Source organism: Xiphophorus hellerii, chromosome 22 (genome assembly GCF_003331165.1).
Source record: "Xiphophorus hellerii strain 12219 chromosome 22, Xiphophorus_hellerii-4.1, whole genome shotgun sequence".
NCBI lineage: Eukaryota > Metazoa > Chordata > Actinopteri > Cyprinodontiformes > Poeciliidae > Xiphophorus > Xiphophorus hellerii.
The window spans coordinates 2074216-2216836 of NC_045693.1; the positions used below are offsets into that span (position 1 = coordinate 2074216).

Genomic DNA, 142621 nt, shown 5'->3' on the forward strand with positions numbered 1-142621 from the left:
TAAAGAGGAATAAATCAGAGGAACGATTCGGTCTGACTGGGAGAAACGAGAAGAAAATCAAACCACTCTGGAAATTTCCACAAATAGGTCAGAAAAAGTTATTTTTGAGAGAAGGCCATTCAATATGACGGCTGGATAAAAGAATGAAAGGCCTGTGGCTGAATGAAAGGCCTCTGTGTCGCTCAGCAGAGCCAGCCGGAGGCCTCTGGCTCAACACCCAGCAACTATTGTGTGATTATTTTAGAAAATGAATGGTCTGAAATCTGCCAAGTCAGCCTGTCTGCGCAATGATTGAAGGCATAATGGTGGCCTGTTGGTGGGTTAATGACTGACAAAGGGCTGCTAGCTGTGGCCTACATCTTTGGTTTGTTTAACCGGAGATAAGACCTGACCTGAACCGGACACCTACAGAGGATGTGGGGAGAAAAAGGAGAGCCTGAACACAAAACTTCAAGAACAAGAAGATTTCAGCAGAGACGTCCAACATACCAACATACTTCGACTTCCTTTGGTTAAACTCCGCAGGAATCTGGAACCTCCTTAAAAAATGTAGGAGGAAAAGCTCTAGATGAAACCTGATGTGACTCAGAGACATTTCTTAAAGATGTGAATGAATTGGACTAGGAGAAATGTGCTGAGCAGCAGAACCACACTGACTGGCACCTCAAGCTTTAAATTTACAATAAGATGTGATGCTTTAAAATGTATGTTTTAAAGTTTATATGTATTAAAATCAGTATATTAGTCATTCTTTAGTTTATCATTGTAACCAACCGACGTTTACTTCCATCTTGTTGCCCTTTGTGTTTCTGGATGGGGGATGACCTTGGGCTTTTTGTTTGTCTCTGATTCTGAAGCTGAGAATCGACTCCTGCCTTCGACCCGCCTCTCCGGCTGATTCTGTCTGCCTTTGGGAAACCAAACTTTCCCTGGACTGGATTTGTCTGTTTCATGGCTGTTCTCTGTCCTGAACCTGGCGATGCGGACCAGGACTCCCCTCGTTCCCTGTGACCCAGAGCGTCCACCATCTTGATACGATGAGGCCGGCCCCTCCATCCCACCGAGTTTCTGATGACATGAAATATGAACGCAGAGTCTGTCTAAGAGGCTACAGAACTGGGGTTATAGGTGGTAAATAAAACTTTGTAGTACATTTCAAGATAAAGATATAAAATACTTCAGTAACCAAAATAAACACAAAATGAATTTAAGCAAAAGCAGATTTAAAAAGACATGTTTAATGGAAGCCACTGATTTTGCTGACCTGAGAGTCGGAGGAAAAGGTTCCATCACTTCAACATCAGGGCCCTGATGGGGCCCGCATGGGGCCCCGGGGGGTGAAGGGATGTAAAACTGCTGAGATGTAAAGTGGACAATATGTTTGCTGCAAAGGAACAGAGTTACCAACCGGGTCACTGTTCAGAACCAGCAATACACAACAAGAAAGAGATCAAGAAATAAAAGCAACATTTATTAAAAATCTTGTGCCACCGTCCCCTTAATTAGTGTCCACTACTTTACTAAAGATTAAAAAATGCATCTGAAGGATGTAAATTAATTTCACCATTCAACCTTGTAATCGATTTTCTTATCAGCCTCAATGAGACTTTCAGAATAAAACGTCTGACTCGGTCTCTTTCCTGTATCTGACGTTTCACCACCGACTCAAACAAATGAAGACACGTTCAGCAGCCGCTTTTATCAGGAGGCGTGAGCCTTCGTTTGGGTTTATTGCAAATATCTGTGGAGTCACATCATTGTACTTTACACAGCAACAAAAGCCACAGCGGGTTTACAAACCGGGTCATGCACGGGTCAGCTGCTCCTCCTCCGATCCGTCCTCGTTTAATTTAAACGCCTGACCAGAGAAAATAATTACATCTCAACAAACCCGAGAACCAGTTTGAACTATTTTCAAACGGATCTTCTACCGGGTCTTCACTCCTCCACTGTATAGCCTGACACAGTTTGGTCCATTTGACGTGCAACAGAACCGAGTCAAAGTCAAACACATTTCTGAAACCAGCCTTTAACCAGCGGCCCGGTTCTGGGGTTCTGGCCCGGTCCGTCTCTAAGCAGAGCAGCTCCAGCCCCATCATTACATAACATAAAGGATCCATTGTTGGCTGAGTGAATGAGTGACCCAGATTACAGCCATGTAAATTTGGACGGTGCAGCCAGAGAAGTTTCTCCACCGTTGCCTGGATACGTCAGTTTGCTATTTGGGACTTTGGACCAGACAGTACCGTAGATTTAGAACCAACACTAAAAAAGACGGGTTTAGTGGTAGAATCAGCTGAACGTTCTGGGCTGCAGACGTGTGGAGAAGCATCTGAAGCTGCTTCTGGGGCTCTGAAGTGAAAACTGAATGTTGAGCGAGGATCTTTTCCAGACCACAGCCTGTCAGGGAGCCGCTGAACCAGAGACCCAGATTAGAGCCGGGCCAGTGGCAGGAACAGATCCACCACCACCGGTCACTGGAGTTCATCCTGCCGGACTCGACGCTTTCAGCCACCAGTGATAACCAGTGACTAGCGGATTTAACTAACCGCTAGTCATTAACTAATCATAACTCTATAAAATGAGATCAGTGGTGTGTGTTATTTGTTCTGATGTTTCACATCTAAACTTTAACACAGAAAGTAAACGTGTAGTTGTAGTTTGGGATTTTAGATCCAGTCGTTCAGTTACTGGACTAGAAGACGGTAAACTGGGAATCTTGTGTTGATCATTTCAATCAATCAGAGAATTTATTGAGTTTTATTAGAATAATTTTGGATTATTGGTTAATATCGTTATTGTGACTGATTTGAAGGCTGTCCAATATTTAGATGTGTCATCAAAGCTCAGGATTTTTTCAAGTTATGCATCCAATGTTGCATTTCAACTCCCAACTTTAATGTTTCCCATCAGAAACCAACGTCTACATCCAACATGGCCGCTTCACAGAGATAAACATAGTTTTAACTGGTTTTCTTTTTAATTCAATCTAATAAAATAATTAACATCCCTGATTTTCCAACCTGAAACTGGAAGACGAATCATTTCTAGATCCAAGGTTTTGATCTCCGAAGTAAACCGAACCCAACAAGGTGAAGCTTTATAGAAATGGGTCAGTAGGTTGGGTTGTCGGTAGAACTGGTCTGAGCATCAAGCAGAGAGATCAATAAGTGGAAGGTGTTACTGGGAAAGGTATGGATAAAGTGACATCGATCTGGAGGCGGTGCAGTTGGACCCGGACTGGACGTCCTGTAGTAATAATTTAAAAGCACCAAACACACAAACACAGCAGCCCGTCTGGAAGACGATTCCTCTACCAGCCGGTCTGCAGGCTCCTGAACGTCACACCGACAAAAAACACTGCAAAGCAACACTTCTGCTGCAGCCTCTGTTCAATCAAACTGGCCGCAATGTCACAGGAAACAAGCCACAAGCTACGTCTCATAATATACAAAAGCATTCTTCAGAGTAAAGCGTTCAGTCGTAACAGTGTGCTGCAAACAAAGCAAATAAAAAACATTTCTGGAAATCATAAAGTGTCAGACGTTAACACCGTTATGTCCAACAAGCTAGCTTACGTACATGAGCTTTACCTTCAGTTAAACCTCAACAGCTCGATTCTCCTGATTAATCCGTTTATAACCAACAGTGTGCGAATAAACAGGAGCAGAAAAAAATATTCTTGATTCAAATCAATACCTGAGAAACAATAAAATGGAGCCTCTGCTGTTAATGTTGCAGCAGAAATGGGAGCTTTTTGCAAAAAGCAAAACATGTTGCATGAAAACTCCAACTGGAAAACACGGTGACTCTAACATAAATAATAATTAGCCTTCCTGGATGGCGGCCATATTTAAATATATGGGATCAGGTGTGCAGATCATAAAATGAAAGTTTAGGAGTTTATTCAGATGATTTAGTTTAAGTTCATCATCTGGAACTGGAGGCATTTATACTTTATGCCAAAAAGGTTCTCAACTGTCTTTGTTTCTGTTCTGAAAAACTGATCACGGTTTGTAAATCAATAGATTTAGAATCAAAATAGTTGATTTCATGTTCAAATCCAGACTGGCAGCCATTACAGGAGGATGTTGTTCAGTTTAGTCTTCAGGCGTTTCTGTTTGCTTCCTGCAAAATCAATCCTGCCTGACGTTGGAGGCTCCACCGTTTTCACCCACTGATGACTGGACTTTTCTGACTTCAACAAGAACTCAGTGTGTTACAACATTAAAACGGGAATTTTTAACGTTATTTTCACTGATCAGAGACTAGTCAGACTTATATCCCAGATAACATCAACAATACTGTGCAAAAGTTTTATCAATAAAACAAAACTTTAAAGCTGCAAAAGGTTTTACCATCGGTCTAAAACAGGAACGGATAGTAAACGGCATCAGGTTTGTTCTCTTGTTCACTTGGCAGGCAGAGTTTCCCAGACTGAAGTCTGTTCAGCTCTGCAGTGAGGAAATAAACATTTAAACTGCGTAAAGCTTTTGCACAGTGTTGCAGATCAATTGGTTTGTGTTTATCGGGTTGTTAAAGCAGAACCAACAGAGCTGATGTGGAAATGAAGCGATTTGTTGAGCCATTGTTCAGCTGTTGGGTTAAAGCTCCGGTCTGATCTGCCTATCAGGAGACAATGGGACCTGCTCAGTTCCTGATCCACAGAGATCCACAGAGATCCACGCAGTGTGACAGTCTCTGTTGGTGTTCCTGTCTGCAGGCCCTTCACTCCAGGCCGAAGCCTTCGGCGTTGGAGATGGCGATGGTGAGTTTGTGTTTGAGCTCCTTCCGCGTTCGATACGAAGGCAAACAGATCTGGTTGAAGCAGGTGTGAGAGATGGGCAGCCTGAGGAGACAGAGAGGAAGTTCAACGTTAGCAAACATCAACGAGTTAGAGAGCTGCTCCTCTTTCAGCAGAATAAACTTTAACTCTTCTGCCTTCAGAACCACCAGGAACTTTTGCTTTATCTATAAAGTTGATAGAAACCAGATTCCAAATTCAGATTAAACCATGTCTGAGGAAGAGGAGGGTACGGCTCTTAGCATTAGCATTAATTCTGCTAATGCTAACACACTATATCAACATGGTATATAGTGGAAGCTAATGCTAAAACACTAAATCCAACCATTTATCATGACAGCATGATACATGGTGTAAGCGTTGTCCCCCAGCACACACCCCGTCCTCCATGTTGGGGTCCCTGCTCCCTCCTGACCTGGGAACGCCTCTGGGTCAGTTCCCTCTGAATCCGGCCCAGAACAAGCAGAACCTTAACCCGAGCTACTTTCACTCAGAGGTTTTCACGGGCCAGATAATCCAGAGGATCCGGAGGAACCTTAAGATGCAGATTAGGAGCTTAAGAGGAAAAACAGGAAAATCCAGCAAGACATGAAGGAGGCATTTTAATTAAGCTCAGCGGATTCATGGCAGCATATTCTGGCTACTGGGCTCACTCTGATTTTCTATAGCTCTGACACAAAGACCGGCAGTCTGTAAACATGACCCACACACACACCCACACACACAAACACACACGCTGGTTTAAGTGCTGTGGGAGCCGGTGAGAGCTAAGCTGGTAAATGTGTTGAGTTCATGAGAGTGCATGTATGGTTTTCACATTTGCCAGAGAAACGGAGCGTTCAGGTGGAAGAAGCAACTGCTGCTGCTCAGCAACCTGGGAAGGCTTATAACCAGGACCGGGACTTTAACGCTTTCATTTCCATTAATTATCCAGATAAATTTTATCACACTGAAATTTTTTATTGTATTTTTTTAAATTCCATATTATTCCCACATTACTGTTACACCAGAACCAGAATCACAAACTAAAACAATCACAAACTAAAACGGGGAAATTTTTATGACCAGCAAATTAAACATACTGATAAAAAGCAAGACGAAGAAGAAGAAAGAAGAATTTCTGCTTCAGGAACAAATAGGATTAAAAATAATAAATATGTTTGTTGCTGAGCTCATCTGTCTGTTTATTCAGTGATTTAGCAGTAAAAATGTTTTTGCATTGAAAATGATTTTTGCATTAGCAACAGCAACAACAACGGCAACAGCAACGGCAGCAGCAACAGCAGCAGCAGCAACAACAAGGGCAGCAGCAACAGCAACAGCAACAACAACGGCAGCAGCAACAGCAACAACAACAGCAGCAGCAGCAACAGCAACAGCAACAACAACAGAAACAGCAACAACAATGGCAGCAGCAGCAACAACAACAGCAGCAGCAACGGCAGCAGCAAAGCAACAGCAGCAGCAACAGCAGCAGCAACAGCAACAGCAGCAGCAACAGCAACGGCAGCAGCAACAGCAACGGCAGCAGCAACAGCAACAGCAGCAGCAACAGCAACGGCAGCAGCAACAGCAACAGCAGCAGCAGCAGCAACAGCAACAGCAGCAGCAACAGCAACGGCAGCAGCAACAGCAGCAGCAACAACAACAGCAGCAGCAACAGCAACAGCAGCAGCAACAGCAACAGCAGCAGCAACAGCAACGGCAGCAGCAACAGCAACAGCAGCAGCAACAGCAACGGCAGCAGCAACAGCACAGCAACAGCAACGGCAGCAGCAACAGCAACAGCAACGGCAGCAGCAGCAGCATGAGGGTGAGCGAGTTCACGACTTGAACTCGGTGAACATAGTTTTCTTTAGATCTGACACAATGGCCTCCATTCTGGGGTCACGTTATCTGGGAGCCCCTTGAGGGCCCAACCCATACGGGTGTGTGTGTGTGTGTGTGTGTGTGTAAGAGGATTCCTCCAGCAGCGTTATCTGTATATGTGCAGCTATAGGAACATGACCTGGGCCTGTTGTTTGACCATATAGAAGCCCAGCTGCTCATGTGTGTGTGAAAGGAGAGCTATTTGCCAGAGCAGCGTGGTTTCTCCCACCCACACACACACACACACCCACCCCCACACACCCACACACACACACACAGGGTGTTTCAGAGTCTAAGACACAGCTGAGATTAAAGCTGCTGGGCCCCCGACCATTCACTGAGCTTCAATGCTGTGGAAAGTTTGTCCATGGGAAAACATGCAGCCCAGCTGCCACATGACACCTCATAGTAAACAACCAGCTAAGCTACGAAGCTAAAAGCTATGAGGCTAAGACATGAAGAGAAGCTAACAGGTCACAATTTTAATAAATTAAAAGATGAGCTGAAGACGTTTGAGGTTGTTTTGTGTCTGAAGGGTTTAGTTTTTAATATCTTGTGTTGAAAGGTTTACATTCGTTATGGAGGAGCATGAAGGTTCTCTGGTTTTTGAAGTTTTATCCCATGGATTGATGAAGGGACACATTGATGGACATGTGGACACATTGATGGACACATTGATGGACATGTGGACACATTGATGGACAGATGGACGGTTGGATGTCCCATGAACCCACCAGTCTGCCGGAACGTCGATCTTACAGATCTTGAAGTTGAGGTCGGCCATTCCTCCGACGGGAACGCGGTCGCTGCCGGTGGCGAAGTGCAGCAGTTTCTTCTGCAGCTCCGGAGGGAACGCCAGAACCACGTCCCAGAAGAACCTGGAGGAGAACCAGCACACCCTGCTTACTGGGAGCACTGGGAACCAGGTTCTGGTCCTCAAAGTGCTGACTAAGCTCAGAGTCAGACAGGCTGCTCGGCGTTCTGACCCGTTTCAGCTCGTTTTCCTGTCTGAAACGAAGCGGGTCAGATTCTGGACGGCCCCACGTCTTACAGGGAGCCGAACAACTGAAACCAACAAATCATTTCAAAGGGAAAGGCCAGAGTCCGGTGGGTTCTGGTCCGGTCCAGGTTTACCTCACAGTGGCGTCCATCTTGCTGTAGCCTTCGTACTGCGCTGCTTTCTGCAGAGCGCTCATGTCCAGCTCCGGGCTGCCGCACACCAGCATCTCCACCTCCTCCGGCCGCAGCAGCTGGAGCAACAAACAGCACATATGAAAACATGAAGACATGAAAACATGAAAATGTTTCATCTGGGAGAGTTCCTCTAGTGGAGACAAAAACACCGACCATGTTCAGACATTTACACTCTTCCTGTAGAGACGAAGCTGCAGGTTTTAGGGCTGAAACGAAGGATTACTTTATTATTCTGATCATTAAATGATCAAATCTGATTTAAAATATCTCACATTTTAACCTTCTTATTTAATATTATAAATACACTAAAAGATACTAAACAATTTAATTCCTTTTTAAGTTATGGAATAATATTTACTGCCTAAAAGTCAACAACATTTCTATAGTGAACGTTTCCAGGATTCATCTGCAGCTAAAAAATATTTCTGCTGATTGTTTTGGATTAACTGGCTGATAACTGGATGTAAAAGCTGCTTAGTAGGAAAAGTTTTACAGAATCGGAACCAGGTGGAGATAAAACTGCCACTAGAGGAATTCTGGGTAAAACAGATTTTATATCTTAAATATCTTTTTATTATCTTAAATACAAATATGTTTATATATTGTTTACACCTTTGGTTTAATTGCTGCTCTGAGAATGTTGAACGGCCTTTTTTGATTAATTGATTAATTTTTGATTAAGAATTGCTTCATCGACAGGATTTGAACTTGCAACTCCACAGTGACAACAAGCTGCAACATTCGCCGCTGCCCTAAAATTCCCAGAAAGATCAAACTCAGTTCAGGTGTAGCAACCGCTTAGCAACCGCTTAGCAACGAGGAACAGGAAGTACGGCATCATCAGAGTCGCTCAACAGGAAGGGAGTGAAAACAACCGAGTCGTCAAACTGAAACTTCCTGTCATAAAGGCAGAATGATGAGAGAAAATGAGTCAGATGTGGATCAGAAGCACCAGATTACAGAGAATCAGGAAGAGGAAGATGCTGATGATGATGAGTTAATGAGTAAAGGCTGAAAACTCCGACACGCCCACCGACCTGCCTCATCACATCCTGGAGCCGCAGGACGTGACCGACAGCACGGAGGAGAAAAACTGAGCTGGAACCGGCAGAATCTGGGTCAGAGTACGGCAGAACTTTGGATAAAACTCATTTTTATTATTTTACATCAGATATGAGATTTTATGGTTCTTTAGTTTCAGATTTCTGCCTTGAAGTGTCTCTTTCTGAACATTTAATCTTAGTGTGGAAGAAGTTTGTCCTTGTCCGCTGCAGCCAAGGTCATGGGAAGTAGGTCTGGTTCCTCAGCGCCCCCCTATGGCCGCCAGAGGAAGTGCACATATAATAACTTAGCTGCTCTTGGATTCAATTTTCATTTGGAAAACTGGAGTCAGATCCTGGTTTTCAGTTGGCTGATACCTGAGAGCTTTACGTTAGAATAATTCCTACATAGAACTGAATAAAAATAATAAATATTACAGCCAAACATCACCAACTCCATTCAGCTTTAGCTACTGTGCTAAATTATTTCTATGCCCCTAAACCAGCGCTTCTCAATTCCAGTCCTCAGGCCCCCCTGCTGTGCATGTTTTAGATGTGCCTCTATTCCAGAACAGCTGATTCAAATGATTGCATGACCATCAAGTGCTGCAGAAACCTGTTGATCACCCATAGATTCAATCCAGGTGTGTAGCAGAAGGGAAACACCTAAAACATGCAGGGCAGGGGGGCCTGAGGACCGGAATTGAGAAACGCTGCCCTAAACCAATCAGTATTTTCTCCTAATTAGTTAGAATAAACACAAAGGTTAGTCATACTTTCAGTAAAAGCAAAAGATTATCAAGAAGTAATCATTAACACAATCTATAATCTATAACGTATATCCACACACTAAGAAAAGAATGGAAAGATCTCCAGCTGCCCTGCTGAAACTTTCTGTCTCTGAGTTTTTCTGACCCACATTCTGCCTCTCACTGTGTCCACTGCAGACAAGCAGAAATATGGTGATGCTGGTGACCTTTAACCCTGAACTACAAACAGAGTCTGACAACAAACTCTAATCATCAGCAGTTCAGTTGACCAATAAAATAATTTATTTCCTGTGTTGCTGCACAGGAAGTGATCAGCTCTGACAGGAAGAAGACAGTTCTTCAGTTTAACAGTGAAACGACGAGAAACAGACTAATGTCACCAGGATGAGACTGAGGCCATTAAATTAGACGTTTGACTCACTTCCTGTTCTTTACCGTTAAGGTTGCTATATTTAAGGTTTGAGACGATAATTAGAAAACATCTTTACATCAGATAAAATAATTTGGAAAACCACCAGAAAGCTTCTAATTGCTACTGCGATTCCCACAATCCTCTGCTGCATCACTGTCACATGACCAACCTGCTTCGATACCAACGTTACTGCTGCTGTTTACATACACTGAATAAAAAGACACAACACTGAGTGAAGTTAAATCAAACTTTTCTTGTTTACACTTATTAGAATTACCAAAATTATTTCTATTTGTTAAATGCCAGAAAACTTGGCGAGAAATTTTTTGTAATTCAAGAAATGACGATTCAGCAGATTAATTACAAAAAAAAGGATATTCAGGCCTCAATTAGCATATAAAGACTGTTGGAATTAATTATGATAATAATTTAATATTTAATAGTCATGATGTGTGTACACACACACACACACACACACACGCCCTCTGAACTCACCATGAGAGCGTCGGAGGCGCACACGCTGTGGAAGCCGTGGTAGAAGGCAGCAAACTGTTTGTAAATGGATTTATTCAGCAGGAAGTCGATGTAGAGCTGGACGTACTCTGTGGAAAGAGAGCGGAGGGATTTTCATTATTCCATTACCAGGTTCCACCTTCAACCCTGCAGCAGCCGCTTCTCTGGGCGACGCTGGCAGAAAGTTACATCTGAGCACTAACAAGAGCCGCTGGATGGAAAATGAGTTCATGGTTCTGAACAATAGAGGCTTTGACAGCAGCCAGGTCCGTGTTTCTGCCAGTGAGAAGAAACGGAGAGCTGGACGTAAAACATGAAGATGTAACTCATATTTCTAACCCAGTTTAAACCAGAGAACCTTTCTTTATTACTGTGTGTAAAAAAAAGAAATATCTCAGCAATATTTAACAAATCGCCAGGTTTGAAGCTGCAGACCTGGTGGACCTTTGAGAAGGTTCTGGTCTCTGTTGAGTAAAATCATCAAACCCTAGAGACAGACTGCATGTCATCAGAAAGATATGCTAACAGCTACATTATTGTGTTATATGCAGAAAGGTGAGGCTTTCCTTCTAACATAAAGTGTCCTGATCACTCAGGTGACTGGAGGAATGGGAGAGCTTAAGTTGGCACTGGAGTAACAGTACCGGTCAGAACCAGACCAGAAACTGCAAAGTCTAAGAATCTGCCAGAACCTTTGTGCTTTGATTTACAGTTTGTGTCACTAGAGCTCATTCCCAATTCAGTGAATTACAGACAGACTGGCCTTGCCACGTTGTAGTTTTAAATCACTTTGTAGGGTGTAGGTTTGATAGGTCTCTAGACAATTACCACTTCCTGCTCCTCGTTGGATAAATCAATAACTTATGCACTTTAAATTTCACATTTTAAGATCCTAAGTTTAAATTTGGAGCACCAGTTTTTAGGATCTGAAGTTTCTGGAAACAGACTGAAGCATGGCTGCGGTCCAGTGATCCAGGGCTTCCCTTCCTTCCTGACAGAGGAACTGAAGTGACTCCTGAGTGTGTTTTCATCTTAATCCTCTGTAGGCGGTTTGCCATCCTTGTTGTCGCCATGGTGATAAGCTGCAATGGCGTGTTGTGCGCTCTCTTCTTCACCCCTCATGCGCTTGTTGTTTTGGATGATTGACTCCGCCTCCACACACATGCATTCTGCATTTCCGTCTCTTATTCTCAGGAATGAATATTTACAGAATGCCAGAAATAAAACTTAGGACGGGGACGGCACAAAATGGATTTTTCGCTTGAAAACATAAAGTGTCTAACATTTCAACATTCCTGAAAGTCCCAAACACTGGAAATAGTCACCAGTCCTCATGAAATGCTAATGCTAACTTTGCTAGCATTAGCAAAGTTAGCATTCTGTATTAAGGCAGAAATTTAAATATGTGCTCATTTACCAAATGGTAGCAATAGCATTAGAATGGTAAGAATAATCTGAAAAGTCTGGTGAGTAACTGGTAGCATTTTTCATACCAATCTAGAATATGTAACTCTAGGTCTAGTTGTTAGCATGACAACATTCACGTGTTAGCAGTTTGATGTTAGCATCCTCCTTTTAGCAGTTTCAGTAGACATTTTCCCAGTGAAGTGATCTCTGAAATCCTTGAGCTGCAGCTCAGGACAAACCCACCTTCAGTAGGTAGAATGTTTGAACTTGAGCATTATCTGAAAATCCCAAACGTTAGCTGACAACATCAGCACTAGCTTGCTAACATTAGCATTAATGTTGTAATGATAAATCTGGTATTGAGCTCACAGGGACCAATAAATAAATCACTGAAATCATTGTGTTAAGCATTTTTAATGAGCCTGAAATTCCCAATCATTAGCTGCGGACAATAGCATGCTAACATCACCAGTATTGGTTAACATTTTCCCAATGACCTCACAAATATAGTTCAGATTAAACCAATGGGTAGCTTACAATGTCAGAAATGTTGGAAGTTAGTTTGTTTTCTTTAAGTTTCATTAAGTTTTGAGGCTCAAAGTTTAGATTAAGATCTTAGCATTAGCATTGTAATTTTAGTGCTAATATAACCAGTTGGTTCAGACTGCAGGACATAGTAGTTTATTTTAGCTCATGTGGTAAGCTAATTCTGTAAGCTACTTTAACCTTACCAACCAATGGCTATTAAAACCCATATTTAGAAGTTCGAACACATATACATTTCTGACCCATTACTTGGAAACGGTGAACAAATACATCATAAACTCCTCAAACAAAGTAGAGGATTCTGGAAGCTGAATTCATAGACTAATCTAATTAGAAACCATATTTACATTCAGTTTAAATAAATGCATCTTCAGTGGAATTAGTTTATTAAAGGTTAAATACTCTGTTGGATCCAGAGGTAAACTGGTGGTTTGTGTTATTTACAGCTGAACTGTTCTGGTTTTGCTCGGACTCACCCTTCCTGTTCTGCTTGGTGACGGAAATTTTGTCTCCTCCGGGTTTCAGGTTGTAGGATTTGACAACGCCCATCTCCTCTTGGAACACCTGCAAGCAATAAAAACTGTTCAGTTTGACCAAATAACTGAATCCATATCGATTTAATCAGCTTGATCAACTTTGTTTAACTTAATTTATGATAGCAGCGTTCAGACCGTTTAGAGATGACCTTGTAACCCTTCCCAGATTGATGGGCATTGCTGAGGTTTTTTCATTTTGATGTTCTTCTAACAGACTAAAAAATCTAAATCTAAGATCTTAATGTTATATAACCAGAATATTATATAGTGAAGTAAGGTAAAGATTTCCATCAGAGCAACAGAAGCGCTGGCTCACACTCTCCTGTCTGGTTTCCTGAGCTCTTTTTGCAGGTGAGTTTCTGACTGAAGAGGATTTAACACCATGTTGACCTCACATGTCGGCAAGAATCCAGGAGGTCATCAAGGTTCATCCGGGTTACAGAAACATACAGCAATTTTCATTATGTTTACTTAAGGATCTGAAAAGCTCTGAGGCACATCGGACCATTTCCTAAGTTTTTATTCTTCATTTTCTGTCTCTGTATTTGGTTTGGTGTTCAGATAAATAACAGAAATAAACTTTGGCTGAAGTTTTATTCTGATCCGAGTCCAGCTCTGGCAGAACTTGGATTACAAAATGTTTCAAATTTGAAACGATACAACTTTTCCACAGTTCCACATTTATGTCACTAAATTGGAAAATGAATAAGCTTTATTTGCGTTCTGTGGATCAGGATTGTGTTTTTGCTGTGGGATCTGGATTTAAAAAGTTAGCTTAGGTTATTAAGTTTTGAGAAGAAGTGAAATGAGTTTAAACACTGACATAAATGGAAAAGGCAGACCCACGTCAGACTCTGAGTTCTGCAGGTCGGTGCCACAGTGGTGCGACTGTTAGCAGCCGTCCATCACACTGGGGGCTAAAATAACACCTCAGCTCAGGGCTTCACATATTCTGTCTTCCCACATGTGCTCCATATTTATCCCCACTGCAGCATCAGTGACTCCATTATATGTGACGCTGCTCAGTAGCAGGTCTTGTTCTTAATGCTTGCTGCTGTCGTGATTTAGAGGAGCTCTGCAGTGCGGCTGCGACCCAGTGGGATTCAGACGCAGACTTGAAACCGTGCGGCGGGAAACCAAACAAAACCTGGCTGAGGTCAGGTGTATTTCAGTGATTTTACCTGCACAGGTAGGGATGGATGTGGTTGGACGCTGGGGGGGGGGGTCACTGCAGATCAGGAGGTAAAAGGATCATACTGTCCCAGTTTAGACCCGGTAGAACCAAAATCTAAACCTTTGTCAAACTAAATGAAATCATCGTGTAGAGGAAATATTGATCAGGGGGGTTGATTTTTCTGGATGAGTTGCTAATGCCACTGTGAAGTTTATAAAATGCTTCACATCAGTAAGGCTGTTTTTCCTCCTGATAGTCCGTTAGACCCGGTCCAATTGGGGCCAGAACTTCAACATCTGCTCCACCTAAAGCTGTGGTTCTCTGAGTCAAACCAACCTGTTCCCCTCCTGGCCTGTGGGGGCGCTGCACCAAGAACCACTGAAGAAAATGACACAAAAACCTCTGAAGACCCTGAGAGCAACTTCCTGTTTCACCAGATGGAAACAAGATGGAGGCGTCAGATTTTAGTGGTTGGAGGATTTCTCTTTATCTTTGGCTAAAGACCAGGAGACATTTCTGCTGCTAGCGCTAGGCTAACACATTTGTTTTGGTTGCATTTACCCAGAATGCCCTGTGTGATAGTCCACTTCCTGCTTTTTGGAGCAGTCTCTGGTCCGATTGTCGTTCACATATGCATTCAAACCAAACCAGAGCTCTGTCTAAATGTGACCGTCCTCCAGAGATCCCCTACCAGATTAAAGTCTGGACTCAGTCTGGTAAAACGACTTTATCACATCCAGTCAGGCGAAACATGCTGGTCAAATTAAAAGATTACTTTGAATCTAAATCTGCCAGCTGTATGAATAGTCTTGGGCTTTAACTGTAACACAACTTTCCATTGATACTTTCTTATTCATACTTGTGACATGAGCGAGTTTCTAGTATCACAGCTTTTAAAAGTCAGTTTAATTTTTGCATTACTGAGAAGTTGAGTCATATTTAGTAATCCTTTCCAGTTTTACTAAAAACAGAAGTGATTCAATTTAAGTCAAGTCTTTGTCATTTTGGGTGTTTTTTCCAGCTCGATATTAGAAGCTTTAATGGCTGTTCACCTGGAAGGTGAGGTAGAAATCCTCCTCCACGTTTCCCTCGTAGCTCAGCAGCTCCGCCAACCCGTGAGCCAGATCCTGCAGACACACGGATGGAAACTCCTCATTTCGCGAGTCAAGTTTCACACTTTTTCATGCATTAGTGGGGAAACCACACATTCCCACCTTTACTTTTCAGGTATGCAAACAACAACATTCTTTAAGTGACAAAGAGCCTGAGGTACTGCGGGGCTGCCTCAGCTTCAGGCTGAGTTTATGTCACAGTAAGAGTCAGAGCGCCCTAAAGCAAGACAGCAAACGTTTCATATTGTAACAATCTGTTGTTACTCTTTATTTTACAAATGTAAGACTTTTTGAGAAAAAATAGCTAAATCTCATTTTGCTGAAGGACGTCTGGGTTAGTCTTCTGTAGAGGACCGGAAACCTTTGGTACTGAAAGGTGAAAACTGATATCCTCCAGTTATATAACTACTTGGTCTATTACAGCCTCCACAGTGTGTGGGTGTGTGTGTGGGTGTGTGGGGGTGGGTGTGTGTGTGTGTGGGTGTGTGTGTGGGTGTGTGTGTGGGCGTGGTGACTGGCAGAGTTTTGACCTTCCCAGTCAGGAAGGTTTTGGATGCGTTGCAGCCTGTGGATCAGGTATCTGTGAGCGACTGTTTGGAGACACTTCACCATCTTTCTCTCACTGAATTCTTACATCAGTCGGATTGTGTTCGGTTCGGTTCGGTTCGGTCCGGTCCGGTCTGTCAGGACTCCCAATCTCTGCTGCAGAACATGGGAAGCAGCTGCTTATAGGCAGCTCATTAAGGACTAGAAATATTTAAATGTTCAGGCCTGGGTCCAATAAATGTCAACACAAAGTGTCAAAAATTCAACATGAAAGGTTAATTCAGAATGCTATCTCCCTTTTAAACAGATAATGGTTTTGGTCAAATATCTTCGAATTGATGCATGACTCTACTTTTTAAACGCGGTCAGCCAGATTGAGGTCAGGCGACTGGCCACTAAATAACTGGCTGATGACCAAAACCAGACGCTTTCCTGCCTGACTGACGGCAACTTGGAGAGCTGCTAATGGGACCGCAGCTAAACAATCAGCTCACTCTGGCTATAAGCTAGCTATGAACAAGACTCAAAGTTAGCTATTTATAATATCAGAGAAGCATTTCACAATGCAGTCAGAGGGAACAAAAAGGATTTAGGAGGTTCCTAAAATGGACACCGAGTTATCTACGCAGGTATGCCTTATATTTAGACAGGCTAACGCTGTAACAGGTCAAACTGAAAGGCCAATTTACTTTAGGAGAAAGACAGGCCTCAGAGGAGAACAGACATTTTAATTCGTACCTGTCATGGAACGTCTTTGATTTGGAAGTTATATCAGCCTGATAGCTTAGCAAAGTGGGCTCCAGTTTGTATGTTGGTAACAGAGCTAACTGTGCTAACAGGATGCGCAGTGTTAGCCATCCTAACAGAGCTAACTATGATGAAAAGGCTGATTTGCTTAACTATTTGAAGTCATGCTAGCGAAGCAACATGTGCTAACACCGTTAACCATCCTGACAGAGCTAATGAGTTGCAAGAGAAAGCTGGAAAACAAGTCAACAGTGATGACAAAATGAATTATTATAATAAAGAAAAAGGTTTTAACCACTAACCATCCTTACAGAGCTAACTGTACTAACCACACAAGCAGAACAAAACGTGCTAAAAGACAGATGTGCCAGAGCTAACTGGGCTAACAGTTAATTATGGTAACAAATAAAATATTAACATGTGGAAATCTAACAAAGTTAAGCAAGTTTACAAAGCTAATATGAACTAATTTCGGTAACCAAGCTAACAGAATGTGTTGGTGTGTGTGTGTTTAGTCAGTTTTTCTTTTTTCCTCTTTTAACCCATATCATATCAAAGCACAGATCATATCATAATAGACGGCCAAAAAAACCCAAAATAGTTGTGGTGACCCAGGTCGTGTTATTCACATGCATGTTTGTTTGGTCATTTTCTAACTCAAATGTTTTCCATTTCACTTTGACACTTAAAACTATACATAATCTACGTTTCTTAGATACTCTGATCATTCTAAAGTTGTGAAAAATGACACAAGTTTCAAAATTAAAAACAAAACAATAAGGAATTAGTTTAAAAAGTTATTTCAGCAGATATGAGTATTTTTAAGCTTTGCACCATTTTATATGCATGTGCAAAGAGACATGTGGAGAAACAGAGGAATAAATGCTGATCTGCACTTCTGTTTAATCAGCAACACATTAAGCAGAACTGAGTCCAAGTGAAGATAATCTGAACTGGATGGATTCAAAAGTCTGACTCTGTCTCCCTCTGGTGGCCAACTAAAAAAAAATTACTTTTTCTTATCTAAATGTTAGATATTAAGAAACAAAACTCAAATTTATTTATTTTAATCTGAATACTTTGGTCACAAATAAGTTTATCGGTTTATTGATCCTTACAGGCATGACCTGCTGCAGGTCATCCAAGGTGGCTGTTGCCGTGCCAACAAAAGCATTAGGATCAGATGGTACAGTGGGCGGAGTGAGCAGCTTCCTGCAGGAAAGCAGAGGAGTATTATTCAATCTGGCAGTCGGTGCAGTAAACAAGGTGAACTTGAGAAAAGAGGGAAGTGTTGTTACCTGTAGCAGTAGAGAGGGAAGTGGATGTCGAGAGCAATGCTGTTGTAAACTGCTAAGCCCATCAGCTGATAACACAGCGTTAAAGACTGAAACACACTGCATGTGCAAACATGAGATAAATAGGTCTGCTGCATGTAGACGACTCAAAATATACACCTAGAAAATGGAGAAGCTGCTGGACTAAAACCAGAAATGATATTTAACTTTCTGTTGAGTTCAGAAACTATTTTCTATCATAACAAGGTGCTAGAAAGGCCTTTATGGACTAAACACTGTCATTACTCAGTAAACAGCTAAAGCCAAATGGAGAAGCTGGAGACAGGCACCTGCTCAACCCTGCAAGGATAAACAGGAGGACATGATGAACGGGCGGATGGTATTCTTCTTCTACCTGCATTTCACGCAGACAGACATGAAGTGGACTGGAGTATCTCAATGCTTCTCTGTGGGAGTCGCTGAGGCTCTTTCTGTGGTCCACAGTGTGAGAACCAGCCCTGTATACCAACGATTCGTCCACCTGCAGATTTTCCTCTCCTGCTTCAGTCTGAAGGGCGGCGGCCCAAAACATACACTCTCAAACCGCTCCCAGCTGCCACATGTGGTCACCATGTGTGCTGAGGTTCTGTGAGTAGGCTCAGGTTCTGTGTGTTTGAACTGAGTGGCGCTGATTGCAAGAAGGTGACACACACACTCACACACACAGAGGTAGCAAAGGAAAAATAAACACACACTGTAGATTTACCACAACCATTATGGTCATTATAGCCAGAATGATGTGGGTCAGACGGGCTAACTGAAGGCTTAGCTGCTCATACATCTTCCTGAAAGAACCTCTGGTCATACATCTTCCACAACGCTTAGTGAAAAGTCTTCTACAACGTCTGGCCAGTCGTCTTCTACAACGTCTGGCCAGTCGTCTTCTACAACCTCTGGCCAATTGTCTTCTACAACGTCTGGCCAATTGTCTTCTACAACCTCTGGCCAATCATCTTCTACAACCTCTGGCCAATCATCTTCTACAACCTCTGGCCAATCATCTTCTACAACGTCTGGTCAGTCGTCTTCTACAACCTCTGGCCAATCGTCTTCTACAACGTCTATTAAATCGTCTTCTACAATCTCTACTCTGACTTACAAGAATAAAACTGCAGTCTCTCTCTCGCCCTCCTTTTCTTTCTGTTCCTCTTCCTGTCAGCGCTCTCTCTGTGTTTCACATCACCTCTCTGGTTTTATGCCTTCGTCCTTCTTTTTACCAGACAGGTTCTTTTTTACTGGACCAAAATCAAGACAAGCCTGTTAAAAAGCTTCATCAAGTCACAGACTGCAGGTACTTAAACACATTTAGGGTTACTACAGTTAAAGTCAGTACCATCCGTTCCAGTCATGCACTTTCTCCTGGGCCTACTGGTAACTGGATAGATGGAAAAATCAACGGGCCACAAAAAACAGAAATCATTAATATTTCAATAAATGAAAAAAAAATTATTTTTGCTCTAGATGTTTGTTGAAAAAACTGCAACTGAAGGATAACTTTAGGCAGCAGACTGAAGACAGATGGAAATGTAGAACTGTGTCCAGTCCAAGGTTCTGATTGGACTTCAAGAATTCATCGGAGGTGACCGACAGTTTCCACGAAAGTTTTAATTCAAGGCTTAAATTCTTCTCTCTGTTTCTGGATGATGAAAAGAGTCATGCTGTGGGCTCCAACTGCACTCCAGAAAAGGTGTTCATTTCCATGGCAACCATTGATGCAACTTTTTTGAATCTGTCACAGGTGTTTTGACCTTCATAGCGTAAATTTCTGTTTGAGGCTAAAACTCCTGGATGGGTTTAAACTTTCCAAGCAAAGTTCGCAGTTCTTCTTCAGAATAGATTGGATTAAACCTGACAGAAGTTAGGAGACATTTCAGCATCTAAACAGATTTTCTTTTCAGTTTTTCGGCTCTTTATTTTAGCTGTCATCGGGCTCAGAAACAATCTGCAGCTCATTTGAACTTTCTGTTTTTTCTCCTCGACATATTTGATCCATCTGTTCCACCTCACACTACACCATCACATCACTTTCTGTCTCCTCCAGAGTTTGTTTCAGGAGACACTGCCTCTTGTCTCGGCTCCGCCTGGCTCGGCCCTCCAGAGCCTTTCTAATGACTGAACAGGAACAAAGTGTGATAAATTAGCCTTTAGAACAAGCACACATGCGGAACATGCAGGAACACCCAGAAGCAAACAGCCCCTCCTCTTCCTCCTGCCAGACTCAAACCAAACACCCGTCTGGTCCGGGTCCCTCTCACCCCTGCTGCTTCACACTAAACCCAAACCAAAACCCTCCAGGTTTCAGCCTTCCATGCAATGAGGGTCTAATACCAGAGCGATGAAGGTGTTAACAGGTTTATGTGTGCGGCCACGAGTGATTTAACTGCTCACAGAGAGCTGGGCAGGAACAGGCAGCTATTAGGTTATATAACCTTTTGACAGCTCCCAGCTGGCCTTTCACCGCGCCTGAAGAGCTGGATCGCTCTGGTTTCCTACACACACGAAGGTAACACCACCACAACGCAACATGCACACATGCATGTTCTCCATTATTCAGATGTGAAGGAGATGTTCCAAACCGAACTCCGTCCCGGTTCTGAACATTCGTCAGTCATTACGTCAGTCTGGGCTGCCATGTTATTTGTTGCTAGCAGAGTGCGACACCTCCAGGATGGATGGATTCAATAAAGAAGACAAAATAACAACACAAACATAAAAACCCAGATTTCTCTGTTATAGAAGGATACAGTCCCGACCATCTGGAACTCAGAGTAGTTGTCGCTCTTCCAGCTGCTGAACCAGTGGCAGCGCGAGTCCTTCATGAAGGAAAACATCCCTGGAGCAGAAAGAATTCCCGTTAGAGCTGGACGGAATAAGACGGAATAAAACATCACAATTAAAATAACCTCCTGTTGCAGCAGATTCATTCATTAGCTTCTGATTGGCTGACTAACGTCCAAACTAATCTGCCTCTGACTGGTCGGGACGACGCCGGTCTGAGCCAAGAGGAGGGAAACATCTGGACCAGAGCTTCACATCTCTGAACCCCAGAAACTGAAGCTGCTCCATGCATAGAGGAGCCTGTGTGTGTTTTCATTCACCTGTCTGTGCAGGGGTGGGTGTGTGTGTGTGTGTGTGTGTGTGTGTGTGTGTGTGTGTGTGTGTGTGAGGCAGAGTCGGGGCTTCCTCTGCTCGACTAATGAGGGGAACACAGCTCTCATTGACTGTCTTTGCTCTGGGCTGACGTCTCTCTGGCAGCAGAAACACAGACGACCGCAGAGACGCAGCGATGATGGAAAGAACAACTTGACCAGCGGAGTGTGAGAGAGAAAGAGAAAAAGAGAGAGAGACAGGAATAACACCAGGAAGGATGAAAGGCACAGATGCTCTGACTAACGTTTGTTTGGTTTAACTGAAAAGATTCACAAGCAAGAAAAGAAACATCTGGCTGGAAATCCAGAGAACTTAAATCATCTTCTCAGATTTATAAAATCTGTTGCTCTACAGCAAACCTTCAAGTTCAGATGAAGCTATTCTTTCAGGAAGAAAGATTTTAAATGAGACATCAACTAGGGCCTCTGCATTATCTACATCAGGGGTCTCAAACTCCAGTCCTCGAGGGCCACAGTCCTGCAGTTTTTAGATGTGCCACAGGTACAAAACGCTGGAATGAAATGACTTAATGACCTCCTCCTGGTGTAGATCAGTTCTCCCAGCCTTGCTAATGACCTAATTATTCTGTTCAGGTGTGGTGCAGCAGAGGCTCATCTAAAAGTTGCAGGACTGGGCCCTCGAGGACTGGAGTTTGAGACCCCTGATCTACATGGTCCAGAGTCCTGGTCCTTCAACTCTATAGCGCCACCCACAGGAGGAAGAAATTGGAAAGAAGAAATGAGAAACAAAGTCTCTGACATCTATTCATCTGGCCGAGATGTTCACAAGTCCTTTATTCCAAGTCCAAATCAACTCTCAAGTCTTGTAACCTGTGTTGATACCACTCCATGTAGCTGGCCCTTTAAGAGCTTAATTATTCTAAACCGAGTTCTGAGGTCGGGTTCTGATCCAGAATCATCTCTGGGTGTGAATGACAGAACAGGAAGACGAGAGGAACAAAGAAGGAGAGGAGAAAACCTGATCTGTAGGATCTGAAGGAGTTTGAGTTTAGAGATCAATGTCCAAGTTTCCAGAACCAACACTGTCTGCTTTCTTCAGCGTTCTGACACTTATTCCTCTGACCCAAAAACTCTCAGCTCAAATCCACCGAGGCCGCCGGCTAATAAAAGTGTTCTTTCCATTTTTAGCCAATAAAAATGTTATTTTTTTCCACTTGCTTTCAGTAAGGAGCAGTTTCTCTTTCCGTTGACTTTGCATCAGCGAGGATTTACCTTCCAGATTCCCAGCTGCTCCCTGGAAACCAACGTTTTCTTCAGAGAAGGTTGGATCTTGTGGACCCAACCTTCACTGATGACCCACTCTGGTCTTCTTGAGGTTTGTTGTCTTCTGTTTCTCCAGCTGCCTTTTTAAAGCTTTAGATGTGGGGAGTTTGTTTAGACCTTAAAGACTCTTTATGATCTCTATATCTTTACGACACAAAGTTTTATCGTTCTGGAAGATCCACCGATCAACACCATTTCCTGGACTGATGGAAGGGAATGTTTTTGGACTCTACTGATAAAAGGTTAGCTGTAGCTTAAAGCTGACCTTCAGAAATGTGCTTTCTGTATGGAATCTCACCATAGTCGGTGTGGAAGATCTGACGAACCAGCAGCAGGAACCACTCCTTCGTCAGACCGCCCATGTCAAGCCCCGCCTCCCCGACAAACGTCACCCGCAGCTTCTTCTTCAGGTCGCACCGTTTCCTCATCAACTGCACAGAGACACAAACAAAGTTTAAAACTAATGTTTTCCATGCTGCTTCGGTGTGATATTTTATCACAGAGCTGTCTGGGAAGAACAGAGCCATGTGTGCCGAACATGACGGATTACAGACGTTTGGTGTGAACCTCACACCGAGGAGGAAAGACTTCAGATTTACGATCAGGATAGGCTGAAGGGAGAGCTGCAGACATTCCTGCTAATCTTCAGGCTCTTTATATTCACAGACCTCTCCCATCCACTGTTCCCACAACACTAATTATCCTTTTCCCCTCACTGGAGCATCAGGAAAACAGGCTTTTCTGCTGGTCTTCTCACCCTCACACATCCTGAAACTCCAGCTAACGTCAACCTGCTTCAGGGTGATCCTCATCCTCCTTATAGGCCTTTTCTACTAGAACCTGCTCACTTTGACCTTTCCATTACAACTGAGTACCTTAATGTGTGTGGGTCCATTATAGCATAGCATGGCTCACTGCCTGCAAGTTGGTGCCTGTAAATAGCACCATTTGGTCAAACCACTTCCAGTTTTTAGGTTTAAACCACTCTGGCTGTCGTGGTCCTTGATGGTAATCGCTTTACAATGTTTTAAGCTGCTCACAACATTGTTTTGGTGTTTCCATAAGCAGCCATCAACAGAGTTGCTCTCGTGATCCAGCTTTTAGCCAATCAGGGACAGACAGTCTTCTGATGTCATGTTTTCACCCTGACTTGGCTCCATTAGAACCTCAATGTACTAGGTACCAAAAAAAGAGGCTAACCGATACAAATGGAAGAACCTGGCAATCAAGTTTAGTTGAGACGTAGTCAGGCCTCTTCTCCATAGGCCGCCACAGTTCTCTCCTGTTTTCTGAAACCACCTTCTGCATGGATCATCCTGCCTGGTATTGTGTGTAATCGATCTGATTGGCACCAGAAAACATTCGCTGATTGGTCATTTACGTGATTTACGTCAACAACAACTCAAGCACCATTTACCAGCCAAATCAAACCCTGAGGTCCAAACCTACAGCGCCGGAGGAGCGGATACAGCGTTGACTGGATGGGCAACCCGCAAAAAACAAACATAAGAGACTTTGGAGAACCGGCTGCCTAAGGTTACATGAGCAAAGTGACATCATCAGTGGGTCGACCACATGCACGCTCACAGCCTGCCATGGTTCCCACCCCCCTCCACCCCCCATGTTCCTGCCCATATTCACACACACATCGTGAGGAACACACTGCCAATGGAGACACGCCCGACTTGGCCAGGACCAAACCAAACATTAACCAGCTAGACTGGAGATTGGGCTTTACTACGTCATAGAGAAAAGGATCATAAGGATTCTCTACAGGTGAAGCTCACTTCAGCTTCTAGTATACAAAATCTACTTCCTTCAGTCATGAACATAGACAGAGTGATAAAATCTAGAGTAAAGGTTCTTGGTTCAGATATTTCTTCACCATGACAGACTAAAGCAGCACAGCAGACGAAGCTCCAATCCAAATGTCCATAAGTCATGAATCCAGATCTGTCCTTCAGACAGACATGGAGTAAGACCTGCAGTGTAACTGAAGAGTTATTCTTCAATAAAAACCAACCCTGACACACCTGAACTCTCCCACAATCAGGACAACAACCAAGAATGTCAGCGCTGAGTTTGTGTTCTGACCTCATCCAGCGAGTCGCTCAGGAGTTGTGCTCGTCGAACTTTAATGTTGAGGAACAGCAGGTTCATGTCCACCCTCTGCCTGCGGGACACTTTGCTCACCAGGCTTAGCTGTGAAGCAGACAGACATGTCTTTATCTGTGTAGACCCTCAGCAGCTGATTCTTCACAGCATGGTTTTAAATCCTCACCCTGGCCTGGCTGATCATCTGCTGCTCCGAGTCCTTCTGAATGATGGCTTTCTTCACCACAGTCGACAGGATGAAGGGGAACTGACAAAAAGAAAACCTGATAGAGAGAAGAAGAAACAAAATGAGTGGATCATTTTCCTCACAGAAACATTTCATTCCTGACCGCCCTCTGATGTCTGATCCAAGCTAAGCCATCCTTCATGACCTGGATCCCCCGACACGCCAGGCAGGGAGTTCTTTCCGTCTGAAGCCGTTCGAACTGCCAGCTCTGGATCAGTTTCCATCGTCAGGCTCTAACGAGACGCGACGCAGCGTGAAATAAACTTCATGGCTTCTGAGGGACTTTCCACAGTTCTGAACAAACTGCAGCTGTGGGAACATTTCCTCATCTTCGCTCCATCGGACTTTCAGGAACCCTGAGATGGAGGTGACCCCGGCCGCGGTTCCTGGAGGGAAACTGGACCTCATCCCATCCTGATCTGAGTAGTGTGACTTCTCTGAGGGGTCTCAGGATTTTAACTAACAAACTGCAGAACATGTAGTCACAGAAAAAAGAAAGTATTTTGTTCTAAACATCTGGAGAACTGAGTCCAGCTGTGACCCGGCAGCTTGTAGCGGCTCCTCTCTGGCAGCACCATGGAGGTGTTCAGGTCCACTCTTCTCTCTGACGTAGCTTCAGTTCATTAACATTTCTGCTCAACTCTCTGGAGGTTCCATCACAGCTTCAGGTTGACGTCTGGACTTTGACTAGATCATTTCTGTGCACTGATTCTTTCCTTTTTCAGCCGTTCTGTGGTAGATTTTGTGATCGTTGTCTTGTTGATGACCCAGTTTGGGTCTTCATTGTCAGACAGATGGACTCACATGTGACTCTTTGGTATTCTGAGGAGACCACAGTCCAATCAATAACGCAAGGTTTCCAGGTTATGTTGCTGCTAAAGAAGCCCATATCATCACACCTCCACCACTGTGCTTGACAGCTGGTCTGAGGTCTTAGTGCTGATCTGCTCTGTCTGGTTTTTCTAATCATGGTTCTGTCCATTCTAGCCAAACATTTCTACTTTGGTCTCCTCTGTCCAAAGGACAACGTCTCAGAAGTTCAGATTAGAAACGAGCAATTTGATCTTAAAAAAGTTATTTCAGTTTATTTATTGAAGTAACAATGAAAGGCAGTGGTAGACACACTTATTGCTAACCCGATAATAGCGGAACTGGTTTTCTGTTGACGACTTTGCGTTTTTGAAAACTTTTCTCATATTTTTCCTGAATATTTTTGCATAACAACCATCCTAAAACAGCTACTGCTCACATTCTCCATCCGTGATGCAGTGAGGCAAATTATGGTTATTCTGTACCCAGAATGCATTGCTGTAGTTCTACAGACGCTTCCTGAAGCCCAAACCATACAAGTAGGTAAGTAATGACTAAGTTGACCCTGTTGGGGGCGCTATACTGTATTGTGTCATTGATACACTGTGGATATTTATATGGTTGGCTGTAGAGTTTTAGCATTAGCTTCCACCAAGTACCATTGGTGTAGCCCTTTACCATTAGCAGAACTAGCGTTTATGATTAGCGCTTCAGAGTTAGCGATGCTAAGTGTTTAGCTAGCAAAATCAGCCTCAAACAAACTTATTGCTAAAAAACTTTAAATAATAAAAGTTTGATTCATAAGTGCTGCAAAGCAGAACATAACTGCATTCAGTCTTAATTACTAAGACTGTTTTATGTACTTTATACACAAATAATTTACAATAATTATAAAACAGATATCAAAATAGGTAAAATCTTCAGTTTGATAGTCTGAATCTGACCTGTTTGAGTTGCCGTAGTTCTGCCAGGTCCTGTAGTCCTCCATGAAGTCTATGTGCTCCAGAGTGATGTTGTAGAAGTCGGTGAAGGGCATGATGGGAGGAGAGGAGACGCTGTTGGCTGCATCTGACAGGAAGACAGTAAAACGTGTGGAAGCGATCTGCAGGGTAAACCGGCGGCGTGGCGTTTGTGAGACTCACTGAACAGGCTGAGCACTTTGGTGGCCGAGGGAATCCACCAGGAACACTTGGCTGAAGGAGGAAGCTCGTCTGCTTCTGCAGAAAACAGGCGCGTGGAGATGAACTGCAGGAGGCGCTCCACCAGCTGCCGGAAGCGCCTGGCTGACAGCCTGACGGACCAAACCAGACCGATGTCACCAAGGAGTTAAAGGCGAACACACAGGAGGACGAAAATAGAGACTTCACAGAAAAAACAGAGAGAGGGAGAAGAAAAGCAGCGTCGGCTGGAAAAAGGTGGCTTTCTGGATCTGAGCAGAACTAAACAGAACCTCTAATTGGAAGCAGCTTGCTCTTAAATCAAACCCCACAAAGAACATGTTTTGAAATGCTCCTGACTCATGCTGAGGGAGAGCAATACAGAAGCTGGCTAACGTTGGTCCTCTCAGGTTCTGAGTCAACCCGAGAAGCCGTCTGCGCCAGCTCACAATTTAACAAAGAGACATTTTAAAAGCAGAAATTTTAAACAGATTTACTCTCTGCCACTGAGAGTTGGTTCAGATCAGATTACATGGACTTCTTAGATGCGGTCAATGTGAATGAAAGTATTAGTGGAGCCACAGAGTAAAAAGTTTAGTCCTAAATAATTTGTTCTCTTCAGTTTTCTATGAAAACACATCAAACCGTTTGGAACTGTTTAATCCGACAGAACCGCCATGAAAAAACGCAGATAAAAAAAAACACGCTGGCTGATAATTACCGTATTTTCCGCACTATAAGGCGCACCACATTATAAGGCGCACTCTCGGCTTTTGAGAAAATTGAAGGTTTTTAGCTGCGCCTTATAGTGCGGAAAATACGGTAAGCCTGAAAAAGTCTTTAGATTCATGTTCTCTTCTACTCACTGAGACAAAAACATCAGCTCAAATGTTTTCTTCAGAGAATTGAATTTAGCTGCATTTTGTTTCATAAACTCTGCAGTTTGATAGTTTGGTTAAAAATAAGATGAACAGACTGACCTCTTGAGCCAGTGAACCAGGAAGTGGTGGTCGGCCTCGGACAACGCTGCGATCTGCCGCAGCAGGTGAGCGAAGATCACGTAGGTGCTGGTGCTGGAATACTGGGGGTTCTGGACACAACAGGGTCATGACCTTTGACACGGTTCATCCTAACATGTTGACACTGAGAAACTGAGGTTAGAATGTCTGAAGCTAACAGGAGACTTTGGTTCAAGTCTTATTTGGGAATATTTTATGTCAGTTAGCAAAAATAAGCAGACAGAACAGAATCAGAGGAGGGTTTCCTCACTAAGGCTGTCACCGCATCATTACTGTACAGATGAATACATAACTTTATAATTTATTGATTTTATTTTATATCTCTAAGTCACATCATGACTCAGCCCTCTGGGTTTTCATCATGCCTGGATGATGAAGCTCAACTTTCACTAAAACTCCAACTCCACTGCTGATTAAAGGAAATATTTTGTCTGGTAAATTTTAACATTTGTCAAAACTTGACTTAAAGATGTTTTAAACTTTTGATTAATTTGTTTCTGGGGAGGTTTCGTCTGTTTTTTTTAATTTTTACCTCTTTAGTTTAAACACAGCAGTAATCAGATGAAGCACAGAGGATTCTGGCTCTATGATCCACATTAACTCCGACACCAAACACAAAGTAAAGCTGTTTCAGTCCAAAGGCTTTTGAACTTTGAGTTTACTGTTTTTGTCATTTATTATTTCTCAACAGGTCTTGCCATATTGAGTTCATTAGTATTGCTGTAAAGGTCTTTCCATATATGTTCATTCATCTGTAATTAGTAGATTTATTCTTACGTTTTGCTCCTTGTGTTTCTAGATTTTCTTCACTTTGCTTAGTGTTTTTTATCCATATTTCAGACTCCGAGTTTACCTCAGTGTCATCTGAGTTATATAATCCCAAATGATGGGTAAAAACAAGAAGTAGAGGCTGAATCTGAAGCCAGCTCATTAGCTCAATTGATGAGGATGGAAATACTGCAGAGCAAAATAAAAACCAGACACCAGAAAAACGTTCAAGTCTCTGGTTATTAGGCTGATTTGCATCTTTTCCTGAGAGTCGAACAGAAAGACGAAGAAAAAATTGTTTAATTTGTGAATGTGCACGAAACTGAGGACAGAAAGTTTTCAACTAGTTCACTGGAATCCAGAGTTTAAACGGAGTCAAAGTTTCTGTGAGCTGTTTCAGCTTTAATGCTGTTTCTGCTGGAAAGTTGGACTGAACAGAACCGAGCAGAACTCCAATAAAGCTGCTGAATAGTTTCTGATGCGTTATGACCAAAAGCCGATTTAAATTATTCTTTGAATCTGCAGCAATAAAAAGAAGAAAGATGCTGAACAGCTTGAGTACTTTTGGATTGGCACCCTTAAATAGAGTTTCCTGTTTGACGCCCATATATGGCAGCAGGGATGGAGGGAGGCTAAAAAGGACAAAAGTGGATGAAAACCAGAGACAGAAAGAGATTTGTAGCTGTAGTTTACTCCAGCACAGACCTGTGATGAACCACAGCTGGAGATGAGCTGCAGCCTGAATTTTAATAGCACTTATCAACAGGCACCATTAAGTTTCAGGGGTTTTGTTCCTATAAAGAGCAGATGAGCCCTCAGATCTGCTGTCGGCCAACTGGAAGGTCAGAGAGCTGCAGAACGCACAAAGCATCCGCTGAAGAAAGACAAGGCCTGACAGGAAAACCTGAGCTGCAGGCGGCTCTCAGAGTGATGCACGCAGTCACAGAACTGCACACTTCCATGAATCGTCAAAGATTTTAACGAGAAAAGCTCAGCCAGACCTTCCAGCAGAAACAACATTTAAAGTCGGACTTTACCCGATTTTGAACAGTCACGGTTTGAATTTGTGATATTTTTGTAATGTTTTGCCTCATATTATGCAGCTCTGACTGTGATAATGACTCTGAACCAATGAACTCCGATGTTTAAGTTAAGTTTCTGTCATGGTCACAGTTTCATTGCTACGGCTGCATCCGTATTTCTGTCGACTTTCAGACACTCGACTTGTTTCCATTACAAATGTTTGCAAACTTTCTACATATTCTGCCTAAAATGCACAGCTCCCAAGAAAAGGAGGGAATCACCATAGCAACTCGTGTGTCTCTGGTTCCTCATGACTCAGCAGCTTCTCTCTGAAACGGCTCCGTCATGCTGGACGTTTAACCTGCCTGTCAGACAAGCTGATGTGTTTTCAGTCTCACCTGGATCAGAATGAAATACGCCCGCAGGTCGTCTTTTGTCCGAGGCCTAAAAACAGAAACACAGAAGAAGAACCAGCAAGAGGATGAAACACAAAATGTCTTTCATTTGATCTCACTCTGTCTAGAAATATTAATAACGATGAAGCTGAAGCGATAAACCAGCAGCGGCTGCGGCTCTCACCCTTTCCACTCTCTCAGCAGGCTGTTGATGATTCCTTTCAAGACCGACTTCTGGATGTCCTGAGGCTGAACACAAAACACACAACCGTTCAGACAGACAGACAGACAGACAGACAGACAGACAGACAGACAGACAGACAGACAGACAGACAGACAGACTTCTGCTCTCTGTGTTCGTCCAGCTTTAAACCTCGACATTAAACTGAAACCCAAACAGAAGCAAAGCTGAACTTTTTTTGTGAAAGTTTTAAAAGTCCAGCTGGGTGAGCTGAAGGTTTGACCTCATCAATCGGTCCAACTCAGTTACAGATGATTAGGAATATTTATACTACTAATAACAAAATAAACATTAAAATTAACTAAACACTAAAATACTAACTGTGTTTATTAGCTTAAATTCCTTGTGCAGTGGATCTGAGACAAAGCTCACGCTGCACAGCGCCCTCCAGTGGTAGCTTCTGTCACATGGAGTCCCTCAAGGTTCGATCCTGGGAACCCTCCTATTTAATATTTACTGATACTGCTAGCTCGAATTATAATATTAGTTGCCATGACAACTCACGGCTCTACAGCCTGGGCTCATCAGAACCGGGTTTTGGGTCGTACTTACTGTGCTGAGCAGCGAGTCGTAAACCGCGCTGACGAACTTGCCGTTGACCCCTGAGTCCTCGATAGTGTTGAACAATCCGTTCGCCTCTCGCTGCGGGACATTCAGACACGGTGAGGAAAAGGAAGCAGAGCCAGGCAGCAGCGGCGGAGATGGATCTGTCTTACCTTGAAGGCGGCGTTGATTTCTACGAAGGAGTCGAAGGTCGTCAGGTAAAACTCTCTGACTTCCCTCCAGTCACCTGATTGGGCGGCTCGCTCCACGTCCTCCCTGTTGGAAACGGCAGATGGAGTAAAGCGGAGTGGTGAAGAGTATTCTGGGATGTTTCAGCGACAGAGACGAGACTCACTGGAACTCCTTGGTGGTTTTGGTCCGGATGGGGATGACGGGGTCGCAGGGGAACGGAGCTTTGACTTCCTGAGGCAGCGTGTCGATGGAGAGCCGCTGTTTCTGCCGGACGTCGCTGCAGATGGGAGGCAGCTCTCTCACCGCTGCGGCGGGAAAACAGGAGGTCATGAGGAGCCGCTTGAAACGTTACACAGTAAAACATAACAACATCGGGGTTTATTCAGCCTGGCGGGGAAACAATCAGGGTGTTCATTTTGAAAAGCCGTATTTTTCACAATCTTTTTCAGATATTTAATGTTCCAAACTAAATATTTAACTCAGAAGCTAAATATTCAATTTACAAAGTAAATATTTAGCTTGCAAATTAAACTAGGAACCTAAATACTTAGCTCTAAACTAAATGTTTAATTCTGATGTAAATATTTAATGTGCAAACTAAATAAACGGTTCAAAATTAAATATTGTTTGTTACATAAATATTTAGTTTCAATGTATTTTTCCCCAAACTAAATATTTAATTTTCAAACAAAATATTTATTTTCCAAATTAAATATTTAGCTTCCTAACTAAATATTTAGGATGCTAGCAAAGTATCTAGCTAGCAACCTAAGCTAAATATTTAGATCCGTTCTAAATATTTAATTTGGAAAATAAATATGTAGTTTATGCAAATTATGGAAATTACCTTGCAGATAAGTGGAAGTAGACTATCAAAATAAGAGCTGGGTTTTGTGGACCCCTATATAAACTTAACAGAATCTCTTCAGTCATCAGTATAGTTTTTATTTTCATGCATCATCAGTTGTTTTGCTCCTGACATGTCTGGTGTCTTCGCTGAAAACCGGACGCTCCGTTCCAAAGGATAAACACGTTTACTCAGATCTAGAAATGAGAAATGATTTAATTTTTCTGCTTTCACATCTAAAAGTGACGCCTGTGGAAACACACTTGTCCTCCCACACACCGACCCATCCTTTCTCTTCATAATTGGCCCCTCATTGTCTCCGTCTCCACGGTAACTCCCTTCAGCTGCATTGTGGGTGTTCATCCTGCGGGTCAAATTTTTCAAGCAGGAGGAAAAAGGAGCGGAGAGGCGGACTGAGGGCAGCAGATCGCTCAGAGGAGGTCGTCAGGTTTCAAACAGATTTCTTCTTGAATTTAAAACCAACTCTAGTTTTTATCCAGGTGGAATGAAGACTTAAATAACTCAATAAGTTCCAAACATGAAAACCATAGGAATCTAAATTAAACTGCAGAAAATGGAGGATTTTCCAAACAAGTGGAGTTCTGCCAACCAGGGGAAATCCCAGTGTCATCATATGAGCACAAACGCATCAGAGCAGCTGTGAAGCACGGTGCAGGAGGAGTAGTGATCTGGGCTTGTTTTGAACCCGAACACCTTGAAGTGACTGACTGGACCATCTATGTCTCTGGGAGTCCATCTGTCCAACAGTTCGGTCCAAACCGTCTCACCAACCAACAGTTGGTACAACCAACCCAATTTCAGCATCTGATCTACGGCAGAGTGGCCTAGTCAAAGACCAGACCTCTGCCTGGCTGAAATGATTCGCTGGGAATCATTTCAGAGGTCTGATAAAGTTCTATATTTGATATGACTTGTTACCATGGCAACAAAATGTTGTTTTTACTTCTTGCAGCAGCTGATTGGCATCTTCAAAAAGTAACTGAACTTTGACCCCAAATCCCAGAGGAGTTGATAAAGAGATAGAGAAAGTTCCAACCATTGATCATACTGGGCAGGAACCATTATCCCCTACTTCAGCATCTTTCTAACTAAACGACCAGTCAGAGATTTAAAGAGCAGCTAAAGCAAACGAGGTGGATTAGCAGAGCGAGCTAACTGATGGAGTCATTCAGGACGATGCTGTGGAAACTCATCTCTGCTGCCTGATACTGAGCTGTTAGCCTGACAGCCTCAGTCAGAGGCTGAAGATGAAGATCCTTCCAGCCCACAGCATCACTAAACACAGAGACTCTTAAAAATCCTTGTTGCCGTTCTCCTCTCCGTTGCCATTCTCCCCTGTGGTTCTGGTCGTGGTGTTCGTCCCGCGTGGTGATGTCTTGTTTCCAGGACGACGGCCTCTTCCTGTTTCAGAAGTCTCTCTGAGCCTCGGTGAACTCTGCACATGGATGATGTCAGCTGAGGGTCGGTTAGGCCTTCACTGGGTGGAGACTTTGACTGGACCGCCACATCATCCAGGTCACTTGTCATGGCAACAACTCCTGGTTGTCATGACAGCTTTTCATCGCCTACAGGAGGACCAACATTATGTCATCTAAAGGCTTTGATGGTACTTTGGGTTCAGACTCTGATGAAGTCCCAGGCTCTGGTTTCTCCAAAGTGGATGGAAGAGGATAAAGTTCTTTGTTTAGAACCGTAACAGAAACAACAGTTCTACCATCAGACCTGATATGTTGGTGATTTTTCTCCTCTGAGGGTTTTTTCGTGCAGCGCTGATGGAAAAGCGTCCTGATGGGAGCGATAATGGCGTTTTATCCTTCCAGGCCTCTGGCTCTGAAAGCGAGGCGTCAGTGTTTTCTGATTCTGACTCGAAGCTCCAGATGAACCTCTGATTAGCTCGGCCTCAGAACTCAAAACCATACTTGAGGAAAATGAAAAAGGAAACAGAAACCTCCTGAATCTGTGATTATCCAGCAGACTTGACGACTGTAACCGGGCAGAGGAATGCTGCAGCATCCTGTGTACGCGTGAGTGTGTGTGTGTCCACTGTTTTCCTTTCATATGGTTTTCATTTGGGGTGGAGGTTCGCATAATTATTCTGGCATCAGTCGCCGTGGTGACAAAGCTGGCTGATGAGCGCTCCGCTGGGTCTCCGTTCTCATGGCAGTCAGAAATAACCTCGCCTTTTACGAGAACCAACATCCTCCTCCGTGTAAAAACACTCGCAGTGACTCAGAACCGACGAGACGTTCGCTGCTTCACCAGAACCTCGGCTGAACATTTCAGCCCAGAAACCAGAGAGGTTTGCACCGCATCAGCAGAAATCTGAGTTACAGGTCCGATCCTGGCTTTGGATCCGCGGCCACACAACACTCCTCCTCCTGCCATGCAGGCTGCATTCTGACTGAATACATGAGGCGTACTGTAAACAGAGGAAGTAACACATCATTACATCTCAGACGGGACCCACATCAGATCGACTCAGAGAACAGAACCGGGTCATGTTGTAGGTGAGGAACATCTGCTGCAAACCTTCTGGAGGAAAATCACAGCAGGTCAAAGTGTTGCTTGTTTCACTGCTGGAGAGGAGAGCCAGTTTTCTTCACAATCAGCCCATCACTGCAAAACTTCAGCACTTCAAACATTAATAAATAGATTTAAATCATGTTAAATTAGTTAAATGTAACAGAAAGCAGAAGGTTTCTGTTTCCACACGTCATAGTCCGGTGGACTCAGTTCGATTGGGGACCAAAGTTGGATCATCTGCTCCACCTAAAGCTGCTGTGGTTCTGAGTCAAACCAACCTGTTCCCCTCCTGGCCTGTGGGGGCGCTGCACCAAGAACCACTGAAGGAAACGACACAAAAACCTCTGAAGACCCTGAGAGCAACTTCCTGTTTCACCAAATGGACACTAAAACAGAGGTGCCTGATTTTAGCGGTTGGAGGATTTCTCTTTAGTCTTTGGCTAAAGACCAGGAGTCATTTCTCCTGCTAGCGCTAAATTAGTGTATTATTTTGATTCTATTTACCCAGAATGCCCTGCGCTGTAGTCCACTTTCTGGTTTGGGAGCGGTCTACTGTCTGCTTGGCTTACCCTAACCCTAACCCCTAACCCTAACTGAACCCAAACCGAGGTCCAAATCATCTCATCCTGCCTCTCTAACTTTGTCGCTCATTTGTTCAAAGAAAGTTTCTGATCAGCAGCAGATCTGATCTAACCTCTCTGGATCCCTTCCTTCCGACTGCTTCACAGGTGAAAGGCAGCCATTTTATCAGCCTGAGAGTCTAGATTCTTCCTTCGGTCTCCTAGCAACCAACACAGCTAAGCCTAGGTGCAATTTGGAGGTGTCAGCATGGCCTTTTAGCAGCAGTTCTCAGGATGAACATCGTATCTCAGCTTATGTAACTCACTGTGCCTGATCCCCAGCGGGCCGGTCAGCGGGCCCCCGATGCCGATGGCGAAGCCCCGCCCTCCTGCGTCTCTCCTCTGGCTTAGCGTGGAGATGAAGGTTCCCAGAGACGGAAACGGCTGCTTGGGTCCTCGTCCCAAAACCTGCCATGAAGAAAACATCTGTTTAATATTCTGTAACAATAGGACGTTGTCTGCAGTACAATAAAAACAAGTCAAACATATCTGAAGATTTTCACTGGTGATCACACTTTTGCTAATGCGCTAACAGCGGAGCTCCTTCTTCATTTAGCACCTTGTCCTAACTTTGAAAATGTTTAGCACTCTTAAGTCATTTTTCCAGATCAATTCTGAACTAATTTTTGTTTAGTAAAGTTGCAGTTGAATAAAGTTTTTGATTAAAAATTCTTCATGTAGCTAGATGTTTATGTCCATGCTCTTATTTTGAAGTGGACAGACTGTTTAGGCAGCAGGTCTATTTCCTCTCATGTCCCATGATGTAATGCTGCAAATGTTGCTTATTCTGTTCCCAGAATGCATTGCTGCAGAGCAGCAAACAGTTTGAAATCTACTAATGTCCTTCTGACCAAATCAGCAACAGAGTTAGCAAAACATAATAACTAAAACAGAAACACGAGTTAAAGGTTTGATCCAAACAATCAGCAACATGTGGAATAACTAATTTGACCTTATTGAGGATGATTTATTATATCACAATAAAATCGACACGGTAGAATTTAGCACATTAGCATTAGCTGATCTAATGTTTCTGATTAGTGCTTTAGGGTTAGCGCAGCTAGCCTTTAGCTAGCTGCCCACCACTGGCTTCCATGATATAAAAATGAGATCAAGGAAAATCATTTAATAACTTCTTAAACATAAAGATATAAAAACAGTAAATTGTTCACATCTTTATCTTGAAACATTTCATGTTTTCTGGTGAAGTTGTTCGGTTGTGGATTTTAATGCTCTGACTTTCCATCTTTACTTCCACTTTGCTCATGACTCCACAGCATGATGCTGCCACCACCATGTTTTACAATTGGCCAGGTGTTCAGGACACTGTAGCATATTTTCCCAGAGGTCTGTTGTAGCTCTGCTCCTTATTCCAGAGATGGAAAATCCAGGAGATGAATTTGTCGTGTGGATTATGAGAAGATGGTTGGAATCTTCTACGGCTCCTTCAGCGTTGCTTTACGACCCATCAGCGGCTTTAATAACTCTACAACTGGAGCTGATGTCCAGTAGTCATCACAGGACACACACACACAGACCGAACAGTCATGCTTCTGGACTGATGGAGGAAGCTGGAGTACCCAGAGAGAACCCCAGTATGAAACGGAGAGCATGCAGAGAGACCCCAGGCTGGGATCCAAACCCAGGACCTTTGTTGCTCGGAGGCAGCGGTGCTTCCATCTGCAGCTGCTGTACGTCTCATAAATGAGACGCTGGTTTATAACCAGCTTATTCTGGAAAAAATACGTAATTGCAGATTTATTTTATGGGCTCTCCTGACAAACGTTCCAGCTAATGACTGAGTAGCCATCGTCTCGCAGCTCTTTAGTCGACCAATAAAGTCGGCTAAGTGACTCTCTGCATTCTCACATGTTGAGGTTTCTCAGCAGAACTTCCTAAGCTGGTCCAGACTCCGGGCTGCATGATCAGACAATGAGAACATAACCAAAACTAAACACATGAGCCCAGCGTTTACCGACTGTTCTCCGTGATTAATCACACGCTGCGCCGGCCTCGCTATCAGACGCTTCACAGCAGCAGAGCCACGAGAGCAGCGAGGCGAGAGCAAGATGGAAATTACAGGATAAAAAAGAAGGAACCAAGGAAGAAAAGTGGGACGGACAGAAGACGAGGAGGATAAAGGACAGGAACAGTGAAAATAAGAGGACAGGAAGAGAGGGATATGAGAGAGAGAGTAATTCAGGAAGTGGGGGAATAAATGGAAATTAAAGAAAATAGGATGAGGATGAAGAGTTTCAGAGCTGAACAGATGCAGAGCAGCCGCTGCCTAAAGCTGCAGCTCCACATGTGCACAAAGACAGAAACCTGTGGTGTGTTCAGGGACTGCAGGAAAAGACAGATTCAAAATCAATAAAGTTTATGACCAACAATAAAATAATCAGCAGAAAAGATGCAGACAGCGTGAACATCATCATGACGTAGAGTTACTGAAGTAAAAACTTCAGAGCAAATCCTCCTATTATCACTTGAACATTAAAGATGATTTTTTTTTTTAAACTTGCTGATTCAGGTTTTTTCTAAGCATTTTAAAAATCCTGCAGGATGTTTAACAGGAAGGAATTTAAATATCAACATTTATCACGTTAAAGTCATTTATTTATTCTAAACCTTTATAAGATTTTAATTTCAGCTAAATATAAGTGCATCAGGATGTAAATTATTGGTGTTGATGTGTTTAAAGATGAAGAATTCCCACTGAGAAAAGTTGATCAGGAAAATTGATTGGTGCATTTCTGATAAACAAGTTGTGACGTTTATACGTTTTAAAGACATAATGAGATCTAAGTGCAGATATCTTTGTCCTTAAATGCTTTTTAATGTTTTGTAAACTTTAGAAGTTTCCATTATTAAAGGCCATTAAACCAGATTTATGGAGTCATGTTGCAGAATTTCCTGTCCAGGTTTTAAACTCTGATCCTCCGTCAGACGGTGAGAAGTTGAAGCTGCTGGATGAATGATGTGGTTATAACGGCTTGTTATCTGAGAGCAGCCTCTCACAACCTCACAGCTCCGCCCTCCGCTGCTGAGGAAAACCCAAAACATCCAGAGAAACGTCCCAGAATGCACCTCTGCCTGGAGCCGGGTCTGAATCATCACATCAGAGGAGAGACTGACGGCGTTCTGCCTCAGGGTGGATTCATCTCCTGGCGGCCGATGCAGCAGCTCATAAACATGTCCATCATATCCACAGTGTCCATCGTGTCCATCATGTCCACAGTGTCCATCATGTCCACCATGTCCACAGTGTCCATCGTGTCCATCGTGTCCATCATGTCCACAGTGTCCATTATGTCCACAGTGCCCATCGTGTCCATCATGTCCACAGTGTCCATCATGTCCACAGTGCCCATCGTGTCCACCATGTCCATCATGTCCATCGTGTCGCCACGCCGCCGCCTCCAGCAGGCTGTTGGCGGCCATGTTTTGTTTTGGCGGTTCTGGCGGCAGAGCAGCAGGTGTGGGTCGACTTGGGAAACGGTCTGGCTCTGCCTGTACTGGTCCGGTTCCAGCAGACAGACTGGGTCAGAAATCTTAGTGGGTTTCTGGTGATTTACTCACCACAAGTCTGGAACGGGTCTGGTACCGGTTCTGACAGAATCAGGCCAGCACTGGTCCATCTCAGAGGAGTCACTGACACAACACAGACTGGTTGTAATGAAGCTGCTGACGGAACCGGACCGGATCGGGCCGGGCTGGACTGGACCGGTTGGGAGGTGATGCAGCTGGTCGCCTGGGTGACGGTTTGTCTTCAGGACTTACTGGGACAAACTGATCAGTTTAGTCAAAGTGATCAATCAGTTTGTCTCAGAAACCTGATCAGTTCATGATTTATTCCTAAGATAATAAAAACATTTCATCCATCAGCCAAATTTACTAAAGTCCTTCACTCATGATTATTTTTCCTCTACATAAAAAATTATATTAAGCCAACCATAATTATTATTAAAACTTCAACGTTAATATTCCCACATATTATTTGATCAATCACATCAGTTTTTACTTATATAGTGTATACAGTATATTATTTAATGTTCCTGTCAAATTCATAGGAGGCTGTAATATTTGTACAGTTTATTCATAATTTATCAGCACATTCTGCCATTTCAGGATATTTATGATTTTGATATGGAATGAAATGAAAATCAGTTTGACGTCCCTGATGTATATCATCAAGATTTAAACAGTTACAGTCTATAAACGGCTAAAATGATAAGTTCTGTTTTCTGTGACTGCAGGCTGGCTACCACAGCAGATAGCCTCACTAATGAACAGGATCAGTTTGTTAGACTTCCAGCGTTAATCTATAACTCAGAAAGAAGCTCAGCCTCTGAAAACGATGAGCAGCTCGGCTGTAAAGCAGCAGACTGCAGGCTGGCTGCACAGCAGACACAACAAGAAGCTCAATTAAAACCTTCAGCGCTTTATTATAAATTGATAAAGGCAAAAAGGTTCTTCAATATTTTCTCTTAAAAAATAACTCCATCCTGTAAAACGACCCTCTGAGCTGAGACCGATTCAGCTAGGATTTAATTTTCTTTGTAGAAATAAAAACCACCATAAATGTGAGGAGTGTGACGACATGCAGCTGCAGCTGAGACGAGTTTGGGTTCAACTCAGAACAGAAAAACTTTCTCTTGTTTTCTGAAACAGTGAAAGTTTTCAGCTCGACTCGTCCATAGAACAAAGTTTAGGTTTAATTCTAAGCTGGTTTTAATCATGAAATCGTCAAACAGAATGAAGGTTTCTTGAATCAATCTGATTTTAGATCAAAGTGGTTCTGATGTGGTTCTGATCGGACCCGATCTGAACCCAGCAGGAAGGATCATCATTAAAATCTGCAAAAGATGTTGATGTGAACCAGACAGAAATGAATCAGTGATGATGGGAGTCATCTCCTGGAGTTCTGGTTTTTAACCTTCAGCAGGTCAAATGTTCTGGTTCTGGTCGGAGATCAGCCTCTGCTGCAAGCAGTGGAGAAGAAGTTTGTTCAGCAGTGATGTAACATGGATGAAGTGGATTTTAATCTGGATTAAACAGGTGATGAACCTAATTTATGGTTAAACGGTCATGAGATCTGAATCATGACCATCAGAAAAAATCCTGGATCCAGACGGCAGAACAAAGTCCAAACTCAGCCTGAAATCCAGACCAGTCAGATTATTAGGCTGGTCAGAACTAGTTCATGTTCATAGTTCACCACCCAATTTGAACGGGTTGTCAGATCCGTCAGATTAGGAATTTTAATGGAGATCAAGACTCCTGGTTTGGACCGGTTACTTCTACACCAACAACTAAAACATCCGACAGGAACCGATCACTACGCCACGGAGGTAAGAAGATGTTCGGCCCAGATGAATCCGTTTAAATAAATCAATCCATCCATCCATCCATCCATCCATCGTTTCAGATCTCCTGCAGCCTGATCAGAACCAGAGAACAGATCCAGATGGATCCGTTCGGTTCTTCCAGGCCTGATCAGAACCAGGCTGAGCACTGACCGGCTGTTCTCGGGTCAGAACCACCTGAAGGTGGAGATGCCTTCTGCCTAATGACGTCACGGACGTTACGTAAAACAGAGACTTGTTCAGGAAGCGGCTGAGCAGCAGATCAAACCCGGAGTGATGCTCCAGGATCAAATGGAGGGAAATTTGTCCCAAAAACAAGACGCTAAGTGTGATCCGCTGCGGAGGGCCGAGCTGCCATGTTGCATAACTGTTTGTGTTTCGCCTCTAATGGATGATTCTGCAGAGAAGAGATGCTTTTAAATAAAACCAGAGGGAATTACTGAAGAGCAATTAGAGAAGATGTCCTGACAAAACAAACAAGAACTTCTGCAAACTTTCAAAAACTCTCAGGTAAAAGATTCTTCTCATCCTCACCCACATCAGGATCTACCAACTGAAACATCTGGCCAGAAAAACCCGAAACATTTCTGACATCTGTGCTCAGACAGAGAGAAAAGGAGGGTTAGCTTACAGGAGGAGAGCTGGTGAAGATGGGTGGAAGCCTCTCTCTTTCCCTCTCAACTCCTGACAGAGCAGAATGTTCTCCATCCATCCTGAAGAGTGGAAAACTTCTTTTTCCTCCGTGGAAAGTCTCAGTCCTCAGCTGCGCCTGCGGTGCTGCTCCTCACAGGGCTGCGCATGTTTTCCCCGCAGATGTCCGCCTCTGCGCTCCGCAACCAGGGGAAATCAGGGAGATTCACATCGTACAACAAGCGGAGTGAAATCTACCTTCGTCGGTCAGGTGAGATCCGCGTTACGCACACACCCTGACGCGCAAACGTCTCCAAACAAGCAGGCTGCGCGTAAAACTCTGCCGTGGATCTCTCCAAACAGCGGGAGAAAGTTAAAAACAAATTCTAAAAACGTTAAAGGAAAGTTTCTACCCGCTGCTTCTGCGCTTCTTTCTCTGCTTTTCTGCGTCGTCGGTCGGGGAGGCAGCCCAGCAGCGAGCCGGCGCCATGTTTGGAGGAGGAGGAGGAGGATGAAGAGGAGGAGGCGCCCGGAGACACAGCGTCACCAGCAGAGAGAGGGGAGAACAGGATTCAAAATAAAAGAGCAAAACTGCTGCAAGGAAGAGAAAACCTCATCAAATCTGTTAAACCATCTGAAGGGGAATAAAAAATAACTGAGGGAAATGAAAACTTACCAAAACAAAAAACAATACACTAAAAAAACAACTAATATGAATAAAAGTGGTGGAATTTATCTGAATACATTTTAATCATTTATTTTATATTAGCAAATAAAATAAAGTTCATATTGGAACAGATGTTTTAAATTTCCCCAGAACCGGTTTGTGATTAAAATTAAAATGAACTGAATTGTTCAGTACCATGTGGGCTATCACTGTCATGTTGGCTAACATTGACTCACTCCAGTCAGTAGGATGAACTTACTGCAGCTATTATATAAAAAAATAGCTCAAATTGTTTCTTATAGAATTTTACATTCCTGACAGAGCAGAATGTTCTCCATCCATCCTGAAGAAGTTTTCCACTTTCTTATAGGCTAATGTTAGCATGACAGCTACCACTAGCATATTGACTAGCATGTTGACGCTACCAGAATCACAGTCATCACCAGCATGTTGACCACTCCATTTTGCTTTTATTAGCTAAAATGTTAATGTTAGCTTAAATGCTATCATCAGTGTCTGTGCTATCATTAGCATGTTGACCTAATAGCATGTTGATGCTACCATTAGAGTGTGTTTCTCTCCAGTCTGGGTTTTCTTTGGTTTATTTAGCAGCATTTCTAGTTGCGTTTGAGTGAAAATAAAAAGCTGCAGCTTTTATTCTGACGGCTCTGATGGTGGTTCTGTAGACTCTGTGTCACAGTTACAATTTAACTCCTGGACCCATAATTAGTGAGAAACAGAATCCGGGCTTTGGGCCAACTCTTTCTGAACATAAAGAAACCCTCTGTGTGTGTGTGTGTGTGTGTGCGTGGGTGAGTGTGTGTATGCATGCATGCGTGGGGGTGGGCATGTGTGTGTGTGTGTGTGTGTTTCCCTGTAACGTTGAGATCATCATCCGTCTGGTTTCCCAAAAGCAGCTCCAGTGTTTCTGCAGGAAGCTGCTATAAAATCTGATTTTTGACGTTTGTTTCCAAACCAGCATCAAGTTGACTAAACCCGTTCCGATCCAATAAAACCAGGATGGACTTGGACCTGAGTTTGGATTAGATCCTCTGGTCAGAAATCAAAGCAGCTGTAACAGAACCTGAATCAGACGGGCCTTCCTCTTCCTCCTCTTCTTCAGTCTGGTAGCTGATTTCTACCGTCTGGGGGAAAATGGCCGCAGCGTGTCTTCATCCATAATCCAGGTTCTGAGCTTGATGGTCCATCCAGATGGTTCTGAGCTCAGAGAACCGGACGCCACCTCTGGACCAGGTCAGCATCGTGTCTTCTCTGCACAACGCTTGCATTTGAGTAACTTTGCAATGCACAAAAATGTCTCCTGCGTTGAAATGGTAAAATTCTGGGTCTTGAATGAATTATATAAAAGCTTAAAAACGTCTGATGAAATTTGCATATCATACAGAACTGCCTGGTCTGCCATGAACTCATTAGTTATGAACTCATTATTTATGAACTCATTAGTTATGAACTCATTAGTTATGAACTCATTAGTTATGAACTCATTATTTAAGAACTCATTAGTTATGAACTCATTAGTTATGAACTCATTATTTATGAACTCATTAGTTATAAACTCATTAGTTATGAACTATGCACAAGTTTTGTTTAATGGATCCTAAAGACTTTAGCTAAGTAGCTTCACTTGTTTTATGAATTTTTATGAGGCTGATTTTGATGGATTCTCCTCATTGAAAGCTGTTACACACTGAAGAGGTCAAAGGTTAAATTCTGAACTTTCTGCTTCCTCTCTGATCCTGAAATGTTGTGGGCAGAAGAACCAGATTCTGGACAGAATCAGAACTGAGCTTCAAACTCTTTAACATAATATCTGAAATTTTTATTTTCTCTGTTTGAGATGTTCAGTTCTGGCTGCTCGGCCCGGCCCGGTTCGGTCCAGTCCTGTCCGGTCCGGTTGCCCAGAGCTGCGATTGTTTTCGGAGCGGAGGCCCGGTTCAGCAGCAGACACGTGGTGTTGGTCCAAACCCAGATGTGCTTTTTGCATCAGTCCAGAGATTTTTATGGCTTCTGGGGCTGAAACTCCAAATTCACACACACACACACACACCCATTCACGCTCTCTCTCTCTCTCTCTGTCTCTCTCTCTCTCTCTCTCCTGCGGTTGTGTTCTCCCAGTGAATAACACACACCCTGCTGGGAGCCTTGGTGTTTCGGACCCAGCAGAACAGAACCCAGCGGGTCGTCGGGCCGCATTACTGCAGGTTAAACTGGATCTAAACCTGCTGCTTTCTGCTGGCGGAGTGAAGCAGTGTTGCATTGTGGGTCGTTATGTAAGAGTTAAAGGCCGTGGGCTTCCTCTGCTGATGAAATGAAGAAAACCTGATGTCATCGAACGCGGCTCAGTTGGGGAAGAACAAAAGATTTCTTTGAGCCCAAACTTTGGATATTTCACAATCCGCCTGGTTTCTGCTGTTTGTTACGAAGAAAAACTGAGCAGGAAATCTGCAGATTTAAACCTTCTGACCATCCAGCAGAGGAATTACAGGACTGAACTTTTACTTACTTATAGTAAAACTTCAGTGTTTTACTGCTGGTTATTTTCACAAATTGGTAGCTGTGCTGATTTAATGGAAATGAAAGATTAAAAGTGACCTCAGTTACAACATAAACATGTTCAGTCTTGATGCTCTTTTCTGTTTATGATCATATTAAAATATATCAAGGACAGCGGCTGATTCAGGAACTAAACTGTCATAAAATACTTTATTTAACAAACATCAGTTTGATTTTCTTCTGTTCTAACAACAGAGATAATTTGTATTAATTATTCATAAAGAATATTTATAAGCTTTATTCCAGACAATTTAGATAATGTAAATGAGAACTCGTTCAAGTTAAATGGTGAACTATGAACATGAACTAGTTCTGAACAAATATATGATACATATGTAGACCACTCATTGGAAAAATGAAAAACAGGAATATGAATAAATCACAGATTAATCTGATAAAACATCACAGCTGTTTGGATTCGTTCAGTCTGAAGAACTATTACCAATGCTAATGCTAACGCTAACGCATTCTGCTCATTGCTTCTGATCTTTCGCTCCACCCATTGTGAGAAAGAAGAATCGTGTGTTTTGATGTTTTACAGTATTTATACCAAATTTATATCAAACGTCACAAATGACATAATAATGTGGATTTTAAAGGAGAAAAACTCAGTTATGTTTCCAGTCTCACAGCTCAGTTGTAGAAACATAATTCAAAGTAAAAAATGACTCAGAAAGATCAACTTTAACCTTCTGACTGCATGTTGATCTGGTTTAGTTTTTATTCAGTCATACTTTTTGTTTCATCACTTTTGGAGATTTTCCAGCAGTCTGTAGATTCTGTTACTTAATCTGTTATTTTTTATTTAATGTTCTGTAATGGCCACAGTTTCATCTCCACCCAAACATTTTAGTTATTGAAGGTATTTCTGCTGCTTTCACCTGGTGAGTTTCCTTCTGCTGTGAGGCAAACCGTTTTCTGTCCAGTCAGGTCAGAGTTCAGACTCGTTCAGTTTTCAGCTCTGATTATTCGCTCTTCAGATTTCTGATAAACACATTAAGCTCATAAAACTGGATCTGTTTCCACAACAACCGTCTCCCTCTCCGCTTCCCAAAACGTCTCAGTACAGATTTCACTTTCCTGACAGAGACTGTTTGTCCGAGGCCTAAAAGCTCGCCCTCAAAATGAGGTCACCATGGCAACCAGTGACTCAGCGAGAATAAATGTAGTGGTGCTGTGGGATTCCTCCTTGCCTTCCTGGATCCTCCAGGAGGAACCAGGAAGGTTCTGATGAGAACCAGGAGTCTGACTGATCCTCCTGGATCTGCTGTGTTATGAATTCACTCTGCAGACATTTTAGAACGAAGCTTTCTTTGTATTTCTCCTTAAATTTGTGTCTTTCGGGCAGATTGTAGAGTTAGTTTTATTGTCTTTTAGAAAACCTCCTGATATTTCAGTGGAAAGTGTCTGATTGATTGGATGCATCTGATCCGGGCGGCTGGAGCGAGGCAGCTTCCCAAAGCCTCACCTCTTTATTTTTAGACCGAAACCAGAAAAAAGAGACAGAAAAACAAAGAAAACATGAAGATTAAAGGCTGAACTGACTCTGCATGCTGTAGGTTTATCCTGATCTCTACGGATTTTATCCACTAGAAAGAAACGTCTCTGCAATAAATTACTAAGTTAACAGACAACAAAAAAGCTGCAAGAGTATTTTAAGATCTGAAAAACATTTGATACTGTTGATCACAACTTTATTAACTAAACTTGAAGTGGATCAAAAGTTCCTTAAAGGACCAGAAACAGTTTGTGAAAATAAATGATAATAAATCAGTTAAAGGGAAACTACAGTCTGAATTAGGTCATTTATAATGTTTATTACTGACATATGCAAAGTAATAAAATCAGTTAAATTTGCATTGTTTTCAAATGATAGTCATTGTCTAAAATGGGACCACAGTAATAAGCAGCAGATTATGTAAATGATTACAACAGAAACAAACTAAAACTGATAAATTATTCAAATCTACCGAGTAAAACAGGACAAGTGAGGCTGGAAATACACAAATAAAAAGTAAATTAAACAGAACTTTATGTGTAATCTTGGATCACAAAACCTGATGGAAACAAACTGGTCAAATATTCTGCAATATTTAGGATCTGAAATCTCTAAAACGTCTGTTTTTAACCGAACCGGTTCTACTTTTCAGAACTTTCTTTATCTGGTTTGGGTTTGATCCCTGAGCTGCCTCATCCTGCCGTCCGAGGAAGAGGAGGAAGAGGAGGGAGAGGAGGAAGAGGAGAGAGAAGAGGGAGGGGCAGCGGTTGTCAGGAGGAATATTTGGGTTGATTCATAGCAACCACTCCAAACTGCTGGAGAGAGAAAGAAAGCAGGACCAACATCTGGAGAGGCAGGTCCTCTTATTCAGACCGTTTTACAGCAACACACACACACACACACACACACACACACACACACACACACACAGGCCTTCCCTCAGAACAGTGTGGAGCAGGAGAGAGGTTACTGTAGTTCAACTGGGAGGAGGAAGAGGCTGGACCCATTTCCAGTACATGATGGTGATCATCTGGACCAGAACCTGAACCAGGAAGTCGGAGCTGATGGAATCACAGCTGGAGTTCATCTGAAATATTTCCCTTCATTTCTTCAGATTATAGACGTACAACAGATTCATCTAAACGTGATTTGACCTCTGACCTTCCTGCAGTTCATTAACTCTCCTGTCACCCCACTAACTGTAATCACAAGAAATTCAACTCTATAGAAAGACACTAGCTTGACGCTATTAGCATGCAGAGGCGCTAGCATAGCTCGGTAGCACAGCTTACTCACTTAGATCGCTAGCTTGTGATGAGAGTTGCACAATTAAATCGATTAGCATTAATAATGATAACATGGGGATAAATAGCTAAATACATTAGAAACACTGCAAGAAAAGTGTTGATTTTGAGCCTGTATACTGAGGCGAGCGACAGCAACCAGTTAGCAGGACAGCGTGCTGTCGGCTGGCGGGAGATGCTAACGACTCTACTTAGCATACCAATAGCTTAGCATATGAATAGCTTAGCATATGCAAAGGCGCTTCAGCAGACCAACTCAGTCATTAGATGAAAAACAATGACATCACAATTCATCACTGACATGTGATTGGTTGGTTGATGTGTCCCCATTGGAGAGCACACGTCTTTATAAATAAGCCCCGCCCCAATAATTAATATTTTTAATGCTGTATTAAAAAAATCTATATAAAAATACATGCTGTATTAAAATATATTCATATGATATTGCTTATATGCAACATGTTCATATATGAGGAACATTAATGAGGCACAGAACTTTTTTTTAAAATTTCATTTTATTTTTTCAATGTTTCCACACAAAATAAGACATAAATGCTTGTTCACTTCTGGACCATCTGGCGGTGTTTGTTTGTCCAAACATTATCCAACATTACGCTGCTTTCAGGAAAGGCCCAACGTTTCTCCTGTAGACCTGAGGTCACTGGGCTCCTGGCGAGGGAAACTTGGGGTCTCCAGCTCACCACAGTCCATCCTGACACCTCCTCAGGTGCCACCATCCCAGAATGCCACCTCCTCTGCTGCCAGCACTCTCTGCCTTCCTCCATCAGCTGTGAACACAGAACAGACAATCATTATGAGCTGCAGGCATCTTTGTTGTCATTATGAAACTACAGTGAAATTTTGTGGCAACTCCCAGCTTAATTAGTGGGACCAACTCTAAAAAAACATCCTATTAATACATTCTTGCAGAAAATAAAACAACTTTAAAGAAAAAATACAGAAAACACTTAGAAAAATTGGAAGAAAAAAAAATTACAAGCACTTAGTATTGTAAAAAATCCTTAGAAGAAAAATATGTACACAGAATGTATCATATGATGTGTAGTTTGTGCCAAAGCAGGTTATGAAATGGACAGATAACATGACATATCCGGAGTGATTTCATTGATTGATGTCCAAGTTTTTATTATTTCCAAGGGTCCAATAAACATTATTAAAATGAATGATTAAAAAATGTGCGATGCAAAGAGTACGACAACCTTTTTCCTCAGCAGTATAAATGGCCACCTGGACCTGTTTGTCCGCTTCCTTCATGGTCTCACTGTGGAGTCCAACCAGAGCCTCTTAGAAGACCTGCTGGGTCAGACAGAGAACAGTCCAGAAACCATCCAGAGAATCATCACCAACCTGAAGGAGATGAACACTGATAGAATCTCTCCTGACAGAAGCATCAACATCTTCTACTGTCTGGTGGAGATGAACGACGTCTCATTTTATCAGGAGATCCAACGGCTGCTGGATTCAGGGAAGAAGCTCTCAGTGACTGACTGTTCAGCTCTGGCCTTCATGCTGCAGATGTCAGAGGTTCTGGATGAGTTGGGCTGTTAGCTGTCCTCCATAAAGACCTGGAAGACATGAGCTTCAACACTTTAGACATCCCAGACCCTTCTAGTTACTGGGAGAACTTTCACTGCTTACAACATTAATGTAAGCTGATTTTATTTGACCTGATAAAAGTCAAAATGAGAACAAATAAACGTAAATCATTTGGTTAAGCAATTAAAATGAAGAATATCTGTAGTTACGATAGTTCGCCACCAGAGGGCAGTGAGCGCTCATAATCCACCATCAGTTTGTTCTGCTGGTTCATGAAAAAAGCTGCTCAGCTTCAGATCTGCTCCACTAACAGCAAAACAGAAATACTGAAGGTTTTCCATCTTCATTCTATTTTTCTTTAAGTCTGTTAAATCCAACTGAACTGTTCATATTTATTCGTATGACTCAAACTGTGATCCTAGAAGAAAACACAAGTTACGTGACATCCTGTGGAAATAGGAACTGAAAACTAACGTTGTTCTCCTTTTTGAGATCAGCCTCCAATTGAGCGGAGGATGGAAATAACGTGTTGACTCGTTAATACAGGTAAGAGTTGCCGCTCCGGGTCCCTCCGTGTCTGTCTCGGCTCTCTGGAGCCTTCCTAACCGATGAAACCACCGAGGCTCCCCGGGGTTCGGCCACCTCAGCCTGGGTCACTCGGCTTTCATGGGGTGGGGTCCCTGCAGCAGAGCTCTGTTTACTTTATTAAAGGCCTGACAAGGACAAAAATATTGAACAAAACATAAACACACATCTTAGTTACTATGCAGTTAACCCGATGAACGATCAACTCTATGAAATAACTTTTTAAAGCTCGTTTCAAAACAAGTTTTTTTCTTTTTAGCTTTTAACCCAGAGTGAGTTAACATCTCTGTCTTAATGCTGCACTCCTGTGATGTTCTGATTTATATTTTTCTATTTTATTTTTTGTTTTCATTTTTGTGCAACACTTTGGTCAGATGCTATATTGTATTTTAAGTGCTTTAGAAATTAAGTGGTACATTATGGCAGCAGCATCTAAAGCTGATCTGTTTGTGTGGAGCAATAATGACCTTCTCAGATTTAACCTAAATAAACTGAGAACTTAATCTAACTTTTACAGTCCATCAGTTCTTGCTGCAGCGACTCTCTGGTGTTTTAACCTAAAAACCAGAACAAAAACATTGTAAACTAGTTTCCCTGCTTGTTGAAATCATCAGAAAGTGAAACACATCACTCCGTCCCTCATCAGTCTGGGGTTCATCAGAAACTGATGTTTCTCTTGTCTGTAGATCAGAACCGGCTTTAAGCAGTCCACAGATTTCCTCTCTTCCTCCTCACTGAGTTCCATCTTTTTCCAGGTTTTCCTCTGGTTGCTCCTTGAAGCAGGAAGAAACTCTTGGTCTCTCAAAAAATGCTGGAAAAATGCATCCAGAACCAGATTGACCCTGATCCAAAACTCAGTAATTTTCTTGCTTCATTTAGCAACATTTCAGACAAAAGATTTGCTATCGGCCAAAATCAGAATCAGCAGGTCAAAAAAAAAGAACAAAGATTTAAAGTCTGACTTTAAATCCAACGCCATAAAAAAGTATTTACACTCTTTAAACATCATCATATTTTCATTTCCCATTTAATATGGTATTTTTAAGACCAAAACAAAGTATTATATTAAATATATTATATCAGTATTCTTTAAGCTGTTGCATAATTGTGACATGGAAGGAAACTGATAAAAAGTTTTCGGATTTTCAACCAAATCAATCTTCATGTCAGTCCAGGCCGCAGGTGGTTCAGTTGAAAGCTGATCAAACTGTAAAGAAGCAACAGCGCCCTCTGGAGGGACAACAATCTAATGACATCAGAACATGTTAGATCAAAGCATCAGAAATTCACTTCCTGTGGTTCTTGATTCTTCATATGCAGCTTATTGATCTTGAGATAAAAAAAAATTTGGAACCAGGATCTCAGGTTCAGGCTAAGTTAACTCAGAGTTTATAGAAGCAGAGTTTGTTGAACCTTCTTTAAGAACAGTGATTATTCTGGACACGAACACGAGAATAATTGACTTTGAATGTTTAGGTTTTAAGATAAATCAGCCCTGAGAGGTGATGTCTGCTGTAATCAGCTCTGAAGATGAACTAATTATCAGGAATCTCAATCTGTCCCATCACCCAGTGGAACCAAAGAACCACAGATTACACACTCCTGATGGTGTTTGTTGAAGGAAGATTGATTTTATTGAGTCATATTGCAATCAGCTGTTATCTCCTTACAGCAGGTAGAGATGTTTAAAGGAAGAAACATTTGGAGCTCATATATTAATCCTCTCATTATTGTCAGACTTCAGAGACAGTTAGTTTTCTGTTTTCATGAAGGTCTTATTGTTCCACTGAGGAGTGGAGGAATATTTCAGGCTTCAGCAGGTTTCAGCGTCTCAGATTAATCCCCGATCCATCTGTGATTCTCCAGTGTGAGAAACTGAAGACAGTGATTTATCTGCATGTCTGATTTAGTCTCAGGATTCAGATGTACAGAGCTTCAGTTCATGCTCTTTTTTTCTAGCCCTCAGTCAGATCCGTGTACAGTTGGTTCTTCTAAAGGAAAGAGTTCTGGTCTACAGCTCTGCTGGAGGGGAAAAAACAACCTAATGCCTTTTCCCCTCCTGTTAAAGTCAGTCTGTTTGACTCTGCGATACTTTTATTGGCGAGACATCAAACTTTGAGGTCTGGACCCAAAAATTCAACATTTTGATAACTTTTTTTATGTTTAATTGGCTCTAATGGTCTTTATTTGATAGTTAATTGACAGGAAAGAGGGTAATGAGAGAAGGAGAAGACGTGGTAAAGGTCGCCAGGCTGGGAATTGAACCTGCGATGGCCACATTGAGGACTAGGGCCTCCATATCTGGGTTGTGTTTAACCCCTGTACCACCACAGCACACCCCAACATTTTGATAACTTTTAATCCTCCAAGGTTAATAGACATACCTAATGTATGAAGCCAATGAATCTAAATTCCTTTGACTTTGTCAAAATTCAGTATGTGTGAAATGTCAAAAATGACCTTTGACCCAAAACAACTGACATGTTAATTTTTAGATACTACCTCCAATAGTTTATTTCCTGTCTTGAAGGCTTTGTGTACCAAATTTCAAATATTTTTATTATGCCGTTTTGATTGGGTTACCTTCAGGGAGGGTTGGATAGTTTTTGGCCACGCCCCTTTTTAATTCCACTGAGTTCTTCAGTTTGGTCCCATTCACCAGTTTCATCAAAACCAGTCAGCAGGATGTAACTCTGTCAGTCCAAATTCGTTCCTCTCATCCCTCTGTGTCTCTTCCTCATCACTCAGAGGAAGACTGCAGAGACGGTGAGGACAACTGGTCATGTGAAAACTAAACACCCGAGTAGGAGGCCAGATGTATTTCTGGAGGAGCTTTCTTCAGCTGATGCTAGGGGGAGCAGCAACACAATACTGTCCCAATGGCAACAAAAAAAATTAAAAATGTTTAAGTTTTCATTTCAGCCTAAAGGAAATCTGATCCTAGAATGACTGGCAGTAAGATTCAACCCTTAACAAGAACACAGAAAAATTTGGTAAGTTAGTCTTTATTTCAGGTTTTCTGTAAGGATCAAGGATCAAGTTTTCATAAAGGTATATTTTAGTTTGAAGAATTAAAGAAATATTTTTTTGGTGGTGTGTTGATGATTGTCATGTGATTTAAATGAGTATTTTCCATCTCTAATCCAGTATTTTTAGATTCTTTTCAGTCTTCCAAAAAGACCAAAATAAATTATTTCATGTTTTCCAGATAAAAGATGGCGCAGCAGCAGGAAGTGAATTTTGGTAAGTGATCAGAAACAGAAATTTACCATCATAAAGAAACAAACTGACCAATCACAGCCTGTGTTGCTGCTATGTGATGAACAACAGCCTGAGTATGTATTTATTGTTTTCATGGTATTTATTGTTTTCATGCTTCCTGTTCAGTGAAGCTCTGGTGGAAACATTGTGAGCTTCTGTGAAACCTGAATGTAAAAACTGAAGATGAATAGTTGATCTTCATCATGTTTTTCTGACGTTGGTTTGAATTCATCCTGTTTCTGATTTCTCTCTGCAGAGGAAAAACTTTTCCAGGTTCGCATTGAGTTTGTGGAGAGAGTTTCTGAGGAGATCCTGGATCAGATTCTCGATGGCCTTGAGGCAGATGGCATCTTTAAACGTTTGGAGAAAGAGGAAATACTTCAGAAGAACCAAACCAGAGCAAACAAGGCCCGCCACACCATCGATGCTGTGAGGATGAAAGGACAGAGAGCCTGCAGATTGATGATCAAACGTCTTCACTTTATAGATCCTGCCCTGTCAAATCAGCTGAGTTTGTTGTCCAACTCCTCTGATTTAGGTTAGTCCCTTCACCAATCATGACTGAGTGGAAGTGAACTCATCCAACAGTGACTAACTACAGTTATAGCAAAAAATAAATAAATGGAGCACTATGGTTGGACACCTCCTGCTGAGCTGTAGGTCAAAGACTATGGAAAAGTTTTCCTGCAGATTGGCAGGAGGCGACTCCTAGTGTGAAAACACTTCGAATGTTCAGCATGATGTTTGTAGTCAGTCAAATTATCAACAAGCAAAGCTACACAGTTACTGCTCTATAACTCGTTTTCTTCATAATTTGAATGTTTCAAGTTTCTGCAAGGATTTGTTTTTTTCTCTGTGTTAAGTTAGATTTTTGTGTCGTTTTCAGTTAATTGAGTCTCCTGTCTACTCCGTGATTGTTCCCAGCTGTATCTCGTTCCCTGATTACCCTCTGTGTATTTAATGCCACCTGTGTTCCATGTTCTTTGTCTGCCTTATCCAATTACACCTTTTTGGTTGTTTCCATATGCGAATGTTGATCTAGAGGTTTATAAAGAAATGCAGGTTAATAAAGATAATAACTGGGTAAGTTTTGTAAATGACAGAATTAAGAATATGTATAAATCCTTTATAATTATATATGCAGCTGATTCAAAAGATTTAGTTTCAAATACAACAGGATTGGCTTATGCTATTCCTGAACTAGATGATACAAAGAACATCTAACCATTTTTCTGTTTATACAGTGGAAATGTTAGCGATACTGATGGATAACAGTGGGTAGAGCAAAATAAAACTGAAAAGGTTCTTATATGTTCAGATTCATTATCATCACTAATGTATTTTTTAAATATCTCATTTGAAAGTCATATGGAGTTGGTATATAAAATTTATGAAGTTATATTTAGAATGACACAAACTCAAATAAAGATTAAGTTTATGTGGATAGCAGCTCATAAAGATATAGAAGGGATGAAATGGCAGATCATTTAGCTAAGATGTCTTTAAAACAAAGTAGAATTATGGAAATAGCGTATTGTAAATCTGAAATAAAATCAATTATCAATTATTACCTCTCCTTGGGCTGCCACCTTATCGTGGTGGAGGGGTTTGAGTGCTCCAATGATCCTAGGAGCTATGCTGTCTGGGGCTTCATGCCCCTGGTAGGGTCACCCAAGGCAGACAGGTCCTAGGTGAGGGACCAGACAAAGCGCAGCCCGAAGACCCCAATGATGGATAAGAACATTGGACTTGGCGTTCCCTCGCCCGGACGCGGGTCACCGGGGCCCCACTCTGGAGCCAGGCCTGGAGGGGGGGCACGATGGCGAGCGTCTGGTGGCCGGGCTTTAACCCATGGAGCCCGGCCGGGCTCAGCCCGAAGAGGAAACATGGGTCCCCCCTCCCATGGGCCCACCACCTGTGAGAGGGGCCAAAGGGGTCGGGTGCAGTGTGGGATGGGTGGCGGCAGAGGGAGGGGACCCTGGCGATCCGATCCTCGGTTGCAGAAGCTGGCTCTTGGGACGTGGAATGTCACCTCTCTGGTGGGGAAGGAGCCGGAGCTAGTGTGTGAGGTTGAGAGGTTCCGGCTAGAAATAGTCGGTCTCACCTCGACACACGGCCCTGGTTCTGGAACCAGCCTCCTTGAGAGGGGCTGGACATACTTCCACTCTGGAGTTGCCCAAGGTGAGAGGCGTCGGGCAGGAGTGGGCATACTTGTTGCTCCCCATCTCGGCGCCTGTACGTTGGGGTTTACTCCGGTGAACGAGAGGGTAGCCTCCCTCCGCCTACGGGTGGGGGGACGGGTCCTGACTGTAGTTTGTGCTTACGGGCCGAACGACAGTTCAGATTACCCACCCTTTTTGGAGTCCTTAGAGGGGGTACTGGAGAGTGCTCCTCCGGGGGACTCCCTTGTTCTACTGGGGGACTTCAACGCTCACGTGGGCAATGACAGTGAGACCTGGAGGGGCGTGGTTGGGAGGAACGGCCCCCCCGATCTGAACTCGAATGGTGTTCTGTTGTTGGACTTCTGTGCTCGTCATGGATTGTCCATATCGAACACCATGTTCAGGCATAAGGGTGTTCATATGTGCACTTGGCACCAGGACACCCTAGGCCGCAGTTCGATGATCGACTTTGTCGTCATTTCATCGGATCTGCGGCCGTATGTCTTGGACACTCGGGTGAAGAGAGGTGCGGAGCTGTCCACTGACCACTACCTGGTGGTGAGTTGGCTCCGGTGGTGGGGGAGAAAGCCGGTCAGACCTGGCAGGCCCAAACGTGTTGTGAGGGTCTGCTGGGAATGTCTGGCGGAATCCCCTGTGAGACGGAGCTTTAACTCCCATCTCCGGCAAAACTTTGAACACGTCCCGGGGGAGGCGGGGGACATGGAGTCTGAGTGGACCATGTTCCGTGCCTCCATTGTCGAGGCGGCCGGTCGGAGCTGTGGCCGCAAGGTTGTCGGTGCCTGTCGCGGCGGCAACCCTCGTACCCGTTGGTGGACACCTTCGGTGAGGGATGCCGTCAGGCTGAAGAAAGAGTCCTACCGGGCCTTTTTGGCCTGTGGGACTCCGGAAGCAGCTGATGGGTACCGGCAGGCGAAGCGGCATGCGGCTCGGGTGGTTGCTGAGGCAAAAACTCGCGCGTGGGAGGAGTTTGGAGAGGCCATGGAGAAAGACTTCCGTATGGCTTCGAAGCGATTCTGGTCCACCATCCGGCGTCTCAGGGGGGGGAAGCAGTACGGCACCAACACTGTTTATAGTGGGGATGGTGTGCTGCTGACCTCTACTCGGGACGTTGTGGGCCGGTGGGCAGAGTACTTCGAAGACCTCCTCAATCCCACCAACATGCCTTCTATTGAAGAAGCTGAGCCTGGGGACTCTGGGTTGGGCTCTCCAATCTCTGGGGACGAGGTCGCCGAGGTGGTTAAAAAGCTCCTCGGTGGCAAGGCTCCGGGGGTGGATGAGATCCGCCCGGAGTTCCTTAAGGCTCTGGATGTTGTAGGGTTGTGTTGCTTGACGTGACTCTGCAATATCGCATGGACATCGGGGGCAGTTCCCCTGGACTGGCAGACCGGGGTGGTGGTCCCCCTGTTCAAAAAGGGGGACCGGAGGGTGTGCTCCAATTATAGAGGGGTCACACTCTTAAGCCTCCCTGGCAAGGTCTACTCAGGGGTCCTGGAGAGGAGGGTCCGTCGGATAGTCGAACCTCGGATCCAGGAAGAGTAGTGTGGTTTTCGTCCTGGTCGTGGAACACTGGACCAGCTCTACACCCTCGGCAGGGTCCTGGAGGGTGCATGGGAGTTCGCCCAACCAGTCTACATGTGTTTTGTGGACTTGGAGAAGGCGTTCGACCGTGTCCCTCGGGGAGCCCTGTGGGGGGTTCTCCGGGAGTATGGGGTACCGGGCCCTTTGATACGGGCTGTCAGGTCCCTGTATGACCGGTGTCAGAGTCTGGTCCGCATTGCCGGCAGTAAGTCGGGCTCGTTTCCGGTGAGAGTTGGACTCCGCCAGAGCTGCCCTTTGTCACCGATTCTGTTCATTACTTTCATGGACAGAATTTCTAGGCGCAGCCAAGGTGTTGAGGGGATCCGATTTGGTGGCCTTAGGATCTCATCTCTGCTTTTTGCAGATGATGTGGTCCTTTTGGCTTCATCAGATCGTGATCTGCAGCTCTCGCTGGAGCGGTTCGCAGCCGAGTGTGAAGCGGCCGGGATGGGGATCAGTGCCTCCAAATCCGAGGCCATGGTCTTGAGCCGGAAAAGGGTAGAGTGCCTTCTCCGGGTCAAGGGGGGTGTCCTGCCCCAGGTGGAGGAGTTCAAGTATCTCGGGATCTTGTTCACGAATGAGGGAAGAAGGGAGCGGGAGATCGACAGGCGGATTGGCGCAGCGTCTGCTGTCAAGCGGGCGCTGTACCGGTCCGTCGTGGTGAAGAGAGAGCTGAGCCAAAAAGCGAAGCTCTCGATTTACCGGTCGATCTACGTTCCCACCCTCATCTATGGTCATGAGCTTTGGGTCATGACCGAAAGAACGAGATCGCGGATACAAGCGGCCGAAATGGGTTTTCTCTGTAGGGTGGCTGGGCTCTCCCTTAGAGATAGGGTGATAAGCTCAGTCATCCGGGAGGGACTCAGAGTAGAGCCGCTGCTCCTTCACATCGAGAGGAGCCAGTTGAGGTGGCTCGGGCATCTGGCCAGGATGCCTCCTGGACGCCTCCCTGGTGAGGTGTTCCGGGCACGTCCCACCGGGAGGAGGCCCCGGGGAAGACCCAGGACACGCTGGAGGGACTATGTCTCTCGGCTGGCCTGGGAACGCCTCGGGATTCCCCCGGAAGAGCTGGAAGAAGTGGCTGGGGAGAGGGAAGTCTGGGCCTCCCTTTTGAAGCTGCTACCCCCGCGACCCGACCTCAGATAAGCGGAAGAAGATGGATGGATGGATGGATATTAAGAGCAAAATTAAATCTGAATGGCAACAATTGTGGGAGGAAGGAACTAAAGGTCTTCACTTATTTCATATACAAAAGAAAGTAGGGAATATAGAAATATTAGGAGAAAATCGAAAAGAACAAGTAGTAATGACAAGATTGCGGCTCGGACACTGGATTAAATAGGAAATATGATGTAGAGACATTAAAACTTATTAAGATATTAATTAAACGTAAAATAAATAAAGCAGTTATTACATTTTTGAAGGAAACAGGATTATATATAAGAATTTAGATTAAAGGAAGATACTCTGGTCCACACACCATAGTAGATGGCGATAATACATCTTAATGTTAGATGTCACCCGCCAGTAAAAATCAGAAAGAAGAAGAAGAAGATGTTCTTTGTCAGGTCCTTGTCGTATCTGTCTTGTCAAGCTGTCTGGTTACGTCTGTTACTACTATCTTGAGTTGAGTTTCCAGTTGCTACCAGTTTTTTTAGCCTTCCGCTCTTTATCTGTGCTGCCTGGACTTTAGATTGTTGCTTTTTCTGTATTCATCATTAAATCATTGTTTCTTCATTTTCTACCTGCGTCCTCATCGTCTGCCTCACATCGCGCATCATGACAGTTTCTTCCAAATGAAATCCTCGTCATGGTCTATAACTGGAACGAGATCTTTGTTTAAACATCCTGATATAGAAACAATCAAATTAAATTTCAATGAATTGAATCTTAATTTGTTCAAGTGTTTCATCTTGTGTCTTTATCTCTGTTCAGATTTTGATGATCGATGTCAACATGACCTCAAAGAGTCTCTAAAGAATACCTTCGAATCTATCTATGAAGGCATTGCAATACGTGGAGAGAAAACATTTCTTAATGATATTTACACAGAGCTCTACATCTTAGAAGGAGGAACTGGAGGGGTCAACCAGGAACATGAGGTCAGACAGATTGAAACAGCATCCAGTAATCAAGGAGCAAAAATAAAACGGGAAAACATCTTTGAACCCAACCCTGCTAGAAAGCAACGGATCAGAACAGTGATGGCCATGGGAGTGGCTGGCATTGGGAAAACACTGTTAACACAGAAGTTCACTCTGGACTGGGCTGAAGGCAAAACCAACCAGAACATCGACTTCATATTTCCATTTACTTTCAAAGAGCTGAATAACTTGAAAGAAGAAGTTTTCAGCTTAGTGGAACTGATTCATCACTTCTTTGACAATATTAAAGATGCAGGAATCTGCAACTTTAAAAAGTTCCATGTTCTCTTCATCTTCGATGGTCTGGATGAGAGTCGACTTTGTCTGGACTTCAAGAAGAATCCAGTTCTGACTGATGTTAAAAAGTCCACTTCACTGGATGTTCTGCTGACAAACCTCATCATGGGGAAACTGCTTCCCTCTGCTGTCCTCTGGATAACCACACGACCTGCTGCAGCTAGTTTGATCCCAGATAATTCTATTGACAGGGCCATAGAGGTCAGAGGGTTCACTGACCCCCAGAAGGAGGAATACTTCAGGAAGAGATTCAGAGATGATAAGGAGAAGGGCGACAGGATAATCTCCCACATCAAGAAATCAAAAAGTCTCCACATCATGTGTCACATCCCAGTCTTCTGCTGGATCACTGGTAATGTTCTGGAGGATGTGATGAAGATCAGAGAGGGAAGAGAGCTGCCCAAGACCGTGACTGAGATGTACATAGAGTTCCTGCTGATTCAGCTCACCATCAAGGAGGACAAGTATGAAGAAATAGCTGAAGAAGATCCAGAGAACAGGAAGCTGATTGAGTCTCTAGGAAGACTGGCTTTTGATCAGCTGCTGAAGGGAAACCTGATCTTCTACCACAAAGACCTCAAACAGTGCAGCATCAACATCAAAGATGCTGCATTGTTCTCGGGAGTGTTCACTCAGATGTTTAAAAAGGTGAGAGGGATGCGCAACGTCTCAGTCTACTGCTTTGTTCATCTGAGCGTCCAGGAGTTTCTGGCTGCAGTCTACATGCTCCACTGCTTCACCAGCAGGAACTCAGAGGTGATCAAGACGTTCCTGGGAGAAGAATACAGAGAAACATCTCTAGATGGGTTCATGAAGGAAGTCATGAAGAAATCCCTCAGCAGTATAAATGGCCACCTGGACCTGTTTGTCCGCTTCCTTCATGGTCTCACTGTGGAGTCCAACCAGAGCCTCTTAGAAGACCTGCTGGGTCAGACAGAGAACAGTCCAGAAACCATCCAGAGAATCATCACCAACCTGAAGGAGATGAACTCTGATAGAATCTCTCCTGCCAGATGCATCAACATCTTCTACTGTCTGGTGGAGATGAACGACGTCTCATTTTATCAGGAGATCCAACGGCTGCTGGATTCAGGGAAGGAGCTCTCAGAGACTGACTGTTCAGCTCTGGCCTTCATGCTGCAGATGTCAGAGGTTCTGGATGAGTTGGACCTGGAGAAGTACAACACATCAGAATCAGGACGAAAGAGACTGCTTCCAGCTGTGAGAAACTGCAGAAAGGTTCGGTGAGTTCAGATATTTTCATTGTGTGAATGCTGATTCAGCTCTATAGTCCTCCTGTTTCTTTTTCTTTCTTCAAGTTGCTTCTGTTTTTTGGCCTTTAACTATTTCCTTCATCCTTTGGACTATTTCAGCCATGCAAACATGTAAACATTCAGCTCATCCAGGACAGCTGCAGCTTTTGTTGAAGCTGTTAGCTGTCCTCCATAAGGACTTGGAAGACATGAGCTACAACACTTTAGACATCCCAGCTTCTTCTAGTTACTGGGAGAAATTTCACTGCTTCACCATGAAAAATGCTGCTGGACCCAAACGCTCTGTGTCCTCCAGGGGTTTTGGTCTTCAGCTCTTTAGGAATTTAGCAACAATTTCTTCTGAGATGCAAACCTTTGTTCCTCTGAGACAATGGACAGACCACTGCAGAGACATGTGTCCCTCTTACAACCAGTTTGTCCCAGTTCCTCTCAGATCATCTCAGATCATCAGTCTGAGAGGACGTGTGAAGGAAAAATTTAGTAACAATGTTTAAATAAATTTGAATGTACACTTTATGATGTTTTTATTAAAGGTTTGCACTCAGTTGCAGCTCAACAGGACATATGCTCTTTTGACCCTCCTCAAGAAGTGAAGAACAGGGTGTTCAGCAGTTAGAAATGTGAGACATTCTAAGGTGATGAGCCTAGTTTGTAGAAGTTCAGTTACTAGTATCTATTTAGCCATCAGCAGAGAGGCCTTTTTGGAGAAACGCCTAAAGTTGAGCTGTGAGTGTGTATGCAACTCTGCTCAACTGAAACTTACAGATAAGTAACGTATAGATTTTTACCTGACACTTGAGCCAGGGGGTGTGGCTAAGTAATGTGTGATGTATCCTATGTAAATGAGGGGACGTTCAGCCCCAAGTCAGAACTCATCCGATTCTCACTGAGATGTGAGCTTTGTATGTTTTCTCCATTTGCAAATGTTAATTCAAGCTGTGTTTGTTCTCTTTTATAGCTGATGCCACTCTGGCTAAATTAAAGCTGACCAGCATCATGATACTGGTCTGCTCCCAGTTTCCTCTGTGGCAGCATTTAATAACCTGCTGCTGGGAACTATGGTTCTATAGAACAGTGGTTCTCAAACTTTTTTCAGTGATGTACCCCCTTAAAAATATATTTTTAGTCAAGTACCCCCTGACACGGGCAAAACATTTTTGGAATAAAAAAGAGGTACAGTGCCTTCTTTTTCACTTTATCTGTACTTTCAGCAGCATTGCTGCTACGCTTTAGCCACGTCTCCATAGTTACAGTGTAATCATGATAACGACAGGTCATTGACGAGTGCCCTGGGTCCGTGGGTCAAACTAACTTGGTGGGGGGGTCCGTTTTATTTTAAAGGATATTGAAACTAAATACTGAATATAAAATTCAGTGCATGAACACACATTTATATTTTATCGAACTTTTTACAAAATAATTTTTCCCAAGACTTATTATGAGGAGCCTACTGATTTTTGAAAAGCTTCACGTACCCCCTGCAGTACCTCCACGTACCCCCAGGGGTACGCGTACCCCCATTTGAGAACCACTGCTATAGAATATACTACTATTATTAATGATGATGATGATTCTAGATGCTGCAGCAGATATTGGCTAAACAAACCCAGAGATGCCAGAGGTCCACAGCAGGCTGGACTTCCTGCTCTGCTCACTTCATTTCTAACTCACTTCCTGCTTGGTGGAAGATCTCAAGGAGTCAAATGGTCTAGTCCAAGTCCGAGCTGTGAGCAGTTCCTCCTCCTCTCCATCATCTCCAGTAGTTTCCTTCATTCAGGTCCTTTGAGGCTCTGATGCTGCAGCTCCATCAGATGCTGCAGAGAAAACTGAACTTTCCTTCACAGATGATAGAAGATCTTCAACATCTGACTGCAGCTGAAGGTCTGAGGACATGAAGCCTGGACCAGAACCAGAACCAGAACCTGGACTTTAACCAGGAACTGCACAGATTCTCTGTGGGGTCAAACTCAGTAAATTGAAGATCAGATGTTGATCAGATGATGACATCACTGTTATCATATTTTAGTCTGTTTATGATCCAGATTGATTTCATTAGAACTGAATTTATTTCTTCTCTAATCACAGACTTGGTGGCTGTTCGCTCCAACTGGCTGAATGTGAAGTTTTGGCCTCAGCTCTGAAGTCCAACCCAGATCTGACTGAACTGGAAATAAGTCGGATCATCATAGATGAAGGTGGAGACTCTGATCTGAAGCCTCTGCTTGAGATCCTGGAGAGTTCAGTCAGTAAAGTGAAGATTCTGAGGTTTGTTTTCTTTATTTATACAATAAAATCATTCATTTATATTTTAATATTTAGATTAATTAATAATTTCATTCTAATATATTTTCTTTTAAAACAACCTGTTTAAATGTCAGAATAAAATCTCTAAAACATTTTACCTTATAAATAAATTATTTTCTTATTTCAGACTTTGAGATTATTGAACTTTGTTTTTCAGTTTTTTTACTTTTAAATGTTTTTGACTGTTGAACAAAAATTAGTAAAATAATTCAAATGATGTAAATTAATGATGGAGATGTTTCAGTTTGGTTTGGTAAAGATTCAGATTGTTTTATTTCTCATTTCTGATTCTCATCTTTACATCCAGAATGAAATGTTGTTCCTCCAGAGTCGAGCCACAAACACTGACAAGTTCAAATCATCATTAATGACCAAATCTAAGAAATGACTGATTGTAGAAAAGCTAATCTAGATGAAATGAATGAAAGTGAGGTTTGCAGCAGCAGCAGGTTCCTCAGCTTTGTCCTGAAGCTGTGGTTCTGTTGGGCCGGGTCAGAGAGGAACCGTCCTCTTCAGTCTGACAGCTGTCAGTCGGTTGGAGCCTCGTCTCTGTGATGATGCTTCATCAGGTCACGTCTCCTTAGGAAATAATGGCCTCCATTGGCTTTCAGCAGCTTTAATAAGAACCCAAGGCCATTAATGAATAAACTGAGTGGTTCTGATCCAGTTACCAAGTCGGGTCTCCAGCTGGTTATCAGGAACGAGCAGAAATAGTTTCACCTCATCCAGGCTGCAGCTCATAGAAAACTTGAGTTCCTGTTTTGATCAAATGTTCTGGTTCTGCTGGTTTGGACTCTTTAAACCAGTTTGACTGGATCAGATGTTAGAATCAGTTCATCATGTTTCTTTTACATTCAGGCAAATTAATTTTCTACATTTTTATTTTTTATTTGTTCATATTTCAGTTTTAACCTGCATCCTGTTGGCTTCAGCTCACAACTTTTATTATTTATTCAGATTGAATAGCTGCAGTTTGTCAGAGACCAGCTGGACTTCTCTGTTCTCAGCTCTGAAGTCCAAACTGACCCATCTGACAGAACTGGACCTGATCAAAACCAACCTGGAAGGTTCTGAACTGAAGGAGCTCTGTGGTTTTCTACAGACTGAAGGCTGCAGGCTGGAGAGATTGGGGTATTTTAATTATATAATTATTAATATTTCTGTGAATAATTAGATATAATTGATCATAAATCAAATTAATTTCTTCTGTTCTAATAAATATTTTCTGAGTTTGTTCCTGGACTTGGATCCAGAGTTTAATTTAGTCCCTCTGTGTAACTGAGTTGGACCTGCTGATCTGAGGTCAGAACAGGACAGCATTCGGACCCCCAGTGTGTAGAAATCCCCCTCATGTGAAGCAGGTCAAAGGTCAAGCTGCAAAAAGAAAGAGAATGAAATCTCCCTTTATTGAAGTTCCACAAATCACACACTAGATAATTAATTAACAGTCCTACAGTAAATACTGACTTTGTGAAGGTTATGGTGTTAAAGTCATTTTGTTCAAACATCTTGATTCAGCTCTTATTTTGTAGGACAGGAAGTGAGATCTTACCTTTGTAATGCTTTGTATGCAACAAGCTTCAGCAGTTCACTGAAATCATTCTCATGTGGTTTACCTGGAAAATAGATTTAAAATGATTCATCTTCACAATCTGGTTTTTCCTTTATGATAATGTTCCCATTTCTGCAGCCGTCTCTGATGAAGGATTCAGAACTTGAACTAAATGACCCTCATCAATCTGACAGAGAAAAGGCTAAATATTTTCTAGTTGATAGTTCAGTAACTGAATCAGCACAAAATGAGAAAATGATCAACTTTCAGAATGTGTGCTGTAATGGATATTGTAAAACGCTGAATTAGACGGATTGAAATAAACCCGTTTACATCTGTTATACTTAGCAATGAGCTGCAGTTAAAATACAACCAGCAAGAAAACATCATTAATAGATTAATGAACAAAAACTGGAGACATAAAATATCTCAGTAGATAAATGATGGTACAGAGCAGTCGGCTAATACAGAGCCTGGAAGGAAACATGGAGAGAGAAAAACATCGACTGAGTTTAAGATCCTGAGAAACTTTTAGAAAAACTTTGAGTTTCTTTTTGGATCAAATGTTCTGGTTCTGCTGGTTTGGACTCTTTAAACCAGCTTGACTGAATCAGATGTTAGAATCAGTTCATCATGTTTCTTTTACATTCAGGGAAATTAATTTTCTACATTTTGATTATTTATTTATTCATATTTCAGTTTTAACCTGCATCCTGTTGGCTTCAGCTCACATCTTTTATTCTTTATTCAGAGTGCGGAGCTGCAGTTTATCAGAGACCAGCTGGACGTCTCTGTTCTCAGCTCTGAAGTCCAACCCGACCCATCTGACAGAACTGGACCTGAGCGGAACCAACCTGGAAGGTTCTGGACTGAAGGAGCTCTGTGGTTTTCTACAGACTGAAGGCTGCAGACTGGAGACATTGGGGTATTTTAATTCTATAATTATTGATATTTCTGTGAATAATTATATATAATTGATCATAAATCAAATTAATTTCTTCTGTTCTAATAAATATTTTCTGAGTTTGTTCCTGGACTTGGATCCAGAGTTTAATTTAGTCCCTCTGTGTAACTGAGTTGGACCTGCTGATCTGAGGTCAGAACAGGACAGCATTCGGACCCCCAGTGTGTAGAAATCCCCCTCATGTGAAGCAGGTCAAAGGTCATTCAACCCAGTCTAGAAAAGTGAATTCCAGCTCCTGGAATCTGACAGGAACAAATCAATAATCAATGATTGATGCTTCAACACTTTGATCAGAATCTGGATGATTTTACTGACTAAAATCCTCCAACACAATATGACCCAGTACCAGGTTCTGGTTCTGGTTCTGGTTCTGAAGTCAGCAGGTCTTTATTGAAGCAGCAGCTTGTTGGTATTAATATTGATGAGAATCTTTAACTGGTTCTGTTGGACTGGTTAACCTGCATCCTGTTGGCTTCAGCTCACATCTTTTATTCTTTATTCAGATTGATCAGCTGCAGTTTGTCAGAGACCAGCTGTGATTATTTGACCTCAACTCTGAAGTCCAGCCCGACCCGTCTGACAGGACTGAACCTGATGTACAACAACCTGAAGGAGTCAGGTGTTCAGCAGCTGAAGGATCTTGTAAATGATCTAGGGTAAGTAAATGTTTGTAGTGAGTCCAGCTGCTCTCAGCATATTGAACTAAACCAGTTCCTATCAAAGCAAAGATCCAGTGTTCCCAGTAAAACTGCAGCTTCTCAGTGGGAGGGGAATGACTCAGGCTTCCTGATTGCACACAGAGACAGCAATCAGCCAATCAGAGGAGCAGCAGCTTGCTGTGTTCCTGCGTTTGTGTTGGTGTGAAGATGAGTGTTGTTGCTGTGTCCATGTCTCCAGGAAGTCCAGCTGGACTCCAGCGTCCAGCCGTCCAACATGTCTAGAGACAGTGGTCCTCATTCAACAGGAAACAAGTGATCAGGTTCATCTTGGTCACAGCTCTGAGATCAGTCTGACTGCAGCCTGGAAACCATCAACTGGATGTGCTGCGTCACTGACTGCTGCTGGAGAGAGGCTGGAAACACTCACTGATCTGCTCTCTCCTTCCTTCTTCTCTCTGCAGGTTTGGATCTCTGTAAAGTTATACAATGGTCTCTGTGTCCTGCTGATCCTCAGAGGTTGAAGCTGCAGCAGTTTGAGTGTAAAGAGACTGACTGGATCATGATGATGACCTCTGACCTCCAAGATTTCCCTCCTGTCTATTTTCTCATGTTTGTCATTTAGTGTCTGATATTGTTTGTCTCTTTGGATCAATAAAGATCCAATTCAAACTGGGCTCCATTTAGAGGCTTCATGGAGTTTTGATCTGAACTGGATTCAACTGGAAAGTTGATCTTTTTTCTCTCTGATTCATTTTCATCCTGGAACCAGAAATGGTCTGAGAATGGAAACATGGGAATCATTTTCAGTTCAGCTTTGAAGCCATGAAAGACACTTCAAACCTCTTTTCTCTGCTGCTTCTTCCTTCTGCTGACATGAAAATGTTCCTCAAAGCTCCACAGAGAAAAAGATGCTTTACTGGAAACTGCAGAGAAACTTCAGCTTCCATCACAGAAACCAGTTGAACCAGTTTAGAACTGGATGTCCCACAGAAACTCTGATCTTAGAGCAGTTTTCAGGAACATCCAGAAAATATGTAAAAAAGATTTTACATATTTTCATATTTTTATGTTAATTCTAAAATCTAAATAATGAAGTTTTGCATCATAGTCATTGATTCTCAGCTTTAATTTCTCTCAGTTTGTTTTGGTTTTTACTTTTTTAACTCCATATTTCATGTTTTGAGTTTTCTAGAGAACTTTAGGACTCGATGTGTCACATCAGGCTCTTTACTGGGATTTTACTGGTTTATTCAAACCTCAGAGAATCACTGGGATAATGTGCTGATTGGTTCATGATTGATTTTCATATTTCTTCTAATGTAATATGGGTTGCTGGATGTTTAACGACCAAATAAAGTTTTTAAAAAATCTCTGTGTTTTTTCTATGCAGCTGACTGTGTACACATATAATAACTAAACCTTATTTTTAATCCTCCCTGCCATTTTTCTTTTTTTTAAGTTTTCACATTTAGTTTCAAAGCTTAAATTAGTAAAAGCAGAAACATTTCAAGTTGATTTCAGCTTTAAGCTACTAATTTAGCCAGCAGTTTATTTTTGCAGTATTAAGACTGAAGATGTTTTTTAAAAACAGATGAGAACTATTTTTTTCAATCCAAACTCGATTAATTAAATCAGCTATTGAATTAGATTAATAACTTGTATAAAACTGTCATTTCTGTCTGGTTGATGGTGGAGCAGATCCTGCAGGGGGCGCTCTGGGGCCTCAGTGTTCAGGTCGGTTACAGTCTCATCTCCCAGAATCTTCTGGTTCCTTCCTGAAATGATTTCCTGCAATAAAATGTTGGCTGGAAATGAGCAGAAAACTGAGAAAAACCAGAAAATGTTCAAATTTGAACTCAGAGTTTCACAGCTCAGATCACCATGGAAACAAAGAGAGGAAAACATGGAAGGAAAGGAGTTTAATGTCACCTGGAAGGGGGCGGAGCCTCAGGGGAGTCTGGGGGCGGAGCCTTATGAGAGTCAGCTCTAGTGAGGTTTGGCTCAGAACCGGGTCAGACTCCATGTAGCAGCAGAGCAGAGTCTGGATCAGGTGAGTGCTTTGGTTCTGGTCGGGTTCTGGTTTCCTGCTGATCAGAACCAACAAACTCTGACAGCAGATTTCTACAAACTCTCTTAAAGCTGCAGTTTCCAGTTGCTGAGCTGAACTGGTTCCAGTATCTTTACTGGTTCTGCTGCTCTCCCTCCTGATGTCAGAAACCTCTGACCTCAGAGACTCACATCTGGTTTTAGAGGAAGAATTGAGCTGAACCAGGAAAAACTGGTTTTCAGGATGAAACTGCAGATTCTGGTTCAGCTGCTGAAGAAAAGCTGAAAACTTCAATTCCAACTTTATTCCCAGTTGATCTGATTCTTTGCAGCAGCAGCCGGATCTTTCTGGAGAATCTCTTTAGACACTTTGTCTCCTGCAGAGCAACAACTAGCCTCTGATGACATCACCAGAGGCGACCAACCAACTAAAATCAACTAACTCTTAGTCTGAAGGTGTGACTACCTGCAGCATCACACCTGAACTGGCTGCTTTAATTAGATCCTCTGCAAGCAAACAGCTTCTTCAGGTGTTTACTAATAATTAATCAAAAATCGACTTTAGATTTCTGACAGTCTTAAAAGAGACAAATTCTGCTCCTCTGCAGTTTGGTTGGTTCAGTCAGTAAAGTGCTGAACTTTGAATCTGGTGGTTGTTGGTTCAAACTCTGGTCAGGAAAATGTGTAAAGATGCCAGGTGAGTATCTCATCTCAACAAGCCTAGAAATAAACTCAAAAGCTTCTTCAAGCTCTTTTTACCTTCAGGTAAAGAAAACATTTTATCTTCATACTGAGGAAAAAAATACAGTTTTTAAGCACTAAAGTGACTCCTGGTGGATTTCATGTTGAGCCCAATATGTGAAAGTTACTGAAGTTGAGCTGATTGAACCTCAATAGGTGATTTTGCTGAAGCTGCAGCTTAATGAAGCTGAAGAACAAGTGGAGTGAATCAGTGGAGAGACTTTCTGTCTGCAGCTTTGTAAAACTGAATTTATGTTAAAATGTCTTGCCATACCTCTATGGCTTCCAGAAGCCAGGCTGAGGTCTAAACTGTCGGGGTATGGCAAGCCGTTTTAACATAAATTCGGTTTTACTGCCATTACATTCCAGATATCTCAAATTGTTTTATGACTAAACGTTTTAGAGATTTAAGATATCTCTAACTACATTCCGACTAGTTAAAATGACGTCAGATTTACCTTTGAGTTGTATGGAGACTTCAGTTCAAATATCTACAATGAATTACTGACTATCTGAAATACACATTTCAGATATCTACAATTAAATTATGACTAGTCAGGAAGTAAATTCAAGATATCTAGATTTTAGTTTTGACTAGTCACAATTCTAATTAAAGATATCTCAATGACACCATAATTCAAATGATACCATAAATGTATTTTTGACTAGTGAAAACTAAATTATAGATATCTTAAAAGCAAATAATGACTAGACAAAACTAAATTAAAGATATCCTTATTATTGTGGATCTTGTCCTGTGCATTTGTGAATTATGAGACAGTTTTAGCTCCATAGAAAGCTGGAGCAGACATAAGCGTCAGCGCTCAGTTTCTCTGGGAATGATGATAATTCACAGCCATGGAGACATGAAGGGAGCGGCTGATCATCTGAGACAGCCCGGCCTGTAAACCGACACGATAAGCTTCTGATGGAGGTGAAGGAACTTTGATATTTATTCTGATTACAGCAAAAACATTTCACAAACGTAAAAGTTTTATCTTTGATTTGATGTTTTCTGTCCAGTTTGAGTCGGAACGCAGAGAAACTTGGACCAGATCTTCACGACTCCTTCAGTTACTGAAACATCATCCTCATCATGTGATGTCATTAAAAGTCCATCACAGCAGAACCTGGTTGCATGTCTCATCCCGGGAAAATAACCCTACACACATGCCCACACACACCTACACACACACACCTACACACCCACACACAACTACTCAAGATTAAGTTATTCAAGTGTCAAAGCTTCTGCATATTTTACATATGTTCTACATGGTGTCACACACACACCTGCTGCCATGAAATACCCACAGTCTCTCTCTCTCACACACACACACACCCTCACACACACACAGTATGTCTTTCTATTTTCACTGGCACTTTGCATTGACTTCCATTCATTTCTACTATCTGACCTTCACACTGTAAAAACTAAATCTCATTACAGTATTAAGTATTTTTGTTCTAGCTTCTAGTCTGAATATCTTCGTACATTTGAATTGAGACAAAACTAACTTACAATAACAGAAGTTCATTTTAAGTTAATTATTTCTCATTTAATTTATACATTTTCATATAAATAATTATGAAAAAGTTGCAGTTTCACTGGCAGATTATTTTACTTATGATAAGACATTTCTCCAAATTTTTTTATCAACATTAAAGCTGCAGTATGTAATTTTTATAATACATTTTTACATAAGTTGAAAATGTCTCTATGTCAAATGCGCCTTTATTTTGCTGGAAAGTTACTGATAAGTTAGTTTTGTCTTATTTCGGGTGTATTAAGATTTTTGCACTAGAAACTGGACAAAACTACCTGGTAATTTTTGTGTTTTTGCAGTGTACCTTTAACCGAACCATTACCAGTACAATCCTGACCCAAACCCAACCTAAACTCAAATCACCTGACCATTCCCAACAGTTTTTTCTTTAATTTAACTTTACCTAAAACTTAATTCACACCCTGTCGTCATGACGATGAAGCACCACTAACCCTGAACCTCTCATTTTCACATGCCTAACCCTGAAAATGGGTGTGCTGACATTCTGGACCGCATCGGCCGTCCAGACAGACCGACTGTCTGCTGCCAGGCTGATGATGAACATGTGGCCTGTAAATGCTGGACGTATTGATGATGTCAGCAGACAGTCATGGTTATAGAGGTTAAGATGAAAATATGGCAGTAAATTCCTGTTTTAACAACCACAGATAAAAATAGATAAAAATATCTATTTTTAAGTAAATGTGTTTCTTAAAAGTGACGGATTAAAGTCACAGTGAGCACCTGTTGCCCCGGACAAGCCCCCAGTAAGTCAGAATGACCTCTGACCCGCAGCCTGTCTGCAGTCGCACCGTAACAGCGTCGGTGTATTTATGAGTCACCAGCTTCAAGTGCAGTTGTTGACTCAGAACCTGAACCTGACGTTGCCTGAAACGGGCCACCAGCGTAGAACCCGCAGCTGATCGGAACCAGCAGCTGACTGGACTGTGCCGGACGCTACTGACGGATCTACAAAGCAGAAAACCCAGAAACAGACAACAGAGATGTTTAACCCGACGTTAGAGCTAATAAAATGATCCAAAAGAACCAACTTACAAACTGCAGAACCTGAAAAACAAGAAAATTCTCCTAGAATCTACTTATTAATTTAAATACATACAGTAAAATACAAATGAAAGAGTTGAAATGAAATAAAATAAAACAAAAATAATTACATAAAACAAATAAAACCATCTGGGGATGTAGAGCAGAACCAGAACCAGAAGACCTGAGAGGTCTGGAAGATTGAGACGACAGCAGATTTTAATCTGTGATTTATAAACTAATGAGCTTATTGTCTCAGTGAAGGACTGTAGAATTGGGTGGTGTAGAACTGGGTGGTGTCTCTATCCTCCTGGTTCTAGTCAGAACTCCAGCAGCAGCGTTCTGGACGGTTGGGTTGTCAATCATACCTGTGAAGACGCTGCTGCAGGAATCAAAGCCTCTAAAGAGAAATAGCCTGGATGAGTTTCTCTGATCTGAGACTTTAGTCCTCTGGTCCTGGAAATGTTCTGCTGCTGGTAGAAGGCCCACTTTGTAACTTTATGTGGCTCTGAAGGTTCTGGTCAGAGGTCAGAGGTCATCCTGATCTCTAGTTTCCAGCTGTAATAACTGAAGCTGTGTGTTGACTCTACGTCGTTCCTCTTTAGGTCCAAGGATAACAATAACTGAACTTGCTTTCCTTGCTCTCTGTCTGTTTCTTGCGTCTTCAGTGAAACAGCTACTGGTCCTCAGATCAGCAGCAGAACAACCGAATCTTCTGCAGGGTAAAAATAACCGAGCGGCTCAGACTGTAAATAACACAAACATCATCAGGATCAGAGAGACGCTCCTCTCCTTCCCTGCTCTCCTGGAGCAGCAGACGGATATTTAGGTCTCATTAACGTCACAACGTGAACATCCAGGCAGGAGCAGCAGAAATAAACCAGGAGCAGATAAAGATGTTTACATCCTGGATCGGCCTCATCAGCGAGGCGTTCAAGGACCGTCTGCTGTTTGAGTTGGCATCAGGGTGGCACACAGAGAGGTGGCGAGAGGCGGGACGGGGTCAGGTCAGGAAGCTTCACGTTTCAGAGGAACGTCTGCAGACGGAGACGCTGGAGCAGGTTCACCTTAACAAGGACTCATCCTGCAGACACACACAGTTATTCATGTTTGAACAGTTTAGTTTTCAACTACAGGGACTCAAACTGCCTTTTTAAGGGCCGGGGGCCCGTAGCATGTAGATGTTTCTCTGCTTCAGCACATCCGGCTCCAGCATGAACTCGTTAGCAGAGCTCTGTGTGCAATGAAGCATTGATGAAATTGATCAAATGTTTCCATTTGAGTTCAGTCACAATGTCTGACAGTCCAGTTTTAAGCCGACAGTTTCCTGATTGAAGGACGGAGTCGGCAACCAGAGGGTGAACTGGGAGGACAGGCAGGAGAGAAACACGTCCCTGTCCCCGTGTCCCTCCTGTCCCTCCTGTCCTTCCTGTCCCCGTGTCCTTTCAGAGTCACAGTCGTCCCTGCACTGAGAGCCTCTGTGTCCGGCGTCCTGGACGGCGTCCAGCGCTGCAGGGTGAATTCAGCTCTTTCTGGACCCAGAGAGGAATCCTTCAGTCTGGATCCATTCAGATTCAGAGGCAGAATCAGAGATCTACTGGATCTACTTTACTACAACAAAATTCATAAAATAAAAATAAATAATAATAAATCAGGTGTATGAAAGAAGTCCAAATACAGACATTTACATTTTCTGGAATAATTTGTTTCATGCTAAAGTTTTATTTTGATGTATTAGAGATGTATTTATGCTTCATCATTTTTATGTTTACTACCTCTGAGACGGAGCTCCTCTGCTTCCTGCTCAGATCAGAACCACGCCCTCTCTTCCTCACAGAGCTCGGATCCGTCTGCAGAAACTTTCCCTTCTGAATTCTCCCAATGATGGCTGAAGGTTTGAGCTGCAGGTTCAGATATTTTTTCTCAACCTTTAATGTTTTGTGTTCCTCTGAAGGGCAGCAGATCGGTCAGAGTCAGACAGACCCAGCAGGACGTTTGTCCTGAATAAGTCCAACCGGGACAGAAACAGCTGGCAGGGAGAGCTTCCTTTGGAGCTTCACAGCACAAACTTTGTTTCACTGATTATTTCAGGAAGAATAAAACCAATAAATGGAGACAAAGCAGTAGAAAATCAACATTTAATCTACAGTTAGTTAGACAGGCAAACTGGAGATATGATCGTTCCAAACAGGATTTTAGGCACAGGGACGTACATTTAAAAATAGCATATATTATAGCATATATTATTCTATGTAGCATAAAGGCTTTTCAACGCAACAACAGAAGCACTTCATCATTGGCTGTACAAAAATACATCTAAATCTCTCTTTATCTGCACTTTTAGGCGTTTATGTGTCGGTGTGGAGACGTTGTATGGATGCGTGTTTGTGGTCCTCCTGCTCAGCCGAAGTCGATCCGCGGCCGGTACTCCAGAACCATCGGATACGTCTGAGAGGACCGACAGGAGAGAGGGAGAAAATGTTGGAGGAATAAAATCAATATTTAGGTTGAAAAAAAAACATCATTAGAAAACCACTGCTGTAGCTTGTGGTCAGGATGTCATTTATTAATAACTTTTACTAAAAAAGGAAACATTTAAAATGATTAATACTCGTATTCAGAGCCGTAGCATCATGGAATTGACCTTTTATTGTCCCTCAGTGGGGAAACTCAGATGTAACTTCCGCTAAGCATGATGTTAGCATAGCGTTGTAGCATTAGCTTCCGCTAAGTAACATGTTCGCATAGTGCATTAGCATTAGCTTCAGCTAAATGCCGCGTTAGTCTAGCGCAGACGATGAGGATCTGCCGCCATGTTTCAGTGCAGTCTCTGCTGAGGATGTCACACAGCTGCTCCACCGTCCTTCTGCCTCATTTCTCCCAGGAAACAGAACCGAGTCTGATCCGGGTCTCACCGAGCCTCTGGGTCTCTGACTCTCGTTCTCCATAAACCTCAGAGTCCAGAGACTTCAGAACTGAGACACAAACAGAACTGAAACTGAACGACTTCATGACAGAGAAAAACCCAGAGATCAGAACTAAATCTGTTGGATCAGAACTAAATCTGTTGGATCAGAACTAGATCTGTTGGATCAGAACTAGATCTCTTGGATCAGAACTAAATCTGTTGGATCAGAACTAAATCTGTTGGATCAGAACTAAATCTGTTGGATATTAGATAACTGTATCGCTGTCTCAGACCTGGAGAACCTTAAGGCTGGTTTCAAAAAGTCCAGAATTGGGACAAAAGAAGGCTGAACGCTGGACCACAGTCTGGTTCTGGTTCTGGTTCTGGTTTTAGTTTAAGGGAGTGAAAAGTTATCCAAGCAGATATTTTAACTTTGTTCTCTTTTCTCATGTTTTTCTTCCATTTGCTTTGTTTCCCAGTTGTGCGGTCCAGGTTTATTTATTCTGGTCTCTCATAGAAACATTTGAAGGGTGTGAAAACTTTTCAGAAGTATGATCTTCAACAAAGTGCAGCTGGCGATACGTTATACTGGATGATGTTTATGCAGCAACATTTTCTCATAAAACAACGGTGAGCGACCCGCCCTGACTGGATCTGGCTGAAATGGTTTTTTAATAAATGTTACGGTTTTTACATGACATTTCTGCTATAATTTTCCTCTGAACGTTACAATCAGATTATTTTAGGCAGAAATAATCTGACCTGGGTTCTCATCTCTGTCACTCTCCTTACATTATCTGCAGCATCAAACCGGAGCTAAAAATAATGACTTGGTCTAATGTTGATGACTCAGCATTTGGAACGTAAATAAGTCTGAAGTCTGATTCCTGGTTCTGGTTCTGGTGCTGCATCAGGGGGGTGGGCGGACGAAGGGGACGAAGCTTCTGACTTAATTAATGAATTAAAATCATTTCATCATATTTACCTTAACCAGCCAAACTAAACCCTGATCCACTGGACCAGTGAGGATTGGGCTTCTTGTTCTGGCAGAACCGGGCCAAACACAGTACATGTTCCTTCAAAGCAGGGGTCCCCAAAGTGGGCCCTCCAGGGCCGGCATCCTGCATGTTTTAGTCCCTCCCTGGTTTAACGCACCTGGATCAAATGACGGCTCGTTAGAGGCCTAAGAAGAACATTAACCTGCTGAGAAGGTTGTTGGTGAGAGACTAAAACATGCAGGATGCCGGGCCTCCAGGACCCACTCTGGACTCCCCTGCTTCAAATGGACAATTACTGATTTCTCTTTATCCCGTATTGATTCCAGACCCAAAGAAAGGAAACCAGGTTAAATTAATGAATTTATTTACTGTTGTTCTAACTGAGAAGCTGCAACCTGAATCCTGATGAATCGATCAGAAAACTAAACCTGTAAGAACACAGGAAGTGCATCCAGTCTCACCTTTACCGTACGTACAGTAGGATCACTGACATCATCCAGATTCTCACTTTCAGATGAAGGTAGTTTTTTTTCACAGACTCACTGAGTTAATCAGCCGTTAATTTCCAGTTATTCACACATTTTTATAGAGTTCATGTGAAATATTGGATGCTACTTGCTACGCTATTGGCTGGTGGTTACAGAGCAGCCAATCCAGAAGCATCATTCATTTTCCTTGACACTGATTGGCTGAACCTCTAACAGTGGAGAAAAGGAAAACGGTAGATGGTTTCTACAGAGGACATTAATGCATGTTACGATATATTTGGTGTTTGATCCATATTAATAATGTTTCTAGAGCTTTTTAGAGCACATAGAAACAGTGGTAGTGGTTTTCTTCTGTCGCCCCCTGCTGGTCCAGGAGGACTGGATGCTGCAATTCAATAACTCAATACTCTTTTAAACTAATTTGAATAATTAACTGAACTTAATGTTTGTTTTATAACCAGGATGAATGTCTGATTGGAATTTAAATGACTTTTTTGGTAAAGTTCTTCCAGACGACATTTGTTGTAAATTTGAACTGAATATAATTTTAAATATCCACTGTTGTCTCTGATCCCTGTGAAAACTGTCGTTTCTGACATTTTTTCAGTTTTCACATGGTTACACACATCACACACTGCCAGCATTTTAACCTGACTGGGTTCCATTACTGAGGTCCAGTCAGGTCGGTGTCAGGAGTCCAAACTGGATCATCCTGGAACCGGTCGACTGAATAATCAGGTGGAACATTTTTTTCTGGATCTGAGGAAGGGATCCATTAGTGGGAGTTACTTAACATCCATGAGGCCACAGCTGGAGCTGACGGGCCCTGGCCCGGGATCTGCTGCCCCCTGCAGGCATAGCTGTCTGCACAGCGTAGTTACCCTCAACCAGCAGCCCACATCTCTAACAGGCTTCATTCGTAACGCAGACCTGTGCAAAAGTTTTAAACCATCTCCTTCCAGGCACGAAGCTTTTATCTAACTGTCTAACTTGGACCTGATCCAGAGTTGAGTCAGCTCATCTTAAGGCCCTGTAGCTGACAGATACTTTGATTTAAGCGTAATATGGACGGTCCTGCTGACCTGTTGTTATTCTCAGAGGGAGGAGTACCCAAAAATTATACTCAAATTAGAGTAAAACAACTTCAACTGATTTTTCTCAAGTAAAAAGTAACCATCCAAAATGCATAACTGATCAAATGATCAATTATTTAATATTTAAAAATTATACAATCAAAATACAAAGTTAGGTGGAAATTTTGGTATTTTAAGCACCAAAATTATAATAATTCATACAAGTAACAAAAAATAACAAAATCAGGCAAAAGAACATTTTTCCAAATCAGTTTCTTCCAACATAAAACTTATGAAACTTTTAGAAAACTGCAGGTGTGTGTCTATATCTGGTAAGGTTTTAGTTAAAACATGTTTGTTTGTTTTTAATTCAGTGGGTACATGAGTAAAGTAATCTCCATAATGATAATATTTTGTTTTCAAACAAGTTACTTCAGTAAATGTAACTGAGTAAATGTAACTACCATACAGAGTCTGGTAGTTGCTGGTTATTCTGATGCGTTGCTCCTGTGAGAAAACTAAAACTACTCATTTATGAGTAATGTTCTACAGGTTCCAGTTTCTGCTGCAGGATCTGGACTTTCTAGCAGCAGCTGTAATATCTGTAGTATGACTGAATTTACAGTCAGAATCAAACTGTAGTTCCTGCTAAAACAGAGAAGTCAGTCAGACAGCAACTGTTCCTCTTCCACTCAAACCCAGACCCACAACCATCCGGTAACTTCCGCCTGCTTCCCCACAAACCTTCACTTAACGCCTCGAACTCAGACCAAGTAAAGAGGAAAGTGAACTCAGTTCAAACTCCTGCAGCCTCTAGCTCCACAGTGCACAGATAAACGCCTTCCTGATAATTAATGTGTTTGCACGTGCATGCAGACGCGGTCGGCTGAACAGGAAGTGAAGGAGTCTGGCTTACGTTCTCTCCGTGCAGCCGCCACCGGGTCATGTAGATGAACTCCAGGGTGTGATCTCTGCCCATGATTTCTCCGTTGCAGAGCACATCCAGCTGGAAGAACAGAGATCAGTGAGAGTCTGAGTCAAAAAAGGCTGGCTGGAGGGTTAATCACGACAAAGATGAGGAGAGGGGAAGTTTGTTGAGGTCACGAGTGGGAGGCTGCTCTGAATATGCTAACGAGTGAGGGTGTCTGGTTTCTGATCAGTCAGCAGGAAGGAGCCGTTTTATCCTGGCTGACAGGAATCAGTGACTTAAATTTAAATATTACTTTTAGTTTCCAGGGTTTCCAGGTTATTTCTAGGAGCTCAAAGCGTTCTTAAACACTTACAGGTTACCATCAGGCACTGAGCTGTAACATGATGTAACCTGTTACTTTTCTAGACCTTAAAGTTTTACCTCTAAGTTAATGTAACCTGTGAAACCCAGAAGGTTACTCTGTAAGTTTCAGGAAAGTAAACCTGGAGGCTCCAGAAAGTAACCAAGACGATTCACCAGCAAGGTCCCTGAATGCACCATGGAAGTTCCAGAAAACTGGCCTGAACCTGATCAGTTGCTCTTAACTGTTTTAAACTCGTTTGAAACAACAAACTTACAGACTGTTTCTGTTACAGACGCCCAAAACTTTCTGCACTATGATCTCCACATTTCAGATTCTTTATCTTTCTTTTCCTTTTAGATGATTTAATGAAGTTTAAACGAGGTGCAGAAGAAGAAAACTGGAGCGGACCTCATAAGAGCTCGGCAGCTTGAGTTTAAGACTGAGGAACTTCTTGATGGTTCCCACGGTAACCCTGCTGGAGCAGCGGATGAACCTCTTCATCAGGTCCTGGTTGACAGGAGCAGAGCGGTGAGTTAAAGGGCCTGTCAGGTTAAAGGTCAGACGTTCCAGCGTGAGGAGCCGCTCACCGTCACGCTGCTCTCCCCGGACTGCCCCGCGTTGTGCAGGCAGTCCAGGCAGATGGCGATCTGAGGGTCGCTCCTGTGGTAGTCTCCATCTTCACCGCCCTCACCATCGTCATCGGCGCAGCCAGAGGCGCCGCCGTCAGGAAGACACCGCAGGCTCTCTGGACACAAAGACGGGTCAGGGGTGAGGATGAAGAGGAGTTCTGTTTCGCCAGGGAAACGGACCCGGCTTACCTTGGCCGTTCTCCTTCGGCTGGTTCTTCTTCCAGAAGTCCAGTTCCTGCTGTTCCTCTTCTGGCTCACAGCAACGAAACAAACATTTACAGGAAAACATCAGACAAAACGCTTCGAAGGGATAAAAATAAGGAAAGCATCTGACAGAAATAACAAAATAAAAAAAACGTTCAGATCTTTTTATAGCTTTGGCAATTTCAGTTTCAGTTCAACCAACAGTAGAAGAAGAGTTCCTCAGAAAAGTCGACATGTTGCCTTAAATTATCCTGTCAGAAACATGAACCTCAGAGAAAAAACTTTTGCTCCGTTTATCTCAGAAGGATTATGTCTGAATTTCTACAGAGGACGATGGATGAAGGACTTCAGGGACAATGTCCTCCAGACATGAGACAGTGGATGGACTTCGTCTCTGGTTTGTGTTTCCTACCTCAGATCAGAACTGATATTGTAATAGTTCATGAAACTGACAATGTGAATCTCTGTAACTTCCTCATCTGGTCCTGTTATCCCAAACAATCTGCAGAGACAGGTGGAAACATCTGACAGACTCACTTTCTCTGAGTCCGGGCACCAGCTTGAAGATGATCTCCTCCAGGGTGTTGTCCAGCCTGAGACCAGAGAGAGGGACAAACGTTACAGAACCAGGTCCGGCAGAAAGAACAGATAAATACCGGATCAGAGGAGAATCCCACCTCAGCATCTCCAGTGGGTTGGTCTCATGGACCTGGATGCCACATTTAGGACAGTCATTGCTCTCCTCAAAGTGCTGCACGATGCAGCTCTTACAGACTGCAAGACACAGCGGTTCAGGAAAATCAGCAGCAGGTGAGATCAGCTTAGATACGACATCCAATCACATGATGCCACGTCTCTGACATACTGGACAAACCCGGAGCTGTGAGGTCTGCTGACAAAAAGGCAGCTTTAACAACCCACCACCTTTAAAAGGTCCTAGTCAAAACCAGTCATTACACTTCCAACTTGTAAATACTTCCTCAAACCTCTAATGAAGAAATGGTGAAGGATCACAAGTTACTAAATTTCATGTGATCCAGACTTTCCTAAAGAATCTCAAACTTCAGAAATATTATGGTTTAGATAAATCTATGCAAAATTTTAAGGAACTATTCTCCTCCCTACTTCAGCTGCCAGATGGGTTCTGACTTTATGAACCATAAACATGTGACCTGAGGGAACAGGAAGCTGAAGCTGAGGGAACAGGAAGTTGACGTTTACTCACAGGTGTGCAGGCACTCAGTGACTGTGGTCGGTTTGATCAGGTAACCTCGGCACAGGTAGCAGGTGATGAAATGGTTGAAATCTTTTACCAAGTGCTTCCGTCCCGTGGCGGCCATATTTGTAGTTTTCTGTGTGTCTGGAGTCTCCTCCTAACGTTAGGAGACTCGGAGGTCCATTCACAGCAGCAGAGTCAGAAATGAAAGCGCAGTGAGCGTAACGAGCAGCAGAGCGGGTCAAAGGTCCTACTGTATGAAGTCCTGCTCCATAATGAGCCTGAAGTTCAGCAAACGGCACAATCCACTCAGACGTTATTCCATCGTCACCAAACCACTGAGAAAATTCCTCTGGAGTCTCTGTCCTTCACACAGACACATTCCACAGATCCTCAGCGGGGAAAACGACGACTCGGCGAGCTTCACCTCCCAGCCAGGAGGCCATTTTTAATCCGTCAGGGGTCAAAGGTGAGCTAATGAGGAGCCAGCGGGACGAGGTGGTGATGCTGACCTTTAACCTCTCACTGACCTCACCTGAGGAGACGAAAACAAACATTTAGAAAACAGATTGACCCGTTTCCCATCCGATGAGTCACCAGCTGCAAATTCTGATTCATTTCACATCTTTAAATATTTAAATCATGTCTATAAAGACAAATGAACATGAATCCAATATTGAGAAAAGGAATAAAAAAATGATGTTATTTCATTACTGCAAATAATTATTTTACTAGTTGATTTTTCTATTGATTATTCTGATGATTAATCGATTAATCGGATAAAAATGCAGATTTATCTTTACAGAATTTGTACAGAATTGTTTTTAATCTTAAATGCAAAATATGTTGCATTAAAGTATTTTCTTTGTTTTGACCTTATTACTTACTGTGCTGTTCTTTTTAGTCCGTATACTCAAGTTAACGATTAATTAATTACTCAATTAGTTGACAATAATTGATTCATCCAATTAATCGTTTCAATCCTAATGTGTTTGAGTTAGAAATAAAAATATACAGACAACAAAATTATGTTTGTTATATTCAAAGTTCTCCACTTTATAAAAAGTAACATTAATTTATGGAAGTAGCAGGATTACTGCGTGACTCGATCCCAGTTCATTCCCACTTTGATCAGTTAGAGGAAATTTGGGATTTTTAAAACCATTCTGGATTCTGCTGAGTGTCCCAGTTGCACACACACACACACACACACACCCACACACACCTTAAACCGGATCGTGACCCATTCCTCTGGACTGGATGGTTCTATTGCACCTAATTGCCAGTAAATGTGCCCGAGCAGAACGTCATAACGAAACCCGTCTAACAGCTCAGAAACGTCTCTGCTGACTTTATTTACCTCGTCCTGGTGAATCATCTCCATTTCTGCTCTGATCTTTGCTGTAAATTAAAGTGAAGAGCAATTAATGTCAGAGACCGAACGAGTTCTACCACAGACTGATTTATTTCACGAGTCCAGCCGGAGTCTAAATCATAGGAAGAGACAAGAAGAAGATCCAGAGCCAGGAGGGAAGTGAAGCTGCAGACAGAACGAGTCTGGCTGGGAATCTGCTGGAAAAACTCAAATATAAAGGATAAATCTTCAGTCATGCTGTGTTGACAAATTTACAAAATTCTCCAGGTGGATAAAGACTGGATTTCAGTGACAGGAAGAGGAAACGCAGCTCGGCTGACTGCAGAGCAGAAACAGAGGTCAAAGTTCAAACGGCTCACAGGAAGCTGGACTTTGTGAAATATGCAGAAACCTTTTGATTTTATCTCCATATGAATACTTTCTGTATCCAACCGTTGGTGTGTTTGCAGTTTTTGTTTAAATCAGGCCAGAGAGCAGAGATACACCCAGACTCCCATCACTCCCAGTCTGTTCCACCCAGAATGAGTCAGATCTCCAACAGGACGCACAGCAGACACATTCAGGTTTGATTTGGTTCTCACTCATCCTCCAACAAGGTTTTAATATGTTTGATCATTTTTACACACCAGCTGCTTGTTTAGCTGAATTCTGGTCTGTTTTGTTTTTTAAAGTGGGATTAAGACAGCAGTGCTGCGGGCTATAACAGAACTGAGCCTTTTCTGCTTCTTACATCACTCAGCAGAGAATCCATCATGGCTGCCACTAAAGAAGCTTTAAATGATAATCTGATATCTGCAGAATGAAGTAGGTTTTGGTGACAATATTTTGCAGTATTATTGTCGTAACAGTGAATGTGACAATAAAAACTATTTATTTCATCATTTTTTAGGCAGCTGCATGACTGTAACTGGAAGGTGAAATGCATTGTGGGCCTTTTAGGTTCCTTCCTGTAAACTCCTAGAAGCACCATGGCAACACGCTCTTATTTCTGAAATGTTTGTTTGGTTCTGTTGAGTGGAAACTGGTCAAATATGACCAAAACCAGAACTGTTGGTTAAATGAACAGGAGTTAGACCTGATGGATGGATAAATGAATTTAATTATTTAAAAAATCCTCACAGTTTCATGAATTTGCTAATAAGAGAATCTAATTGGTTTATTGATAACTACAGCAACGTAAAAGCCCAAAGTTTCGGAACCGAACCGCTCAGAAAGTTTTCACCTGTTCATTGATGACGTCAGCCTGTGTCATGGTGAAGCTGTCCAATCAGGAGCGCTCTGGGTCAGAGTCCCTCAGCCTATCTGAGCCTCCTGTACTGTCAGGTCAGATTGAAGCCGAGTCCTACTTTCCTGTCAGGTGCCGCTGCTGTGCGCGCGCGGCCGCTGCGTGTCGCTCAGGTGTGTGTGCGCGCGCGCGGCGCTGGTCCTCCCGCAGAGCCGGATCCAGCCAGTTTGACTCTGCTGCTACCAGAAACTACCCCGAATCCTTTCTCCAGCCCAGAATCCTCCTCGGTGTCCGTCACAAATAACCAGCGACGCGCGCGTGCGCCTGCCTGCTCCTTCGTGCATGCACGCACGCGGAGTGGAACTGCTTATCTCATCGTTCAGGCGCGTCACGCTGTACGTCATCTGTGTCAAAACAACATCAGCAGGCGCCGCGCTGCGCCGTGACACACATGCGACACGTGCACGCGCCGCGCTGACCCTTTGCTGGATCCGCCGCCGCCGTACACGCGCGCAGATTCGCGCGCGCCGCTCGAATGAGGACGGTAAAAGTTACGGAGGATGACGTCACAGGCTTTAAACGGAACCAAGCAGCTCGATTTGCGTGAACGCATCGCGATCCCGCATGTGCGCGTGCGCGGCAACGCACTTTGCGTTTCGGTGGGCATGGTGGGGGGGGGGCAGAGGAAGACGAGGAGGAGGAGGAGGAAGAGGAGGAGGTCCAGCCTGCCAGGCAACGTCAAAGTTTGTCCAGAACGCGGCGACGTCAGAGGATGAATAAGATGAGAAATAATCAGGAAATAAAAACACGCGGCTCACCTCCACCGGGACGTCCACCATGACGCCGCCTGCGCGTCCCGCTCACTTCAGCCCGGCCCGTGTGCGCCGTGGGAGGACAGAACACGGAACTGGTCGGCTCGGTTCTGCCCCAGTCCGCCCAGCAGTCAGTCAGTCAGGCAGGCAGGCAGAGAGCAGCGGTGGGCGGGGAGCCACTAGGCAGGCAGGCAGGCAGGGCGAGGAAACTGAAAGCGATTGTGTAACAGTGACTATCGGCCACAACACACACACACCCCCACACACACACAGTACACGCCCGCACACACACACACACACACACACACATAAAGCTGTATCTGCCGTGAGGAGATGAAGCACAGCTCATCTTCTTCTGGGTCAGGTTGGTGATGCAGTTTGTTTTATTCTGATGTTGAATTTATCCAAATCAAATATTTTCTAATAAACAGAAAACCATTAAAGATCTGGTATTATTCTTTATTCTAACTTATTTATAATTATTCCTAAGACAGTTACAAAGTTGGCCTTCTATCACCTGAAGAACATTTCCAGGATTAAAGGACTAATGTCTCAGCCAGATCTAGAGAAACTCATCCATGCCTTCATCTTCAGTCGTATTGATTATTGCAACAGCGTCTTCACAGGTCTGTCCAACAAATCAATCAAACAGCTGCAGCTGATCCAGAATGCTGCTGCTGGCGTTCTCACTAAAACCAGGAAGATAGAGCACATAACACCAGTTTTAAAGTCCCTCCACTGGCTCCCTGTAGCTCAAAGAATAGACTTTAAAATACTGTTGTTAGTTTATAAATCACTGAACGGCTTAGCACCACAATACATTAAAGATCTGCTGTTGTTGTATCAACCTTCCAGACCTCTCAGGTTCTGGTTCTGGTTCTGCTCTGCATCCCCAGAACCAGAACCAAACGAGGAGAAGCAGCTTTCAGCATCTATGCACTACAAATCTGGAACAAACTTCCAGAAAACTGTAAAACAGCTGAAACACTGACTTCTTTTAAATCTCGACTAAAAACCCACCTGTTTAGGATTGTATTTGAAATGTAATCAATTACAAATTTATTGATGGAATTTGACTTAATGCTGTGTTTTGATTGTTGATTCTATGTTGCTTTGTGTTTCTGTGTTTGTAATGATGTAAAGCACTTTGAAATGCCTTGCTGCTGAAATGTGCTATACAAATAAAATTTGATTGATTGATTGATTGATTGATTGATTGATTGATTGATTGATTCCTCCCATTTCCGTCTAACTCAGGGTGTTAAACTCCAGGCCTCCAGTCGCTGTCCTGCAGGTTTTAGATGAGCCTCAGGTACAAAACACTGGAATGAAACGGCTTCATTACCTCCTGGTGTAGATCAGTTCTCCAGAACCTTAATGACCTAATTATTCTGTTCAGGTTCTGCAGCAGAGGCTCATCTAAACGTTGCAGGTCAGCGGCCCTCCAGGCCTGGAGTTTGACATCTCATACCAAACTGGAACCTGATCAAGAATCCTGTGGAATGGATTTCAGCACCGGATTCATGAAGTTCTCCACATGGAGCATTAAATCAGAAAAAGGAGTGACCGTGGGTCTGTTTGGTTCATCATGTACTGTGGAACCACCACTCATGTTAACGGGTCAAACAAAGCAAAACTTTTACAGAATTAATCTTCTCACTGCAGCTCCTCCAGAGTCACCATGGGCCTCCTGTCTGCGCTCCTTGTTGATGGTTTTGGTTAGCGGCCATGTTTTGTGCTCTGGGTTAGTTTGTCCAGATCAGCCCTCCAGGACTTCCTCGTCTCTGTTGGACCCAATGGTCACTGAGTCGTCATCCAGATCCTCTTCTGCCTCCACATCTTTCCCAGCATCCTAGTTGCTCTCTGGGGCCTCAGCACCATGATTCCTTATTGAATCCCACTCCCTCAGATCTGCAGCCCCTGTTCCCTTTGACCTCCATGTGACCTGAGGTTTTTCAGTTCGGTCTTCCCTCCCACCTGAGCTTACCTTGATCATTGCGACTGTGTGGACAGGTTCTTGTGCCTGTGAGTCGTCAATGAAAGGTTTTTAAAACTTCCTGTAAATAATGAGACGTCTGATTAAAATGAAAGCATCTTCAGTATTAGAATGAGTTCAGGGTTGCATCTTGCCTGAAATGTTTCTATAGTAAGACAGTTTTCATTCTGGTGTCCGTCAGAATAAAGCTTCCACTCGGACCAGCCTGTATTTGCTGCCCTCTTGGCCAGAACGGACTCTTTAAGAGGGCCAACTGGAGGGAAAACACAGTCTTCAGTGACATCACTCTGTGGGATATGACCCCTTGTTATGGGGAAGTGGAATGTGTCACCATGGTAACCACTGTCCCACTGTGGGAACTGTAAAATATCCATGATGTTTCGCTTGATTCTTTGATGACTCTAGATGTGAAACGATGAATGATCAACTAGCAGCAACTGAAAGGATAACTGTTGATCTTCATGTGAGTCTGAATGAGGAGAAAAGCTTGAAGTTTGAATTCAGACCGGATGTCAGGCGTGACGGGACACATGGACAGGAAGACATGGACAGCAGAGAGGACACATGGACAGGAAGACATGGACAGCAGAGAGGACACATGGACAGGAAGACATGGACAGCAGAGAGGACACATCCAGCTGTGGGACGAGGACAGCAGCCGTCTCTTCTCTCTGTATTTTTATCAGTTTATTTCAATCCCACAGCAACACATGCTGGATCTATTGTGTAATGCTCTACATAGATCTGCTCTACATGGAGACATAAGTTATATTTACTGAAGCTCAGGCCTGGACTGTGTCATTTGTATAATCGGTGCTGGAGAAAGTATTTGCCCCCTTACAGATTTCACACTCTCACAAATAAATTTTTCAGACCATCAGACAAATATTAAGATTATGAAAACATGATGAACTTTATTACGGCTTCTTCTTGATAACTGTTTCTTCCACCAGTGTTTGTTACTGCCAATAAAGCTTTTACTGATATGGAGGAATGTAAACAGACTTTTTGATTTCATTCCACCGTATCTCAGTCTGATATACTGTAAGTCCATACTTTGACTAGGCCTCGCCAAAATCATGATTTAATGAATTTTTGACACTGCTTTTCTAATCTGGTGCAAATCCCAAGCATGCTAAAGTCACAATAAACAGAAAAGTTTAACTGCCAGAAAATCCTGAAAGAGAAAGTTGAATTGTACTGAATCGTTTCACTACCAGAACCTGGAAACAGGAGGAGCAACATCTGATTAAAACGAGAAACACTCTCAACTTAACTTTCTGCTTCAGGATTTCCAGGCAGAGAGCAGAAGTACTGGTTCCACTGGTTACAGCAAGCTGGCCAGTAGTCCCAGATCATCATACTGCCACCACCAGCAGTATGAAGTTCTGGTTGTGAAATGCTGTGTTTGTTTTACACCAGATGTAACAGAACCAACACCTTCCAGGAAGTACCTCTGGTTCATCATCAATCAGAATATTTTCCCAGCAGTGTTGGATCATCAGGATGGTTTTGGGGAATGTGAGACGGGTCTTTGTGTTCTATTGGGTCAGCATTGGTTCTGGTTTTAGAACTTCTACCCTGGTGGCCATTTTTCCAGTGTTTGCTGATATTCTGCATTAAAAGAGAAGGTCTCTGATTTCCTCCAGCAGCCTGTCCTCCATTCTCCTTTCTCTGCTCATTGTTCTGTATTCTCACTCTGCAGGAATGTGGATCAACTTTTGAACCCCACAATTACTGACCACTGCTTCTTGAATTCCCCTCCTCAAGCCCTCATCTCTTCCCTGCACATCTGATCCGCTGCAGTCTCTCTCTGCTCTTTAAACTCGCCCGTCTCTTCCTCTCATCCTTCTTTCCGTCTCCTTCGTCTTCCATTTTGAACCTTTCCACAGTCCTCCTCTCTTCCTTGCTTCATAATGTCTGGTTGCCAGTCTTCCGTCCGCCTGACTCATCCTCAGTTGTACTTTCACATCAGATGACTCATTGTTATCTGTGCTTGAGTTTCACTGTTCTTCCTGAGTGAAGCTGTTTCACTGTAGTGAGGGTTTCTTACCCGTTTTGCACCGTTTTGTTCCCTCCTCCTCATCAGAACGGGCCCAGAGCTCAGGAGGAAGGTTGGCCCCTGAGAACGAAGCGAGCAGCAGCTGAGCTGCAGCACATACCAAACTGGGATCGTTTTCAGGGTGTGATCAGATCAGAAACTCATTCATCACTGCAGTAGTTTGGACCAAAGATGTGTTCATGGTGAAAACATGCAGGCTGCTTTAAGATCCACTGGATCAGCACAAAACAAACAGATTCCTCCACTTCTGTCATCATTTTCAGCTTTCTACTCATCCAACATCACTGAAAACACCTTCAGCTCAGGCAATACGTTAATACTTTGACATTTAATAAACATGAATCATACACGGTTGTGGTCCAGCAAACTTGGACATAATAATATGATTTTGGCTAAAACAGCAGAAAAGAGTTTATTTCTGCAGCAGATGTTTGTTAAAACTGTCATCACATTGTGACAGTTTGTTATGAGACAGATTATCTGTGAAAAGATTGACCTCCTCCCTAAGCTGGTCAAAAGCAACCAATCAGAGTCAGGAGGCGGGTCTTAGTGCTGTCAATCAATAACAGTACTCTCTGCTAAACGTGTTAATGGTGGAAAAATAACTGCTATACAATTTAAGACAGATAATCTATGAAAAATTGAGCTCCTAACTGCAGAAATACAACTCTGTCAGAAACCGCCAATCAGAGCCAGAAGGAGGGTTTTAGTGCTGTCAATCACTCTGGTGCTCCTCCCCCTCTCTTTTGCTACAAAGTTACACATCCTGCTACACCTAATTCACCACAACATAGCCTGCCATGAACGCAGATAAATGGTTTTCCAGACTGAATGAAACTTTTAGAAATGTATTTGGTTCAAACTAATTTTCCTGGCATCAGTTTGTTTCTCCAAACGATGAGTAGAGGAGCCTGAACGACCACTGCAGCCCAACACCTCACCGCCTGCGTTTAGTTCATTCACTTTATTTGTTGCTGTAATTCTGTCACATGATGAGGCTTAAGTAAGAGCTGATCTCTGCTGTTTTGTTAAAAACAAACTGCAGAGCCTGCTGCTGGTCCGTCTTCCTCGTGCATCAGTAACGCAGAACCATGTCTGTTCCTGAGAACGGGTCGGCCAGTGGCCGTTATCGGCCTGCAGCTGGACAAACAGCTGACCGTTCTCTGCATTGTCTGCTGGTGTCACATGAGAAGCCTTTTCCGCCTCCACCATCCCTCTGTGGTCGCCGTAGCGACCAGCTGTTGTCTCCTGTCTTTAAACTTGAACCCGGGGATCGACGGCGACCTGAGCTGGTTCTGCCGTTGAGGAGAACTCCTCTCCACCCGGATCAACCAGCTCCACCTGTTTAACCAGCAGCTGAGGAGGATCACAGAACCCACATGAGAGCATTTGAGTCTGGATCTCAGTTCAGCCTGGTTCACAGCAGGACGGACGGTGTGTGTGTGTGTGTGTTTACAGCAGGTGTTGTCTCTGCTCTTGACCTTTGACACTGTGAGGATGATGGCATGTGAACATGTGATCTTCATCAGACACACCCAGTTTCTCTGACATTGAACAGACTGACTCTTGATAGATGAATGCTTTCGTCTCGTTCTGTCACTGCATGTACAAACTCATCGGCTCCCTGATGATGATGAAGGACAGATCATCATCACCAAATTCAGACAGTTTGAGTTTAAAATCAATAAAAGCAGAACGACTGATCACACCAGTTCTGTTTTAGTTCGGCTTTAATCCAACCTGAGCTTGTTTGCCCAGAAAGTCTGGTTTATTCAATCAAACTGTGATTCACTGAAGCTTATAGACTCGGTTCGATTGAGGACCATGCCTATATCCACCTCCAGCTGCTGTGGTTCTCTGAGTCAAACCAAACTGTTCCCCTCCTGGCCTGTGGGGGCGCTGCACCAAGAACCACTGAAGGAAACAACACAAAAACCTCTGAAGACACTGAGAGCAACTTCCTTCTTCACCAAATGGAAACATAAATGAAGTGGCGTCAGATTTTAGCAGTTGGAGGATTTCTCTTTAGTCTTAAAAAAAAAAAAGCACAAGCTTTTCTCCCTGCAGTGCTAGGCTAGCACATTTGTTTTGGTTGCTTTTACCCAGAATGCCTTGTGTTGCAATCCACTTCTTGCTTTTGGATCGGTCCTCTGCTCCACTTGGTGTTCACAGTTCAACCGAACCCAGACTGAGGTTTGTAGTTTGCTTTTTAAGGTGCATTTCCAGCAGCTTTGTTCAGTCTGCTATAATCCAACTCCAGTCCATTTGTCTAGGAAGTCTGGTTAATTCAGGCGGGAATTCATCATTTAAATCAAAAAGTGATTTCTTCCACACTTTCCAGGCCTTGATTCAACCATGAACTCTTTTTTATTCTATTGTTGAGTTAAACATCAGGAACATGAAGCAGCAGATCTGCAACAGAAAGAAAGCGACTTTATTCCAGCTGTTGATGTAAAGTTTGTTATTTTTCTGTGTTAAATCAGAAGCTGTTGAAGGTAAAGTGAAGATGTGAATCTTCCTCGCTGTCAGAGCTCCTTCAGACATGTGGTGGAGGCTTTTTGATGCTGTGAGTTACGATCGGACGGTGTCTCTTAATGAAGGATTATCTTCACCCTCATAAACAGCTCAGAGACCCTCCATCCAATCCCGCGTGGAGCTCCTTCCTCTTCTGCCAAACGGGGATTCTGGGTGATTGGAGGATTTATGCTGCTAATAATAGAGTAAACTAGATTTATTTCCAGGGAGCGATTCTGCAGGGGCCTATTTATAATTACAGAATCCAATGATACATCCCTCAGGGTTTATCGCCTGACCCGGCTACCGGGACGTAGCTGACCGAGCAGCTCTGACAAACAGACAATGTGTGAAGACGCTTCTGGGCTGATGACAGACATCCCAGGAGGATATGAGGAAGGAAGCTGGTTTCTGGTTTGTCTTCTTTATCTGAAATGGTGATAAAAGCTGATGAAGCTGTGGCGCTGTCAGCAGAACATCACACACTTCATCTCACACAGAAATAACTTGTTGATTCTCATGGCTGTTTGCAGGGAGAGGATCTGCTCAGATCAGACTGCATTAAAGGAGATGCATGACGCAAAACTCACATTTATTCAGGGTTTTCTGCTTCCATTTGGGTCTGAACTGCTTCTTTAATAAAACAAAACAAAATTCCCAGACAGTTTTTTAGTTCATGTTTTTTGGTGTCTGGAAAATGAGTCATTTCAAAAACCTTCCAATAATTGTGAAATCAATAACCAATAATAGGTGGTGCATAGAAGCTGAATGCTGCTTCTCCATGTTTGGTTCTGGTTCTGGATGCAGAGCAGAACCAGAACCAAACCTGAGGGGTCTGGAAGGTTGATACAACAGCAGATCTTTAAGATATTCAGTGATTTATAAAATGCCAACAGTATCTTATTCTCTCAGTGAAGGACTGAGAGGGATGTGCTCCATCTTACTGGTTTTAGTCAGAACGCCAGCAGCAGCTTCTCGATCAGCAGCATTCTGGAGGACTGATGTTTTTTAGTCAGACCCGTGAAGACACTGTTGCAGTAATCAATGCAACTAAAGATAAACTCATGGATGAGTTTCTCTGATGCTGAGACATTAGTCCTCTGATCCTGGAGATGTTCTTCAGGCGACAGAAGGCCGACTCTGTGACTGTCTTAATGTGGCTCTGAAGGTTCAGGTCAGAGGTCAGCCTGATCTCTAGTTTCCAGCTGTAATAATTGAAGCTGTGTGTTGACTCTAGATCTATAGCTCTACATCTTTCCTCTTTTGGTCCAAAGATAAGTTCAGTCTTGTTTCTGTTCAGAAAGTTTTGGCACATCCACACATGTATCTGTTCCCAGCTTCTGGTCAGTGGTGGATGGTTCAGAGTCACCTGGTGACATCGTCATGTAGAGCTGTGCATCATCTGCGTAGTTATGGTAGCTAATCTTAATTCCTGATATAATCTGAGTCAGTGGAGCATATTTAAATGTTCCTTCAGATCCAGTGGTTCTATAATCCATATAATCCATCCATATAAGCAGTGACAGTTTCCTAATAAATCTTCCCATTTTTGAAGATCAACACGATTCAGAGGTTTAATCTTAGCTTGTCGTGTCTCTGGTCAATCTTTAACTGACTGGTTTTAAACCATTAAGTGATCATCAGTGACTGGACCGCCCATCATTCCTGACATTGATCTGCCTCTGGGCTGTGATTGGTGAGCGATGAGCTCAGCCACAGGTCCTCATGCGTTCCTGTTTGATGTGAAACGTGAAGTTTGACCACACTGACCAGCTGGCCAGGAAGGTGACCGCCCCGCTGACGGACGGCCTGATGACACCCAGGAGCCACCGGCTCTCAGGAGACGTTTGGAAGAGACGCTATTTATTCCTCCAGCATCATCGACCTGCCTTCTCACGGTGACATCACTGCATTTTCCCTGCATGCTCAGCATGGTGGGATTAATGACGGGAAAACGGATCGCTCTGTTTCACATTTGATTTAAAAACATGAGCCTCCTCTAAACATGGCTGCACGTCTGTTTACAACTACATTTAAAAGATAGTTTGACTTTCATTTTCAGGTTATAGATTTTATAAAGTGATGTTGTCATAGTTTTAATTAGCAGCTTGTTTAGAAGCAAATGTTTTGCATTTCCTGATCCGATTTTCCTCATTTAAATCTTCATCATAAAGCAGCTTCTGTTTTAATACACACATAAATACACATTTTTATTCATATAACTTTGTTTAGATCTTTTTTTTTTTACATGGATACAACAAAATGGATTTCTATTAATAGTGACTCACATCACAGGTGATGGACAGAATTATACTGTACTAACAGAGATGGAAAGTAAACAAGAGGGCGCACTCTGATTCAAATTCCCACATTAAATTAATTTTAACGTAAATTTAATTCTAGTTACATATAAACAGCTGAAACTCTGAGTTTGCTTCAGGAAACGAGGATAGAAATCCACTTGCTGATAATCACTGGAACATTAATCAATAAAGATGACTTGACAAAATTATTTTGATTTTAATATTTGACAAAAAATAATGTTTATTGCATGTTTCATAACTGCTGACTGTATTTTGTTTTTATGATGTAAAATAATCTGAACTATCTAGTTGCTGAAATGTGCGATACAAATAAACTTAATTTGACTCACCAGAGTTACACAGGATTTGTGCTTAATGGTGAATAAAAATATAATAATTTACTCTTGAATCTCAACTTCAAGCAAAAATGTAATAATGTGGTGAAAAAGAAATACTTCTACTACAACTAATAGGAAATTATATACATTTCTTACAAAACATTTTTACAAGAAATGTATAAGTTACTTTTCTTGTAACAATTAAAATTTAAATGGTGTATTAAAATAAAATAAAATTTCTCTAAAAAGTGAGCTGTAAGGGATTTAACAAAGTAAAGTACAGTCCAAATTAAAATGTACATGTGCAAAATTAGCTAAAATCCTAAATCAAAAGTCAAAGTAATACAATAAGATAAATATATTTTCTTATAACTTAAACTTAAATTAAATTTGACATTTACAAGTTAAGGAAATAAAATAAAAACAAAATAAGAACTATATGAATGAAAAGTTTTTCTTTTAAACATTTTCAGGTTCTCAGATGAAAAGAGTTTTCACCTTGACATGTCAGCGGAGTGACACCTCTGTCCTGTCCTCCATCTTTGCATGCTGACACACTGATGTCCAAACTGGGAGGACTGGGGGCCGGACGCGACGCAGCAGCACGAGGACGGTAACACGACTCCGACCGAACGTTTTTCCTGCCTGATATAAAAGAGCCGCAGGCTGCAGAGGGACACAGAGGGACACAGAGGGACACCAGAGGGACACCAGAGGGACACCAGAGGGACACAGAGGACCCAAATCTGTCCCAGAACCTCCCAGCTTCATCAGGATGGGACTGCTGAGTGTGGAAGAACTGGTAGGTTCTGCTCTGTTAACTGGGAATGATGGTGTGCTGGATTAGAGGCGTGTAAATTAATTTATTCAAATGTAAATATTTAAATTTAACATCAGTTACAGTATTTTTGCATCTTCACCATAAATGATGGTTTTGTTTTACTACTTCAGTCCCTAAAATAAATAATTTTATTGAACTTTTGGACAAACTAGTAGAAGTTGCAGTAATTTAGCAGAAATATTTGAACTAAAAATGACAGTATTTTAGACACCATGAGGTTTGTGTGTTTAAACGTTGTGACTCATCGCTCCAGGTGACCGGTAAGAGGTCAGAGGGCAAAGAGCCCAGAGACTTCCAGGGGGGCGAGTACGAGGCGGCCGTCAACCAGGAGAAGCGGGATGACCGTCGGTCGCTCCAGGAGCTGCCGGGGGAAGGCGGAGCTTTGGAGGAGGAGGTCAGCGTGGTGGCTCTGAACGTGAGTCTCCTCTGCTGGATCCAGAACCAGAACCAGAACCAGACCCAAGCTTTTTTACTCACAAACTAAACGCTTGTTTCCGTCTCATTCCTGGTTCTAAAGAAAACATCTCAGTTATTATAAGGAGGTTTAAAAAAAATCTTTAACATTTCAAATCTTTTAACCAGTTTCCAGGAAGAAAGTTTAAATGTTGATGAGTTGCATTGTCACATGCTAAAATGTTAGAAGAGAAACTTTGTTGGTATTAAAAGCCAATATTAAATATATTACTCAACTTCCATATGTTCATTTTGTGCGCAGCAGCTTCTTTGCTCTTCATTCCTTCCTTGAACTTAAACTGGGACAAAGTTGAAACTCCGTTTTGATTTCAGGCTTACTGCGCAGTTTTACCTGTCTGTGCTGCCCCCTGGAGGTACTGAAGTGCACAACAACTTGGATTTATCAATTACCTACTTAGAGGAATATTTGCCAGGCCAACAGCTAATCCCATCATCTTTAGAAGATATTTGCAGCTGAATATTGATTTAGAAAATAGTTTACACTATATAATATTTTTAAATGAAAGGTAGCAACACACATTCCAACCCATCCTTTCTAAAAAGGTTAAGGTGTTTTCCCAAGTCTGCTGTGAATGAATCTAAGGAACATTTTCAATACCTACAGGGTACTCTCTGAAACCTGCTTTTAGTTCCTCTGGATTTTGTGGCATTTTAAAAACTTTTCTTTGTCTCTGCTCCGTCAGACGGACAGAAGCGGGAGGCTGAAGCTGGAGACGGTGGACGATCTGTTCAACATCCTGCAGCTGAGGAAGAGGAGGAAGGAGAGGAAGTCTTCTGTGTTCAAGAAAACTGAACCAGAACCAGAGACAGTGGTAGGACATCGTCAGGTTGTTTTCACCTGAACCAGAACAGGTTCCAGTTGGACCAGTTGGTCCTGCAGGATGGAAGGTTCCGGACTGGACTGGTTACAGCAGCAAAGCGTCGCTTTAGTTTATACTCTGTGGCGCTTTGTATGTTTTCCAGCCAGAAACGGTGAATGAGCAGCTGTTCCTCATGGCGGTTATGGAGAACAAACTTCCTGTGGTGGAGAAGTACCTGGCCGACGGAGGAAACCCAAACGCAGCCGATAACGTGAGAGAGAAACTGTTAAAAACCATGGAAACGTCTCTAATTTACAGAGTTTATGAATAAAATGCTTTTTATTTTCCAGTTTCAGAGAACTGCTCTGCACAAAGCTTCCTTCAAAGGACATGTGGAGGTGATGAGAAAACTTCTGGAGGCCGGCGCTGCCATAGAGCAGAAAGACAAGGTCCTACTCTCTCTTCTTCTGTTTCACACACCCATTACACACACAGCCTGACAGTGCGGTGTGTGTGTTTGTGTTGCAGCTGGAGGCCACAGCCGTCCATTGGGCCTGCAGGGGAGGCAGCCTGCCAGCCCTGCAGCTCCTGCTCCACCAGGGAGCCAAGTTCACCAGCAGAGACAAGGTTAGTTTGCCTCTCCCTGGTGGTGACACACGGGACTGCATGAGCAGATGTGTAGAAATGATGTTTCCTCCTCCTCATGCGCTCAGCTGCAGAGCACGCCTCTTCACGTCGCTGTGAGGACCGGACACTGCGAGTGCGCCGAGCATCTGATCCACTGTGGAGCCGACGTCAACGCCAGAGACAGAGTGAGCATTCAGACACTCAACAACTCATCTGATTGTTAGATCCATAAACCTTCAGGTCGCCTCTGATTTCTCAAATACACTGCAAAAATGCAAAAACGTTACCAAGTATTTTATATTAGTACACCTAAAATAAGACAAAACTAACTTACAAGTAACTTTTCAGCAAGAAAATGTTTTAAGTGAATAATTTCAGAATGTTGGTGAAAAACTACAAGTTCCACTGGCAGATTATTTCACTTATAATATGCAAAGTGAGTGAAATAATCTGGCAGTGGAACTTGTACTTTTCCATGAATATTAAGGAATTATTGACTAAAAATAACTTGTATGTCTTGCTGAGCAGTTCCTTGTAAGTTAGTTTTGTCTTATTTCAAGTGTACCAACTTATTTTGAGCAGAAAGTAGGCCAGAACTACTCGATAGGGTTTTGTGTTTTTGCAGTGTATTTAACGTTTCTGGTTGTTTTTGTGTCTGCCTGCAGGACGGAGACACACCAATGCACGATGCTGTGAGGATAAACCGATTCAAGATGATCAAGCTGCTGATGATGTACGGCGCCAGCCTCAGCACCAAGAACAGCGTAAGTCCCATCGGCGCTGCTGGACTCCAGCATGGGTCCAGGTCCAGTAGAGCTCAGTCTGGTCTGCTCCTTCTCTGCAGGATGGAAAAACTCCAATGGAGACGCTGTATTCATGGCAGAACGGAGCCAAGAGCCTGCTGTGTAACTTCAACGAGGAGAAGCCCTGATGGCCTGGACTGTCTGCAGGAAACAGACGATTCAGGGATCTGAACCGGCAACCCTGCTGGCTCAGTAGACCTTTGGTCTCCATCAGGGAACATTCACCGACAATGTGAAGTCCAGGCAGGAAGAGTTTTGTCTCTTCAGTCAGCTGGATGCTGCTGGTCGGTGTCCAGCTGACAGAAGACGATTTCTTCAGTTTTTCTTTATTTAATATTGAGCTGAGTTGAGTTCAGTGACTATGCACCAGAAGGTGATTCATTTCTGGATGAATGAGATGTTTATTTATTGCCAGACGTGATTTAGCTCTAACAGTGTGCGGCTTGTTGTGTTGATCTGCACCTGAAGCAAATCGTCTGCTTTTGTGCTGTTTAAGGGAAATAAGTCAGAACAAAGTAAGTTTGCTCTCCAGGTTGGACAGAATCTCTCTCCTTTCCTTCTAGTTTTTATTCATTCTGATGATCTGTTAATGTAAAGGCCGTCCTGCTTCTTTCCAACCTTCTGTTAGGGACAAAAACTGATAGATTGTTCAAAAAGTTCTCCCATCATATTCAGGCTCCACCTCTAATTATGACGCTGATAAACTAGAGAGACAGAGTTGGAACGCTGCTGATGGTTCAGAGGAAGTTTGACATGTAAAGTTATTGAAACAAATGGATTTTGTAAGATGTCTGTAACTGTTGGTTTTTATTGATTGAAATATAAATATTTAATAAACTTGTCTTTGATTTTAACTTGTTTTATTCTTGTTTGTCTTCAGCAGACATGTAGAGCAGTTAGCAGCTAGCAGTAGTCGCTCAACATATTTTCAGTCTACTTAAGGTAAAAAATAGCTGTGTGTTTAGGCAAAAAAAATGTACGTTACAGAAGGTCAGATGAACGATCAGGCATCATAATTCAGAAATAACAGCGTGTGAAGTCAAAAGGCAGCTGAAGGGACGGCACATCTGGTTCATAACCCTCACAGCCAGTTCAATGCCTCAACTAGAAACCTGTAGCTTAATCCATCTTTACTGTCACTGGTGGAAAAAGATCCTTATTTAATATCACTAAACACATAGCCTGCTGTGGGGGGAAACAAGCCTGGCGGGGGGCAAATAAAGCCTGGCATGAAGCGTCTGACGGCTCCTAGGATCTCTGGGACCCTCAAACCCCTCCACCATGATGAGGTGGCAGCACATGGAGGGGGGAAATAAAACCAGAAACAGTCGTTAACCGATCTGGAGAGAGGCCTCAAGGTGGCGCTCTGGTGTTAGTCCAAGGATGGTAAAGGAAGACCTGACAGTATTAACTGATGTAAAATGGCTGCCTTTAATCAGCTTGGTTCTGTGGTTTCTTCCAACAGAGCTTTACCGGCTGAAATTGTATAATCTGGATTAGGTTTTCTGTTTTTCTTTATTTTGTCAACAAAAGAAAAAATTATGTATTTTGTATGACTAGAACTTTTTAAGTACTTTAGACTTATCGAAAGTCATTTTGTATTCTTAAAGATGAAAATTACTTTTTACCTTTTGTACTTAAGTACATTTTAAAACTTTTTTAACTTTAACTTTAGTAAAGTTAAAAAAGTTTTTACTTTTACTTTTGCTACAATATTTGCTCATACAAGTATCTCTACCTCTACTTAAGTAGAGGATGTGAATAGTTTTGACACCTCTGCTTAAAATTACTGTCTTCTTGTCTGACTGTTGCTTTCCGGTGATTAATTTCACATTCCGAGCTCAAATATAGTTCATGAACGCCACACAGCTATAGCGCATGCGCAACTTCTGTTTGGCACCGATTGGACTCTTTCAAACGCAGAACCGCGACTGTTTAGTGTGATTTAGCTCGACGACAGTTAGCATGTCAATTTAAAAAGAAGAAAACGTGTTATTTTTGCTTGTGTGTAAATGCTATGAATGTAAAGCTGCTATGTGAGTACATTTTCAGTTCTGGGCGTAGTTGTAATATGAAAGCTGGGTTGTTTTTTCTTTAAATTTACCGAACTTTAGCAAAGTTTTAGCCGTGCCCAGCTAGCCGTGTTAGCCGTTGACAGGTGACACCGTTTCATGTCGTCAGGGAAAAAAAACAAAAACAAATTTAGGAAAAATTTTTGAAAGATAACAGACATGAAAACAATTGTTTGAGAGGATGTTGTATTTTAGATATATTTTGAGCGCAGACATTGTTATCTAGCATTGAAACAGAAGGAATTTTCTCTCTGTTTACCGAAAAGCTTCGAGAAAAAGAAAACAAGAAATTCTGGTCAGTTTTCAACACCATGGAGGCAGTGGGCTTTGCACCATATATTGATTTGTCAGTTCGATGAACCTTTCATTTAATTGCCATCAATAAGTTTCTGCCTTTAGATAATTTGTGTTTTTGAATGTTTTTGTTTTTCTGTCTCTATAGAAAAATGACTGACTCCTGCCTGAACCAGACTGACCTACGAAGACTCGCTGAAGATGGGAAAAATAAACTCTCAGCAGAGTTCATCCCCTCACCAGAACTACCGGTCAGACCAAGCTTGAATTCCACCTGTTGGGATCTGCCTTCATTGACCTACAGTGCTTTATGTTTGTAACTGGTTTTTTTGTTTTGTTTGTTCTGCAGCATTCCTGCATGGAGGATAAAGAACACCTGCAGGTTTACCTCAGAATCCGACCCTTGACCTCAGCAGAAAGAAGCAATGGAGAGTCACAGGTAGAAATGCTTCTAACTGTGGAGACAATGTTAAATTAATCTGGAAGACGACCTGCAGCAGATCACACAGATCGTATTTGCTTTTGTTGCAGGACTGTGTTGCCATGGAAACCCCAGATACGGTTCTCCTGAAGCCTCCCAGTCTGTCCCTTTTGGCCCGGCTCAGCAGTGATAAATCCCTTCCTCAGACCGGCCAGCGCTTCCAGTTCTCCAGGGTGAGACTTTGACTGGGACATAAACAGGAAGTCCATCTGATTCTTGTTAAGTGGATCCACAATTAGTTAGTTATTAGTTACACTACATATGTTATTGTTATGCGTAAAAAACCATAATCTTTATGTTGTAACAGTATCTTTATTATATTTTCCACTTGTTTAAGTTGCAACTTTCTCAGCTGTGTAATGCCTTCTGGGCCGATGATGCGTTTAGGTCACAGTGAATTCAAACAAAACAAAACGTAATGGTGGTGGAGGCTGATGAGGGCCGTCCACAAAACGTCTGGATGGAGACAAACCACCTCAAAGTTTTTATTTGCCGTCATACGCAAGTTATCTATGGGAACAAGCTAATGTGATTGGCCTATCTACTGTTTACTATAATAGCTAAAGCCAACATCATTAGCAGCAGCTAACACATTAGCAAGATCTATTGCCATTCACCGTAGCTAATCATTACTAGAGCTAACTGCATTAGCAAGAGCTAGCACCATTGGCAGGAGTTAGAGATAACGCCACTAGCAGGAACTAAAACTAGCACAACTAGCAGGCGGTAGTGCTAACTCCATTAGCAGGAGCTAAGAAATTGGAAGACGAATAGATGTTTATTATGAAGCATCTTTAAGTCGTTGTAACAAACCATTCTATTATATTTGAAAGTGTTTTTATCCCGATGCTAACGTAAACATTTTGAATGATAAACTTCAGCTTTTTTCAGCGTTCCCTCGCCTTCTGGGCCAGGTAGCAGAACCAACACCAGCTTCCTCCTTCTCATCTTCATCTCCTCCTGTCATTTCTGCATTGTCGTTTGTTTCAATGTGCTCTGGTTCAAACTGAAAGTGTTGACCGTTACTTATTGCACAAAAATTTGTGTTCTGGCTATATGGAGATAGTGCTGTAGCACCTAGCATACGTCATAGTCCCAGGATGCATTGCAGCGTAAACAATATATTTGTGTTAATTTTTAAATGAATAAAAACTTATCAGCTTTTAGTATTTTTACTGAATATTTCTCAGATTAAGTGTGTTATTGCTAATTGAGGATTGATTTAACGGTTCTTTCTCTTTAAGGTTTATGGCCCAGAAACGACACAAAGTGAGCTGTTTGAAGGCACCGTCAAAGATCTGGTCAAAAATGTCCTGGAAGGAGAAAACTCTCTGATTTTCACCTATGGAATCACCAACTCTGGGAAGACCTTCACGTTCCTCGGTACTGCAACCCGCAGTGTGAAGGCCTGCTGCCTGTAGGGAGCGCTCAGAGCTGACTGTGCTGCTGTTTGTGCTGCTGAAGGTCCCGACTCTGAAGCTGAAGCTGGAATCCTGCCCCGGGCGCTGCGCCTCATCTTCAGCAGCATCGGTGACGACGTGTTCCAGGGCCTGAGCGTCAAGCCGCACCGCTGCAGGGAGTTCCTGGCTCTGAGCCGCCAGCAGCAGGCCGACGAGGCGCTGTTCAAGAACAGCCTGCTCAAACAACTCAGAGAGGTGAGCGGCTCCGGGCCCGACCCCCGCGGGACCCGGACGGGCCCAGTTGGGTGTTGGGCCCAACTGAATAAAACTAACTGTTTACAGGAGGCAAGCTTTTAGTTAGACTCTGAAATGATTTTATTATGGTTGTATATGAACTGAGTCAGATGAATAAACCTGATTATCTAACAGTGAGAGGTTGAACATACATTTCTAATCTGCATTACATTATTAATGACAAGCATTAGTTCTGCAGGAAGCCTACATTAGTAGAGTTTCTCTCTCCAGATTTGAATGTGGTTATATGACTTGGATTGAATTTGTTAGATTTCTGTTTTAAGTTAGGGTTTTTTTAAGTTCCTTCAAGCAACATTTGTAGTAAATTCCCACTGAATAAATAATCTGAACTGACCCAGTTACCATATCAACAACACATTTCCTTCAAAAAATTTCTATATTTTTAGGCAGATATTTCTGAGAGAAATTCAAATGAATATTGTTAAAACTGAATTCATACTCAGGAGTTCAGACCGAGTTACCACGGTAACAGAATCAGGATCAGTAAGGTTCAGTTTTAAGAAGAAAGCTTGACTTTCTGCTCAGCGTTGCTAGGAAACCTGTTGACCTCTGGAGGTCACCTGATGCTGGATGTAATCTGTTTGTTTCTGTTTCCTTCAGAATGAGAAGAGCAGCAGCAGCCTGCAGAACGCGACCAGCAAGACTTGGTTTGAAGGTGAGTCTGATATCTGTTTATTTCAACCAGCAGCTTTTCTAATTATTTTATTGATTAAAGCTGCAGTAGGCAACTTTTATAAAAATGTGTTTTACATACATGTTAAAACTGTCACTATGTCCTGACAGAATAATATGAAAGAGTTAATCAAACTCTTCCCATTGGTCCTAGTGCCATTTGCAGAAAAACACCGCTACAGTCAGAAACAACCAATCAGAGCCAGTGTATACACCAGAATGATTGACAGCGTTAAGACCTTCCTCCTGGCTCTAACTGGTTGTCTTTTACCAAACGATGTATTTCTGCAGATGGCAGAGGAGATTAGATTTAATTTGATCAGATTAACTGTTTTATATTTTACTGTCAGGACATAGAAATAATTTTTTTGTGAATGTTTGGAGATGTAGCTTTAAGCCAGCGTGTTTCTCTGCAGCTGTCTGTAGGGTTTTAGAAGGTCTGTTGTCTGCAGGCTCCACGGCGCCGCAGCCCAGTACTGCAGCCCAAGACAGAATCATCCTGGACGTCAAACCCAACACCAAGTTCTCCGTCTGGGTCTCCTTCTGTGAGATCTACAACGAGAACATCCTCGACCTCCTGGAGGTGGCACAGAGCGGGGCGCTGCGCAGGCCGGCTCTGCGGCTGGCACAGGACGCCAACAGCAACTCCTACGTGAAAGGTCAGGGCGCAGAGCTGCGGCTGAAGGTTTTCTGATGTCAGACAGGAAGTGACTGATGGCTGCTGTGTGTCCAGATCTACGCTGGGTCCAGGTGAGCAGTGCTGAGGAGGCATTCAGAGTGGTGAAACTGGGCCGGAGGAACCAGAGCTTCTCCTCCACCCGCCTCAACCAACTCTCCAGCAGGAGGTGAGCAGCGCCACCGTTGGTCCTCACGTCCAGCTGCTTCCTGCTGTTCTCTAACGGCCGACTGTCTGCTTCCAGTCACAGCATCTTCTCCATCCGGATTCTGAGCGTAGAGGACAGCGACCCGCCCAGAGTCCACACCATCAGCGAGTGAGTAGAGGGGAAGCTCACCCGCTCCAGCTTGTGCAGGTTAAACATGGCCGCTCTGCCCTGCAGGTTGTGTCTGTGTGACCTGGCCGGCTCCGAGCGATGTGCCAAGACTCAGAACAAAGGAGAGCGCCTGAAGGAGGCAGGAAACATCAACGCCTCACTGCTCAGCTTGGGGAAGTGCATCAAAGCTCTACGCTACAACCAGCAGGCCAAGTGAGTCGCCTCCAGGTCCAGTTCTCCCTGCTGGTTCTGACCTGTTCACAGGAAAAAGAGTTAAAGCCTTAAAATGTCTGAAATTCATCTACAAGAACTATTTGGCCTTAAATATATTGTGGCAGGTCCATTTATTCTCATATATGTAGTTTTTTTTAATATTCTTGTGGAACTTCTCTGTCAGGCAGAAGTTTGGCTCCCACAGGCAGCTACAGGTAGCTAGCTGCTAATATACTGTTGCTAGCTAGCTAGCTAGCTAGCTATTGTTTTTGTATTTATCTTGGGTCATTTAATTTTGTTTTACAAAAAAATTAAGAAAGCAAGCAATTAGCCGAATTATGATTGTCGATGTTTGGATTAAAATTAGTTAATAATATTAATAATGTCTGCTTAGACCTTCTGTCAGTGTTGTAGTATTTCCTCCATCCAGCAGAGGGCGCTGCTGGTCGTCTTAAACTGAGCCAGTTGATACAGAAACAAAGATGGCAGAGTCATACCAGAATGGGAAAGAGAAACTTTCAAAACGAGTGTGCGATACAAATTTTGAAATATATAAACTCAACACACTTCTTTTTACTTAAAGTTTGGGTTGAATCGTGTTTCCACCAGCAGTCTGTCGTCTCCTGCCTTCAGGCTGCTGCAGCACATTCCCTTCAGGGAGAGCAAGCTCACACACTACCTGCAGGGCTTCTTCTGCGGCCGGGGCAGAGCCTGCATGATCGTCAACATCAACCAGTGCGCCTCCATGTACGACGAGACCCTCAACGTCCTCAAGTTCTCCGCCGTGGCCCAGAAGGTCCGTACAGTCGTCCTCACTGTCCCTACAGAGCCGTCAGGGTTAAATGTTTTTGACTGAGGAGGAGTGGTGCTGTGGGCTCCCCCTGCTCTCTAGAACAGGCAGAAATCACCATGGCAACCAGTGACTAGGCCTGTCACAATCACAAATTTTGCTCACCGATTAATTGCCTCAAAAATTGTTGAGATAAACAATAATATTGTTTGAAGACCTTTTTACACTGATCTAATGGAAATGACGTAATAATGCATGTGATTTCCTGCTTAAAATAGATACACTTTATTTTCAAAAGAATATTTAACACTGGAGCTGATGAACAAAATAAACAAAACAACCAAAAACAAAAATAAAATGGATTCTCAGTCTCCATTAACAAAAAATGTACTTGAATAAAAACTAAACAACATAAAGCCAAAGTGGAAATAAATACTGCATTCAACCAAAAGAGTGCAGATTATGAAGTCTGTATATTATGTTGCCCTTCAGTAATAATTAGATTTAAATAGAAAAGATGGGCACATCGACTACCTGATGCAATAGTTCACACTACACGATTTTTTTGCCCCGATTTTCCCCTTATGATTATCTTAGAACTTTGGCCGTTCTCTAAGATTGTCGCTTGCGATTTCGTAACCGATCATTATGTAGTGTGTGGTGTGTTATGGTAGAACAAGAACGCAGCATGTTGAATGTGACAGGTAGCCAATCAGAAAGCGCGGATTCCCCTCCGTGCCTTCCGAGGGGAAAGCGCGGATTCCCCTCCGTGCCTTCCGAGGGGAAAGCGCGGATTCCCCTCCATGCTTTCTCCCGGGTGGAAAGCGCGGAGGGGAATCCCAAACAGCTGACACTGCACAACCCGAAGTCCAGCGGACATTGGAGATGATATGTGGAAACAACATTAATATTTATTCAACATTTCCAAAGAATATAGAAAAGACAAGGGGAGGAGTTGGAGCGAAATTGCTACTGGAGTTGATAAACCCGGTAACTTTTCAGTTTATACATAATACATAACTGAATGCAGCTGGTGTCCAGGGTGTCCTTACAGATCTTTAACCAGATCACAGCCGTATTATATCCTAAACCTTTACATACCAAACTTCTGTCATTCTGTGGTGGAAATTCAAAGCCACATTTATTCTTTACAAAAACTCAAAAAAAAAACAAAACTATTGAATTCTGCACTTATTATATTAATATTTTTCTTTAATTAAAAATTAGTTGGTTCTGCACTTTTTTGAGCCAGATTTTCCAGAGCCATAACTTCTCCAGAGCTGCAGGTTACAGACTGCTGCCATGAATGTCCCCTAAGCCACATAAGGTGTTCCTGATTGAGGTTTGTTGTTCCCGTGGTTCCAGGTGGTCGTCCTGATCTCCAGGCCGCTCCCTGCCGTCGCGTCCTGCAGTGACTCCTCCTCCTTCAGAGCCTCAGGGAGGAGGAGCGCCGGCTGGGAGACCAGTCTGGAGGACGTTCCGGAGGATGAGGAGAAGGAGGAGGAAGAAGAAGAAGACAGTGTCATGGAGGACACTATGGATCAGACGACCAACGGAGGAGAAGAAGAGGAAGGTCATCAACAAAGGGATGCATGAGGTAGGGTGGGCATTTATTGTATCGTTTATTTTTTAGCGTTCACAGCCATAAAAAAAGGTAATAAATAGCTCTTATGGCCATTTTTATTGTTATCACAATACTACCACAAAACATTGTGATGAAAACTCTGCGTCCATCTCTCCCAGCCCAACTGGAGGTCGTTGCTTATCGCTTCAGATGAGTTTTAATTTTGGTCAAAATGTGAGGCGATTCGGGACAGCTGATAAACCTCAGAACCGAAACTGACTGGGTTTGTAGAAACGAATCCTGCTGCTGTTACAGTGTCGTCTCTCTCCTTCGCTGTTCCTGCAGCAGCAGGTGGCGCTGTTGAGGCAAGTGCAGGTCCAGCTGAAGATGGAGCGCTCGGAGAACCTGCTGCTGGAGGCCCGGGTCAGAGAGGAGATCAGCCGCGAGTTCTCAGAGCTGTTCTCCGACATGCAGAAGGACTACGAGTGAGACGCTGCTTTCCCTCCTCTTCTTCGAACTGGTTTAGAACCAGAACCACTAACTGGTGTCTGTGTGTGTCAGTGAGCGCCTGGTCAGGGAGAGGGAGATCCTGGAGGAGCGAGCTGAAAGGAGGCTGGAGATCTTCAAGAACCTGGTCAAGAACTTGTCCTCAGCTGGCTGCAGCTCGGACGCGGTCACCATGGTAATGCCTTCTGACCCTGGGATGTACACTGACTGGACCTGTGGCTAGATCTCTAATATTTTTCATGTGTTTTTCCTTTCAGGACAGATTTCTGAGCTGTCAGGCCTCTGAGCTGCCAGGTGCGTCTCACTTCAGCCTCGGATCCGGACCGACTGAAAAGAAACCTGAAGACGATCAGAACCACGAGCACAGAGGTACCAACGATACCTGAAGGCATCAGGAGGAAACGGTCCAGCACGTGACTGTAAATCAATACTGTTTTCTCTGCTTTTTTCTTTTCCTGTGAAGCTGATGAAGCAGAAGAAAAGAAATGGCTTCTTCTTCAGCTCCAGGAAAAGTCAGTGCAGGTGGCCCAGTTGGAGCAGCAGCTGGAGGACCTGAAGAAGAAGACAGAACTGGGCTCACAGAACAGCTCTGATCGAGGCAAAGATAAAGATCAGCTCCAGGTAAGAAACACCTGAGAGGAAGACTGAACTCTGGTGCTATTTCAAAAAATATTTGAAAGTAATTTTCTGATATTTTTTTGATACTTCCCCCTGTTATGGAGAATAGAGGGACACTGCTGTTCTGTAGTAAGGCAGTCCCTAACCCCCGGTCCGCGGACCGGTACCGGGCCGTGCAAGAAATAATTAAATACTTCCGTTTTACGTATTGAGTCTGGAGAATCTTTTATTTTGAAAATCCTTTAACCGGATTCTGTCGGTTACGTCTTGAGCGTCAACATTGAGCCCACAAGCAGCAGAATGATTTAGAAACAGCAGCAACAGCATCTTTGTCATCTTCTCCCATCAGGCCTGTTGTCTTGTGCTGGGCTAGCTATCAGAGCTAACTGCTCTCTCAGCCAAATGCACAGTTGTGATGCTTAAACCTCAGGGTTTTTAGCAGGAATGTGTCACAGTTTAAAAAAAAAAATCCAAGAGGACCAATCACACATTCCTGAGGAACACCAGAACTTAGTTGTTCCACTTGGCAACGATTCAGTTTTGTCTTAAGACACCATGAAAATCTCCACAATCTATCAGAAAGAACCCAGAACACAGTATTTTACTCTCCTGCATCTTTACAGAGTTTATAGATCAACAACAGGTTTCCATGACGATCCCACCTGCAGAAGTTTAGTGCATTCTGCTGATGCGTCTCTATGAAGAACTTCAGTCTCTTTTTCATGTGATGGCGGCACTGTGTGACCAACAGCATCAGTGTTTTCATTTAAATTTCTTCAGAAATGATGAATTCTTCTCTTTTCAGGAAGCTCTGACTGCGCTTCAGAAGGAGCAGACGAAGAGAGAGGAGCTGATGGCTGCGCTGGAGTACCAGACTCTGGGGAAGGAGGAGGCGCTGGCCTCCCTCCAGGAGGAGCGCAGAGCCAGGGAGGAGGTGCAGTCTGCTCTGGAGGAGAGCCGGCGGCAGCAGCAGGAGCTCCGAGTGGCGGAGCAGGTGGAGGTGCAGACTGCAGTCCACCTGCAGCCTGCTGTGGAGGAGCTGGAGGAGAAGATCCAGGATCAGTCCTACCAGATCCACGTCCTCACAGAGGAGCTGCAGCAGCTGAAGCAGCTGCACATGCCTGTTTTCTCTTACTCTGACGGCTGTCGACATCCAGCTGTGGAAGGAAGTCTCTGAGCTCAGCAAGAGGCTGGAGGAGGAGAAGAAGAGGAGCGAGACGAAGCAGAAACTCATCCAGCAGCTGGATGAGGAGAGGAAACAAAGAGAGGCCGCAATAGAGCAGCAGGTCAGAGAGCTGCAGAGGAAGCTTGAGGAGCAGGAAGAACTGCGAGTCCAGCTGGAATCCCAACGGGAAGCGTCCAATCAGGAAGCAGAGCAGCTGCAGCTGAAGCTCAGACTGCAGCAGGAAGCTGCAAAGAAACTGAGAGACGACCTGAGAGAAGCTGAGCTCCACAGCAACACCGCCTCAACCAGCGCTGAAGACCTGCACAGGGTGAACTCTGACCTCCGGAGGGAGATCACGTCCCTGAAGGAAGAGGCTTCCTCTGAGATGGAGCAGATGAGACGAGAGAAGGACCGGCAGCTGGAGGAGAAGCTGGCTGAGATGGAGAGAAGATCTGCTGAGAGGGAAGCAGAGCTGCTGGAGGAGCTGCAGGAAGCAGAGCGAAAGGTCGCGACCCTGCAGGAGAACCTGCATCAGTCAGAGCAAAAGGTTGCGACCCTGCAGGAAGCAGAGCAAAAGGTCGCGACCCTGCAGGAGAACCTGCATCAGTCAGAGCAAAAGGTTGCGACCCTGCAGGAGAATCTGCATCAGTCAGAGCAAAAGGTTGCGACCCTGCAGGAAGCAGAGCAAAAGGTCGCGACCCTGCAGGAGAACCTCCATCAGTCAGAGCAAAAGGTTGCGACCCTGCAGGAAGCAGAGCAAAAGGTCGCGACCCTGCAGGAGAACCTCCATCAGTCAGAGCAAAAGGTTGCGACCCTGCAGGAAGCAGAGCAAAAGGTCGCGACCCTGCAGGAGAACCTCCATCAGTCAGAGCAAAAGGTTGCGACCCTGCAGGAAGCAGAGCGAAAGGTCGCGACCCTGCAGGAGAACCTGCATCAGTCAGAGCAAAAGGTCGCGACCCTGCAGGAGGCAGAACAAAAGATTGCGACCTTGCAGGAGAATCTGCAGGAGTCACAACAACGGGCCGTAACTCTGCAAAGGAAACTGCAGGAAGTTGAGCAACAGGTCGCGACCTTGCAGGAGAAGCTGCAGGAAACAGAGCGACGGGAGGAGGAGAAGAACCTTGCTGTCCAGGAAGTGAGGAGGAAGGAGGTGGAGCGGCGGCAGGAGCTGCTGGCTGTGGCTCATGAGGCCTTAGCTGAGAAGGATGCCGAGCTGGAGAAGAAAGCAGGGGAGATCAGCAGGTAACGACGAAGATGAAGCCGCTTCTTCATCTCTTCCTGAACCTCCTTCCTGATCTCTCCTCCTTCCTGTGTCTCTGTCCAGGCTGAAGCTGGAGGCTCAAGAGGAGGCGCAGCAGGTGAAGAGCCTCCGTCTGGAGCTTCAGAGGAAGGAGGATGACTCGTCAGACCTCAGAGAGAAGCTGGCTGACTACAGGAAGCAGGTCCAGCAGGTCCAGAAGGAGGTCCGTATCAGAACACTGGAGGATACTGGGTCAACACATCCACACAGCCAGCCGGGTTTTAAACGAGGCTGACTAAACCTCTGTAAATTAGAATATCTTAATCTGGAGCACATTGTATGTTTTCAGGGTGTCTGTGCATTTTTAAAAAGTCTTAAATTCATAGATCTAAAATACATAAAACGTCTTAAATACACACAAACAATGTAAGTCGGGTTTAAATACTTTAATCACAGGTTTTATATTTTGTCGCAGTGGCAGTTTAATCTCGTATTGAATGCGGTTCAGGCTACTGCTAACTACCTGCTGCACCTTTGCTAGCTGGCTTTTTTTCTGTCTCATGGGTGAGTGCAAATTTTTAGCCTGCTGGATGAAGTTAGTCTTCAACATTCGCTCACTTCTGTTGCCAACCCATTTGATTCTGCGTGCATTCAGTGCTAATGCTTTGGCTCAGAAACGGTCTGCGTTGCTGCTGTTACATCGGTTTAAGAGCAGCATTTTGTTGCGACACAAACTGACGTTGCAGGTTTAGTGGATTTTAAACACAGTGGTATGGCAACATTCTGACCTACTGAAGAATTTTATTTCAACAAAGTTGTGAGTAGAGCATGGAGTCGAGAGAATTCATAAAAGTCTTAAAAAGTCTGAAATGTGAGTTGGTGAAACCTGCAGAAACTGGTCTTGGTTTCAGGTGTCGGCAATGAGAGCAGAGGAGACGGCCCTGAAGCAGAAGCTTTCTGACGCGGAAAAAACCAAGAAGCAGCTGCAGTCGGACCTGAGCAGCAGAGACAGAACCATCCAGCAGCTCAGAGCCGTAAAACAACCCTGATGTTTCCGGCTGTGTCTGATTCCTCCTGGTCTGCTGGATCCTAACAGCTCCTCATGTTTCTGTTCTTCCAGGAGCAACAGGACTCTAAGGCTGCCCAGCTCTACCAGGAGGCCTGTAAAGGTAGAGAACCGCTCCCTGATCCTCCTTAGTCTGGGATGGATTAGTCTCCATCAGGCTGCTCAAATATTTCCCCACTTTAGTCGTTTTGATGTTTGCTGATCCATAATTCTGAGTTTATTGCAAATTTTTCATGATAATGATCATCATTTCATTAGTTTCTTTCTTCTATATGTAGATTTTGGAAGAAGTTTGAAGAAAAACTGTTGCAAAATTATAAGCTATAAATTAAGTAGCTCCACAAAATCAGGGATTTTGAAACAAAAAATCACTTTTAACAACAGTGTCACTGTCTGCAGGTGTTTCTGTCACGCTTCTGTTTCAGCCATTTTAATATGTTTAAAACATAAATATTGAGATTGGGGGCGTGGCTAGCAGCAGCTTATTTGCATAAAAGTGACAGAACACTAAAGCGACTCATTCTGGAAGAAACATGCAGAACAGAGGAGGTGAAATCTCATCATCGGAGAATGATCTTATACAAAACATGTAACACGTTTACAGCCCTAACCTGTACTTATTCAAGGAAGCATGAAATAAATGTGAAAACATTCAGGGCCACAGTCCAGCTGAGTCCTCCCTCAGGTTGTTGCTTTTGCGAAACGGTTGAGGTCAGCCATGTTCCTATCTGCTCCTCTGCAGAGCTGCAGGCCAAGCAGCAGGTGATGGAGGACATGCGGCTGGCGCTGACGGAGCAGGAGGAGACGCAGCAGCAGATGGAGCAGGTCCTGGACGACAAGATGCGTCTGATGCAGGAGCTCTCTGCAGGTGAGACGCCAACACCTGGATAAAAACCAGTCAACACCTTCACTCCATCATTCAACACCAAAAACTTCAGATCTGTCGACACAAACTGGTGATTTTACTGACAGAATGATGTAACAACGTTGGTTGTGTTCTGTTTCAGAGGTGGAGAAGCTGAAGGGGAAGCTGCTGGAGCAGAACAGAGGGTCCGGCCGACCTTCAGACGACCTCGGGCTGGCCAGAGACGAAGCTTCCCGAGCCCAGCAGAGCTTAAAGGTAGAAGCTGCAGAGCTGGAGTCTATCTGGATGAGAAACGTTGGACATGTGGACAGATGGACGTCTGCTTCTCCTGCAGGTGTTGACAGAGAAACAGCAGGCTGAACGCAGGAAGTGGCAGGAGGAGAAGCTGTCTCTGATTGGCCAGGCCAAAGAGTCAGAGGACAAGAGGAACCAGGAGATGAGGAAGTTTGCTGAAGACCGAGAGCGCTACTGTCGCCAGCAGAGCCTCCTGGTAAGAGCCGGACTGTGACACATCTGCAGCTCCAGATGTTTTTCCAACACGTCTCCTTCTGCTCCCAGGAGTCCAGGCTGGAGGAGAAGGAGGCGGCCATGGAGAGCTGGAGGGCGGAGCGGGACACGCTGGTCGCCGCTCTGGAGGTGCAGCTGCAGAAGCTGCTGGCCAGCCAGGCGGACAAAGACAAGCTCATCAAGGAGCTGCAGCAGCAGAGCGCAGCGTCACCAGCAGGGGTCAGTGCAGCGCCACACCTCCCTCCTCACACCTGACCGACTGAATGTCTGTTTAGTGATAAATCTGTCCCATCAGATGTTATTAATGATCAAAAATGATCAGGGTTTGGTGAAAGAAGAAGTAAATCAGAAATCTGATCTGAAAGGTTCCATATTTCTACCTCTGCTCTCCGTCTGTCTGACTCGAAGCAGGAATGAAGGAAAATGAAGATCTTAGGATTATAGCTGAGCTTAAATAACTTAATCATTAAAAATCATGAAATTTTATCATGAAAGGATTATTTCATCTGTCATACATGTGGAATTTTTCTCACTGGACTTTTTCCGTCCACAGTTCTCTATGTAGAATAACCAGCGTAACGTTTAACACTAAATAAAAATAATTACGTTAGGACTAAATTATTGGACTGGGATGTTTATGACTGAGGAGAGGGAAGCAGCATCTTAATGGGAAAATATAAAGATAAAAACTAATACATTTTGAAATATTTGAACAATGTTAACAAAAATCGCTAGCATAAGGCTAAAAATTAGCTTTGTTGCCATGGTGACATAACAATGCTACAAACGTTATAATTTAAAGACAAAACAAAAACGGATCAATGAGTGAACAGAGCCAAATTATTAAGAACACTTAAAACATTTATCAAAACTAAACAACAGTCACATTTCAGAATAACAAATGGTTTTATAAACAAACTTTCTGTGGATGCTGTTATTGAGTTGATGAATAGCGACTCAGAGCTGAATATGGCAACTTTTAAATCAAGTTTTCAGCAAGTTGAGAGATTCATCAGCCAAACTGCTCCAACCAGAGCAGGAAGTGTCTGCAGGACCAGTTCACCTTGGTGATGGCGCCACAGCTGGCTGGACAATTAAACTGAGACTCGGCTGATGTGGTGTGTGTTACACACACCTGGGGCTCCACAGCTAATAACTAGCAACGAGCTAACCAGAACAATCAGATGGATTCTGTTCTGGACGGAGCAGACAGCTGGCGTGTTTTGGACCATCTGAAGGCTGGACTCTGGGTTTGGACTTTCTGATGACAAACTGTTAGTCGACTAGTTTTTTCATATTGTGGAACAACATGTGTCTAATTAGGACAATATTTCTGTCCTGACAACGAGATGACAGTTGAGCTTCAGCTTTGGGAATAATTCCAACATTTTAGTCGTTTATTTAGTGGATTTCCTTTCACTTTGCCTCAGGAGTTTAATGGGGCCTGGAGAGGCTCCTGTAGTTCAGTGGCTCTAATGTGTGTGTGTGTTGCAGGCTAATGGTGGCCGTCGTTCTCTCAGAGTGGCAGAGCTGCAGGCAGCTCTAGCGGAGAAGGAAGCAGAGATTGAGCGGCTGAAGGAAAACCTCCAGAAAAACACAGCAGAGCAGGTCAGAACCGTCTTCGCTCAGTTTATCTGACAAGCAGGAGAGTTCTGACATTTCACAGGAAAAAAGATGAACCAGTTTCAAATACTAAAGCATTTAAACTGCTGCAGAAACACTCATATAGTTTATAACCTGTAAATATGTAGAGCCTCTTCAGTATCTCAGATTTTCCCCACACTTTAAATGCAGATGTGAAAAATTTTCAAATATTACTGACTATTTCTGGAGACGGATGAAACGTAGCAAAAACATTCAGTGTCATCCACGTTTTCCTTTTTTTTTCTTTTTACCTGGATGTTTCCTTATAAAATTGGGTTGAATCACATTTTTTAATCCTTACATTAAATCCAGATGTTTTACATATAACATATCGTATTGAATTTAGGTGATTAATGTGAAATGATGTGTTTTTTTCCCTCCACAGAGTGACAGTTCTGCTCTGGCTAAGAAAGCAAAGGCTGAACCGCTGCAGCCAGAGAGGAGGGAGACAAGATCGTCTGCCAGCAGTCGGGTAAGTCCACTTCACACTGCACGATTTTCAAAACCTGACAGACCACACACTAGCCTACCAAAATATCTTTGGTATGACGGGTTCAATCGGGTTTGATCATGATGTGTCCAGCCACACGGCAAGAGCAACACACCACATGGACCGATTCCTCTCACCGACATTCAGACTCCAGACAGAATATCCTGTAAAAACCAGCAATATCTGTCAAATTCCTTGTCATTTCTGTGTCTATGAAATGTTGAATATACATTCATGTTGTTCGGTTGCGCCAGGTCAGCTGTTTGGGATTCTCCTCCCTGCTTATGTCATCGCGTTTTCTGATTGGCTAGCTGTCACATTCAACAGGCTGCATTCTCGCTCTCAGTCAGGGAAAACCCTTCAGGCTGCAGTGATAAACTGGCCAAGACAATCCAACATGTTGAGTATGACAGATTTTAGATGGGAGCGGTCCCGTCGTTCTACCGTCTGGACCCGATCAGTCGTAACACAAAAGCACACTACAGGATGATCGGTTACGATTACTGCAAGCGCCAGTTTTTGAATGTTGGACATTCTAAAATTGTTGAAAGGGGAAAATTGGGGCAAAGAATCGTGTAGTGTGAACTGGGTGTAGGAGAGGAGGAGAAGGGCCTAGTCAAAGTGTCAGGGTCTCTTTGGTGCTGGAGCTGAGTTCAATGTTGCTGTTCCCCCAGGGTTCGTCCGGCTTCCCCTCGGTGCTGGAGTCCTCCGAGGTTTCCACGGAAACGGGCCGGACGAGCCGCTTCCCCCGGCCGGAGCTGGAGATCTCGTTCAGCCCGCTGCAGCCCAACCGCCTGGCGTTGCGGCGGCAGGGCGACGACAGCGCCGTCACCGTCAAGATCAACCGGACTGGACGCAAGAGGAAGAGCGGCGAGATGGAGAAGGTAGGAGGATTCAGACTGAACTCACCTGGAGATTTACCTGAGAGAAAGCAGGAGGAGTACAGTCCAACTGTCACTTAGTAAAACTATAAAACATGATTCTAACTAAGAGGCCTCTCGGGGCTCCAGCAGGAGCTAAAGGAACAGCAGCAGACCTGATGGAAACCTGCTGCTGCTCTAAACAAACAGTTTGCTGTTTGTAGCGTTCCTTCCTACTACAGCAGAAAAACTCTGAAAAAATAATTTTATTTTAGAGAGCGTCCACACGTCCTTAAGTCTTAAATTCTTGTATTTAAATTAAGACCTTAAAATGTCTTGGTTCTCTCCACTGGTTCACGCCGTCCGGGCGCTCTCAGTGAAGAGTCTGAACTTTAGGAAAACCCGTCTGTAGAACGAAGGAAGAAGCTTGAAAAGACGGATCTGTTCATCTGTCCAGATGACAGCAGCTGAGTGTCTGATCCCTGCTCAGGTGAAGGAAGTGTTGCTTTCCTTTTCGTCTGCTGGGGTCACCATGGAAACTTGGAGGTCCGTCTGTCCTGCTGACAGCAGGCCGTCTTCTCAGCGCTAAACACTTCTCGTGAATGATGGCTCCTCCGACGCCAGATCGGCTCCTTCTTAATGTTTTCTCAGCCAGCTTTAGAAGGTCACCAGCGTCTTTCTGTTCCTATAATAATGTTGGATTAAAGAGCCAGAATGTTGCTGGTTGTCTTTTGGAAACATAAAGCAGTTTGTTACCATGTGCATGCAGACCACAACCAGTCAGAAACATAAAATATTCTTTATGAAAACTCCAGTTATGGAGGAATTTTACTGTCCCACCATTCAAATCAGATATTATTCATAATGATTTCTGCTGTAATCTGTAGGTGATCAAACCCCGGGACATGTCGAGGTCTCCCTCTGACTCATAAGGAAAAAGCATTTAAAAGGTTTTTTCTCAGCTCCTGCTGCAGAGGGTTTGTTGTTTGGCAGCAGGGATGTGAGGAGATGGTGAGATGTCCCAGCTCCCATTTTTAACTGGGAGTGAGTCAGACCCGCCCTCAGTGGAGCGGGGTGACACATGGGTCGCCTCGGTGACCCCACATGACCTCCCACCTCATCCTGCTGTGGATGTATCACCACTGGGTTTCTGTGCTGCTCCTGTAGATGAAGATGGAAGTTTGTATTGGATCCCAGGGATTTAAAACTAAACAACGAGTTCAGGTGAAGTTTTCCTCCTTGGTTCAGATTTTCTGAATCTGGACTCTAGGCTGAGCTTCAGGAGAGTTTAACTGTCTGAATGTTTTATTTTAAACCCACAGCGTCACATTAAGCTGCTGTTCTCCATTGTTTGGAGCCACTCAGCTAATTAAAGCGTCCAGTTATTCAGTGTATTTTAAAGGAAACTTAAAACTGTAGATTAACATAAAAACCATCAGAAGAATCCAATTTACTGCTTGGCAAACCAGAGCAGCTAGCTGGGAATATGAAGATAGTATCTGAAATGAAAAACTAATCTCTGTTCAATAATAATAGCTCAAGTTCATTTGAATATTAAAATTGAATTGGTCCCTAGAGATGACAAATGCAGGAAAAAAGCTTCTTCTTTGTCCTTTGCAGAAACTAAAGTAACAAGAGCTTTAATAAATATTCTGTATGAATATTTGAGTCCAGGAACAGATATGACCAGAACAGACTTCACTGTAATATTTTTTAAATATTTTATTTATATTTCCAACAGTCGTGCCGCTGAAGTAAACTATCGTTTTAGAAATGTTACAGCAGTAACTCTAAGGTGATAAAACAACCAAATGTGTTTAGAGTCATTTAAAAAGTAAGATTGAGAGCAGAATAAGACTGACCAGGTGGTAAAATTATTTAAATTAAGTACAAAAACTAGAGACACCTGAACTACTTCAGTCAGAAGCTTCTGCATAGCTACTGTAACACTGACTGCTACAGTGTTAGCCGTCTCCTCTTGAGGCTCCAGTGTTTACCCAACAGCACTGTAACCTTCACTTCTGGACCAGTCAAAGTTTTGGTCTGCCCAACAGGCTCTTCAGAAAGTTTCTGCTCATGTTTTCATCTTTTGTCTTCACTTATTAGTTTTTACTGCATTAGATGAAAAATACCCAGTTTATAAGTTAGTCAGCAGAAACTGCAGAAGTCAAATTAAAGCTGCTTTTTAACTGAATTCTTGTTTTTGTTTAAGTCTCACATTTTCAGGAGGACTAAGAGACGAACAGCACGCCAGGTACCGTTTGCTTTACCTCATTAGAACCGTGTTTTCATCCAGAACCCACAGAACCATTTCACCATCACATCAACATCCGCCATGTTGGGTTTCCATGGTTCCCATCAACATCCGCCATGTTGGGTTTCCATGGTTCCCATCAACATCCGCCATGTTAGGTCTCCATCTCCTACTGACCTGATCATCATCTTTCATTTAGTTTAAAGATAAATTAACATTTTTCTGTGCATTCCATAAAATAAAACAACATAAAATCTAGAATAAGATAAAAGCCTTTGAGCGCAGTGACCAGGTTCAGGGGCCTGGTGTTGAATCTGTCTGGTTCTTTGGTTCTTGCATTTCAAAATAAGACGACAAAAAATTAATACCGGTAATTAGATTTTTTTGTTGTTTTAAAATTAAATTAGAGAAAACAATTTCAAGACTGAAAATTGTCTGAAAATTTCAGTCAGCGCCTGTAAAACTCCAGGCGCTTTACATTTTCACACATCTCACTGAGCGCCGGAGATCTCACCGGGAACCAGCTCTTCTTCTGTGATGACTTCCGTCCTGCTACATATCAGTTTGAACATTATAGTTTGACCTTGTTTTTACATTTAGGTTTTCTCCATCCAGAATAATCGTACGGTGTTTACATCATGACTCCTGGAGGCCATTTTCACCTCATTCATGATTTCTGATTTAGCATTAATACTTTAACCAGTTTTCACACAAATTCAGATTTTGATACCTCAATAGTCATCGAAGGTCAACTTATGCTGAGTTGTGACTGAGGTGGTACAGATGTGTCTAGATGTTTGTCTAGAATGTTTTTATTATTTAGGCTTTTTCCATTGAGCAGAATTTGACATCTCTCACCGTTAACTATTTGAAAAAACTAAGTGACCAAAGTGGACTGGTCCACTTCTTTCCACCTGAATGTGGACACATTGGAGTCAAACTGGTTCCTGGAAGCTGATTACAGACTGAACAGAAGTGGATAAACGATCGTATTAATGAACCCGATCTGAAATGAGAAGCGCTGTGTCTCTGCATTAGGATCTGTAGATGTTCTGACTCCAGCTCTTCAGGTCATTTATCTTCTAAAGCCGTCTAAATCAACCGATTAATTTGCATGTAATTGCTGCCTGTCGGAGGAGAAGCTGTAATTTGGGGCTGACATGGTTGAGCGGGTTCTTATCAGGATGGATCCGACTGGTTCAGGTTTCCTTTAAACATGAAGATAAACTGCTTCTTCCAGTCCTGCTCACCTCCCAGCTCTGCCTGCCAGGCAGAGGTCCGTCCGTCCGTCTGTCCGTCTCCTAATGATTTATTGTTGAAGCTTTTACTTTGAGGAGCTCCATCCCTGCTGCTGTCCCAGAAAATCTTTACAATAGCTTCTGCCTTTTATGGTGCAGTAATGTTTTTTTCTCTCTTCTGGCTCAATAGGCTGGGATTATTAACATACATGATGATAAATGTGGCTTTGTAAAAGGAGCGTAAATCTCTCTGTAGGACTTGACTGAGGATTCGTGTTAAAGGACCTTCATTCTCCAGATCGTCTTTACTAGATCAGACCTACAGCAGGAATATTAACTCTGACTCTGGATTTACTCTTTTTAAATCTGGTTGGAAAGTTAAATTAAGCAGCAAACGTCACAGATGTGAAAATGACAAAAATTTAAAATAAAATAACAGAAACGTGCAGGTCGATGTTGGTTTGACGACCTGAAGGCTCCAGTTGGAGTTTGTAGCTTTAACCACGCAGAGACACGAAGGACATGGAGTGTTCATGGAGTTTAATGGACGTTGATTTGAACTTTGACCTTCTGTGATCCTTAAGTGTAATCACATTACTTGGGTCTTTTAGCCTTTGGTAAAAGTTATGTTCTTGTCAAAAGGTTTTGAGGAAGAGGAAACGGTACAATTACATCCTGCAGTTACTAGAGACGCAGAAGTTCCTGCTTTTAGCCGCCATGTTTCTCATTTTATTGGCTGGAAGTTCTCCTCTGCCTGAAAAGAACAAAGGAGCCAAAATGTTCTTAAACAGACGTCAGTAAGAACTGCAACGTCACTGTGATGAGTTAACCGTACAACGTCCTGTCGAATTCAAAACCATGGAAACTAGACCTTTGGTTCCTGGGAAGACGCTCGTTAGATTGGGGAAAATAACTGTTATGTCAGCAAAGTAGGTCCAGTCTGAGGCCGTAGTTCTGTCCGGTCCAGATGGTCCGGTCCGGTCTCTTCCTGTCCTTTAGCTGAAGTAGCAGCAGGTACCTGTCGTTCTGTGTAGGCAAACATCTCCAACAAGTTTTCTTCTTCAGTACTTCAGTCTAAAGTCTTAAATATAACCAGACAGAATGTCACCATGGTAACCATGAAAACTGATGACGGTTCCTCACTCCTCGTCTGTCTGTGTTCCTCTGTATCAGCTCAGTTAGAGACGATGAACCTGGTTAGAAAGAATCGACCTTCAGGTTCTGATTCGACCTTCAGGTTCTGATTCGACCTTCAGGTTCTGATGGGTTCACCTGGGATCTGTGATCCACTCCAGAACAGGAAATAAATCAACTTCAGACAAATTTCACCGTCTCTAGATCACATCTGTTCCTCTGTTCTGTTTCTCTTCCTTCTCTCCATCCCTCTCTTCATTCTCTCATCTCTTCCTTCTCTCTATCCCTCTCTTCATTCTCTCATCTCTTCTTTCTCTCCATCCCTCTCTTCATTCTCTCATCTCTTTTTTCTCTCCATCCCTCTCTTCATTCTCTCATCTCTTCTTTCTCTCCATCCCCTCCATCTTGTTTACTGACTCCACTCAGTCCACTCCCAGCTTATCTCCGCTTCTCATCAGCTCTCATCCCTCCGCCTCCACAATGTTAACGCCTGTTCCGCCTCGCTCACACACCCTCTGTCACACACACACACACACACACCCACCCACATGCTGTAACACACCCACCAACACACACACACCGTGCCTCAAACACTCAGCTCCTCTCTGCTGCCCCGCTCCTCCGTTCTCTCTCTGATTATCTCTCAAACCATCCAGTGAGTCATTGATGACTCCACAGGTCGTGACCTTTGTTTTCCCTGATTCCCCGCCCACTCCTCTCCCCAACCAATCAGCCGATTCGCAGGTTGGCCTCGTCTTCCACGGCTGCTTGTGATTCACATTTCTTTGATTTGATAATGTGGCAAAACTCTGCAGGGAAGGAGAAGATTTGATCCCTGATCCACTGAGGCTTTAAACTGCTGTAACTTTACAATCCTTTAAAACTCCTTCCTGCCTTTGAGCCGACAGCAGAGACTGAATCTAAAGTTTGGGTAAAACATGAGCCAGCAGGAATAAAACTGCCCGATTTCTCCTTCACATTCCTTCTTTGTTTCCACTGATCAGGCTTTTATTTGATGATTTACTGTTTTCTCTAAACTCTGATCTGCTGATTGCAATTTTCTCTTTAAAAACTATAATATAAAAAATGTAAATGCAGTTTTACTTCAGCAGAGAAATGAAAATGACCAAAGTCAGCTGAAGAAGCACTGCTGTAGCTAAATAATTCATAGTTTTCAGTTTGGATGCGTTCCAGTGTTTGAGCTTCAGGCCATGAATCTGAATCAAAAGAAACCTGATCATTGATTGATTGATCGGACATTAATAAATGTTTTCCTCTTTCCTGCTAAAACCAGTTTTATTTCTGAAAATCTTCAAATATGACAAAAGGTTGACACACTCCTATAATAATGGAATATCTTTAGATGATGAACAAATATTACAGTTGGAATAATCCAACTGTTGTTTACATGTTAATCTGTCATTTAGACCTTCACTGTTTAGCTCATTTTGTTTGTCTGGAAATAAATAAACATGTAGAACAGCAGCTTTTCCTGGTTGAATTGTATTTAGAGGTAACTGAATCACGCTGCAGTAAACAGGCCAAGTGGTCAAACGAAGTGGAGAGCTGCTGCTATCTGCAGACAATTGTTTTCAGTAACGATGCGTTCGGTGGCCGTTTGGCATCTGAAGGCTGGACTGGATCTGTGTTTGGTGTGTTTAAGCTGCTGCTGAATGTCTGAATCTGAAATGTGTTGAACCTGGTTAGTTTTGTGCTTCGTGCTGACGGCAGGTTTTCCTCCAGGCTCAGTGGAAGCCAAACTCTTGACACTCAGATAATGGCTGAGTTTACCTCGCTGTGATTCCAGCTCCTCCGCCTGGCCTCTAACTATAAATTACAGCTTGTTTCTCCTCTTTAATGACATATATTTTCACCGCGGCTGCTCCTCACTGTGTTGAATTAGAACCGCCTCCATCTTCTCCAACCTGTCATTATGAAACACTTTGTTTTTAGCTCCTTGTTAAAGATGAGTCATGTCGGGGTTTTCAGGAGGAAGTGGAGACGGAGAACCGGAGGAACACCAGAACCAAACTCACACCAAAGCTGAGCCCACGGACAGAGGAGGTACCACCCAGAACAAACACTCACTGTTAAACTGGACGCTGTGAGACAAACTGCTGACCACCTTTACCTCCCTGTGGCCAGAGCGCTACCTCCCAGAGCAGCCTCCGCAGCAGGAAGGACGGCACGCTGCAGAAGATCGGAGACTTCCTGCAGAGGTCCCCGACCGTGCTGGGCTCTGGAGGTCAGAAACACACAACCTTTCAGTCAGAGCAGGGAGCTTTACCTCACCAGAACTAAACACAATTCAACCACAGTCAAAAGTAGATGGTTGCCATGGCCCTGGAGGCTGAAGAGGCCTGGTACCAGTCGGGTGAGGAGTCCTGAGTGTCCTGAAACTCCAACACAGCTCAGTCACATGAGGAAACATCTTCACATGGGCTCTGGGTCCTGCTAAAGGCCTGACTGGTTAAAATGTGTTGGACTAGACTTTAACTTCTCATTTAACTGGGAAACATTAACCATCCAGAGTTTTACCTGCTTGGAGTAAATGATGTGATCTGGTGACATAAACCCGAGTATCATCTGCACAGAGGCAGAGCTCGGAAACTTTTATTCTCCCTCCTTAAATGTTCTTTGACTCAGAATGAGTTTTTGTTTTTCCCAAGCCTTGGATCTTTGTGCTGCTGTTTATTCATTCTGATCAAATCCCTGAAAGCTTCCTGATGTGTTGCTGCAGCCAAGAAGATGATGAGCCTGGTCAGCGGCCGTGCGGATGCCCAGTCAGCCTCTTCCTCCTCTTCCTCCTCTTCCCCCCTCCGTTTGACGGCCAAGAGGAGCAGAAAGAAACTCTACAGGCCTGAAATCTCCTGCCCCATGGAAATGCCCTCCCACCCGGTGAGTGGAGCCGAGGCAGCGTGACGAGGGGCTGCGGCTCATATCTCCATCTGATTTATTAATTCTCTGAATACACTGCAGGGTTATGAGTCCTGGGAAATGAGATGTTGGGGTTATTTTTATATCTTTAATCTGTGTTGATAACCTTAGTAAATCTGGATATGTAGGTTTGTCTTATGGAAAGAATGAAAATGAATGTTTTTATTTGCTCACTTCTCAGTGGAGGAGTTGGTATCGCTGCAGCGGGAAGGTTCTGGGTTCAAATCCCAGCCACGAAATATTAAAACTACCATTTTGTATTGAAAGAATTTTTTAATTATACTGCATATTTTTCAAAGGCCTTGTTCTCCACTCAGGCTGTATGATTTTCATATTTCCCATCAGCCACTTGGATTTCAAGATGGCAGACATTTTTGAGCCTTTAGAGCCAATTATTGCCATAAAATGTTACGTATTTTATGACCTGGATAAACTTTGTCACATCACTTGTTTTCATACAACTTCAAAGAAATAAAATGTAGCAAAATCCAACACGAAACTGAACAATTTAGGAATCTCTCACTAGTTATCAACTGGAAGGATATTTAGATGTGAAAAGGGACTGAGAGACTTTGTGTTGGTGGTTCAGGCTAACTTCTGCTAACTTTGTTTAGCTGTCCCGTCTGCTTCTTTTTTTATGGGTTTAGCATTTACTTAATTTTTATATTTAGTGGTCTGACATCAGCTTCTGGTTATTTTTTTTATGTGTATAACGTTGGCGGAGCTCAGATTGTTGTTTAGTGAATTAGTGGTTAGTGAACCAAACCTTTTGGTTAGCTGTGTCAACCACTGCCGATTTCAGCATAAACATATTCTCCAATACAACTATGGTGGCCATTTTGAAAAATGTCAACCAGAAAAGTCAAACACAAGATGAAGAAAATATGATTTTTACAGTTCAAAAGATGTAGGCTCTGATTTGACACCAAACATATTCATGTACGGTACTTGGTCATTTTATTGCAAAAGTTTATCTTCCATGACAACAATGGTGGCCATCTTGAAAAATAAATAAAAAAAATATCAGTAAATGTCATTTCTATGGGTTCTATTATGTATCAGTTGACACAAAAAGTATTCTTTTGTGGTAAGTGTTGTTAGTTTTAGTGCATAAGTAATTTTACCTTGGTGACCCTAGTGGCCATCTTGAATTTATTAGTGGCTAACATTTATTTATTTTTTTTAAAGCACGTCCCCTGGGAACATCTGTTTCTGATTATGTTTTTTAATTATCTGCTTTGCTACATCCGCCCTCCTCTGCCATGTTTTCTCCTGTCTGTGTTTTCAGATTATTAACCAGGAGACGAAGGACGGCGACGGCAGCCAGCAGATCAAGCTGCGCCTCCGCTCCAGAGTGGCTAAATGCTAGCGCCGTATCCAGTTAGCTTTCATATTACTGTCTTAATGAAGCTGCTTATGATCGAGCATATCTCTCTGTCTGAGACGCTTTTATTTAATCATTAATTTGACCTTTAAGCTGAAGGTCAGCAGGAGGATTAGCAATAATCTGGTTAACGCTTAAACCCTCCTGCAGCATGCTGCCTGTAGTCACTAATATGTTTATTTCACCAAGTATTTTTATGTTCATGTTACACTTTCTGTTCATTTATGATCAAATGACTCCGCCCTCAAGATACTAGAAGCACTCAAGCCCTTCCCGGTTATTTTAATGTGCAATCTGTTTAGAGTTTCCTCATCTGTCCTAATATAGTTTATTTAATGTTTTCTCCACAGAGAGCTGCTATAAAGTCACATTATTTTCTACCATAGTTTGATCTTTCTGAACCATCTGGACTTCACATAACCTTGAAGCTCTGAGTTATCATGTTCTGGGGAATCTTTTGTTACATCCTGGCCATAACAAATTTATTTTCAGCCCTACTAAAGGCATTTATTATAAAATAAACTATAATAAAGAAAAGTGGTGCCTGCAGCCCGAGAGCCCAGAAGAACCGTCTCCCTCCTTCCTACTCATGCCATCTCATCCTGGCCTCCCGGTGTCGCATATCGTCTCCGGACCGCCAACGTGGCCGTCAGACGCCGCCTCCTCCCAAAACCGCGACAAGAACAGATTAAACACAAACAGTGACGGTCACAGACTCCGCCCCTAACCAGCAGGAACATCCTGTAAGACCTGCAACAAAATACCACTTGTCTTTAAATTTAAAACTATTTGATATTAATATTTTATAGCACTTAATTTTTCTTTAATGATCTGTTCTGAAGATTCCTGCAGACGTTCAGATGTAAAGGACAGAAATGATTCTACGTTGAAGATCTGAACCCAGAAGAACCGAGAGGTTCTGGAGCTCTGACTAGTTCTGTGAAGTCTGATGAGTTTAACTGGCTCCTGGTCTGGACCCGGTTCAGGTCTGGACCCAGTTCAGGTCTGGACCCGGTTCGATCCTGAACACGATTCGGCTCTGGACCCGGTTTGGTTCTGGACCCGGTTCGGCTCTGAACCGATTCAGCTCCACTTTATCTCCTTCCAGTCTTTAGGCTGACGAACATAAAGGCTGACTCTGCTGTTAGAAAATGTTTCAGTCATTTTTCTGTACTGGTGCATCTAAAAATATATTTAATACATCATAAAAGTTTAATATTTCTTGTTGGTCATCTCAGAAAGTGAAACTCATTTCTATAATTGCACAGTAATATTTTACAGGTCTTTGTTTGGGAAATAATTTGTAATTTTGATGATTATGGGTAACACAGGACTACAGATAATTATCAGAAACCTGACATTTCAGCTTAAGCATCTATTTTTGATTAAATTATGATGCTCTTATTTTCTAAGACTCTACTAAGGTTTTCTTAAATCGTGAACCATAATCATTAAGACTAAAAAAGTAAAAGCTTAATTTATGTGTAATCTTAAATAGAATAAAATAATAAAAAAAATGACAGACTTTCTGAGACGACTGGCTAGACATATTGCACTTTAACACAATATTCTAATTTCTAAGTCTGAGCTCTACTGGTGCTTAACTCCAGTTTACCTTAGTGGGTAAACTGGAGTTGGGTCTTTGGGTTCCTTGGTTCTGAACCTTTAGAGGTTACGTTATTTTTCATTCTGTATGTTTATCATGTTTATTCTCCCTGTTTGCACCTGAGAAACTGATTTAAAATAAACCTTGATTCAGAAATTTAAACTTTCTTTTAAAATGTTTTTTTCCTCTGTATCGTTGATGTTTCTTGTTTAATTATTCACGGTTCTGCAGTTGTTCTGCTAAGAATATTTAATTATTCACGGTTCTGCAGTTGTTCTGCTAAGAATATTTCCCTCCTGTAAATTAGCTCCCTGCTCATAGCAGGGAGCTAATCAGTCACTGCACAGAAACAGGCAGTAAATCAATCATGGAGGCGTTCTGACTGGATTCCAGCACTCAGATGTCAGAAAGCTGCTTTTCCCTCTAATTATGTTCAGCACAGAAAACCAGGAAAACATGAACCTGAAAGCTACGTGACAGGAACCCTCCTCACCTCTGAGCGTGTCGATGTGATTCATGAACAACTGGATCTTAAAGTCTGAAGAAGTTCTGCTCTCGATTCTCTGAAGGGATCAAGGCTGCAAAGCTGCTCTTCCGTTCAGCTTTCAGAGGAAACGCTGCGAACCCGCCGCCTTGTGACGCCACGCTTTCAGAAAGTTTAACTGTCAGAAGAAATGTGCTGCCTGGATCAACAGAGGTGGAACAGCAAGAGACTGAATAAAGGCTCCAAAGACTTCTGACCATTCAGCAGCACAAACATTCAATCTGAACCGGTTACAGGAAGTTCTAGCTGGATGTCAACCAGAATTTAAAATAATTTATCCGCCCTTCGTTATCCCGTTTACTTATTGACTGAAGGCCGACACCATTGGACCCAAAATCTCGTCCTTGTTAACTTGAATTTAGACTTTCCTGTTCTAGGTCAGTTTGGATGAACCAAATTATTTTCGGTTTCCGTTGTTCTTTTGGCTCTTCACATTTTTTGTTCCTTAATTTATTATCCAACAAAGAAATGTAGGAAAATAACATTTTATTTGATGAATGAGATCAGCTCGTAGTTGGAATGACCGTAAAGTAAAATGTGCATTTGAGTTTTAAAATACCATATGAGTTTATTTGGCTTTTGATGGTTACATTTACAGATTTAGCTGCAGAAAACTGATGGAACGGAAGCTTTTAATTCAGAAAACATGTTTGTATTGAACCAGCAATCAGAAAACATGCTTCTGCTATATGACAGTTTACTGCTCTGATGTAGTGGGTCTTAAATGTTTTCTATGTGTTGCTTTTCTTCTCTGTATAAAACACCAGCAATAAATCTCAGGCTCTGAAAGGAGTGAAGGGATTATTTAAATCCACAAGGGGACGTCCTTATTGTTTTTAGTCCAACGTAGAAAATATGTGACATTAGTTACACACAGAAAATGTACATTTTAACAGTACTTGTGGTTTATGATAGTATCAAAATATAATAAATAATCTCTTTGCTTGCTGTTCTATGGACTGAGAAACTGCTGTGATTTTTCCCTCCATATATGTGAAGCTCTGAGCTGCCGTGACGCCGTGACATCATTCCAGATAACAGACGGGGGCGTGTCGCCACACTGAGCTGTTCTTGCATGTTGATACACAATTTGATCAATATGTTGTTTTATGCAACAACTGCACATTATCCATTCAGCTTTACTGCTATTTTAAGTTGATTTTTTTTCAAAACACATTAGAGAAAAGTGGAGGAAAATTCTGTTTTTATTTTGCAATTTTACAATTTTCTTTAAGTAAATGGCTCATAGTTAAGTAAGGGACTTGAAAGATAATATAATAAATATTGACAGAAAAGTGGATCTGACTGGTGGTTATGCTGAAGGCCGAGCGGCTCTGTTTCTGTAGAGGTCAGTTGGTGATGATCTGCACAGATCTGGATTCTGACCAGTGAATAAAGTTTATTTAATCCAGAAACAACAAGAAGTTCATGATTTACATTTAAATTAAATCCAAGCCGAACATGTAATTAAGATCTGGTGATGTATATTTGCATAAATTAAAGATAAAGAAAAATGTATTTTACTGTACATTTTTAAATAAGCAATTTATGAATAAACTTATTTAAAGATAGATCAAAAGACAGATCTATGGAGAGTGAAGAGTTTTATTAAAGTAAGGATACTTAAATAATTATTACATAAGTTATTTATTGTATTTGACTCTCTTCACTCTCCTTAGGAGTCAGGACATACTGGAGCAGCAGTTTGGTGTTAAGTTTTGAAAATATAAAAAACAAGTTTATCTCTCATATTTTTAAGGTTAAGAACAATGGATACACACAAACACACACATATATATATATATATAGAGAGAGAGTATTAGTTTGTTTTTAGAAAAATGTACATTTTGAAAACTTAAAATTCTTCAGTCCTACATTATAAAAAATAAAGAAAATTGATGTTTCTCTAAATTAATCTAAAACTATATTAGGGATAGATTATGAATAAAACATATAATGCTATCAACATGAGTTTTATTAGCGGTTTAGATCTGGACTGTTTCTTTGCAGTTGGGCAGGTTTCACAGGTTTTATAGGTTTTACAGGTTTAGTTTTACAGTGTTTGGACTGGAAAATGGCAAATCTGGTAACAGTGGAGATTGGCGCCATTTTTGTTACTAATTAGCGTGACGCGCATGCGCCATGCTGGGTAGAAATATGACGCAGCTTCCACGTGAGCGTTTTTAAAAACTAGCTGTTGTTAGCACCTGGCCGCATGGAGACGCGACACTGTCGGTCTGATACTCATGAACTTTGGGACCTGGACCTTTAAAAATGATATTTTCTGATCTCAAAGACGCGGAATCCGAGTGGACGCTCAGCCTATCGACGGAAACTTTGGTGGATCCGATTGAAATCGTGTCGTTGTTCATCGAGGCCTAGTGGCGTCTTGTACTTGACCTGAGCAGGCCGCAGTGATGACAAGTAGGCCGCGGGAGCGCCATGTTTTAAGTCGCTGCGTTGGTTATTCGGTAAGTTATTTTTCGGAAACCTTATTCTAAGTTGTTTGTCTTTTTCCACCGATGACGTTAGTGAAGCCATTTCCTGTGTGTGTCTAAACAGAGCAGCACACAAGGAGAGACCCGACCAAGGCCTCTCAGCGGCGGCTTGTTTGTTTGCTGGCGTCCCTGAAACATCTGAGAGATATGGCATCTGGTGCTAGCAGATGATTGATTATGGATTTACTACAATCAAGCTGAGGATCGCTTGACCGATTATGGATATACTTCAATCAAGCTGAGGATTCCCTTCAATCAAGCTGAGGATCGCTTCCGTCAAGCTGAGGAATCGCTACAAGGTGCCTGGCGGATCCGCCCAACCCATCAAAGGTTGGTTAAGTCAAAGAACTGTTCCAATGGCGGGTCCAGAAGACATCTCAGGGTAGGAGCTGTTGCGGGTTTTGCTACGCTGCTGATGCTAACGCTGTTTGTTGAAGGCCAACGCCAGGCCTCCTGCTGCTGGTTTGGTTTGATTCTCTGCTGAGAGTCAATGAGCTGAGAAGGATCTGCTGTTGTAAATCCTTCTGTCTTTGGGTTTTTAGTGTTTGAAGCAGTTACTGTGGTCTTGTGACCTGTTCAGGTTTAGGTGTAACTAGAATCATATATCTACAGTCTGAAGTTCCTGGCTTAAAGTCAGTTGTGATGTGAAAGAAAGATGGCTGCCAAGGACTTGGCAAGTACAGTTTAGATGCTGTAGGAAATTATTCAGCTTAGGCTTTGTAAATATCACTAATAAACCTTGATAACATACAGTACCTACTTATTAGTACCAATATAATGTGGCTATGTTGACATTAGTATAGCTGCATTGGGATAATATTTTATCTTTCCAATGAGTATCAGATATGTTTTTGGGTGACCATGAGGTCTTTATATTTCAACGTACACAATCTTTTTTATTTTTTGTACCTACTTAATAGTTTGAAATGTAGGGTCCATACTTTAATAACTCAAACAAATTTAATTTACGTTCAATTTAAACATAAAAAAAAAGATTAATTTTTGCGCCGGAACAACGCGTGGCCTCTTGCAATTTCGTCATGCGACTTCATTTCTTCTGGACAACAACAGACAACAGAGGGATCTCCTGGAGCTGCAGGTCAGAGGTCACAGAGGTAATGTTCACACTGTAATCCACCATTTCTTATTCGCAGGTTTTCAGCTGAACTCCATGTTTTCCTTCTGGAGAGGATCGACTGGGACCTGTCCTTCAGTGTTTAAGTTTGTTTTAACCCATTTTCTCTCCTAGACTAGGCAACCGGTGGACCTTGTGTTGCAAATAACTTTTTTTCTCATAGATGAAGCCACCAAAGGAGCTTCTACTACAACTAATTATTTTCTCCTATAGAAACACTCCTGGAGCAGCTCTTTTTCTTTTTCTGTCTCTCTCTTTGCTCTGTCCTCTCAAATCCCCCGGGGGTCGTGACAGATGGCCTTTCATAGAGCCAACTTCTGGTTCTGCTGGAGGGTTCTTCCTGTTAAAGGGAAGTTTATCCTCTCCACTGTCACTACATGCATCCTAAATATGAGGCATTGATTTAGCTTACTTAACTTTTAACCAATTTAAATAATTGGTGCAGTGTTAGCCTCATTTTGGAAAGTCTTCCTGTTAAAGGGAAGTTCTTCTTTTTGGAAAGTCTTCCTGTTAAAGGGAAGCTTTTTCTCTCCACAGTCACCACTTGCGTCCTCAGTAGGAGGCCTTGCTTAAGCTTACTTTACTTTTAATGAATTTAAATAATTGGTGCAGTGTCAGCCTTTTATTGGAAAGTCTTCCTGTTAAAGGGAAGTCTTTCCTCTGCACTGTCACCAGATGGATATTCAGTATAAGTTATTGCTTTAGCTTAACTTTTAGCCAAATTAAATTGGTCTAGTGTTAACCTTATTTTGGAAAGTCTTCCTGTTGAAGGGAAGTTTTTCCATTCTTGTTGCCACGTGGGTCATCAGTAGGAGGCATAGCTTAAGTTTATTTATAATGAATTTACATAATTGGTGCAGTCTTCCTGTTAAAGGGAAGTTTTTCCTCCACTGTCACCAGATGTATCCTCAACACGAGGCATTGCTTAAGCTTTCATAGCTTTTAACCAATGTTTGATAACCTTTTATTCTTTTTTTTTTTGTTTTGGATACTCTTCTTGTTAAAGGGAAGCTTTTCCTTTCTACTGTCACTACATGCATGTTCATTATGAGGCATTGCCTAAGCTTACCTGTATAACATAACAAATTTAAATTGGTGCAGTGTTGACTTCTTTTGGAAAATCTTCCTGTTAAAGGGAAGTTTTTCCTCTCCACTGTCACCAGGTGGGATCCTCAGTACAAGTCATTGCTTTAGCTGAACTTTTAACCAATTTAAATAATTGGTGCAGTGTTAACCTTATTTTGGAAAGTCTTCCTGTTAAAGGGAAGTTTTTCCTATCCTCTGTCACAGCAGACATCTTGAGTACGAGTTATGCTTCAGCTTGCATAACTTTTAATCAATGTTTGAAAACTGCAGTTTTTTTTGCTGTTTTTTTTTTTTTACGTCTTCCTGTTAAAGGGAAGTTTCTCTTTAGGAAATTTTCCTGCTAAACTGCAGTTTTTTCTCTCCACTGTCACAACATGCATCCTCAGTGTCTGTTGGGGGATGATGGTTTTGAGCTCATGGTTGGTAATTTAAGGCCTTGTCAACACATGGTATATGGACCTGAAAGCTATGGTATATGGACCGGGAAGACATGGTATATAGACATGGTATATGGACCGGGAAGATATAGAAGCCGATCAACAGTTTTTGTTGAGATGGAACAAAAACTCTGAAGACACCAGATGGCCTCGAACTGTGAAAGGTAGGGGTGTGAATCCAGCACCAGGAAATGTGGTTTGGTACCTCCTGTTGCCACTTCTCAAGGCTATAAAGTCATCGAATGGGTTCAAGGAATTTGGTAACAAACGAGTACAATGAAGGGATCAATCAACTCTATGCACAATGCTCCACCAAAGAAAAACACGGTAGGCTATTTGAAAGGTAATTCTGATCTTGGTTACAAAAGGGTAAAGGTGTGAAAGAGAGCCCGGGTAACGGGTTTGGGCTACCGTTCGGTTGAGTGTGTGTGTGTGAAAACGAACCCTCCCGACGGGTAAAGGGTTAGTTGCCCTTCGGGCGGGTTTGTGTGAAAACGAACCCTCCCAACGGGTAAGGGGTTAGTTGCCCTTCGGGCGGGTTTGTGTGAAAACGAACCCTCCCGACGGGTAAGGGGTTAGCTGCCCTTCGGGCGGGTTTGTGTGAAAACGAACCCTCCCGACGGGTAAGGGGTTAGCTGCCCTTCGGGCGGGTTTGTGTGAAAACGAACCCTCCCGACGGGTAAAGGGTTAGCTGCCCTTCGGGCGGGTTTGTGTGAAAACGAACCCTCCCGACGGGTAAGGGGTTAGTTGCCCTTCGGGCGGGTTTGTGTGAAAACGAACCCTGCCGACGGGTAAAGGGTTAGTTGCCTTTTGGGCGGGTTTGTGTGAAAACGAACCTTTCCGACGGGTAAAGGTGTGAAAACGAACCAACTAATCTTAGATTCTTCAATCAAATATGTGTATCGAATCCATTATAAAGATTACTAAGAAGGTAACAATAAAAATAACATTGGAGTGACGACAAAAACCGACAGGACCACCGACTCATTGGGAGGAAAATCCTCAAGTGACTCACCCACTCCCTGACTGCTCACAATGACTGACAGAAAAGGACTTCATCACAACCCACTGCTGATGGATGACCTCAGTGACCCTGCCATCGGGCTCAGAAGTCTTCCTCAAGAAACGCTGCAGTTATTTTGCTGTTTTAAGAGGTCTTTTGATTTTTTTTGAAAAGTGATTTCAGAGTTGTTAAAGGGTTTGACCTCAAACCTGCACCCATCTTATCTTTCTGTCCTTCAGGAATCCTCCTGGATCATCTGGTTTTTCGTCTTGGATTTTGCCCTTCATTGGACCCCCAACGACGACGGAAGAAGCCCACACCGCCCCAACGACGACGGAAGAAGCCCACACCGCCCCAACGACGACGGAAGAAGCCCACACCGCCCCAACGACGACGGAAGAAGCCCACACCGCCCCAACGACGACGGAAGAAGCCCACACCGCCCCAACGACGACGGAAGAAGCCCACACCGCCCCAACAACGACGGAAGAAGCCCACACCGCCCCAACGACGACGGAAGAAGCCCACACCGCCCCAACGACGACGGAAGAAGCCCATACCGCCCCAACGACGACGGAAGAAGCCCTCATCTCCTCGGCCACCTCCTGCTGATGGATGACCTTAATTACCCTACCATCAGTCTCAGCAGTCTTCCTCCAGAAAAGCTGCAGGTATTTTTGCTGTTTGATATTTGCAAGTGTGAGTTTTTGAAAAGTGACTATTCATTGAGTTATTAAAGGGTTAACCCAACACCCGTCCTGTTGTTGTCCTGGTCTTCAGGAACACTCCTGGATCATTGCCCCAGCTACAACGGAAAAGAACCTCATCGCCACCCTGCTGATGGATGACCTTGGTGACCCTACCATTGGATTCAGCAGTGTTCCTCAAGAAATGCTACAGGTATTTTGCTGTTATTTAAGTGATAGTTGCATGTTTTTGAAAAGTGACAGTTTCATTCTGAGTTAAGGGTTTGACCTTAAACTTGCGCCTGTCCTGTTGTCCTTCAGGAATCCTCCTGGATCATCTTATTGTTGTCTCGGATTTCGCCCTTCATCGCCTCACATCGGCCGACAGAGAAAAAGACTGAACTTAAAATATTTATTAAAGCGACTTCAGTTAACTTTTTTTTTTTCTTCTTTCTACCAAAAACTGGATAATTTTCAGTCTGGTACTTTAAACTCATCTAGCCATTGGATTTTTTGTTGTTGTTTTTAATGGACAATTTTGTTTAGAGACTTCATAATTAATTTTGTTTATTTATTTTAGATATTTAAAATGTCTTTGAATTTCAGGGTTAAATGTTAGAATTTAATGTTTATTTATTTTTGAGAATGTGTTCTTGCATCGTTTTAGCGTTGCCATGGTTATGACATTGATTATGAAAAGGCTTAGACTGGTTTATTGTGATCTGTCTGTATTTATGCTGCGGTTTGTCATTTTCTGTTTCTACTACATTATTTATTTCAACTGTTTTTGTTTTCTGTTATTTTTTTCCCATAGATTCTACACTTGGTCTGGCGTTCTGATTGGCTGTGGTTTCTTCCTGGAGGAGGACATTGGCTGACATGATGCTGCCATCACCAAACTGTTCTCCTCCTCCATTTCACTTCCATGAACATGGAAAGTTCTCCTGATCGTTGACCTGTTGTTGTGTCTCTGCTCCGTCTTCTCTCACCTCCAGTCGGTCGTGACAGATGGCTGCTGGTACTGAGCCCGGTTCTGGTTCTGCTGGAGGTTTCTTCCTGTTAGAGGGGAGTTCTTCTTCTCCACTGTCGCTACATGCATGCTCTGGATGAGGGACTGCTGTAAAGTCCACAACTCAACACAAGCGATTTGCTGTCGCCCCCTGCTGGTCAGGAGGAGTGAATGCTGTAAGTGATGACTCCATACAATCTGCTGGGTTTTATTTGGTACAAACTTTTTAAACTACTTTAATGATTAACTGAGATCATTGTACTAGCAATTGGAGTACATGTGATTGAACTAAAATTATTTCAAAGTGCATTGAGATGACATTTGTTGTGAATTGGCAATGTATAAAATTGAACTTTCAAAATAACAAATGAGCCCCACCAATAAACAATATAAAAAAACAAACAAAAACCCCAACAACTAATACAAGAAAGTTCAAAACCCCAAAAGTAGATTTCAAAACCCCAAAAGTAGATACCAAAACCCCAAAAGTAGATACCAAAAGCTTATAATTATAACGTTAATTCACAACAATGTTGTCGAGGCATTTTACAAAAAAGTAATTTCAATTTTGTCAGATTACTATTGATCCAAATAATCAATTCATTAGGTTCAGTTAATTATTAAGGTAGTTTAAAAAGTTTGTACCAGATAAAACCCAGCAGATTGTATGGAGTCATCACTTACAGCATTCACTCCTCCTGACCAGCAGGGGGCAACAGCAAATCGCTTGTGTTGAGTTGTGGACTTTACAGCAGTCCCTCATCCAGAGCATGCATGTAGCGACAGTGGAGAAGAAGAACTCCCCTCTAACAGGAAGAAACCTCCAGCAGAACCAGAACCGGGCTCAGTACCAGCAGCCATCTGTCACGACCGACTGGAGGTGAGAGAAGACAGAGCAGAGACACAACAACAGGTCAACGATCAGGAGAACTTTCCATGTTCATGGAAGTGAAATGGAGGAGGAGAACAGTTTGGTGATGGCAGCATCATGTCAGCCAATGTCCTCCTCCAGGAAGAAACCACAGCCAATCAGAACGCCAGACCAGGTGTAGCTTTATAGACAAAAATAGATGCTTTATAAACAAAAGTGTTCTTTAAAAAAAGAGAGGTTTAATGGAGACCAGAGACTTCATAATTCCTTTTATTTTGTAGTTTCTGTTTATTTATTTAGGATATTTTAAATGTCTTCCAGTGTTAAATGTTCATTGTAATTTAAAGTGTGAAAATGAAGACTCTTCTCTTTGGTCCTTCACTCAGCAGCTTCTTTCTTTTTGTTATTTTTATTTTCCGTTACAACATCATAATAAATGTTGATGAAAATAATTCATCTGAGTTCCTGTTTCTCCTTTTTATTTGTGTGAGTTTCATCAGCGGTCCTACAGCAGCTTGATGGAGTCGGACTCCGGTACCGTCGGTGATCAGCTAAATGGGTCGGCGGTGTGTAAATAGTTTTAATGATATGCTAAGCATAACTCCTACGCTTCAGTCTCATCACTCAAAGAATGTTATCCAATGATAATATTTAGCATTAACACAACCTGCTGTAGCTTTTGGCTTGTAAACGTGACTGTAGAAGATTTAGACGGGTAGCACCGACAGACAGGGCCATCTATCACTCTAAGGTAGGAAAATCTGACAAGGTAGCACAGAGGACAGACTCTTGGTTCTGTTTGATTGATGTTACATTTCTATTTTGGACTTGTCTTAAATGAGACAACTGGCGCACCCAAATATCAATGTAATGTGTGCAAATTGTCAAAGTGACAATTGCCCCAAAACAGAATCTGTTACCCAGAATGCATTGCACAATGGTCCACTCCCTCCTTTAGGCACAGTCTCTGATCCGCTTGGTGTTTGTATGCTTTTGAACCGCACAAGAGTTCACTTCAGACCTAGGTTTGTAGGATCAGAGTTCACAGCTCCCCAACCGAACTGGACTTTCTAGGCAGATGGACCGGAGTTGGGTCCAGTCCAGCTAAACTGGACTGGTGTGAATGGACTTGGATGTTTGTAGGACTTTGCCTCCTTTGAGCCTTTTCGGATGCATCATTCGGCGTGACGTTCTCCGGGCTGAACTCGGTGCTGGTTTCCAGAGCAACACTGAGGTTGTTTTTGGTTTCAGCCTCAGTTCAGCAGAAGGCCCTCACCACCCGATAATTAAGCGTCTCTGAATGAAAGAAAGCAGCGTTTGTTCCACTCCAGCAGGAGCTTCGTGTCTTTTCACAGCGCTCGGTGTCAAACTTTGTTCCCAGCTGCTTCCACTCAGCCGTGACATTCAGACGGATGAACTTTCTGCTCCTCTCTGATTTTATTTATTTTTTACTTGCATTACAAACCGGACGGGACCCCACTGACCCCTCGGCCGCCGTCGCTCATTAATGTGCCGTTAGCATGTGGGAAGGACTGAACTGTTGCTCACGTTGTCCACACATACGAGTGTGAACAGTTCCTGACGTCAGTCGGCCCAAACGCTGGAGGTGTTACAGCTGACACCGAGGTAGTGGGCCGGAACCGGAGATGGACCGGGTTCTGAAAGTTTCCAGTTTTCACTCCAGCAGCTGATCAGATCTGTTCTTGTTCTGCAGTTTTAGTAATTATCTCCAACAGGTCATCCTGGCCCACCTCACACAGCTCTGTTGTTTTTCAGATCTTTCATCTCAGCAGTGATGATCAACTTTGTTTTCCCCAAAAATTCAAACCCAGACAACGTAATTAGGAAGTTTTAATGTTTTCTTCTCCCTTGCCGTCTTCTTCAGATGAAGATGAAGGAGGCAAGCGCCTCCTCAGATACTTTCTAAACAGAAATGGATTGAACGAGGGAAGCCAGAACCTTCCATTAACGTTCCCTGGTTTCTAATAAAACTGGATATTGAGCCTCTTCAGAGTTTTTGTCTCTTCGGGGTCTGCAGAGCAACTGCAGCCGTAAACACGACGATGAGCTCTGCTGGGGCCGAGGATGCTAAGTATGCATCCCACAGGGCCGGCTTCGTCGGTTTCTACCTGCAGACAGACGAGGATTTAAATGAGTCATTAAAATGGAGACCAACATGGTGGAAACCCACTGATCAGCTGCAATTAGCGTCAGCACAGATCCGAAACGCTTTTCTCCTGAGAAACTCTGCAACTGCTTCAGCCTGGAAAAACAGAAATATTCAGAACGAATCGCCTCACTTTACCATGAAGTTACTGAAAAAAAGTATTCTGAGATTATTTAACTTACTGAGTTTAAACCAGTTTACGTTAAGATTTCTAGGTTTTTCACTCAGAATGAAGATGCCTTTGCACTACAGTCAGGAATTGGTGCTGCAAAAATAACCTGAATTAAAGCTGAAAAACTGAAACTCAACCATCCTGCTGATTGTTGTTGTGCTTTAGTCATGATTTTAGTCTTCATTTTTCCATTGATTGACTTTTTTATATAAATATTTATTAAAACCAGAAATTACTAACCAAAAATAAAACTGTCTTGTTTTGTGCTAGATCTTCTAGAAACGGAGGTTCATTTGGTCCTCATTGGGTTTGTTCCAAAGAAATCCTACAGACCATACAATAAACTAGAATATTATTGAAAAGTTCAATTATTTCACAAACGTTGAACATTGTATAGCTTAATTAGACAATGTTTTATATTTTTGTTTCTTCTAATTGTGTTCATTTTTGCTAACAGTCAATGGAAACATAACATTTAATATCACAATATTACATCAAACCAATAAAAAAACTTATTAAAGATTAAATTCAAAAGCTGACAAACGAGACACTTTGTGACATTCAGTATATTCTAACTTGTTGAATGTGACTAGACAAAAACCAACCCATTTATTTTGAAAAGTTAGGTTTATTATTAATCCAGGATAAACCAGTTAACATGTATATTTATTTAAAAATTGAAATAAAGTTGATCCATGTTTGCGAAGAGGCAAAATTCTGGTTTTGGTTTCTTTTCCTGGATGTTTTTGAGTCGGACTTGATGTGAAATCCGTTGAAATTATTTGTAAGAACTAATAAACCTCCAGCGGGTCGGGAACGATCAGTTCAACAAGTGGAAACGGAGACATTCAGGACTCTACTCCTCAGATTTAATGAGCCGTTAAATATGGATGGAATGGAAATATGTTAATAATCCTAAATGATTGTGAAACTGAATGTGTTGCTGAAACTGGAGGATTTCTGTTCGGAGATCAGACTGGAGCCTGAATGCATTGTTAAGATAAAGCACCATAATCACTGCAGAAAAGAAAAGGTGAAAGGAGCGCAGAATAAACGGACAGACGAGTAGAACCCGGCAATGATGGAGAGATCCCAGAGGAAAAGAACCAATGTGATGAAGAAGAGGCAGAGGAAGGGCGGCAGCGAAGGTGAGGATTTAAATAATCCATCTGCAGCTGTTTTTTTTCTGTTTCCATCTGCAGGAAGGAAGAGCCGTGATGCGTTCGCTGAATGATGGAGAGTCACTTCCCACAGCTGGGCCTCTTTGTGTCTTCATCTCACAAGCTGCACATCAATGGTTGTGAAATCTGTTTTTAATTTCCTTCTGAATAAAAGCTGCTGTCCATGAACGACCGAGTCGCATTCATCCAGTTTTTCTCAGTTCCAGTAGCTTAACTGTTAAAATTCATGTTTTATTTCTTCTCTTTGGATGAATTTTTGCTCCGACGTCCTGCAACAGGAAATGATTCAGATTAATAAACCCTGATCATTTATGCAAAGTAATCAGATTAAACTCATTAATCTGTGTGACTCTGGTTAGTTCTACTTTTAGTTGAGATTTTATTGTATAAATCAGGTTTAAAGATTTTTTTTGTAATTCAGAAAAGAAAATGTGTAAACCTCTTTGTTTTGTAAATCTGCTTCTGGATGAAGCAGATTGGAGTATTAATCTGATTAAATCTGAGACTTTTCACCATGACAACCAGCCTCCACTGCTGCTTAAGGACCAGGTAGTTTATAATACACAAATCTATGAGATACCGGTCACTTCTAACGGTGTACTAGGCCCATTACGTAAGGAAAAAACGAGTAAACTTCTGCTGAAAACTCGGAAATATTGAGATTAATCTCATAAATTTTCTAGGGATAAAACATGAAAATTTATGAGTTTGAAAAGTCATAGATTTGACTTTTGGAAATGTCAGAAATTTTTCTAGAAAATTCTTAATTTCTTAATTTTGTTTCGAGCAAATGTTTGAATTTTCAAACCAAATTTCCAAGTATTTTCTGGAAAATTTCTGAGGTTTTTTGACAGAAATGTACTCTTTTTTTCTCTATCTACAACGACCTTAATATGCCGTCGTCATGTCCAACATATTGGTTGATTAGTTTTTTTGTGTGTTGGAACTAGAGCACTACTCCAGTTGTTACTTCATTGTTGACCTTTAACTTCCTGGCCTCCGTCTGAAGTCGCACCACGTTCCGGCTCATGTGACTGAAACCAAACTGTTCCACATCGGCTTCTGGACAAGACAGGAAATAAACCAGGAGCTGTAGAAATGTTTTCTGTCTGAGCTGGGAGAATAATACAGGAGTCAAAACTCATCTGTTCCTCAATTCTTCTTGTTTATGACAGAAACCAGCATAATTTTTCCATTACAGTCCGTCAGAGACTCAACCTGATGTCCATGCTCACTTTTACGCTTTCGAGTCGTTTTCCTGCGTGGGAAAACAAAGCGATCAGTGAGAGCGGCTCATTTAGCAACACGCCGGCGTTATCTCGACCTTTGGGGGAAACAAAAAGCCGCCGCTGTGTTTGGAGAAGCTGTGGCGGCGGACCGGGCTTGTTGTGTAATTAGCTGCCTCTCAGTCTGAGGAGAGGACAAACAGTTTGGGCCCAATCAGACCGCTGACTGTTTTCCACAGATGCATTAAAACCCAATTATTTGTGACATTTTTAAGCAAACTGAAGCCGTGCTTGTTGTTTCCTCTCAGCTGAAATCAGACAAACTCAACGTTACCATCCAACATGGAGCTGCTCAGCTGTCGACTTGTTTACCAGATGAAGCGATCCTGACTGAATGCTTTATTGATTAGACAGCAGAGTGGCTTCGTGTCTTTCACTCCTAATGAAGCCCAGCTTTAAGAGAAGCGTTTGATTGGTCGATCGATGGAGCGTCAGCGCCTTCGGACTCACTCCAACAACTGCATTAAAACCAGCAGCTGCTTTATTTCATCTGAGGAGCGTTTTGGAAATCAATCTCTGCAGCCTGTTGGCTTCCTGCTCCCTCCTCCTCTACAGCCGCTGAGGGCAGAAACAGAAGATTCATGAAGAAGTTCAGCAGCGACAAGAACCGACAGTTCAGACAGTAGTGATGAGACGATGTGGACTCGGTACCAGAGGAGAGAAGTAACGCTAGACAGCAAAACATCTGACCTCCAGTCAGAGGATCCTTCATTATTACCACCGAAGAAGAATCAAACTGTAGAGATGGGCGGTTCAACCCAAAATATCAATAACATCTAATCGATACTTTAGTTTCAGATTCCCTCTTGAAATTTTAATAAACAAGTCAAAATTCTTTTTTTGTGGCCTTAATCCTCTTCTGTAAATCTACCAGTGGAACTAAAACTTTATCAAGCCGTTATTGACTTAAATCAATTCCTTGATTTATTAGGTAACCTGTAAGTTAGTCTTATTTCAACTGTTCTAAGATGTTTCCAGTAGAAACTAGAACAAAATACTTAGTAAGATTTTGTGTTTTTGCAGATATTAGTGAAACTAAAAGCTTCTTTTTGTCTCTAATTTCAATAACTTGAAGGTAAATGACCAGATTTCCTTCATGCTGCAGCCTTTATGTGAAACATTTTACTGCAAACTGAAAAACGTCAACATGAGCTGAAAACAGTTTCATGTGTTTAATATGTTGGTGTTGTGAAGCTGAAGGTCGTCTGTGTGGCCGCAGGCTGCATTTATTAAAACTGTTACTGTAACCACGGGAACATTTCTGGAGGTTCTGGACGATGGATGTCGACCCAGAAACCAGAACTGTTTCCCTGAGCAGAACTCCTGCTGGGGCCTCACAGCTGCAGAGCAGAAACTAAATGATCACAAGTTCAGCTGAACTGAAGCAGCTTCCTGTCTGGTTTAACGGCTCGGTCACAAAATCATCAGACATCAGAGACAGATCTATGAAATGATAAAGTTCAGCCTCCATCAGGCTGAACTCCATCTGACTGATGAGAAAAACACAAAGCCAAATAAAACTCAGTTGGTTTTTGTTGTTTATCTGATCTGATCTGATCTCTGCTCCTGATCTGTTTGACTTTACCTTTTTCACCACCAGCAGCCTGCAGGTGTAAATCAGTGGCTGCTGATTGTTGCTGATTGGCTAGAAACAAACCTGGCCTCCTCCTAAATCTGAAATGTCAAGTAAATCCGGTTTTCTTGTTTTTGGAGCTTCAAAACAAGAAAACCGGATTTATTTGACACCGTTTGACTCCCCCTAGTGGTCTGGAGCACTCTCGTTTTGCAGAACGGGTTTGTTTTTACTATTTGCAGCATTTTATTTGTGGTTGCAGTCTTTTTTTGTTTACATTTATTTTGTTGATTGAAGGTGTTTGTTTCTACTTTCTGTTATTGCAGCATTTTTTGTTTACATCGTTTTTCTGTTGCATTTGGGGTTGTCAAGAAAATCCGAGCTCATCCCACTTCCCCATGCTGGAGATTTTAGTTTAGCAGTAATAAAAAATAAAGTTATCTTTAAAATGAATCACTCAAGTGACATCTAGGCCCAGCAGTAGACTTAAGTGTCAATAAAATAAATCTGGTTGTGTGTGTTGTTTTGTCTCATGCAAACTTTGCTTTAATTCTACTTTTTTCTATCTAATCATAAGAAATCATAGTCAGTCAGAGAGAGTCATTAAACAGGAAAAGCAGGTTTCCTGGAAAAAGAGGAAGTTAGTTTCCAGCCTGCAGATTTATAAAAATAGCTGAGACTATTCCTTATTTTAAAGCATGAAAGTTTGAAAGAATGAAATCTAAAACATTTTGAGTAATTTGATAAGATTCAAAGTAAAATACTTATATTAATAATGGTTTACTTGTAATAATATTTACACGAACATTTGTGGGAACACTTACAAGAAAAACAAGTAACTGTAATTTTAGTATTAAATAAATAGAATCATGTATTATTCTTTTGGTTTCTTTTCAGAAAAACATCTGTAATAACTCACATTAGGATTATAATAAGTATAATTAATAAGTTATGGTTATAAAATCATAAATGAATGATAAATCAGAGAAGCTAAAGAAAATAAATGTGATTTTGACATTGAACTTGAAATGGTGTAAAAGGTGTAACTGCAATTAAACATCACTAATATGTTGTAGGTAGATAGTAGGTGAAAGGTGAAAGGAAGGGAAAAAGGGGAACTAACAGGAGAGCAGAGATGATCACCGCCTTATTTAGGTAAAAGGTTGTGCAGGCAATGGACATAGGAGGTTGAGCAACCCCGAGACATTAGCACAGACATCAGGACATAATGTCTGAAGGACAGTGATGGATGTGAGGTCATCTGTCTAAGCAGACAGCCAATGAAAACGCACCAAAAGGGTGGATAAACCCTATATAAGGTGGGTGCAAAAGAGGAACCTTTTGTTGGATCCTCCGGGCAGCTTCGAGCCAAGAGATGGACAAAGAACTCTGCAGCTGAAGAAGAGCCGGAGCCACAGAGCCGAAGACTGTCCCGCTCATGGAGACCAACCGGTCAGGCCCACAACCTGTGGCTTCAAATCGCACTTCTCTCATCAGCTGGGTTCAGACCCCAAAGACAAAGATGAAGATAAAGACAAAGGCAAAGACAAAGAAGAAGAACTGGTGCCTTTTTTCCTGCCAGCACCAAATCCTGTGTGACCTCACCATCCATGCGGAGAAGAAGCTCATCAGACCTACAGAGATTCCTGCCTTCGCCGATCAACATCTTCCTCCTGCTGCAGCACCTTCTTCATCATCAAGCCAGGTCTGGGGTTCGAAACGCCAAACTCCGTCCGTCTCTCTCAAAGGTTCCCTTTTTTAATTTTCAGTGTCAGCAGTAGGGAAAGATAGACTAGATGATTGATTTTACTTATTTGATTATTTCTGCTACTGAATTAAGCTGTACTGACCCTTGCAAAAATGCCTTATTAATAAAATATTTAGCATAAAGAAAATCTAAAAGATGTTGTGGACATTCAGTTAATGAGTCACCTTAAAGTTCTTTGATGGTTGTAAAATAGCTGTGATGTTTGATTCTGGAGAGGAAAAAGTTTAAAATGTTTTTAGGTTGCTGGTAGCCCAAATTTAAAACGTCATCCTTGGGACTCGCCCGAGTCACTAAAACCTACCTGGTTCAATAACAAATGCAAGTTGTAAAATAGAGAACGAGCGACCGTTAACAGGTGTGCTCTGTGAAACTAGTTGGCTGCAGGCTGCTCAGTCTGGCTAATTCACAGGGGGAAGAAGGGTGGGACACCTGGATGTAGGCCGTCAGAAAACCAGGCGAATCGTTTCTCGAAACCAGCTTAAACAGAGTTTACTTCAGTTCTGGACAGGGTAAATCCCGGCAGATTTAGGAAACTCAATTAACCCGTTAGAAGGAGAGCTGGTAGCACATCTCCCCTCTCAGAAGAGGAAGTAGAGAGTGAGACAGTAGAGACAGAGAGGAGGGGGGGGGTGTTGCGCAACAACAAGTGGCGCCCAACGTGGGGCCCAGACTAAAGGAGTAGGAGGGCCCTGCCAAGTCAGTAAAAACAGATGTGAGGATCTGAATAGCTCACTTGGTTTGTTAACTCTTAGGAAATAGAGTTAATGGTGACTGATAAGGCCGTCAGTCACAACCCTTGCAGTAACTGTATGGCATACAGGTGAGGGAAAGCTTCTACTGAGGATAAATGACCGGATCCAGACAGTGAAGCTAGTAGCCAACATAGTCTAGACCCATCCCTGCTCGAGAGCGCAAAGAGAGGCTTTGGGGGATAGACAACTCGAACCGACAGAGAGACGAAGTGATGGATGATCACTTCGAGGAGGAAAATCTGGGGAAGAAACCGGAGGAAGCCGGCCGCCCAGATCGTTTGGAGAAAGAGGAGACCTCAACAGAACTGCATCAGCTTCTACACAGCTACTGTGACTCAGACCTGAAGCAAGGGGGGAAGTTGGTTCCAAGAATGAGGAACTGAAACATCAACCCCTGACAAAGAAAAGTTGTCTCAGTCTTGCTGGAGTGGTTTGTGATGTAATGCTGACAAGAAAAGAAAAGACCAGCCAGC

General features: G+C 42.8%; 6 protein-coding genes and 1 long non-coding RNA gene across 12 annotated transcripts; 5 read left to right on the top strand and 2 right to left on the bottom strand.

Annotated features, from left to right (window-relative positions):
• Positions 1–1693: 1693 nt before the first annotated feature.
• On the bottom strand, positions 1694–41636 carry hectd2 (HECT domain containing 2). The gene is made up of 22 exons (XM_032552598.1): positions 40935–41636; positions 35204–35345; positions 31090–31231; positions 30908–31010; positions 30744–30833; positions 30135–30199; positions 29954–29999; positions 27726–27835; positions 26731–26879; positions 26533–26656; positions 24719–24815; positions 24532–24639; positions 22736–22868; positions 20749–20837; positions 17969–18033; positions 17789–17882; positions 15318–15392; positions 13032–13119; positions 10585–10691; positions 7808–7923; positions 7408–7551; positions 1694–4849 (listed from the first exon to the last, which is right to left on the bottom strand). The coding sequence occupies exons 1-22, from the start codon at positions 41013–41015 to the stop codon at positions 4729–4731; spliced, it is 2289 nt and encodes a 762-aa protein (XP_032408489.1). The 5' UTR covers positions 41016–41636; the 3' UTR covers positions 1694–4728.
• A 7186-nt stretch (positions 41637–48822) lies between these two features.
• On the top strand, positions 48823–71141 carry LOC116712762 (protein NLRC3-like). Of its 3 annotated transcripts, none has more exons than XM_032552595.1 (9): positions 48832–49079; positions 51867–52111; positions 52327–52361; positions 52636–52917; positions 58076–59825; positions 61941–62120; positions 63117–63290; positions 65179–65331; positions 65796–66025. In XM_032552595.1, exons 3-9 carry the CDS (start codon positions 52334–52336, stop codon positions 65809–65811), a joined length of 2583 nt encoding a protein of 860 aa, XP_032408486.1. In that variant the 5' UTR covers positions 48832–49079; positions 51867–52111; positions 52327–52333; the 3' UTR covers positions 65812–66025. The 3 variants fall into 3 exon arrangements, with proteins under 3 accessions (XP_032408487.1, XP_032408486.1, XP_032408488.1); XM_032552597.1 differs by lacking the exon at positions 63117–63290 and adding an exon at positions 64463–64636 and having other exon boundaries at positions 48834–49079; positions 65796–66024; XM_032552596.1 differs by lacking the exons at positions 63117–63290; positions 65179–65331; positions 65796–66025 and adding exons at positions 62395–62396; positions 70972–71141 and having other exon boundaries at positions 48823–49079.
• A 1692-nt stretch (positions 71142–72833) lies between these two features.
• Positions 72834–83077, bottom strand: pcgf5a (polycomb group ring finger 5a). Of its 3 annotated transcripts, XM_032552605.1 has the most exons (10): positions 82921–83077; positions 80863–80903; positions 79512–80037; positions 78964–79060; positions 78824–78879; positions 78272–78331; positions 78041–78198; positions 77862–77960; positions 77096–77185; positions 72834–73160 (listed from the first exon to the last, which is right to left on the bottom strand). In XM_032552605.1, the coding sequence occupies exons 3-10, from the start codon at positions 79624–79626 to the stop codon at positions 73113–73115; spliced, it is 723 nt and encodes a 240-aa protein (XP_032408496.1). In that variant the 5' UTR covers positions 79627–80037; positions 80863–80903; positions 82921–83077; the 3' UTR covers positions 72834–73112. The 3 variants fall into 3 exon arrangements, with proteins under 3 accessions (XP_032408496.1, XP_032408495.1, XP_032408497.1); XM_032552604.1 differs by lacking the exon at positions 80863–80903; XM_032552606.1 differs by lacking the exons at positions 80863–80903; positions 82921–83077 and adding an exon at positions 82100–82862.
• Positions 83078–84088: 1011 nt separating this feature from the next.
• Positions 84089–85910, top strand: LOC116712773 (uncharacterized). Of its 2 annotated transcripts, XR_004337665.1 has the most exons (3): positions 84089–84226; positions 84314–84482; positions 84580–85910. It is a non-coding gene; the product is annotated as an uncharacterized LOC116712773 (long non-coding RNA). The 2 variants fall into 2 exon arrangements; XR_004337664.1 differs by having other exon boundaries at positions 84314–85910.
• A 6876-nt stretch (positions 85911–92786) lies between these two features.
• On the top strand, positions 92787–95867 carry ankrd1a (ankyrin repeat domain 1a (cardiac muscle)). Its single transcript, XM_032552602.1, has 9 exons — positions 92787–92929; positions 93222–93383; positions 94126–94254; positions 94406–94513; positions 94593–94691; positions 94771–94869; positions 94956–95054; positions 95535–95633; positions 95714–95867. Exons 1-9 carry the CDS (start codon positions 92903–92905, stop codon positions 95798–95800), a joined length of 909 nt encoding a protein of 302 aa, XP_032408493.1. The 5' UTR covers positions 92787–92902; the 3' UTR covers positions 95801–95867.
• A 1729-nt stretch (positions 95868–97596) lies between these two features.
• On the top strand, positions 97597–125476 carry kif20ba (kinesin family member 20Ba). Its single transcript, XM_032552607.1, is given in 35 exon segments — positions 97597–97708; positions 98187–98289; positions 98388–98477; positions 98570–98692; positions 99764–99902; positions 99984–100174; positions 100835–100889; positions 101359–101565; positions 101640–101751; positions 101827–101898; positions 101965–102111; positions 102745–102907; positions 104267–104386; positions 104388–104498; positions 104814–104950; positions 105027–105147; positions 105230–105341; positions 105436–105593; positions 106396–106764; positions 106766–107997; positions 108080–108218; positions 108907–109029; positions 109116–109164; positions 109804–109929; positions 110069–110181; positions 110261–110416; positions 110485–110652; positions 111928–112041; positions 112463–112549; positions 113242–113451; positions 115640–115681; positions 120043–120117; positions 120199–120298; positions 120794–120951; positions 122279–125476. Coding segments are annotated over 34 exon segments (5499 nt in total). The 5' UTR covers positions 97597–97708; positions 98187–98190; the 3' UTR covers positions 122360–125476.
• Positions 125477–129956: 4480 nt separating this feature from the next.
• LOC116713385 (leucine-rich repeat and coiled-coil domain-containing protein PF07_0014-like) lies at positions 129957–132394 on the top strand. The gene is made up of 4 exons (XM_032553528.1): positions 129957–130007; positions 130923–131354; positions 131464–131583; positions 132365–132394. Exons 1-4 carry the CDS (start codon positions 129957–129959, stop codon positions 132392–132394), a joined length of 633 nt encoding a protein of 210 aa, XP_032409419.1.
• The last annotated feature ends 10227 nt before the right edge of the window (positions 132395–142621 follow it).

Bases quoted from the DNA above. Each gene is read 5' to 3' on its own strand.
- pcgf5a (XM_032552604.1), bottom strand. From the start codon at position 79,626: ATGGCCGCCACGGGACGGAAGCACTTGGTAAAAGATTTCAACCATTTC. The intron at 78,880-78,963 runs GTGGGATTCTCC...CTCTGGTCTCAG, and splicing joins AACCCACTGGAGATGCTGAG to GCTGGACAACACCCTGGAGG. The intron at 77,961-78,040 runs GTGAGCGGCTCC...CCTGTCAACCAG, and splicing joins CCGGGGAGAGCAGCGTGACG to GACCTGATGAAGAGGTTCAT.
- LOC116713385 (XM_032553528.1), top strand. From the start codon at position 129,957: ATGAAGGGATCAATCAACTCTATGCACAATGCTCCACCAAAGAAAAAC. The intron at 130,008-130,922 runs GTAGGCTATTTG...TCTGTCCTTCAG, and splicing joins CTCCACCAAAGAAAAACACG to GAATCCTCCTGGATCATCTG. The intron at 131,584-132,364 runs GTATTTTGCTGT...TCTCACCTCCAG, and splicing joins TTCCTCAAGAAATGCTACAG to TCGGTCGTGACAGATGGCTG.
- LOC116712762 (XM_032552595.1), top strand. From the start codon at position 52,334: ATGGCGCAGCAGCAGGAAGTGAATTTTG. The intron at 52,362-52,635 runs GTAAGTGATCAG...TTCTCTCTGCAG, and splicing joins GCAGCAGGAAGTGAATTTTG to AGGAAAAACTTTTCCAGGTT. The intron at 63,291-65,178 runs GTATTTTAATTA...TTCTTTATTCAG, and splicing joins TGCAGGCTGGAGAGATTGGG to ATTGATCAGCTGCAGTTTGT.
- ankrd1a (XM_032552602.1), top strand. From the start codon at position 92,903: ATGGGACTGCTGAGTGTGGAAGAACTG. The intron at 92,930-93,221 runs GTAGGTTCTGCT...TCATCGCTCCAG, and splicing joins TGCTGAGTGTGGAAGAACTG to GTGACCGGTAAGAGGTCAGA. The intron at 94,870-94,955 runs GTTAGTTTGCCT...TCATGCGCTCAG, and splicing joins AGTTCACCAGCAGAGACAAG to CTGCAGAGCACGCCTCTTCA.
- hectd2 (XM_032552598.1), bottom strand. From the start codon at position 41,015: ATGGATGGAGAACATTCTGCTCTGTCAGGAGTTGAGAGGGAAAGAGAG. The intron at 35,346-40,934 runs GTAAGCTAACCC...TCTTCATGGCAG, and splicing joins TCTTCACCAGCTCTCCTCCT to GTTTTGGGACGAGGACCCAA. The intron at 26,657-26,730 runs GTGAGTCTCACA...TCTTCCTGTCAG, and splicing joins CAAAGTGCTCAGCCTGTTCA to ATGCAGCCAACAGCGTCTCC.